Source organism: Ctenopharyngodon idella, chromosome 3 (genome assembly GCF_019924925.1).
Source record: "Ctenopharyngodon idella isolate HZGC_01 chromosome 3, HZGC01, whole genome shotgun sequence".
In the NCBI taxonomy this organism is placed as follows: domain Eukaryota; kingdom Metazoa; phylum Chordata; class Actinopteri; order Cypriniformes; family Xenocyprididae; genus Ctenopharyngodon; species Ctenopharyngodon idella.
In genome coordinates this window covers 55,737,730-55,881,908 of record NC_067222.1, presented here as the reverse complement: position 1 = coordinate 55,881,908, position 144,179 = coordinate 55,737,730, and the positions used below count along the sequence as shown (strand labels likewise).

The window sequence follows — 144,179 nt, the reverse complement described above, 5'->3', positions numbered from 1 at the left end:
CAAGCGCATCATGCTTCAAGCGCATCATTCTGCACGCTGGATGCGCATAAGTGCTTTGTGCCGCTCTGGATGGGAGCCGTTCGTATTATAATATTTTTGCGCAATGAAAGATTATTAATAGCATTTTTTGTTCTGTCCTATCTATCATATGTTGCTGCCTCATTAAAAAAAAAAACGCTATAAATTTAAAAGAAATGTCTTAATTTTATAGTATAGCCTATATTTATATATAAACATATTTAGTTCATGTCATTTATGACTCAACCATTCATGAAAAACAAGTTATGAGTCATGGATGAAGGAATCAGCTGGACTCCTGTTTATTTTGAATGTCTACCAAGCTAGTGAAGCTATTGGTTTATTTACAGTTGTTGCACTGATGCACAATTATTTAATAAATAATTCACTACATTTGTGTCTGTTTATTTTGTTTTACAAACTTAGGAAAGTAATGTTTAAGTCAAGCCTGATACCTTGCACAAAAGAATGATCCCAGTTTCTTCCACACAGTGAAGCATACAGTTTATTAGGTAATTTAGCACTTTTTTTATTATTACTTGAATATCGGATCGGTATCGGTATCGGCCAATACTGAATCCCAGGTATCGGAATCGGTATCGGAAGCGAAAAAAGGTGGATCGGTGCATCCCTAATAAAAAGTACCCCATGCCCACAGTTAAATATACTGCTGGATCTTTAATGCTGTGGGCCTATTTTTCTGCTGGAGGTCCTGCACATCTTGTTCAGATACATGGTATCATGGATTCTATCAAATACTAACAGATAAAAATCAAAACCTGACCAATAATGGGCTGTGGTTGGATCTTCCATCAGGACAATAATCCAAAACAAACATCAAAATCAAAAATGTGTCACTGAGCACAAAATGAAGCTTCTGCAATGACCATTCCAGTCCCCTGACCAGGGGCCTCATTTATAAAACTTACGCACTTTCAGGGCCTATTTTGTGCGTACGCCACTTCTCACGCATAAGTTGTGATTTATAAAAACAAACTTGATGGGAAAATTTTCGCACTTCCACGCAAACTCTGACCCATGCGTACGAACATTTTGGAGACAGAGCAGTTTGGCGACACCTATGGTGCGCTGAGGGACTGACGGCAGATGAAGGAAAACCACTTTAAATCCTCATTATGAGTCATAATCATAAATACAGTGCATGTTCACAATAACAGTTTAAATAAATAAAAGAATGATTTAAACTCACATGGAAACTCGTTTTCATTTTGATATAGGGCCTACACATTTACATTTATATTACACTTTCACTAATGGCGATAAGCACTGAAATTACATTACGCAGTCATTATGGAGAAGTTAAAAATGATATGAATTTAGATGGTAGATGTGCTATTTTCGATCACTTTTCCTGTGACACGCTGTTTTAATGACAGGAGCGCTAGTGTTACAGGACAGAAGGGAGCGGAGACACAGGTAAGGATTAACAGGTTTATTTCAGGTAAGCAGAGCGTGCGTAGAGTGCAGGTGAGTGATGGCAGATGAATGGGTCGATGAGCCGATGAACTGGAAACTGATACTTGTCTGTGTTCTCTAGGGAGCGTGGAGACCGGGAGACGAGGAGCAGACGAACACACAGGAGAAGCACAGGAGACGAGGAGACACTGGGAATCACTGAAGACGCTGGAGATAGGTAAGTAGTCGAGTAGGGAGTCCTGGAGGTAAGTAAACACTTAGCATGTGTAAACGAGACCGGACAGTGACTGAGTGAACTGACGTGACTTATATGTGGCTGTGGTGATGATAGTGAATGAGCGTCAGGTGTGGCTTGTTAGTACTCAGGAGAGGGAGTGCGATGTGATTGGGTGAGTGTAGAGCCTGGCGTGTCTGTGACATTACCCCCCCCTCCACGGTCCGCTCCTGAGGACCGCGGACCCCGACGTCGTGGTGGTCGACCTCTGCCTCGGGGGCCTGGCTTGCTGGGGTGTCTGGCGTGGAAGTCGTCAAGGAGGCTGGGATCTAGGATATCATTCCTCGGGACCCATGAGCGTTCTTCGGGGCCATAGCCTTCCCAGTCGACCAGGTATTCAAGGGAACCACCACGACGTCGGGAGTCCAGGATATCTTTCACCTGGTAGGCCACTCCGTCTTCAGCGATGAGTGGAGGAGGGGGATCTTCGGGGTCGCCAGGCTCTGTGGAGGGAAGAACAGAGGGATGGTGAGGCTTCAGGAGTGACACATGGAAGACTGGGTGAATACGATACTCAGGAGGGAGTTGCAGGTGATAGGTGACGGGGTTGACTTGCCGGATGATGGTGAAGGGGCCAACGAATCTAGGACTCAGCTTTTTACAGGGTAGGCGCAGCTTGATGTCCCGGGTTGACAGCCAAACCTTCTGCCCTGGTTGGAAGTTGGGTGCGTGGGAGCGTCGAAGGTCGGCTGTCAACCTGCGCCTGCGTAGGGCTCGCTGGAGTTGCAGATGTGCTGAGTCCCAGACCCTCTCGCTCTCCCGGAACCAGTAATCCACCGCCGGGACGTCTGATGGTTCCCCATCCCAAGGGAACAGCGGGGGCTGATAGCCGAGCACGCATTGGAAGGGTGTTAGGCCTGTAGTGGGTTGACGAAGAGAATTCTGGGCGTACTCGGCCCAGCCCAGGAACTGGTTCCAGGAGTCCTGGTGGCCGTGACAGAAGGTACGCAGGAAACGGCCGATCTCCTGTATCTTCCTCTCCGTCTGCCCGTTCGTCTGTGGATGGTATCCGGAGGAGAGACTTATGGTCACACCTAGGAGTTTGAAGAAGGCCTTCCAGACTCGGGAGGTGAATTGGGATCCACGGTCTGATACAATGTCTTCAGGTAAACCAAAGTAGCGAAATACATGATTGAATAATAGTTCTGCCGTTTCCATGGCAGTGGGGAGTCCAGGCAGGGGAATTAAACGGCAGGACTTGGAAAAGCGGTCGACGATTACTAGCACACATGTGCATCCTTCGGAGACAGGAAGGTCGGTGATGAAATCCACTCCTAGGTGTGACCAGGGACGAGTGGGAACGGGCAGAGGCTGGAGTTTTCCGGAGGGAAGATGGCGTGGACTCTTGGAGACGGCACATTCCCTACACCCTTGCACGTACCTTCTGACGTTGGATGTCATGTTGGGCCACCAGAAGCGCTGTTTCAACAGCGAGAGGGTTTCGTTGACCCCGGGGTGGCCAGTGCCCAGTGAAGTATGGGTTGAATGGATGAGGGGTGTGCGTCGTGACCGGGGTACATACTTCAATCCGGGGGGACAACCCGGCGGAATGCTAGTGGAGGCATTGGACTCGGGGAGCGTTTCTTCCGACCAGGATATGGGACTTACTATGAGTCTTTCGGGGATGATGGGCTCTGGATCCTCGTTGCTTTCGTCGAGGCAGTGGATACGAGATAGGGCGTCGGCTTTCACATTCTTTGATCCGGGACGGTAGGAGATGGTGAAATTGAACCTCGTGAAGAACAGAGCCCATCTGGCCTGGCGGGGGTTTAGTCTCTTGGCTTCACGTAAGTATCCTAGGTTCTTGTGATCCGTTAAAACAACAAAAGGATGTTTGGCTCCCTCAAGCCAATGCCTCCATTCCTCTAGGGCAAGCTTGATGGCGAGGAGTTCGCGATTGCCGATGTCATAATTGACTTCCGCCGGGTTGAGCTTCCTGGAGAAGAAAGCGCATGGATGGAGTCTGCTGGGATTCCCCTGCTGCTGGGATAAGACCGCTCCCACTCCGGTGGTTGAGGCGTCGACTTCGACGACGAAGGGGAGCTCAGGGTCTGGGTGAACCAGGAGGGGAGCGGTCGTGAAGGCGGTTTTGAGGGCCTCAAAGGCTTGGGTGGCTGCTGGGATCCAGGACAGAGACTTGGGCTTACCACGGAGGAGGTTGGTGAGTGGACCGGTGATGGAACTGTAATGCTGGATGAAACGGCGGTAGAAATTGGCAAATCCTAGGAATCTTTGTAACTCTTTAATAGTGGAGGGAATGGGCCATTCTTTTACAGCTGTGACCTTCCTCTCGTCCATGCGGACGCCACTGCGGTCGATATTGTAGCCGAGGAATTGCACGGAAGGCTGATGGAAGGTGCACTTCTCGGCTTTCAGGAAGAGGTGGTAATCTCTCAGGCGTTGGAGGACCTCCGCAACGTGTCGGCGATGTTCGGCCAGGCTCCGGGAGTAGATCAAAATGTCGTCAATGTAGACCAGGACAGACCGGTGCAGGAACTCCCGGAGCACCTCATGCATGAAGTCTTGGAATACGGAGGGGGCGTTGACCAGGCCATACGGCATAACAAGATATTCATAGTGGCCGGTAGGTGTCACGAAGGCGGTCTTCCACTCGTCCCCCTCACGTATTCTGATGAGGTTGTACGCGCTGCGGAGGTCCAGCTTGGTGAACACAGTGGCGCCGCGTAGATGTTCCAGGGCTGCTGGGACGAGAGGAAGGGGGTAACGGAATTTTATGGTGATTTGGTTGAGTGCTCGATAGTCAATGCAAGGCCGCAAGCCTCCGTCCTTCTTGGCCACGAAGAAAAAACTAGAAGCAGCAGGGGAAGTGGACGGTCGGATGTAACCTTGCTTGAGAGCCTCGTCGATGTACTCCTCCATGGCTTTCTCCTCCGGGACGGATAGGGAGTATATCTTCCCTCTGGGCACTGGCTCACCTGGGATGAGGTCTATGGCACAGTCCCATGGCCGGTGAGGGGGCAGCTTGGAGGCTTGCTTCGGACAGAAGACATCTCTGAAGTGGGAGTAACAGGCTGGGATGTCCGTGGAACGTTTCTCGAGAGGGCTTTCCACTGTGGTAGCCCCGACTTGGATTTCATGGGAACCTGGAGACCTGGAAGCTGGGAGTTCGGGAAAGCAGTCCTGGAAACATTGGTTACCCCACTTCAGGATCTCTCCTGTCCTCCAGGAGATGGTGGGGTTGTGCTGCTCAAGCCATGGGCGCCCTAGGATCACGTCAGATGTAGACTCCTCCAGAACCAGCAGCTGTATCTCCTCGGTGTGAAGCACTCCCACTTGGAGACGGAGAGGTCCCACGCTGTAACGTACCTTCCGTAAAGGTTTTCCTGTTATCGCGTGGATCTGGTAGATCTTCGGCGTTGGGGTGGTCTTGAGACGCAACTGGCGACAGAGGGCTCCGGAGATGAAGTTTCCAGCTGACCCAGAATCGAGGAGCGCACTGGCTGGAAGACAAAGTTTAGCAGCAGTAAGTGTTACTACAATTGTGAGTGGTTTCATTTTATTTAGAGTGGGCAGGACAGCACTCACCAAAAATCGGGCAGGACGTAAAGGGCATTCAGCGATATAATGCCCGGTACCACCACAATACAAACAGAGATTCTGGGTCAGCCTCCTCTGTCGCTCAGCTGCGGAAAGACGCGAGTGCTCAATTTGCATGTTATCGTTAGCTGGTTCTGGGGAGCTGACGGACTCTGGCTGGCGGGAAATGGAGGGGAATAGCGGCTGGCCCTGGTGCTCTTCTAAGCACAGCTGCATACGAGTGGCGAATCTGATAGACAGCTGGATGAATTTCTCGAGCCCGATGGAATCCTCGTATGCAGCGAGATGCAACCGCACACGGGGATCGAGGCCTTGACGATAAGTGGTTATTAAGGCCTGCTCATTCCAACCACTAGCAGCAGCGAGGGTACGAAACTGGAGGGCATAATCAGACACAGTTAGTGCACCTTGCTTTAAATTGCATAATCTCTCACCAATCGACGAGTCCCAGGCGGGTTTTCCAAAAACTTCCTTGAAGTGGGTTGTAAAACTTGACAAGGATGAAACAACGGGGTTGTTTAGGCTCCAGAGAGGTTCAGCCCATCGCAGTGCTTTCCCGTGAAGCTGAGAGATTATGAAAGCCACTTTTGAACGATCGTCTGGGTATAAGTGCGGTTGCATCTCCAGGACCAGCGAACATTGCAGGAGAAAACCGTTGCAATCCTCCGCCAGACCAGAGAAGGGCGCCGGTTTGGCCATGGGACTGGCGACCACGGGAGGTGAAGGAGCTGTGGCGGTGGATGCGGAAGTGTTCGCTGGTGGCGTTGTCATGGAGGTGCTGGTGAAAGTGCGACGAAGTGCATCGACCAGCTCTTGAATGGGATCCGGGGTGCTCATGCTGTACCTGGACGGTGTAGGTCCGGTCTTCTGTTACAGGACAGAAGGGAGCGGAGACACAGGTAAGGATTAACAGGTTTATTTCAGGTAAGCAGAGCGTGCGTAGAGTGCAAGTGAGTGATGGCAGATGAATGGGTCGATGAGCCGATGAACTGGAAACTGATACTTGTCTGTGTTCTCTAGGGAGCGTGGAGACCGGGAGACGAGGAGCAGACGAACACACAGGAGAAGCACAGGAGACGAGGAGACACTGGGAATCACTGAAGACGCTGGAGATAGGTAAGTAGTCGAGTAGGGAGTCCTGGAGGTAAGTAAACACTTAGCATGTGTAAACGAGACCGGACAGTGACTGAGTGAACTGACGTGACTTATATGTGGCTGTGGTGATGATAGTGAATGAGCGTCAGGTGTGGCTTGTTAGTACTCAGGAGAGGGAGTGCGATGTGATTGGGTGAGTGTAGAGCCTGGCGTGTCTGTGACAGCTAGGAGCACAATAATTCCTCTTTAAATTAAACTGCAGATGTTATGACAAAATATTTTAGTGAGAACGACGATCAGTGATGCACACTTAACTTGGATATTATGGAGGACACTGCTGGATTCGGTGGTTGAACGGTCTGTTGTCCAGTTTGAAGAGGTCCAATGATAATATCTTACTGTACAACTGCAGCTGCACGGAGGTGTTGATGTTGTCTGATCTTCAAACAATTACCACTGTATTTGAAGGATATATTTTGAGGAAAACAGTAAGATTTGCACGTTTCCTTTTTAAAATTCTTCGGTGACGCGCCGAGACAGACAATTGTATTTACACTGCAATAAATAAGTAGGCCGATCTGTTTCCACTAAAAATAGCCTATAAACTTCCTAAAAGATGTTCACCTTATCAGTGAAACTGCATAAATTTGATTCGAATTGTTTAAAACAATTAAAATACTATTTGGCCAGTGGAAATGAATGAAGCAACTCTATTCTAAAACCTTTATCTGAAGTATTTTATACAATTTTGTTTTTATGCATATTTTGATATATTTATTCTAAAACATAACAAGAATATTGGATGATTTTTAGCAATGTAATCTGTATGGCACAATCGTTAACCATGGTGTCACGTGGATGGGAATATGTATGGAAATGATATGCAGATGAGGTTATGCATAGTAAAACTAGGCGTCATAAGCTCCATATATGGTGATTTTGGGGAGGAGACGGGGTGGAGATGCACGTACGCACAATCTTCGGCTGACTGGGATTTATAAAGGGATTTGTGCGCAGGTTCTGGCGTACGTATGGTTTTATAAATCTGATTTTTTTTGTGCGTACGCAGAATCTAGCTTTTGCGCGTACATACACTTTTAGGATGAAATCTACACAAAGTTTAATAAATGAGGACCCTGAACCTTAAAGAAAATGAGTGGAGTGAACTGAAGAGAAGAAGCACCAACATGGAGCTGGGAATCTAAAGGATCTGTAGAGATTCTGCATGAAGGAATGGTCTCTGATCTCTTGTCAGGTGTTCTCCAAACTCATCAGGCATTATAGGTGAAGACTCAGAGCTGTTATCTTGGCAAAAGGAGGTTGCAGAAAGTATTGAATAAAAGGGTGCCAATAATTGTGGCCAACGTGTTTTAGAGAAAAACATTTATTTCATAATGTGATTTTCCCCCACTATCAATTCTTTTCCTTCAATGAAAGGTTAGACTTTTGTTAATTTTATGAATTAAAGATCAAAAGGATAAACAATGTAGATTTATTTTTACAGTCATCTTTGATCATATTTATCAAGGGTACCAACAGTTTTGTCCACGTCTGTATATACTTATTTTACTGTGGGCATTTAAAGCCCATACAGTGGGCAAATAAAGCCATATAAAGTCATATATAAGCATACTGAGTGTTTGTATGTTGTTGAAATAAAGATTCATATATAGATTACACATATATTGATGCATGCATGACATTAACATACAGTACCATATAAAAAGTCATCATATAAATAATTGTAATATATGTCTATATACTAATTCTCATATGGGTATTTCATACATGGTATAAACTTATATAAAATCCTATATAAGCATACTGAATATTTGCATACGTTTAAATATACTTGCATATATAATTTAGACATATATTGTTCACATATATGGTCTTAACATAACAGTACCATATAAAAAGCCATCGTATAAATAATTTTAATATATGTATATATAATAATTCCTGTATGGGTATTTCATACATGGTATAAACGTATATCTTCATATATCATGAGGATGTATATATGTGCTAATAATATATTGCCTTTATGAAACATATATGACATCACTACTCAGATATAGGGACATATATGTACATATATTACATTTATGTATGGGTCTACTTGTGTGCTGATCATGTGACTGTAGCAGGCGTATATTTGCCAGAGTTTCGTGTTTCTACAACTGAGGCCGGTGTTAGTTGAACACCAAAACGTCTTGTCAACTTGTTTTTATATAGTCCAGTGACTTTTAATAAAGAGATTGTTTGAACACTAATAATTTAATGATTTTATTTCTAGAATTAAACTGCATGCAGGAAATGTAATAAAGAAATGAAACAGTAATGTTCTCGTGTGCAAAAGTAGAGCCTATAGACAGTTCAGATCAGATGTGTGTTGAGCCAGTGTGAATATGAACTTCATCACACTGAAGAACAAGTTTCACAACCGCTGTCCTGTCAAAGCCTGATCTCTCTTATGTTAGTGGTTATGGTTAGGGCACATCACCATCAGATGTTGAGGGACAGTTCCTATTACAGTATAAATGTGCTGTAAATGACATTTAAGCATTAATAAGAGAAGACATATTTGTACTGAAATCTACTTCTCTATCATGCACTGGTACAGTGTCACTATATATCAACTCTAGCAGGATTTCAAACTTTAGTCGGTCAGACTAGAGGAAGTTCACAACCAGAGGAGGAGCTGATAGTGTTTCAAGGAAGAGCTGTAACTATATATAATGAAGAGGAAGACTGGCAGAAACAGAAAATGGCTGATAAGTGTGATGTGTGTCTGCTGGGACTGATCATTCTCTCTTCACTTCTCACAGGTAAAGACATCTGGATTTTCTCTAAAGACGTTTAGTGGAATTAGTCTGGAAAGAGTTGATTTGAACATGCTCAGTTTATTCTTGCACACATTCACGTTGTGATCTGAGAGTCGTGTATTGATACATACAGATCATACTGTATTATTCCTGATACTGGACATAGAGTCACTCAAACATCTGATGATCAACAATTATCTTCATATTCAGAGATTTCAAAAGCTCTCTGAAAAATACTTCATTCTGGAGACTGTGATGGTTGCGTTCATGAGGAAAAAAGACTTTGAATCTTCTGCTCTTTATGTTGGTATGTTTTACCTTCATTTATTAATATATAGCATTATGGTCGATTAGATGTACTTGTGTTTCAGGCACCAGTGGAGTGGATGATCCTCATGTGTTCATCAGTTCTGGTGAAAATGTCCGTCTGCTCTGTAATAATGCTCTTTCTGACTGCAACTCAGCTACATGGACCTACTATAACAGATACCGACATTCAGCAGCAGTTGAACTGATTACTGAAGGGATAAAGAAGAAAGACACAGAGAGACATGAGAGACTGAGTCTGGGGTCTGACTGCTCTCTGAACATCAAGAACGTCACAGAAGAAGATTATGGATATTACAGCTGCCAACAATATGTGAATGGACAAAAACAAGGAACTGATGCACGTGTTTTTCTGCATGTTCTTCATGGTTAGTTTATATAAGATTATGTGGTCAATTTAAAAAGGGCAGATTCTCCCTTTAAACTCAGTTGATTATTGTGTCTTGTGTCTTAGTTTCAGTCTCTCCATCATCATCCTCACAGACTGAGATCAGTCCAGGCCGCTCTGTGACTCTCTCCTGTCAGTTGTATTCATATACTGGATCCCCCTGTGATGATTGGGTTCGTTCTGAGAAACTTCAGCTGTCGTGGGTGAATCAGACTGGTGTTGATCTGACGACAGACTCCAGATATCAGATATTAATCTCATCAGATCACTGTATCATCACTCTGACTACAACACTCCTGAATAAAGATGACAACAGAGAGTGGAGATGTCAGCTTACTCATGGAGATCAACTCAAGACCTCAGTCAGATTCACTGTCAAGTATTCAGGTGAGAAATAATCTCATGAATCAGTTATGGAAGTGTTTTTATTATTGTGTGTGTTAAAATATGATTGTCATATTCTACGGTAATGAACAATTATCCTTTACAGCTCAGGATGTGCATGAATCTACAGTCAGAGGTAGAGTCAGAACGGTTTGAAATCACATTCGGTGCTTCGCTGCTTTTGTCTTTGTCTGTAATTGTCTCCAGTCGTCTCTGTCCGTCTCTGACTCTGAGCTCGATCTCTTCTTCAGTCGCAGTGATTTCTGTCGCTGCAGTCGCTGTTTTCCTTCTTGCTGTTCTCTGGCTGATCTGCAGAAAAACAGCTGGTGAGTTTCAGATTTACTCCTTTACAACAATTAAAAACAGTTCAGATCTCACTCATAGAAACATGTGGATTATATCAAATTCACAAACAGAAGTTTATTCCTGCTGAGAATTCCTGTCATTTCAGTCTCAAAGAGTTATCAAGTCAAATTTATCATTCATTTTAATGCTTCAACAACATCTTATTGTTACATTCTGTGTCTTTCATGTGTGTTTTATCATAAATTCTCAGATAATAAAAGAGGGACAGTCGACTCTGCGGTGAGTTCAGTAATGCAGTGATTTAGATCTGATCACTGTCTTTAAAGCTCAATAAAGTGTCATTCATGCAGTTGAACTGTTTGTTGTCTGAAGGTCAAAGATGAGAATGAACATAAAGGGACGTATGAGACGATCAACACGTCCATTCCTCCTGCTGCCAGAGCCAATGTGAGTCAACTAAATCATCAAACATTACGTTCACTGTCTGTTCTCTAATGTGATTTACTGAACGCTTTAGTGTTATTCTACATATTGTGAGAGATATGTGTCTGTTGTGTGTGTTAAACTTGATTCTTTGCACATTTGCATTGATGTTTAGGAGCAGACAGATGATCATGTGACTTATTCTGAGGTCACTTCCTCCAATAAAAAGCCAGTAAAATCGTTCAGTGTGAGTAGATACCAGCACTTTCCCTTGTTCTTCATCACTGTCCACTGACCAGTCCTATTCAGAGAAAATCACTCATCTTCTCTCATCTATACGCTGCTGAAATGAGCTTGACTCTCAGATGAATGAAGCTCGTGCGCTAATAATAATAATAATCAATATTAATGGACAGAATCTGTTCTTTCAGGATCATAATGATACAGTGACTTATGCTGCCATCAGAGGAACAGAAGATGAACCGCAGGATGAACTTTATTCTCTGTGAACAAGAACAAGACCTTCACAAATAAACATTAATATCACAGATCATGAGCTCATCATATCAGGGGCAGATGGGACATTTTCATTTCTCTGGTGTTTGGAGGAATTAACTGTTAATTCAGATATTTGATGAATGTACAATCAAACATAATGTTTCCTAAATTTTCAACCCAATGCAGCAGAAACTACTCTTTCTTTATAAGTCCTCTACTTGGGAATGTTTATTTAGGTAACACTTTATAATAACTGCACACTATGAAGCATTAGTTAAGCATTGGTAAACAGTCAATTCATCATTTATAAAGCATTAATATACATTAGTAAGCAGTTTATAAATACACCTATAGATGTGTCGTTCTTGATTTATAAGCATATCTATAATGTGTTTAATAATTGTCTTGACATACTTTATTAATGATCAATTTATCATTTCTAAATTAAGTATTACATTATTTACCAACCAGTTATTTAGGAGCTGTCAGTGGTTCATAAGATCATTTAAGAAGTGTAATGATTAATAAACTATTTAAACATACATTTACACATGTTATTATTTAGACATATAGTAATAGTTACTCAGTGTGTTAATTAATAAATGCTTTATTAACATATTTCTACTGTAATTCATGATTAATTCAGGTAGTTATAAAACATTTAGTAGTTGTCAAGTTAACTATTTTTGTGAGCTCATCTAAAGTGAGGACTATTCATGCCTCGTAAAGCTTTTATAAAGAAGATTTAAAGGGTCAGTGATCTTCTGCACTGCTGTTCTCTGATGTTTTAAAGTTAGTACTGAGGTAGTTTTGACACTGTGAAATATTTTATTACATTATTATTGTTTTATAAAAACATTATTTGTTGTGTTTTGACACTCCTGTAATCCAGTGTTGGCACTGGAAAATTTATATTCAGCAATGTTTACACTTTACAGAAATGTATTTTATATCAGATTGCAAAAGCTTAGTTTCATTTTACTGCACAGTTATGTTTTCTGGAGGAGTACAGGAATTGTTATTTTCTGTGACGTTGCAGATTTTTTTTTTATTTTTTTTTTTTTTTTTTATGAAGTTACCCGTTGTAAAGTTTCATTTTTTTTCCTTTAAATAAATATTTCTATGTTCTGTATCCTTTAAATCTTTTTTAATAAAAGCTTTACAAGGCAGAGGTAGTGCTCACTTTAGATGAGCTCACAAAAATAGTTAACTGACAACTACTAAATGTTTTATAACTACCCGAATTAATCATGAATTACAGTAGGAATATGTGTTAATAAAGCATTTATTAAGACACTAATTATTACTATATGTCTAAATAATAAGATGCATAAATGTACATTTAAATAGTTTATTAATCATTTACTTACACTTTATAAATGATCTTATGAACCACTGACGGTTTGTAAATAACTGGTTTGTAAATAATGTAATACATAATTTAGAAATGATAAATTAATCATTAATAAAGTATGAAAATACAATTATTAAACATATTATAGATATGCGTTTACATCAAGAACAAAGCATTTATGGGTGTATTTATAAACTGCTTACTAATGTCTATTAATGTTTTATTAATGATTAATTAACTATTTACTAATGCTTAACTAATGATTCATAACATGAGTTATTATTAAGTGTTACCTTTATTTCTTCTTCTTCTTCCAAAAAACAGTCTGTGTCAATGCAAAATCATATGGATTTTTGATAGTGACAGATTTGTAAAAATCGTCACAATATTTTTTAATGGTTCATTGCTTGTCACTGCTCTGTCCTGTTTGTCTTCTGCAATAATGACTATAATATGACAATAATATGAACAAGTTATTAGATAAATCAGCTTTATAACACAAAAAAACAGACATCTAGATGTGCCATATTAGACTCCAGAGACTGTTCTGGGTGTAACTCTGCAGATAACCAGTTTGGTTTTTAAAGCCAAACATGGCACTGATCTGTGCATTTATGAACTAAAAGAAAAACAAAATAAGTATAGAGATAAACAATAGTCAGTTCTTATGTGTTTTATTGATCATCAAAAGCTTTTGATCGAGTTAACCATAAAAAAGTTATTTCTTTAAATGAGACGAGGGGTGTCTGAATACATTGTGTGAATTGTGTCCTATTGATATGCCCACCAGTCACTGCAAGTAAAATGAGGTTGTTGTTGTTCAGCACATAAAGATGAACGGCTTACTGTGATTTCAGACTGTGGTGATGTGGTTTCTCCCCTGCATGGATCTTCATGTGTATCTTCAGGTCACTTTTAAAAGAGAAACTCTTTCCACACTGATCACATGTGTGCTGCTTCTCTCCAGTGTGAATCCTCTCATGTGTTTTCAGACATGATGACTGATTGAATCTCTTGTCACAGTGTGAACACTTGTAAGGTTTTTCTCCAGTGTGAATTCTCTGGTGCTGTTTTAAACTGTTTGCTGCAGTAAAAGTCTTCTCACACTCAAAGCACATGTACTCTCTCACACCTGTATGTATTTTCTGATGTTCTTGTAAACTACACAGCAGTGAAAAACTCTTTTCACACACAGAACATAAATGTGGCTTCTCCTTCGTATGAACAGTCAGATGTGTCTTCAGGTTTGATGCCCTGAGAAACGTTTTGCTGCATTGATCACATGTGAACGGCTTCTCTCCAGTATGAACTCTCATGTGAATCTTAAGATATTGTTTGATTGAGAAACTCTTTCCACACTGAGTACTGCAAGGCTCAGTACTAGGACCTTTGCTGTTCACTCTGTACATGCTACCCTTGGGAGATATCATTAGGAAGCATGGCGTTAGTTTTCACTGTTACGCTGATGATACTCAGCTCTATATTTCTTTGCGCCCTGACAAAACTTACCAATTCACAAAATTAACAGAATGCATAGCTGATATAAAAAATTGGATGACCAGTAATTTCCTACTACTAAATTCAGAAAAAACAGAGATTCTAATTTTTGGACCAAAAACTTCTTCACGTAATAACCTAGAATATTGTCTAACACTTGATGGCTGCTCTGTTAAAGTCTTCATCATCAGTTAGGAACCTGGGTGTGCTCTTTGATACCAATCTTTCATTTGAAGGCCATGTTTCTAGCATCTGTAAAACCGCATTCTTCCATCTTAAAAATATATCTAAACTACGACATATGCTCTCAATGAAAAATGCAGAACAGTTAGTTCATGCGTTCATGACCTCAAGGCTAGATTACTGTAACGCTCTACTGGGTGGTTGTTCTGCTCGCCTGATAAATAAACTACAGCTCGTACAAAATGCAGCAGCTAGAGTTCTTACTAGAACTAGGAAGTATGACCATATTAGCCCAGTTCTGTCAACACTGCATTGGCTTCCTGTTAAACATCGTATAGATTTTAAAATCTTGCTAATTACTTACAAAGCACTAAATGGTTTAGCTCCCCAGTACCTGAGCGAGCTCTTAATTCATTATAGTCCTTCACGTCTATTGCGATCTCAGAATTCAGGCCAGCTGATAATACCTAGAATATCAAAATCAACCGCAGGCGGTAGATCCTTCTCCTATTTGGCACCTAAACTCTGGAACAATCTTCCTAGCATTGTTCAGGAAGCAGACACACTCTGTCAGTTTAAATCTAGACTAAAAACTCATCTCTTTAACCTGGCATACACATAACACATTACCAATTTATATTTTCAAATCCGTTAAAGGATTGTTAGGCTGCATAAATTAGGTCAGCCGGAACCGGGAACACTTCCTATAACACCTGATGTACTCGTTACATCAGAAGAAGAATGGCATCTATGCTAATATTAGTCTTTCTGTTTATCCCGAGGTTTACCGTAGTCAACCGGATCCGGGCCGTATCCAGATCAGATGAACGACCTGTGCCTAGACACAACGACAACGCAGCCCTGAAGTATCAGCAGAGATTGAGTCAACTAGATCATCCACTGTGAAGGCCTCATCGACACGACAGCCAGTGGCACAGATCCCCAACAAACCGTCCATACTGGCGTGATGAATACGATCTTCAACTAGATGGATCTGGATTAAATATTTTGACTGTTGCAATCTCAATCGGACTTATGAACTCTAACACTGCCTGAATCATAATCATGCACTGTTCGGAGAACTGGTCCCCTGACTGAGCCTGGTTTCTCCCAAGGTTTTTTTCTCCATTCTTATCACCTGTTTGTCATCTGATGTCACCTGTTGGAGTTTGGGTTCCTTGCCGCTGTTGCCTTTGGCTTGCTTAGTTGGGGACACTTGACTTGATATTCAACAATGTTTTTGATCTGCCTGCATTGACACCATTGTATGCGAACAGAACTGAGCTGGACAATGACATCCCTGTTTTTTCCAGTGCTGATATATTGATAAATGAACTAATTGTTGATTCTTACAACCGAATGAATCTATACTGAATTTACTTAAGCTGGACAAAGTTATTCACCAGTTATCACTGTAAAGCTGCTTTGACACAATCTGCATTGTAAAAAGCGCTATATAAATAAAGGTGACTTGACTTGACATAAATATCTACGTTTTGCATTTATTTTTATTCTTTTCAACTTGGTATTTTTAAAAAATATTTCTTTCATTTATTTACTTTTAAATGCATTTTTATATTTATTTAAATATGTCAGATTATTTTGTAGCGACCACTGTTTACCATTAGTAATCAAGCCCAGAACTGATGGAAATAACTGGTCTCTTACAAACCAAGCCATCTTGTCATGCAAATTTAACATGACTAAGAACATGATGTCTTGATCTTTTGAAATAAACATTTAAAAGAGCAGCAAGCTTTTGTATTTTTCTATTGAAATGTGTTTTTAAATAATCATTGCAAGCACATTGAATTAAATATCATTTCAGACTTTAACTTTCATTACACACCAGAAGTGTCATCCAGATGTTGCTCATCTTCATATGAATCTTCACTGTCACTCTCATTGACTTCTGCAAATTCTAGATGAGGGGGACAAATACAATAAAAAAAATAAAATAATAAATGGTTATAAAAACATAGGTCTGATTGTGTGGCTTATTTACTAAATTATAAAGCTTGTTACAAACACACCCACGAATTGTATTCTGGGCTGAACAATATTTGCATGTGATTTTTTAAATTGAAGTGCCCATATTATGCTAATTTACAAATTGGCGGCTAGAATACATTCAAATGATTTTAATGTCCTTATTTTATAAGTTTAATAACAGTGTTCCCAACACATTCCTGTAGCCCCATAACACTGCACATTTTGGATGTCTCCTTTGGTCTCAAACTCAATTCCTGGAGGGTCACAGCTCTGCACAGTTTTGCTCCAACCCTAATCAAACACACCTGATCCAGCCAATCAAGGTCTTCAGGATTACTAGAAACTTCTGAGCAAGTGTGAGCTGGAGCTGGTTGGAGCTAAACTGTGCAGAGCTGTGGCCCTCCAGGGGCCTGTTTCAGAAAGGAGGTTAAGTGAAACTCTGAGTATTTTAACCCTGAAATAAGGGAAACTCTGGGTTACAGAGAAAAAAATCTCTGTTTCAGAAATGGAGGTATGTAAAACCCAAGAAAGCAGGGTAAGTCAAGCCTGTTTCAGAAAGAGAGGTACTCAGTCAGTTACCATGGTAACTTACTCTGTGAACCTAACCTGGTCAGGAGCAGGTTTTCTTCAGTAAACCCAGAGTTTCTTTTGGTCTCCTCCCCCTTTTTAAAGCGCAAGCGATGTTTAAATAGTTAATTCATTCATTCACGCTGCAAAAATGCTTTTCTTACTGAGTATTTTTTTATTCTTATTTCAAGTTCAAATATTTAAAAATTGTTTTACAAAATGCTGTGGGAAACAATGATCATTTTATGAACTTTATTCCAGCATACTACAAAGTTCCTTTAAAGTCAGTAAAGCTGTTTACGCCAAATTAAAATGTCACTGGACAAACTAGATTTGGGCTAAGCCCCGAATGTTTACAGTGTCTGGCTCCGCCTGTGTTCTGGGCTCATCTGCTCGCCTGTATATAGTATGGATCATCAAAAAGGTGTAAACTATTAATTTGATCTTTTAATATCACTGTTTGTATACAATAAGGCACTTTAATTCTTTTCCTGCCATCGGTTCACCCTCCACCTATGCTGCTGGATCAGCCCTTTGATTCTAACAGTCTTTCTGTGTAGTTAATCTGTGTTAAAAATGAAATGATACTACACAACTTGATTTACAATAAAACCCAGATCAACAAATCCTTGATTAGTGTTAAACTTTGCTTAATTTATCCTTACTGGTGAAACCCACCCTGTGTTTTTCACGTAAAGCGTTTTAAAAACGCCCCACTGTTTTTAGTGATTGAAATGCTGCAGCAGGTGCTGTATATGGATCACAAACTTATATCTTGTTCACATATTTTTGTTTTTAAGATGGAAAATTGACAGGTTGTGCTGCAGTTCTATAGATGTTTTGCCCTCCAGGGTTCAGCGACAGTCACGTGACTGAAAACTATGAATACGGTTGTCAGTCCTATATTTGAGTCCTTAAAGAGCATATTGCAGGTTATAATTTTTTTTCTAAATGAACATATAACCTTGTACGAAAATACCATATGAAAAAGTTAATGCAGGATTTAAAAATGTTTTACAGAGAATGACGGCACAAATTTAGTAGATAAAATGACTGTTTCTTTGTCTGTTTCCATCAATTTACGTCACGAGAGGGAGTTGTTTGCCGGGCTCTGCGTTGACTCAGTGCAGGTTGGTATTCAGTAGGAGTGGTCGTCAGTATTTTCGGTAGTTTTTGCAATTCAATTTAACATCATCATAATAAATTATTGTGTTTGTGGAGGTTGCACAAACTCCAGCCTGTCAGGACATCAAGTCCACAGGTTTCCTAACAAGAAAAAAGACGGTACTATTCTTCTGTGCCTGGGTGAGTTTTGTGCAGGTGAAGAGACGGGAGTTCACTTCTGCATCTGCTTCGATGCAGTAACAAAGAGTGCTTTAAGAACATTTTCCATTCAAGAGCTGTGAGTGATTTTTCACTTTCTCAGCTTTATGTTTGTTTGATTATTACTGATGACATAGCGGGAGATCTAATAAGCTGCATCCAGACTAACGCACAGATCTCTTTTGAAATATAAGAAGTTTCTGTCCTGTCTGTTTAATACTTTAAGACATAACTGACTCTGTCTATATTAATTTTGTGTCATAAAAGCATTTTAAGAAGTACATTTAAGCACTGACAATCAAAAAATCATTCACAACATTAATGCTTTGATCTCTCCAAAACTTTTTGGAAACATACTTTTTTTTGGGGGGGCTTTTTCTTTAAATGAACATGCCACAGCAGTCCAATTCCACCATAATCATATGTAACCTCCTCCCCTTTATTTATGTCCATTATAGCGAACAAACATAAATGAGGGAGGCCACTGACTTCGATTTTCTTCATTTTGCATTAGGTTTTGCATCATCATTGGCAAGCCTGCCAAGGGACCCATCATCATCTGAAGCATCGATACTGAAAAGGAGTAAATAATAAAATATTTTCATAAATAAGCTATTTCTCAGGCATGGCTCCATCTTTCTGGAAAATGCTCACTGTTAATATAAAGTGTTATATGTATGTATCCAAAATGAAGGCTCCTTTCGGTATAGCTCTTCTGGTAAATACTGCCAAAAACAAATAGCTATTATTAAACATCACTAAGGTATTCAGATGCCTTGGGGATGAAAGAGAGTGCAAATCAGTTGGCAGAATTACCTTAGTTGACTGTTTTTAGTTATTTTTATGTACAACATTGTTATCAGGTAGGTGTTTCTGTTAGTTCATGTCAATGTTTCACAACACACACATATTTTGTGCAGCTTTGGTTGTGTGGATTTTCAAGCGAGGGACAAAAATTTAATTTTCTCATCAAAATCAAATTTCATTAAAACATCCTCATTTGTGTTTCATAGATAAACTGATATCTTACAGGTTTGAAATGATATGACAGAATTTTCATTTTTGAGTGAACTATCCCTTTGAACTCCAGTTAATACCAAGTGTAAGCAGGGTACAGAATGCAAATAACATTCCTTAAATTAGTTGATGTTAATTGATAAATATTAATGAAATATAGGACTGTCACGATTCCTTGATTAAATTCGAGTACCCAATATTTAAAAATCCTAGATTGCAATTTCCCTGTGTGGAGTAACTGGCAAAATACCCGAAGTGGAGCATTCCACAGACAAGAATCCATGAACCACACTATTAGACTGTTTTCTAAGGCTGCACAATGTATTAAAACCATTTAAAAATCACAATATAGCATAGTGCTATTGTGAATTCACAATGACTGCATTTAGATGAACCTTAAACAAATATATGCACTGCTGGTTTAATAGCCTATAAGTTATATCCCTCCAGAAACTTGCCCTGAGTCCCAATGTGCATACTATCCAACGTCCAACCTATCTGCCCCAAATAGTGTTGAAAATGACTAATGTCACATACTTTTTAGGATGGATAGTATGCACATTGGGACGCAGGCTCGAGACCGCTGCTTTAAAGACAACTTAATACCAAGCATAAACCCAGCAAACACAGTACGTTGCGACGACGTCGTCATTTGGTCAGCGTGACATTACTTTATGACAACGTTATGAGGACGTCGTGGTAATGTTCCATTTTTTAGAATTTTGGCTAACGTTCCAGAAACGTCGTGGGCACGTCCTCAAAAGACGTCGCTGGTTGATCCCATGGAGAACGACTTGGGTAAATTTGGTTTTATATTCGCACATTCGGACTTCCGCGTTTAAGAACGTTCTAATAATGTGCAATAAATTTAATGTTTGCAAATTCTAAACAGCGACATGATATTTACAACCAACGATTGTAACCCTACAACATTTTTCACAATCGATCAAAATGGGCAAGTATTATTTTAATGGCATACTTACTTGCGAACGTCCACTGAATGTCCAATGTAGTGTACAAAGTTATTGTAGCCTATGCGGAAGTCCGAATGTGCGAATATAAAACCAAATTTACCCAAGTGACCTTGAGGTGTTCATTATCTGAAGGAGAACTTCACGAACCACCTGCTGACATTGACATTGTGATCGAGGGAGTTCAAGTTTTGAATCAACTCACTTCAGTCACATCAGCTTGTGCCCTGCTTCTGGGTATGATATACATCAACCTATAATGGTTTATATTAAATAGTAATAAAATTGAATTCAGCGTGTTTTAACTTAAACCTTTTTTTAATCATATTTTAAGTTTCACTTAATTTTGTAGTACATTGTAACAGTCACATTTCCAAATATTTATGACCCACCTTCTGTCAGTCATGCACTACTACCGATCAAATGTTGAAGAACATTGTGCAGTTCTAACTTCCTGTTTGTTTTTGTTTTCTTTTAGATGTCTTACAACAAGTGAGGGCTGAAAAAAAAAGGAGGCCTCAAAGTTTGTATTTGCTGTTTCTGCAAAACTGGCTCCGTTTATGCTCCTGATCAGCTTGCGGGCATTGCTCGTGGTGGAAATCCCTGAGTTCATCAGAGTATCAATTTAATGAATAAGAACATACTTTTTGCATTAGAAGAGTAGCTTCAATCCTTAAAGCTTCAAGTCCTGAACAGTGAACTGTGGCAGTGTTTGAGTCTGTAGTTCTGAGTTTCTGTCTTCGTTGGCGAGTTTCCATGTGTATTTACTTCCATTTTACAGATGCAGGTTGCATTCATGTTGTCACAGTTTTCCAGGCTCTTTTTCCAATGACTAAAATGCATGTTTGAGCTGTTTTAACTGAAAGTAACTTGCACTTAGTGATGGGGAGTCGACTCCAAAAGAGTCGATTCCTCGACTCTGAATAGCCCCAGAGTCGGGGTGGACTCCAGCACAGGAATCGACTCTCGGTGTCGACTCTGTTGCTATGTCCGAAACCACTCACTTGTTTACTGATTCTCGAATCCATAGCTTTTATAAAGTAAGGAGTGAACGAAATGAAGCGAGGAATTGGGACACTGACGAATCGCATTAGAGAGCTGTCGCAGAAACTTTGTCACATACAGTTATCCTACATGTAGCTTACTTTAGAAATAGATAACAGTCATAGTGACTTTAGTTTGTAATTCTACATATCTCCGTGCCAGCTTTAGTATTGATGGGAGCTTATAATGCAATATAGATTTGATTTTCCATGGTTAACCGTGTTCATAATCATTAAACTAACCATATATAATAAAAAAAACTCACATCAACAATAAACACATCAATAGCTGTACATTATTGTATGCATTTCTGTATGTATTGTATTAATTTTATTATCTTTAACTCTCCTGTCCAAGCACTTTTAAGACTATGATGTGTTTAGCGCCATCACCCGACCATTATAATGAGATGAATTCATTAAAGAATCCCTTCTTGTTTATTTAATTCTGACATAATATTCGACCACAGATGTGTTTCGTGACTTTTCTCTCTGTAAAATTAGGTGTCTGCAATTAGCTAGGTAGCAACATTGATACTCGTCAAGCATTGCTAAATTTGACTAATTTGGACAGTCTCGTTAAACGTGTGTTGTTTTATTGAGGGGATTTTAAGACTTCGCGTTGGGAAAAGATAAACTAATTAAGTGTGTAAGGACTGCCATCTTGCCTTATTTATGACCCTGTTTTGATGTACAGTAAATGGAGTCGAGGAGTCGATTCCATCGACTCCCACAGTGGGAGTCGGAGTCGACTCCAAAAAACCTGGGATCGAACACCCCTACTTGCACTGACATCTTACAATTTGTCTGTGCTATTGTTTTGTCTCAAGATGAACGCCAATAATGTTTTATTTTTCTTTACTGCTTAACCCCTTTCACAGACAAGGCTTAAATCTAGTCCCAGACTAAAATGCATGTCTGAGCTGTTTTAACTGAAAACATATCTTAAAATATGTCACTGCCATTGTTTTGTCTCAAGATAAACACTTTTCTAAGGCATGTCTATAAAAGCTACTGAAATAATTGAACTAAGGTCTGATCCTGGCTTAGCCTAAGCCCTGTCTGTGAAACCAGGTCTATTTGTTTTAGTCACCATGAAATGCCATTTTTACAGTCACTTGTTTTTCCTGAATGTGATGTTAACTCCTGTTCAAACAGTGTGTGGTTATAAATGAATACATTTGTATGTAAACTGAAGGAAGTTGTGAATTGTTCATTAAAACCATATTAACTGCAGCCTTACATTGTCTCTGATTGAAATGAGTAGAAATAGACATTTAACTGCCTTAGAATCTTGCTGTATGTAACCCAGGTTACTAGTGGTTAGTGACTGAGAAAAAAATATAAATAAACCTTTGAATTAAACAAACTATATATAAAACAATATATTAAACTAAGTATAAGAGGCTGAAACCATAAATTATGACGTAATTTATTTTACTAATTACATAAAATTGTATATAATATAAATATATATGTATAAAATATTGAAGGTTTCAAAATTCTCCGATAATATTCTCACATTATGAAGTATCCAATCAGATCGCGCCTGTCGTCACTAATCCTCCGTCGCGCGATTATTATATCCTGCGCGTTCGCGATCTTTCTCTTTTCTCTCTAACCTCTGATGCTTCTCGCTATCCCGGGAGATTCAGTGCCTCGAAGTCAGAGAAAAGTAATGTAAGGATGATTTCTAAGCCTCTAAATTATTTGTATGTTGATTATGTAGAGATTAGAGTGAAACAAGCAGAAGTGCGATGTTTACTCGCATGTCCGTGTCATTACAAATGAATGTTAATGACTTGTTTTAGCATTAGCTTAAGCTAATGTGAGATGGTGTACATGTATATCCCTGACAAAAAGGTTCAGAGAGAAGCAGATTGTGCGGAAAGTGACACTTTGGAAGTCGTATGTTCTGGAAACTTCCTGTTTGGCCGATGTACATGTGATGAATGAGTTTAGGCCTTCTTTATTTTCAATTCAGTACTTTACAAAGTCACATTGAGTGTTTCATCAAATGACTGTTTATTGGTGTAATATTGATGGTGATTATAGCCTTAAGTGTAAACTTAAAGCAGAAAAGACGCTGTATATATGTTATATGAAATGTTAAAGTGCAGTTTGTGTGTTAACTAAAAAGCAAGTGCACAAGGGTTAAATGAAATGCCTTTAATGGTAAGGGAAATAGTTCCACAAAGAGGAAATTTGTTATACAAATTGATGTAACAAGATACAAGTGGATATTATTTGTTTTATTAGGAATTGAGTTCGAACGGAGTAATGTGCTTTTATAGCATCAGTTATTAATTGTTCTTGTGGCCTTGTGTGTTCAAGGCCAGGTTTTTTTCTTCCTGAGATGTCTGTTTGAGTTTTGTGGAGCCAGCCGCTGAATGTTGCCTAATCTGGATGTGGATTAATCAAAGCGTGAATCCTTGTGAATCGTCTCAACTCCTTCCTGCACTTTCTATGTGCATCTTGGTGGAGTTGGACTGGCGGGCCACCTGTAGAGTGAATCCTTAACTTCTTGTGAACTTAACCGTGTGGTCGTTGAATGGTAGGACGGGAATTGCACAACAAACTTTTTTTTTTTTTTTTTGTATTCGTCCTAATCCTGGATCAACTGCACAGACTGTGAATTACACCACATTCCAGGAACTGAACTGAATTCATGGACTGATTTTGATTTTTATATTTTATTTTTCTTCATTTTATGGTGAATGAACCCTGTGGTTACTGGTTATTCAGTCCAATAACTGAAATTTTATTTGTTCATGTTAAACTGATTGGATGTTAACGTGTAAAGAGTGAAAACTAAATAGGGTTAAATTCAAGAACAAGTAATCCAGACAGAAAGGGCAGTGAAAGTTTATTTTATTTAGTCTCAATTTATACACAAACAAAGTACATTTGCCCTAATTGAATTCTGAGCTGAAAATTAATTGTAATAAGTGAAACAACTATCAAATTCCTGGAAAGAAGGAGGAAAGGGTACAAATTAGTGTAACGTGAATATTCCTATGTCACTGCATTTAAATGAAATCAATTACTTCTTGTGTTCAATACAGTCAAAACTTGCTCTTACCGAAAACCTTGAACGTCTGAATTTGTTCACTCTTGTTGCACCATCTCTCTCTGTGGACAAACCTGGTCTTCTGAGCACATTGGTCCAGTTGTAGAGTCAACATAAAATTTACACCTCAGGTGTGGGTTGCATGTACATAAACCAAGATTGATTTGATATTGTTTCCATGTTAATTCAATGTTAAATAGGTGATTTAATTAAGGTTGAAAAAACATTGATTTTACAACCATCTTGATCTATTTTTCATCATTGAAATAACATTATTTCAGGGTGCAAACCTGATGAAAAATCAATTTAAAATTCAACGTTGATTCAATGATAATTTGGTTAATGCATTAACGTTGATTCAAGGTTGGTCTGCTATCTGGGAATGTTGTCCCCTGGTCTTCGGGTAATAAAACATGCTGTATCAGTGTATTTTGTTTGCAAGTGCAATATGTGATATTTATTCGTCAAAACTGACATTCGATTTATACAAGCTGTAGAGATATTCAAAGCATTTCTTCATTCAATTGAAAACACAATTATATAGGTTATAGCCTAATTAAATTGTAGGCTAAAAGATATTTTTATTATTGTATTTAACTGTCATGTTTCTGGTTTTTTGTCATTTCTGATTTTCATTAGTTAAGTAGACCATTTAGATATAATATTTAAATATTCAGAGATGGGTACAGTAGCCTATTTGTTTAACTTTCATTGAAGATTAAAATAAAAGAATGAGAAATTGTCTATTCCAAATGTATTCTACTGAATGCATTTTCACGTTTTTCAGTGTTCAATAAAATGATTTTTTTATGTACTTTTAATGGGGTAAGCGAATTAAGTAAACGGAACGATTTAAATTTTTCATTTTGATATACAAATTTAGATTAAGCATTCCACTCTCATTAATTGACTTAAGCACTCAAATTAGGCTACATAAAGAGAAAAAAAAAACAACTTAAAAATAGCTTTTGGATATGCAAAAGCTAGTGGGTTTTGAAACCAAAAACAAAGCAGGCTTTCATGGTTTCAAATGTTTTTTAAAAAGAAGCCCAGAACTAAGCATGAAACATCATTCATCAACAATAACAACTCTATCCGCTAGTAGCCTCTCTGTTTTTATCTCTTTTTATAGTTATTCTTTTACATTTTAAAATTTTTGCTATAAACAGAACAAAATACTGTATCATTAAGCTCAAACTATATGAATGTGTCCAATTTGACCTGAAAGTAAAAAAAAATATATATATTTTCATGATTTATCAACTTTTTTTTTCTTTTGTGAAGTTAACTTAGATAATTAATGTAGTTCTTATTTTTAAATCTTTGTATATTTTTTCTATTTTTTTTTTTTACATCTATTTTGTGACAAAATTAAGAGATTCTGTATGAAGGAGTGGTCTCTGATCTCTTGTCAGGTGTTCTCCAAACTCATCGGGCATTATAGAAGAAGTCTCAGAGCTGTTATCTTGGGGAGGACTTGGGGTTGCAAGAAGTATTGAATAAAAGGGTAGCAATAATTGTGGCCAACGTGTATCAGAGAAAAATATTTATTTCATAATAAGATTCATTTTAAATTCTTATACTTCAATGAAAGGTTAGAATTTGACTTTTAGGACTTTTTATTTAAAAAAAAAAAAAAGATTAACAATGGAGATTTATTTTCACAGGTTTTTTGTTTGTATTTATCAAGGGTACCAACAATTTTGTGCACGTCCGTATGTACCAGGGTTGTGATAAACGCACTCAGAAGGACATATAAAACATGGACTTAGTGGTGGATAACCATGCCGTACCATTGAGGACTACAGTGGATATAAACATTCCCAGATTTTTCATGGGCAATGTTTAAAATATTATATAAGATGAATAAAACAAGACAATTTTACAACTGGGAAATATTACTCATTGGGTCTCTTTACCCTTCCACAATCTTTTCCCACAATTTTTAATGTGATAAACTAAAAAATTTACTTTCCAATATACTATATACAAACTAAACAAGAACAATCAAAATATAAATATCAAATATTAAAAACGAGAAAAAAAGAAAAAGGTGAGCTAACTAACCTATATATTGAGGTCTTATTGTTTGGAAAGAACTATATACAACTATACAACTATATACACACTAAACAACAAATAAAACAAATGGCTGAGATTAACATCAAATATGAAAGTGGGGGGAAAAACAAAGAAAAAGGGATGACTAATCTATATGCTTTTTTCTGATCTTATTTCAATAACCCTGCGGTTAATGTGTTTTAACTGAAGTTTCATTGGCAGCTTGTCAATGAGCACATCTGGATTTCCAGAGAAGATTGCCTCAGGAACAATGTACACAACTGAGTCGCTGCTGAGGAAAGTGGCAGGTGTCATTAATCTCGGAGACCCCGATAATGTCCACCTCTATATCCTCTACCTGGCCCTCAGGGATCTGTGGGGGGAGGGGGATATTAATGGATATTAAATTCTTGTTTAATTGACCTGTTGCATTAAAAAAGATCACACTTTCAACTCTAACCTATTATCAGATTGCAGTCGTGCTGATAATCAGAACAGTTGTGCTTTTGTTCTTGTTATATTTATTCATTAACGTAGGTTTACAGTTCCAAAATGCATGTTCTACTCGAATGACATAGCAGCAGTAGTGTGTGCATTAAGTACCTTCACAGATGTGTATATAGAGGAGTGAAATTTCCCCTTTCCCAGAATCACTTCGTCGCCTACATATAGTTCCGTCAGCGCCTCATCCCTCCACAACGACACGTTGAAGAGTTTCTGTCCACACTGCAGTTGGATATCCAGAATGGGCACATGGGTGCGTGTCATCCTCACGCCACGCACCTAGAAAATTAAAATAAGATAGATAAGACCCTTATTCCTCGTCTGGTGTCGTTTAAAGCCCTTTGAAGCTGCACTGAAACTGTGATTTTGACCTTCAACAGTGGAGTCTATTGAAGTCCATGTGATACACCCATGTGTAATCACAAGGTAATGTGTCTTTTGGTATTAATATTTATTTATTTATGCATTTATTTAATTATTTATGTATTTATTTATTTATTTGACAAAGAGTTTATTGTACACTGAGTCATTAATTATCACCACTTAAGACTGAAGTTTTAAAAGAAAATACAACTGTTGCCTCTAGAGGGAGTCTGTTGTGGGTTGCTATGGTGATGCGCGTTGTGTTTACTTCAGATGCTACAAGCTGCGTTTGAGGAAAGCCAATGATCTTTTCTTGTGTTTACTTCTCCTGATAATTCAGGGGGTTTTTGTAATCTGTTTACGTGTTCCACGCCCGGGACTCGTAACATCCACTATAAGGAGAATAATCCTGGAATGTTTTCATCAAAAACCTTCATTTCTTTTCGACTGAATAAAGAAGGACATGAACATTGGATGACATGGGTGTGAGTAAATTATCAGGATTTTTTTTTTTACAAACCTGATTCCAAAAAAGTTGGGACACTGTACAAATTGTGAATAAAAAAGGAATGCAATAATTTACAAATCTCATAAACTTATATTTTACTCACAATAGAATATAGATAACATATCAAATGTTGAAAGTGAGACATTTTGAAATGTCATGCCAAATATTGGCTCATTTTGGATTTCATGAGAGCTACACATTCCAAAAAAGTTGGGACAGGTAGCAATAAGAGGCCGGAAAAGTTAAATGTACATATAAGGAACAGCTGGAGGACCAATTTGCAACTTATTAGGTCAATTGGCAACATGATTGGGTATAAAAAGAGCCTCTCAGAGTGGCAGTGTCTCTCAGAAGTCAAGATGGGCAGAGGATCACCAATTCCCCCAATGCTGCAGTGAAAAATAGTGTAATATCAGAAAGGAGTTTCACAGAGAAAAATTCCAAAGAGTTTGAAGTTATCATCATCTACTGTGCATAATATCATCCAAAGATTCAGAGAATCTGGAACAATCTCTGTGTGTAAGGGTCAAGGCCGGAAAACCATACTGGATGCCCGTGATCTTCGGGCCCTTAGACGGCACTGCATCACATACAGGAATGCTACTGTAATAGAAATCACAACATGGGCTCAGGAATACTTCCAGAAAACTTGAATACTTCCACAAAAAAAATTGTTGGTGAACACAATCCACCGTGCCATTCGCCGTTGCCGGCTAAAACTCTATAGGTCAAAAAAGAAGCCATATCTAAACATGATCCAGAAGCACAGGCGTTTTCTCTGGGCCAAGGCTCATTTAAAATGGACTGTGGCAAAGTGGAAAACTGTTCTGTGGTCAGACGAATCAAAATTTGAAGTTCTTTTTGGAAAACTGGGACGCCATGTCATCCGGACTAAAGAGGACAAGGACAACCCAAGTTGTTATCAGCGCTCAGTTCAGAAGCCTGCATCTCTGATGGTATGGGGTTGCATGAGTGCGTGTGGCATGGGCAGCTTACACATCTGGAAAGGCACCATCAATGCTGAAAGGTATATCCAAGTTCTAGAACAACATATGCTCCCGTCCAGACGTGGTCTCTTTCAGGGAAGACCTTGCATTTTCCAACATGACAATGCCAGACCACATACTGCATCAATTACAACATCATGGCTGCGTAAAAGAAGGATCCGGGTACTGAAATGGCCAGCCTGCAGTCCAGATCTTTCACCCATAGAAAACATTTGGCGCATCATAAAGAGGAAGATGCGACAAAGAAGACCTAAGACAGTTGAGCAACTAGAAGCCTGTATTAGACAAGAATGGGACAACATTCCTATTCCTAAACTTGAGCAACTTGTCTCCTCAGTCCCCAGACATTTGCAGACTGTTATAAAAAGAAGAGGGGATGCCACACAGTGGTAAACATGGCCTTGTCCCAACTTTTTTGAGATGTGTTGATGCCATGAAATTTAAAATCAACTTATTTTTCCCTTAAAATGATACATTTTCTCAGTTTAAACACTTGATATGTCATCTATGTTGTATTCTGAATAAAATATTGAAACTTCCACATCATTGCATTCCTTTTTTATTCACAATTTGTACAGTGTCCCAACTTTTTTGGAATCGGGTTTGTATTTGAAAGTTGGACTAATCCTTTAACAATGTCTTTCCAATATACAGGTGCTGGTCATATAATTAGAATATCATGAAAAAGTTCATTTTTTTATTGTAAATTATTTTAAAAAATGAAACTTTCATATATTCTAGATTCCCTACATGTAAAGTAAAGCAGCATTTCAAGTTTTTTTTTTTTTTAAATTTGTTTATTAGAGAGTACAGCTAATGAAAGTCCAAAATTCAGTATCTCAAAATATTAGAATATTTACATTTGAGTTTCATTAAATGACCATCCCTACAGTATAAATTCCGGGTATCTTTTGTTCTTTGAAACCACACTAATGGGGAAGACTGCTGACTTGGCAATGGTCCAGGAGACAATCATTGACACCCTCCACAAAGAGAGTAAGTCACAGAAGGTCATTACTGAATGGGGTGGCTGTTTACAGAGTGATGTATCAAAGCATATTAAATGCAAAGTTGACTGGAAGGAAGAAATTGGGTAGGCAAAGGTGCACAAGCAACAGGGATGACCACAAGCTTGAGGATACTGTCAAGTAAAGCCGATTCAAACACTTGGGAGAGCTTCACAATGAGTAGAATGAAGCCGGAGTCAGCGCATCAAGAGTCACCACACTCAGACATCTTCAGGAAAAGGACTACCAAGCCACTTCTGAACCAGAGACAACGTCAGAAGCATCTTACCTGGGCTAAGGAGAAAAAGAACTGGACAGTGAACAGTGGTCGAAAGTCCTCTTTTCAGATAAAAGTAAATTTTGCATTTCATGTTGAAATCATGATCCCAGAGTCTGAAGGAAGACTGGAGAGGCACAGAATCCAAGCTGCTTGAAGTCTAGTGTGAAGTTTCTGAAGTCAGTAATGATTTGGGGGGGCCATGACGTCTGCTGGTGTTGGTCCATTGTGTTTTATCAAGTGCAAAGTCAATGCAGCCATCTTCCAGGAGATTTTGGAGCACTGTATGCTTCCATCTGCTGACAAGCTTTATGGAGATGCTGATTTCCTTTTCCAGCAGGACTTTAGCACCTGCCCACAGTGCAAAAACCACTTCCAAGTGGTTTGCTGACCATGATATTACTGTGCTTTATTGGCCAGCCAACATGCCTGACCTGAATCTATGGGATATTTTCAAGAGAAAGATGAGAAACAGTCGATCCAACAATATACAGATGATCTGAAGGCTCAATAGTGCCTCAGCAGTGCCACAGGCTGATCACTTCCATGCCACACTTCACTGATGCAGTAATTTGTGCTAGGAGCAAGTCATTTGCTGTAATATGTCCTGTCGATCAAGTATTGAGTGCACAAAAGAACATACTTTAAAGAACTTGAACTTTTCTGTTTTGCAAATCCATTTTTTGATTGATCTTAGGAAATATTCTAATATTTTGAAATACTGGATTTTGGACTTTCATGAGCTGTACGCTCTAATCATCAAAATTTAAAAAAAAAACTTTTGAAATGTTTTACTTTACATGTAGGGAATCGAGAATATATGAAAGTTTCATTTTTAAAAATAATTTATAATAAAAAAATGAACTTTTTGATGATATTCTAATTATATGACCAGCACCTGTATATATATGTATACTTTCCAATATACTAAAAAGTATGGTGATATAATGGTATGGTTTATTAATAATAATAATAATACACACACACAAAGTTAATATAAACGGAGTTGATAATATAGGCTGCACCAGTTAATTATTGGGTATCGACTACGAACCCTGATTTTTTTTTTTTTTTTGTCATATAGTAGTACAACAACGCAATTATTAGTATTAACGAAAAGTATCATTATATAAATGTACATTGAAAATAAAGATCTAACCCAACTTCAAATAATTTTAATTAAATTACTTATTTAATCATTTTGTATGGTTTAAATTAATTTTTTTGTTGTTGTTATTTGACATAACTGTGACCTAAACCAAGAGTTACATAATGGAAATAGTATGCTTAATGCTTACTGATTATTGAATAAAGCGTTTAGATTTGACCCAAAAAACAAACAAACAAACAAAAATGATAGAAACAGTCTGCATTTCAGGCCTTGCATTTAGGATGCTACACCCCAGTGTTACATCATTGCGCGCGCCCAAATTCAAACGTAATCAAAAGACCGCCAAATTATGCACATTCAGGATAGAGACCAACGGATGAATATGTTCGCCCTTGTCGAGTGGAAACAAGAAACGGAATGAAAGTTGGAGCATTGTTCCAACATCACACATAAAAAAACTTAGATAATGATGATTTATTGGATGGACTGGATGACAGATCTGTATATTTAACTGAGTGGAGAGACTTGGGTAAATTTGGTTTTATATTCGCACATTCGGACTTCCGCATAGGCTACAATAACTTTGTACACTACATTGGACATTCAGTGGACGTTCACAAGTAAGTATGCCATTAAAATAATACTTGCCCATTTTGATCGATTGTGAAAAATGTTGTAGGTTTACAATCGTTGGTTGTAAATATCATGTCGCTGTTCAGAATTTGCAAACATTAATTTTATTGCACATTATTAGAACGTTCTTAAACGCGGAAGTCCGAATGTGCGAATATAAAACCAAATTTACCCAAGTAGTGGAGAGGTGGACTGAAGAAAAAACCTAAAGACGGATGGCATTTGTACGAGGCAACGGTGCATAAAGTTGCAGGTAATTTCTGATTTTTTTTATTATAATTTACACGTTGATATTGCACGGAGAATACATTTTAAATGATCGCTAAACTGCATGAGCCATTGATATACCAAGCCACTGATCAGGGTAGCGCAGCTAACGGTAGGCTACCCACACAGCAGGAGACTCCTAGGCGGATCCGCATTCAAGTCGCCAAACCCGCGTGACTGTCACATTCGTTTTGGCGCCGCCCAGAGGATCAGCTCCGCCTCCGGGCGGCGCCGTAAATTCTACTGTCAATCAGCGGATCCTGAGCGGACCCAAGTCGGATCCGCGGACGCGCACGCGCCTTTACTGTAACGGTTGAACCACAGTATACCAAGAGTCATATCAGTGGAGACCTTCTTTGCTGGACACGGTTGCGCTGAACCTTCTTGAGTAAGTTTATTGATGTACATTATTGATGTATATATTAATGTATATTAATGACTGTAATGACGTGGTTTGATATTAGGACAACTTTAGCATGTTCACTCGTGGATAATGGTTTAGCGCTAACTTCTAGCTAGCTGTGCATTGTTAAGTTTGCATTTTGGTCTCATGTGTAGTGTCTATCTGCCATCCTCTTTATAATGAAAATTAAGCTTTGGCATTTTAATCACCGTTTGAGTCGATTCAGACAACTAATGGGTATTGGCGCCTGTTTGAACGTCAAAAAGTACGGGCTTATCTGCTACCGACTATTAACGTTACGTTGAAGCCATCCAGCAAATAGACGGTCCGTAGGATGATTTAACGTCACCGCTCATTTTACACACAGTTTAACAACAAAACAAAACGCTGAGTGAACATTACTAGCTACGTTTTTCATGTTGGTTTTGAGCGCTATATGCACCCCACACTAACCGAGGCGGGAACGAGACACTGCGGAGGATTGCAGCGTCTGCAGCGGGGAGTCACAGGCAGAGGGACCGCAGCGTTCGCTAACGTAGCTTCTTGTCTCGTCTGGGGTATCATAAACAGTAAATTCATCAAATTCAGTGTCCACAATGCTATTTTCCAATAAACTGTAGCTGTCATTTCATGGGACCCGCGAGTTTTCATAAGCAGTTGAAGGAGCCGCGATGTACACAGCGGAAATTCTGCTGTGCGTCTGCCCTATTTCTGATACCGTGACGGGCATAGAGGAAACATTCAGCCAACAACACCTAATGATTTTTATGTTAATTAAATTTTGTTTTATCACGTGCAGCTGGAGGTGTTAGAACATGTAAGGCTTGTTCGACTTCATACTGCGATGCGCAGACCGATCGGCGACTGACTTGAAGCAGTGCATGTCTGTAATGAGAAGTTTTGTCCGACTTGAGACAGCGCGGGCGCCACGTGACAGTGACGTATGGCATCAAAGTACCGCGAGAGCAGTCGGTGCAGCTTCCCTAGAGCGGCAGCTGTTCCACGATTGGCCGGATTCACCTCATGACAGTGATCACGTGTGTTTCGTGTTTAATCTAAAACCTTCACCTCCACTAATGCTCACAAATCATTTTTTTATAACGGTAAAACCTCTTTTCATGTAGTCGCGATGTTCTATTGTGTCACGTTTATCAAAATAAAACGTTTTTAATGATTAAAGACGTAGGCACACTTCATTGATAGTGTAGGCTTATGTCGAACTTTATTCCTGTACAAACAGACGCTGTATTATGCAGTACATAAAGTATTGAATGAAAATTTCTCTGAAACATCTGTGTATTTGACAAATATCGCATTTATTTCACTTCAGCTGTGATAAAGTATGCAAACACAGCGCGAGCGTCACTACGGGAAGCAGAAAGTGTCCGACTTCACGTCTCCGTTTGCAGCTCCTCCCTGCCTGCATGCGAATACTCTTGCCGATCGGTTGCATCCAACCACAGCCGATGTCCAACACACCTGTAGTGAAGTCCAGTTAAATACACATCTATGGCAGCAGGTGTGAGTATACAGCTGTTCCCATGTCAATGCATGATTAAAAAATATCTAAACACCTTTTGATTGCCCTATGTCAAAAACAGCCAATGGCTTTTATATAAGCCTTCCTTCAATTTGTGTTACTAAGTGCAAACATTAACAAAACATTAACCAAAAAATAATCACAAAAATGTGCACATCATTAAAAGTGTAGGGTATTGTAGAGTGACAGGTTTGAATTAAAGGTCAAAATAATATTTTCACATGAAAATATAATAATAGTTTCTCATATAATATTGATCCAAAACCAATCCAATGTTTCAAATCCAAACATCAAACAAATATTAGGTCTTCCTATGAATTGAATTCCAACTTCTTCTTTTTTTTTTTTTTTTAGATCAATTTTTTTATTGTTAAATGAATACAAACTTAAGATAATTATTTTCAAACAAACACAGGAAATGTCAAGGCCAAGCAGATAGGCCACGGAAAACATGTCCCACCTGGATTGAGATTTTTTTGAAACATTCATTTTCAATGTAAGTCTAGACCTATTCATGGGGCCGAATCAAGAAGTGCATCCCAAATTTTCAGTGTTGCTCTACAATCCTCTAGGCACACCTTGGCAATAGAATCGCCATTGGCTAGTAAATGTTTTTGTTTAGTTGCCAGACTGATATACTTGTGTGTGTGGCCTATATAAAAATTCCACCAAATTTATCAATATAAAATGGCACAGCTTTTTAAATATCTGAACATACACGCTTAACATCAGTCAATCAAGCATTAGACTGTTATGATATTATGATAATCAAGCACTATTTAATGATAGAACTTTAGTAATTAGAACTAAAACTGTTGGTAACCATGTATGAATGCATATTTGTCATTTAACTAAACTTTGGACTGGTGGTGGTGCTTAAAATATTGTTGGTGTTTCTGTAAAAAAATAGATAATAGTAATTATATTATATTTTATTAAAAGACAGTAATAATAATACTAATTGTACTACTAGTAACAATATACAACGCACTAAGGATTGATGAGCTGCTGGGTTCATGAATATTAATCACGTTGACTGCATTCACTCAAACTGATTTGCTGAAATCTGCTTGTTCTTAAAAGCTGAATAATTCCAAATTAACTCTGGTATTTTGACAAGAAAATACAACAAAGAATATTGTTAACATGTAGCGTGTCAAGCGCGCGCGCGTGTGTGTGTGTGTGTGCAATGAAACAGACAACACCACCATACAACAATGTATTTATTTAAATACAACATTAGAAACAATGATCAGTTTTACACACCTGATTGCAACCTGCCCTCCTGAAATGTCTCTTTTAGAACAAAGATGAATAGAAAGACTGGACCTGTCTCCTTATCAACCTTAAGACGAAGGACACGTGTAGACGTTCAAAAGAGGCTTCATCAAATTAGGACAGACATGACTGATATGGACATGACAGGAATAGGGGCAGATGACAGAGTTTTTCTGAGAACACTGTCCCACCCTCTTCAGCTGCACATGCAATGCCAGAGGTGCAAGTTGTTACTGAAGAGGACATGGAATTGGAGGCAGATTTTGATGATGTGTATTGTGATTTGTGTGATGGGGATGGGACATCAGGTTCGGATTCTGAAAATGATGAGGACCTAACATCACTTTCCGATAACATTGCCAACTGGGCAGTGAGTTTTGGCATCTCCATCGTTGCCCTGACTGCACTGTTGAGTATACTCCATGTAACCCATCCCAATCTGCCAAAGGATGGTAGGACACTTCTCAAGACAAAAACGCATTATGCTATTCAGGAGAAGGCTGGGGGGGACTACCATCACTTTGGCATCCTTTCCTCCTTGAAGGCCACTATAAGCAAATATGCCAAAACACTGGCAGAGGGCATGACATTGGGGCTGCAGATTAATATAGATGGTCTACCTTTATTTAAAAGTTCCACTGTACAGCTGTGGCCCATCCTTGGCTTACTGGTTACCATCCCCATGAAGGAACCTGTGGTCATTGGGGCGTACTGTGTACCAAAAAAACCTAGTTCGGCCACAGAGTTCCTATCTGATTTTGTCAATGAACTACAGGAGCTAGAGGCTGGGTTTTGCTTTGGAGATAAGAACCTTAAAATTGAGCTTCACACAGTAGTCTGTGATGCCCCTGCACGGGCCTTTGTGAAAAAAACAAAGGCCCATGGGTGCGATAAGTGCCTACACCCAGGGTATGACGTTCCCTGGACCAGAGTGCCCCCAGAGAACTGATGTCTCATTCAACCTGATGGTTGATGAACTACACCACCACGAGGGGCCACATCCATTTAAAAACGTCAAGGTTGGCATGGTATCGCAGTTTCCCTCGGATTATATGCATCTAGTGTGTTTGGGCGTTTTAAGGAAACTGCTCCAGACCTGGCTCCGGGGTCCGTTAACCGTAAGACTGCCGGCATTAATAGTAGACAGGATGTCAGGCAAACTCCAGTCAATAAGACCCTACGTGCCAATTGAGTTTGCCCGGAGACCACGGTCGCTTAGGGAGTTGGACCATTGGAAGGCGACTGAATTCCGGCAGTTCTTACTGTACACTGGCCCTGTGGTGCTGGCGGGATTCCTGGACCGGAACATGTACTACAATTTCATGCTCCTGTCAAATGCTATATCCATGTTGGTAAGCCCTGAACATCTAAACCTTGCTGACTATGCTGGACAGATGCTAAAATCTTTTGTAAACCATTTTGGTGAGCTGTATGGGACAGACCAGATTGTGTACAATGTCCACTGTCTGGTCCACCTGGCAGACAAGGTGAAGAGGCATGGCTGTCTGGACTCTTTTTCAGCATTCCCATATGAGAACCACCTCGGGAAAATAAAAAAACTCATTAGAAAACCTGAGTTCCCTCTAGCTCAGCTCATTCGGCGCCTTTCGGAAGTTACAGCTACCAAACTGGTTGCTGATGCAGACATTACACTGAAAAGGGAGCATTTTGTGGGCCCAATTGTTGTTGGCATGGGAGTTAATGCGCAATATGGGGAAATGCGATGTGAAAGGTGGACCGTCAAATTAACAACGGGGGACAACATGTTTCTGGTGGGGGATAAAGTCTGCCTTATCAAAAACATTATTCAAAATGATAATGGTGTGTACGCTATTTACACTGAATTTTCCCGACAGGCTCCATTCTATACCTACCCCTTCAACTCCGACAGAATGAACATATTTGTTGTAAATGATGCATCTGACGAGCTGAAGTCGGTTGAGGTGTCAGTGCTGCGACAGAAATGTGTAGCCTTGCCGTACAGGGATGGTTTCGTGGCCATACCCCTCCTCCACTAAATGGAAAAAAAAAACAAATCAGTTCAATCAATCAATCAGTTTAAACAATCAGTTCAAGTTAAAAACTCTAATAATATAGTTGACTACTGACTTTTGACTATGACTTCTATTACTCTGGATAAAAATTTGCTGTAAGTATTTCACAAAAGTTGGTATTTTTCCATACACTACACCCATAATTTCATGTTTTCAAAATATGATGACATATTATCCCTCAAAATTCCAGGGGAAATGATATTTTATGCTGAATTTAACATGCATTGATACATATCCCACCTTTCTCAATACCATGGACTGTACATAGTCCACTATATTATTAGCATTATGCAATGATTTTTGTGAGATTATGAAGCAACACCCCAACACATTCTGCCAAAAAATTGCAATAGTACCCTACTTTACGGTTGAGCTTTTTTCCTTCCTTATACTTCTTCCCATCTTGGGGCACCATTCAGGTTAACTTTCAGCCCATCTTATTTGCTTATTTGTATACACTGTACACTTGTGCATGATTTAGTCCATGTTATACTTTTTTTGATGAGGAATAAATACCCCTTTTCTTTCTTTCTACATTAAGGATGCCTTTTCATCTAATTGAATTTCAAGCAAGCGAGGACATTGCTGTTGTGCCAATTGACTGGTATGATGATGGGATGGTGTACTGGCCCAACTTTAAGAGCACTGAACGTGTGAAAAGGGCAGCTGCTAACGAGGAGAAGCATGAGCCAAACTGGCCAAGATATGACGTAAAGGTCGTCAGAACTTGTGGTATGCCAATTCATTAAATTCTTGTTTAAAAATAATTTCATGGTTGGTTCTCCTTCTGTTTGGAATAACCTATTCATTCTGAAAATGTTCTGAAAATGCACATGAAATTGTGCAATGAAACTCATGTTATTTTTTTCAGACAACTACAAAGATGCCGTTAGGCTTATGAATCAATATCAGACCGGCTGCAACACCTCTGAGCTACAGTCTGATGCAGAGCAGGAGGGTGAGCTGCCAGAGAAAAGAGTCAGGAAGCCAGTGTAAGTGTGTTCTATCTTGTTTTTGTTATGTTTCTACAGTAATATGAAGGTTATTTCCTGTAGCATTCAAAAATAGACCAGAGATGCTTGCACTATATTTATATTTGGCAATTTTGGGATTGCAGTAACCATAAAGATATGGTTACTTAACAGCCATCGTTTCGGGGACTCTGATTAGAGTGAAGAAGTGCCAGAAAATGGTGACTTTGCATCTCTGAGGTCGCCACGACCTTTCAACTTGCCTGGTGTATCAGTTGAAGCCTCAAGCTCAAGCCAATTGCACTGGCAGAGTAAGAAATAATCTCTTAACATCAAAATAACAAATCATAATATTATTTTAGAGATATGGTTAACATTCTTAGTACTAAAGATATTCCCCTCTCCTTGTATCCATTCCTCCAGCTCCACCATCTCGCCGAGTGCCAGGCAGGAGAGTAACTAGAAAGGCCCCATGTTTATCATCGGTCATGGTTAACAGACGACTACCATTTAATAAACAAAATTCACCCTCTCGCACACCGCCCACCTCACTATGGGCCAGGAACTGTAGGCTCTCCACAACTCCCTCCACCCCCCGCACCAGCCCTCAACATGCGGCAAACAGAGGAGCCCTGTTCAGGCCTGACCTACAGACCAACATGGCGAGGGGGAAGAATGACCGATACCATTCCCTGCTCTGGTGAGCAATAACTGACAAATACTGGAGGGTCATTCTGTGCCACAACAAAACTTTGTCAATAACTTTTGTCATGAATTAATGTCAATAACTAATGTCAGTATTATGAGTAATGAGGATAAACACTGTAACGTGATATATTTTATACACTATATTTTAGCTGTATTTTATTGTGTGTCAACAGCGGCTGAGGTCCACATCCTTAGCCTGCTGGAAACCATTAAACAGCAACAAGACCAGCTTGTGGCAAAGGTGAACTACCTCAGCAGCAGGCTGAACAGCACCCCGGGGCCAGATGTTGAGATGCCCAACAATATCCATTTTACCCCTGGAACAATTGGAGGCAGTGGAGGCATTTGAGATGTTTTTAAAGGAACCGTCAAATGGCCCAGCTCGACAGAGAGTGGTGAGTTTTCTTACTTAATATGAATGGTGCCATTAGGTTTATTGATTGTCCATGATTATTGCAAATATTCTATTGAAGCAGCCCTGAACAGGCCTGTCCTGAAATGCCTTTTCCCAGTGGTAAGATTCTGTCAGTGAGCAACAATCTCCCTGGTTTGACATTGTGTTTAAAGGTGGCACAGGTCCATGAGGGTGTGAGCCAAGTACATGTTTAGAAAAAAAAAATAATCCAAGAGAACAGGATTTTTTTTTTTTTTTTTTTTTTTTTTTTTAACAGAAAAAGTAGAAACAGAAGTTTTCTATCTTTTTCTACATATCTGGACGCTTTCAACAGGAACAAAAACATTTTAAATGCACCTTTAAATTAGGGATCTGTCACGATTTTCGAATATTCGATTAGTTGATTTAATTATAGAATATCGAATAGGTTGTGCGATTATCGTCTTAAAAAAATTCCCCACTTGTAATCAGCGGGTGGCGCACGCTGCCAATAACGCACCTAAAAGCTGTCAATCAGCTCAGACATTGTCTCACACGCACACTAGACTTGTGTGGCACATAACAGACACATTAAAATTAATTTTAACATAAGTGCCATCATTCAGTCTGTTCGCAATATGTTATTACGTGTTTAGGCAGCCTAAAATCATTATGGCTTGAGGTAGGTTTGCTGCGATAGGCGGTGTTCAGCCACAACACCGGTATCATCACTTGCCCACCGCAGCACCGTTTTTATTTTTTTAATTTATTTTTTATAGTAATCATTTAGTTCAGTAAGAGAACAGACACTACAAACGCGGAACGTGGTGCAGCCCGTCACTGTTTGAGAGGGTCCCGTTTCACTGTTGCACTGTAGTGAGAGCACAGCTGAGATCGCATCACATTCAAAGCCTATGATAAGTCCGAAATCACCCCCTAAAGCCTCATTCACTATTCCCTACGTTATCCACTTATATTGTTCACTTGAAGGAGTGAATGAAAACGAGTGAGTGAATTCGGACAGCCGTTGTGTGTACATGGGCTGTACACTCGTTATTGCGGTGCAATGTGAGATTGAATGAGTGCACTCAGTAACGTCCACTATGGTTTCGGACACCACTACAAATGGCTGTCGCCTCAAATAATGCCCTATTTGAGGTTATATGGGGCGATTTCGGATTCAGCCCTTGATTACAGCGGAGAATTCAAACTACACGCGGCGTGCAAGATAGAGCGGTTTCTGCGCGGAGCGCCGTGATGAGATTAACAACGTTCTGACATGGATCAGAAAGCACTAAATTAGGTTTTGACCACAAAATGAATGTAGAGTAGCCTCGCCAACGTAGGCTACTTAACAAAAACAGAATAGGCTATAACCTATAACGTAATGGAAGTATAAAATTGATATTTATATTTCCATTGAGTAGTGATTACTTTTGTAGAGTAAATTGATGTCTTAACTTCAACCTTTTCTGTTAGGCCTATTTACAATATTGTTAGGTTAAAAATACAAGGCAATGCAGATTTAAGCTTATGCCTATATTGCTGTAGTAGCCTAGGCCTAGTGATAGTTTTAGTTTTATCCTATTTTATCCTACAGCAAGAACAGAAGGGATTTTGAAAATGAGATAAACGGTGCCGATATATAGGTGCCGATCCGCCGTGGAGTCCTTTTGCTGTGTGGGTAGGTTTATTTACCATGTATACATTTATTTAACATTTATTTGTTGGGTTAACATTAACAGAATTAACAGAAACCGCTGGCGACTCTGGCGAGAGAGAATTTGCAAGATAATGTCTATATAGCAATAATAAATGCAAGTGTATTTTCTTCATAATTTCTCCTGTCCCGATAGCAGAACCGTTAACATCAGAGCTTATCGATGCACCGGTCTTTCAAAATTTAGCCCCGGGGTCAATTTAATACCAGGTTTCGGTACCCATCCCTACTTGACGCTGTCCACATCCAGACGATTCCTCTCGTTTCTCCATGCAGATGTCATCATTGAAAAGACTCGTTCTGTGTGTGCGTTGCTGCATGGGATGGAGAAAATATAGGTGCTGATCTTCCTGAGATTCACAAGTGGTACATCTGCTTTGGAAAACAGTTTCAGATATCGCTCCTCACTGTGGCAACCTTCCATTTCTGGAGAGGTGAAGGAAGCTTTCACCATGGCATATTCCTCATACAGTCCATCCATATCATATCATATGTTCTGCTTGCTGACCTGCTAAAATGGCTGTAAACCTTGAGCACAGCATTTTCAACATCAAAATCCAGGCTGCCATCCTTCTAAGCCAGTTTCAATTTCTGATAAACACTGTTGTGTTTTCCATGGTTGAAACTGGCGTTGTCTGCTGCATATGCAGACATGTTTTTCACATCAAGACCAGACATCTCCAGTTTAGCCAGCAGCTGGTTTGTTATAGCCTCTGAAGTTTCGTTGCTGTTCCTATAAAATTCTAACAGTGCATGTTACACACCTTCCTGAAAGTGCAAATATCTCAGTACAATCGGGAAACACTTGGTCGTACCTTTGTTTGATGTGTCCGTTGCCACTGAAATAGGCAGATTGTTTCATTTGATGTAATCTGAATGTATATGTACAGAGTAGGGCACTAGGACATTCTCACACAAAGCCTTAGCTTTTGTTTTCCCACAGGTCATCCCCTTAGCTGTAGATGAGTCACTAAAGATCTCTCTGTCAGCTTTCACTCCACAGTCTACACTCCTGTATGACTGGTGATGCTTGACTGCATGATAGACTTTAGCTCTGCAGCGGAGATTTTGTCATCCTGAGGTGATGTTGCTTCTCGAAAAAATGACTTCAGGGAAGATGTACCTGCAGCTTGTCAGTTACTTTTATGTTTTTCCATGCTGGCATGTCGGTCAGTGGCGGCTTTCCCTTGACTACTAACATCCACTTCACAGTGACACAGTGTGCAAATTCCATGAAAATCATCTCTACTGCTTTTTGCTATAAATTCGTGCTCTTTTGTCCATTCCGGATTAAACGAGGTCTGACTTTTCGGCATGTTAACGTGATGATATGACGTAGCCAGCACGTGGAGGCTACAATGAGAGTACAGACAAATGAGTGTCCGGCTTGAGGCTGCGCCGGACGGGGGCTTAAAATCCGGACTGTCCGACCAAAATCCGGACGTATGGCCACCCTATGTGTGTCAGTAGGAGATTTCAGTTTACATTTCCAAACATTCATTTTGCCATTAATTGTAATAATCCAGTGAGATTTTTGTATGTACAAGGAGCCTGACAACAGCTAGTATGATCCACATGGAGATCTTTTGCATTGAATATAAATATTTCTGTCTTATGTGGTTGTGATGTCCCTGTTGGTCATTCCTTGGTGTGCGTCTGTGTATTGTCTTTGTTTTGCAGGTGTCTGGCTGATTGTGGCTTGATTGGGAACACCCGCGCAGGTGTTTCTCGTTCTCCATAAAAGCATCCTCTTCCTTTCAGCAGTGTGGCTCTGATCTGGTTCTGCTCTGGATTTGGTGGCAGCTTTTAGCTCTTGCCTTACAACCGGGTACACCTGTAACATCCGGAGGGAGTCCAAAAAGCGCAACCAAAGGACAAGACTCAACACGGGTCTTTGTCACATGTGACAAAAAAAACATTTAAAAATTGATAACCAAAAAGAAGTTATGGATGGGCATAGCCAAAACATTTGTATTAAACAAGCAGGGGCTTGATTGCAGCGATCACATGATCAAAACCATGCTTAATTTGTGCCAACCTCACTTTTGTCCAGTAAATTCGATGAACAAATTTTAATTGGATGAGACAATGTTGTGCACAGAGAGTATGAACATGGGACAAAATCTGGTTCCAGGTTTCATCTCCAAATGTGAGGCAAATGTCTGACACCCACTGTTATTCAATAAGGGAAAGAGAGGTAGTAAAAAAGGAGATCAGCCTGTATAAAGTTTATTATCTGGAGGTACTTCAAGAATTTGATCTAGATGAGATTTTGGTGGAAGATTCGGAAAGTCTGGGAATGAGTTTTTAACAAAGTTTCGGAGCTGCAAGTAGCTAGGCTATCTAAAAAAATGAGCACTAGAAACAGAATTTTTGTGTTAACTGGGAAAATATTATCAATGTAGATATCATTGACAACTGAAATCCCTGCTCTCTGACAAATATTAAATGCTTTATGATTAAGTGATGATATACGGGGTTACGATTAATAGGTGAAACCAATGGCAACCGCTGAAGACTAAAAGATTTCGAAATTGGGACCAAATTCGTAATGATTGCCGGACAATGGGATTATCATAGGAATAGCGTGAGACAGGCTTAATAGGACCGCACAGTATTATTTTTAACGTTTTAGTCAAAGAATCCTGAAAAAAGTTTGGTTTCAAAATACAATAAACAACATTTGAAAAAAAAAAAAAAAAAAAAAAAAAAAATCCGCCAAAATCAGTATTGTATCTGATCAGTATTGAAAAGACATTTATTAATTTTGCACAAAATGAGATTTCTGTCGTGTTCTGTCATGTTTTCTCCCTTTCTTTCCAAAACGCGACAAACGCCAGCCTCCTTTCTCTGCGATATATCCACTCAACCAATCACAGCACACCATTCCACACACTAAACAGTAATGGCGGCACTCTGAATACAGCCGGCATCCTTGTTTTCCTTATCTACTTTGTGCTTTGTGATCAACAAAAACAGAGGAATTAATCATTTTGACGGCATTGATGAACCTGTGGTGGTTTCTGCAGTGGGGACGAAACGTAAGTCATCGAAATGTAATCATTACGTGAGGAGATTAAGAAGATGAGGCACTCGGTCAAGCCGTTGCTTGTTCCACGACAGAATCAAACTTCTGTCACGGTCCACAAAACTGAATCATGGACAGTTTTTAAAAGCCGTTTTTAATACCAGTGTACTCTGTAAATGTGTTTTTTCTATCCGTGTGGTGGCGCCAGATACTCTTTAATCGGTAATGACAAATAATTCATTTATAACATTAACAAGATGACTCGTTGAATTCATTTTGGGAGCGACGGCTGAATGTAGGCTATTTTTAGTCAAATGCCTTTATATAAGATTAGTATTGACAAAGTTCAGACTCTGTCATATACGTGAATCAACTTACATTGTTGTGTATTTTCAATATGAAAAATACCGATTAAAGAGTATGACAGAGTATTTCTGTGCCAAATACACTACGTCTGGTTGTGGACAAGCTTCACCATTTTTTTTTTCCAAGCATGGCCCTTTATCACGTAATAAAGGACGTAATTCCTTGTATAGGCACTTCTCCCTGATAAGCGTGCGTACACACATCACCCAGAGCAAGAGCCGCGCTTCGTTCGGGATACGGAAGCCGAGAGATTTTCAGCAATGGCTGTGTCCCAATTCAGGGGCTGCACCCTTTGAAGGCAGGATCATTTAAGAAAAATAACCAGTAGATTGCAAAGAAAGAAATGACAGTATTTTACACCTCACAATGAATATAAGTCAGTTTTATCACGGTTACTTTTCTTAAATCCTTGATGACGTATGCAGCCTTCAAATGAGACCTCCGGAGGGCGCAGCCTCTGAAATGAGATCATCTCATTTTATAATTTTATAATGCATCTGTATTTTATAAATATGACAAAACTAAAGACTTTTTGGAGATATGAAGGATGCAGTACTACTCTATAGGTAAATGAATTTGGAACTAGTTCCTGTCTTTGTGGCTTGTGATGAATTGTTTTTCTTTTAATTGTCATACCATTGTTTCCCCATTATTGCAGAGTGTCTGACCTACACACAGACATATCACATGATGATCTGGACAGAACTTTGAAACCTTTTGTGAACACGGAACAAGACGCAAATGAAAAATGCTTTGACTAGCGCTGTCAGTGCCAGCAGGGCACGGAAAACCCATTAACTGTTAAAAGGACGAGATCGCAGCTATTCAAACAGATTTTTTATTATGAACATAGGACTGACCTGAAGGAAAATGCTAAATCTGAATGCAGGTAATACACTCGATATCTCTCTCACAATACTCTTCTACATGATACAGTAAGCTGCTGTACAGTGCAGAACCGTTGGGTGAAGCGATCATAGCCGTGTTGTATTTATAACTTTATTTATAAATAATAAACAAGTTACTTTTTGTGAAATACACATGGAACCGCAGCAATACACAGATACAGTGGCGCAGTAATACTGATGTAATGAGGTCACAGGTGTATGTTTGTAGAGTAATTAACAACGGCTTCGAACACGGCTTAGCCAATCAGAATCAAGGACAGGAACTAACAGTTTTATATGTATTTATTGTCAAACATAGGCTAACATAATCACGAGCTTCAGCTTCCAAAGCAATTACAAAGACAGTTAATAATGTCGTCGGTTTTACCATATCAGTTGGAGCCCGAGTCAGATTCTGAAAATGCAGATAAACAAGCCGATCGATCGTAAAAATACACACGTTTTCTCATGAGATCACGTTGGACTGTCATGATAGAATACGTGTGTATTTTTACGTAAATTGTGGTTCTACCACACGTACATTTACTTATGTTTTCATACACACAAAAACGTACAATATTGACGTATTTATATCACTAAAACGTAAAAATACTTACGTATTAACAGCAAAAAACAATGTAAATCATGTAACGTAAAGTGTGAATGTATATGAATTCCCATGTATTAATATTAAAATCGTGGCTTTAATGATGTTTTAGTCAGATTTATTGAGAGCAGTTTACTCATCTACTTAATATGAAATAACATTTCTGTTCGTGACTTGTGCTGCTCGTTTCGGAGGATGACATAATGTTAAACAAGACTACAATTTGAAACATTATGAATAAAATTTCTGTAATTATTTAAAGGGATAGTTCACCTAAAAATGACAATTTGATGTTTATCTGCTTACCCCCAGGGCATCCAAGATGTAGGTGACTTTGTTTCTTCAGTAGAACACAAATGATGATTTTTAACTCCAAACGTTGTGGTCTGTCGGTCAAATACCGCGGTAAAGTTGGTTTTACATTCGGGCTTCCGCGTTCAATAACTTTCTAATTATATGTGCAAGAAGGTTAATGTTTGCAAATTCTAATCAGCGACATTTATGACAACCAACTACATTTTTCAAAATCGATTAAAATGGGCAAGTATTGTTGTAATGCTATACTTACTTGCGAATGTCTACCGAATGTCCACCGTAGTGTGGTAAACAAGATAGGGACCGTCTAAAAAGTTGTAATTTGTTTTTATTGCGTCCAAACAGACAACTACATTTTAGCCAATTACAGATGTATCACCAAATATCACTCACATTATGTCTTCTAATGCTATAGATTTTCCTTTAGCAAAAAAAAAAAAAAAAAAAAACTCTTTATAATGATGGGGTTTGAAAACATGTCTAGGAAATAAAAAAGACCGAACATGTACATGAACTGTAATTTGTTAACAATCCAGACAAGTGGAAAATCACGTGTAATCCCCTGAACATAGTTAATCTGGTTTTAACAATGACATATGATTTATTTCAATAGGTTTTGAAAGCATGGGCCCACTGCTCCAAAGCAACTTGGTGCATCTTATCTGGACCCTACAGAACATACTACAGCCCATGTCTTGTTCCCGTCTGTTTTTCTATTTTTAAGTGTGTTCTCCAGGTGTTGAATTAAAAGAATGGCTAAACTATCTTTTATGTTTTCCTGTTGTCATCTTCGTTTAACATTTAAACTCTCACAATATCACAATTCATGTGTATTGTTTGATGCTGACAGTTGTGCAGAAATATCACTGTCCATGGTACTGAATCCATCAGACTATTGACAAGTACTAAAAAAGCATGACAGAAAATAGGATGTTTATTTTAGGTGAACACCTCAAAAACTAGTGGCAAAACTTTCTTCAAGGTGTCTTATAAAGAGTTTGTGCCTCACATATATATTCAATTTCTACCATCACTGTCTTCGATGGAGTTCTTTATTGACACACCTTCCAGTTCAATAGCTTTTGAAAGGAGAATCCCAGTGCTCCCCTACTAGTTGCAAAATGTTTATTTGATGCTAAAGAACATACTACAAGTCTTAAATGTAGAATTATTAACTCTAGATTTTCAATTTCCACCATCACTGTAGTCTATAGGTTTCCTCATTGACACACCTTCAAGCTCAATAGCTTTTGAATGAAAAGTCACACCATTATAAAACACATTTTAAAATAATTATCTGACCCTAAAGAACATACTACAAGTCTTAAGTGGACAATTATTTGCTCGATATGGTCAATTTGTACCATCACTGTATTTTATTTTCATTATCCATTCAGCGTGAGGAGTACTTGGGTAAATTTGGTTTTATATTCGCACATTCGGACTTCCGCATAGGCTACAATAACTTTGTACACTACATTGGACATTCAGTGGACGTTCGCAAGTAAGTATGCAATTAAAATAATACTTGCCCATTTTGATCGATTGTGAAAAATGTTGTAGGGTTACAATCGTTGGTTGTAAATATCATGTCGCTGTTCAGAATTTGCAAACATTAACTTTATTGCACATTATTAGAACGTTCTTAAACGCGGAAGTCCGAATGTGCGAATATAAAACCAACTTTACCCAAGTGTGAGGAGTGCAGACACAGTGAACATCACAATGGGCCGTTATAAAAAAGGGAAAAAAATAACAAGAAGTGATGTGTGGGAACAAGCAGGAGGAGTGGAAGTTGTTATAAATGAGCTAAGGAAAGCTGACATCTTAAACAGAAACACAGAATGTGATTCATATGGACATATGGGCTCAGTTGTCCATTACTTTATTTGGCGAGGACCTCCCAAAAAACCGTCACTGGTTATGGGTCACTTGGACTAACAATCGCAACCAAGTGAGAGACCGAATACATCTGGCCAAGGAAAATACAGCGATGAATCCAAGTCCTCCAGAAAGTCAGACACAGGAAATAGAACTTGGAGACCAAGGTAAGAAAATCTATGCATCTATGCAATAAATGTTGCTACCCCTAATGAGAAAAGCTTTACCCAGTGTTATTTGCCTTGTTAGATAATTAGTTAGTTGAAAGGCTTGTTGATCTTGACGTTAATAAAAGCTGTTAATCACTTTTGTGCCTTAAGTTACATTCTCTTTTTAAACTGATCTACCACAGACATGGCAGTGAATGAAATACCATGCCTGGAGAATGTGGGACCTGTGGACTCTGATACTAGAAGTCTGGAAGAAAAGTGTAACATAAAGCACCTGGAGTCAGAATCTGACAAAGAAGGTCTGCAACCAGAAGAAAGTGATGAAACTGAGACCATGGAAACACAGGTACCAGAGGCTGGCCCAAATACATGGCAGCATTGTCCAAAGGTCTGCAGAAAGTTTTCCTTAATTTTAAAGAGAAAACAGTGGAACAAAATTAGACCACTACAGGGTTCCTCAAAATTAAGAAAACCTTGGACCCTTTTCTTTATGAATGCTTTAAAGAAAAAAATCAAATCAAATATCAGCATGTAAAGGCTCTCCATAGCAACAAACGAAATGCTCCATACATACACATTTTAGCTATTTGCACATTCCCCTCATGCCCTGCCAAATACAGGTTCACGTTGAAGAACAAACCATCTACAATAGACAAACAGGTGAAATTCTTTGTTAAGCAAAGTGGAGAAATTCAACATAAAGCCACAGAAAAAAATTTATGCCAGCAACACATCTAAAAAGAGGCAAGATTGCAAAATCTCTTCTTCATGGACCCAGCGATTATTTCTACCGCAGACTGTGATCAGCATCAACAGGGGAACTTTTGGCTGGAAACATGACGAAGTGCCTGAACAGAAACGTCCTAGAAGTCATTGGGTCTGAGGTAAGGAGAAAGCAATGTCTTCATAATGATATTTTGATGGAGATGCATCTCACACAAACCATACTAAAGGAGACAGACACCAAATATTTAAGAATTCCAGGGTACATTCAGCACCTTAGTTCTGACCCAATTGGTGTACATATGTACACTGAAATGGGCATCAGCATTCTTGTTGAGCATTTAAGAACCAAAAGCCCAGTTACTCTATATCTTGATGCTACAGGTGGGCTTGTATCAAAGCTACCAAATCAACCAAAAAGAGTGCTGTATTACTCCCTTACTCTTCCTGGGAAAGGTTGTGGTACACCCCCTGTTCCAGTCTGTGAAATGCTTTCAAACCAGCATTCAGTTCCTCCTATTGCATTTTGGCTGATGCAATTTACATTACAGCTCTCAAAATACACACAACTGCATGTCCATCAAATTGAGACAGACTACAGCTGGGCTCTAATGCAAGGCGTCCTCCTTGCGTTCAATAAGGAAAGCATCACCTCCTATCTGGATAGAGCCTATAGCATTTGCAGAGGACAAAAACATGGGAGGAAATAAGACCTGTCACTGTGCTGCATCTCTGCGCTGCTCATATACTAAAAGCAGTTAGACAGGCAATAACTAGGCACACCAAGGATAATGGCCTGAGAGACTTTGTGACATTTGGCTTTGCAAGACTGCAAAATGCTAGCTCAATCAATGACTCTTCAAACATCTTCAGAGCATTGTGCACAGTTTTGTCTACGCCTAAAAGCTCAGCAGCAGTCAAAGCAAGCTTGCATTTCATGGAGAGCATCATTTTAAAAGAGGAACAGTTGGAACATGCAGTGGTGGGAGATTCCGAAACAGATCACTCTGGTGAAGAAAAAAAGGACCTTAAATCAATTGTGATTCACCTCATTTTTCCATCAGCTGTTGGAAGAGGTCTCAGAGCAGGCAGCAAATGAAACGGAGTCAACTGAGGACAACCTTTACTTCTGTCCAGGCATTATAAACTTCCTATTTGATAACTACCTTGGCATCTTTCCCCTGTGGAGTTGGTTACTCTTAGGAAGTTTGAAGAGGTATGCCTCAGACGACAATACCGTGGACACAAAGAGCAGACCGGAGAAAACAAGAGACACAAATTGCCATGTTGAGAAGTAGTTTGGGATCATCAAACAATCAATTATTAAGATAAAATGTGTTCGACCAGGAACATTTGTCAGGAAAATGTTTCTTGCCCTTCAGGCAAGACATACAGAACACATTTTGGAACATAACCTCTCCCAAGACCTGCTTCTGAGACCTCTTTGAACAAAGGACATTTCCCACTGCCATGAGACATGGGCAAAGACCAATAAAAGAACATTCCCAGCCTCCAAATCAAAGTTCTGTTCTCCTCCTCCTTGTGTGCCAGCCCCCCAGAAAAAGAAAAAGACACAGATTAACCAAAAGGATGTGACATGCATAGATGGGTACGGCCAAGAAAGCAAGTCAAAGTTGGTCCCCTGTGATCTTTCCTCAGAGGTAGTTCCTGTGGAGGAAGAGGTAATAAAAGTAAATATTATTAAGTTGGCTTGAAATGTTTATTAAACTTATATTATTATTCTGAGACTAAAATTTACAACTCTAACTCTTCCTAGAGCTTTAACTCTACAAACTCCAAACTTGGCTCAGACCTTCAGACTGTTCTGACTTAGTGTGCTATATCTTTTCTAACTGATCCGACTTACGGTTTTCCTAAAAATGACTATTAAAGCTCGGAAAAATCCCATTGACTTTCATTGACGGAATGTTCAAATGAGCCAAGACTGTTCAAACTCCAACTGTCAAAATTCAAATTTAAACTATGGAAGCCCATTAGACTCAAAAGCTCAATTAGACTCAACTGCCATTCTATGTACTATTTCTAATCCATTGAAACTCATTTAATCTCATAAACTCATCTACCTATCTATCTATCTATCTATCTATTGTGGGGGAAATTTTGAGTTTCTGTATAATTTCCATATGATTTTACTTACATGCTTATGGTTAAATGATTTTGTTTTTCTCAGAAGTGTTTAAGTATACATTCTTTGGGTGACAAGTGGAAAACACTGAAGTGGTAAACATGTTCCTAATATGGTAAAAGGCCAGAGGCTTTAGCGTTGGAGGTCAGAGATATAAAAGTGAAGGGAAGCTTTCATTCTTTGTCTTACACTCTGCAGCTACTTGTGAGCCTGTCGACTGTTTGACCTTTCTTGCAAGAAATAAAACTTTCGAAAGACAATTGGATGTGTTTATCTCTTATGCAGTAGAGTCAGTGTTGATTTTTTGCCAAAACAATTTGGTGTCAGAAGGTGGGATTCCTTGGATGTGCCTTTTGGACCCGAGAGCGGACAGTGACTGATCATCCTGGACTTAGTAGTCTCAGCCCTACCCCGAATAGATTGAGGGATGAGGGGCCGACCGCCAGGGTCCAGAAGGGGACACCACTGGAATCAGTAAACAAACCCAGGTGGCATCACGACTCTCTGGTAAGAGATCAATCTCCCATAAAAATTTATAATTTAAGTTTTGAAATTTTGTGATTAAGAGTGATTAAGGAAAAAAAAATTTAAAAAAAAAGGAGATTTGGTAAAAATTTGTAAGATTAGGAAACGGGACAAATTGAAAATTTGTGATTTGGAGAATTGGGTAAAAAGAGTAGAAAATGGGACAAACCATATTGGTGGCTCTGTCTGGCTCTGTGGTCGTGGTCAAGGGGTTTCTAAGCGGAACTGAGGTCGCGCATGCAGAAGCAGCAAAGGTAATTTCTAAAGGGGAAATTTGGGCTGCGTCATACAGCTGAAGCAAATTTTGTGGGATTGTGGGATTGAGCCCAGCTGCAGTGAGGGTGCTGCAGGAATAAATTTGTAAGTCAGGGAACTTAGGCTGTATGACACAGTTTAGACAAAACTTTGGGCAGTGGCAGCGCGATCAAGACGTTCCCGGAAACTGCATTACGTTGGGATAGTAAAGACGTTTCCATGGAGGGAGGTTTCAGAGAAATCTAAGCTGGGTCACACACTGAAGCAAATTTTTGGGATTGAGCCCAGCTGGAGTCAGGGTATGTCACAGACACGCCAGGCTCCACACTCACCTAATCACAACGCACTCCCTCTCCTAAATATTAACCAGCCACACCTGACACTCATCAGCACTCATCACCACAGCAGCATAAAACACACTCCTGAACTCTCACTCTCTGTCCGGTCTCGTTAATGCATACTGACCTGTTATGCTTACCTTCAGGACTCCTTTATACGACTACTTACCTGTCTCCAGCGTCCTCTGTGATTCCTTGTGTCTCCACTTCTCCTGTGAGTTTCAGTGTGTTCGTCTGCTCTACGTCAATCTGCATCCACGCTCCCTGAGGAAACAAAGACAAGTATCAGATCCAGTATCACGTCCAGTCAACATATCCACCTGCTTCAACTCACCTGCACTCTGCCTGCATGCTCTGTTGTCTTTCAATAAACTCTGTTTACACTTACCAGTGTCTCTGCTCCCTTCTGTATGTAACAGGGTACTGCAGAGAACAAATTTGTGAAAGGGTGACACAGCTTAAACGTATTAAGCTGGAGCATTAAGGCTCAGCCCGTCCGGTTTTGGGTTAAAAAGATCGGGAGCATTGAGGCTCAACCTGTCCGACTTTGGGTTAAAGGTCGGATCTGTAGGAGACGTCCAACAGATTATTAGGTGTGCATCGACAAGGTAAATCCGCGAGAGTCGGGAGATCCAATATGGGGAAATCCCAGAGCAAGCTTGCAGAAAATGATACACCAGTGTTTTATCAAGGAGAAAACTGTATGGCCAAAAGAGCATGCTAGATGAAGATAAATTAGTCAAGTATCATGATTTTCCAGAAGAGGGAACGTTGAGTGGTCATAAGACTTAAGGTAGTAAGGGAATGAGTTGAAGAGAACTGCGGTGTGGGGATGTTGTGTTTGTGTGAGAGCGGTGTGTGTGTGTGTGTGAAATGTAAGCAGACAATAGATTGTAGGCTAGAGGAAGCAAACAGAAGGGAAAGAAGGTCGATGCAGAAAGAATTGGCATGTAGGGAAGGAGGACTGAATGTAACTTACAAAAAAGTTTTGTTTATTCATCCATTAAATGGATGCATGACATTAGATGTCTAGAGAACTACAATTTATATAAGAAAGGTTGAAGGAGAAAGCAGCTATAAGTATAACCTACTGCTGTCGGTGCAACCTAGTAGCTGAAATATGGGTAAAATAACATTGTGGTTCTGCAAAACAGTAGAAACCATATTGATAATATGTTTGCATCTGCAGACTAACTATTTGATAGAGGAATATGGGATAAGTGGATATAATGAAGAGAAATATAGCAGCAAAAATGAATGTTATGAAAATAACATAGTTTCACTTTATGGAAAAATATTTGAACAGTCTCAAATATGTTTTTTATGTGATGAGCACATCACTACCATAGTGTAAAATAACTAAAATGATTTAGGACCTTAAATTTCTAAATGTTTGGTTTTTGATGGTCAAAAGTTTAAATGGCAAAATGAGACTGTAACAGAGACTCAACCTGACTGGAAATTTGTAATTTGTAATTTCCCTGATGTGTTAGTAAAAGACAAATATAAACACAGTTGTTTATTTGAAAACATATGTCATTTCTGGAAAAGTCTCAAGCTGGGCCAGAGTAAAGTTTGATGTTAAAAGTTATAAAAAGGCAGTGTACTAGTCCTGAAATCCTCAGAGTCTCTCTCATTCAAAGTCAGCTAAATGCTGCTATCTGAGCCTGTGTCATAAGTGATAACAAGCTATTTATAGTGAAGCACAGTGTCTCAGTTGAAAATCAAGGACACAGAGATGTTAAAAGAAATGATTGCCATGAAGAGGGAAATTAACTGTTAAATTTGTCAAAGGAAAACTCAATGAGTGTAAAGAGGTCTTTAAATTAGTAATACAGACCTTGAATGATAGAAGTGACTATTTTGATGAATTTCCTCTATGACCAGCAACTTTTTGTCTGATCTATGTCACCACCATGTGCAGGGCCGATGGCTCCGGTTACAGATGTAGCAGAACACTGAATGGACAGTTGTGAGAATTAAGTTCACTGAGTATAATGTCAGCACTGATATGTTGCTGCTGAGAATGTCTAATGATTTTAGTGATTAAATACTGTTGTCATTAACCTGTCTCCATGTTTTTTTAACACTATTAGGCAGTCCAATGGCTCTGGTGGCTCTTGAATGCACCTTTCCTAAGCTGCAGAAAACACCTGATTCTGTTGAAGAAAACTGTCAGAGATTTCATGATGGGAAAGAGCGATCACCAGTGTGCACGAGGTGATTTCTCAATGACGGGTAAGATCCTCTTTGGCCAGACAGGGGACAACCTAAGGCAGGGGGTCACCGCCGCCACTGGGCATCTACCCTGAAGGGAGGTGTTTATGTGAGATGGGTATGAGAGTGGAGCGGATGTCTGTGAGGCCAGCAGCATCAAAAGGGAGGATGACCTGTGAGAAGGTACAGCAGTCTGCCCCAAAAAATGTTCCTCTATACCACTCACCAGAAACCGCGTTCCTAGGATGGCTTGTTTTTCATTGTGACAAGTGTCCACAACTTGATACAACTATGTCGGGACAAAACCCTGAGGGAAAAGATTAATGATAAAGAGCTGATGGGAATGAGCTTTCAAGAGCCGACTGAGTCCATGAGGTGATTGTCCGTCATTTCTGAGGAAACCATAGTAAAATTTAGTAACATGATGTTGGGTGTCTTATGGGCAAAAACCGGTCTAGAAGTTTAGGATTCAGCATTACGATGAATCCCTGAATTCATGAGGCTGTGTTGATTTTGAACTAATGTGTCTCTATCATAGTTTTACTCCTGCAGGTCATTAGACATGGCAGAGGATAATGCCAAGACATGGTGGGGGCTAAAGATGAAGACTGACATTGCAGATTCAAGAGAAAGTTAAGTGAATTCAGCATTTAACCTAAAGATAACTTCAAAAATGCTCCTAGTCTAAGTTACAGTCTTGTGAGGCTGTTGAATTTATTCTTTGTGCAGTGAGAGAGAGACTGCTGGGGTAGAGGCAAGGATACTCTGTCTGTCTGTTATCAGCCTGTTAAAGCTTAAACAAAACAAAGCAGTGAGATTAAAACTAAAACAACCCAGTTGACTTTTGTAGAAAAGAATTAACATGAGCAGATAAGTTCTGAGACTGGATAAGAGATCATGTAAAAACAAAGTAAAGAACTACAGGGGGAAAAAAAATTTAAGTTTAAATGTTTTTTTTTTTTTAGATTTTAACACCAAAAGCAAACTTTGAAAATGAGCAGTTTATAGTCATGTGTGTCTAGTGTGAGTGAGTGTGAGGGTGACTGAATTGTTTTGTATGTGTTAGTTTGGGGAAACTATTCTGCCCCTATAGAGAGTGTATATGTCATTAACCTCTGGAATGAGTGTTTTATCATTACAGATGGGTTAAGTGAAACGACAAATGTTGACAAGCAGATAATTCTGATTGAATCTGATGAAAAAGACGATACAGAACATGGGACGAGCTTTAAGTGGATTGGATATCCAGCTCTGTCTGTTAGTGGTAATTATGACTACTTTTGTCATTTATGATGTTGATCTGAATTACTCTCTGGTTTAGTATGTTTAAGCATTTAGGGAAAATTGAAATTGTGAAATTGAGGATTGCCACCCATGGGTTAAAAAAACCCTTGTCTAAATTCAACTGAGGGTCTGAATTTAAACACTGTCAGCTATGTGTGGTCACAATGATAAATGTAAAATGTTCTAGACTTGATGGCAGAGAAACAGTGACACACTGGAAATAAAAATTATCCAGAGAGCCCAGTAACATTTACAGTATGAAGGACTGGTGGGAGAACAAAGGAGGATGGGAAAGAACATCAGTGTTGTTTGACCATCCTTGATCAGGTCTGTACACCATGACAAACCATTTGATAACCGTGAGGATGTGTTGTTTGTAGATGGCTCTGCCTTCAGAGACAAAACAACAGGCCTGAATTGCGAAGGATACGTTGTGACCATGGAATGTAAAGTGTTAGTTTCAGGGCCGCTGTCCTCTAATTATTCGGCATAAGCAGATGAGCTTGTAACCCTCACTGGAGCGGGTAAACTGATGACTGACAAAATTGTGCCTATCTACACAGACGCCTGTTATTGGTTCAGGGTGGTAGACGATCTTTGAGGTGCTGTGGTTTGAATTTCTGTTTGTGCTGACAAAACTAATGCAAAAAGTCTCTTTTTCTGTAGGAAATGCTGGAGCAGACACAGGAGATTTTGTGTAATCTGTTATATGAAAATAACCATGATTTTTCTAACTCTTTACAGAACATGTTCAGAGGCAGAGAAAGCTGGAGGAAATTTGGTTGCAGAAATAAAGACGGAGTTTAGTTTAGTGTTGATGGCAAATGTTGTTTAGAGAAACATTTCTTCAATCACTAAGATAAATTGATGGGCATTACATCAAAATGGGGGATGGTAACTCAATTAATAATTAATGTATGGCTGAAATTTTTAAATTAGGTTGGAAGACCCCATTTTTGGAAATGGAAGGGGCTAAACAACGAGTGGCATCAACAGAATTGTGTGAACATGACATGTTGAACTATTGTAAAGAAATGTCTTCTATCCTGTCTAAGGTTTGTGTACAGGTGAAATCAGCTCAAGGAATTCCAAATAACCACCAAGGTTCAACAATGACACATCGTGGGCTACAAAATAGATCTGTTGTGAAAAGATGTTATACCACTAAGATAGTACATGCTATATGTCTGTAAAATGAAGGATGTTATCATTAGTTTTATGATTGAGCGATGTATCTTAATTTGTTGTTTGTATGAAGATCAGAGATGAAGAGTATAAATGTGATGTGATAACTTAGTTCCCTTTCGTGGGAACTGTCGACGCTGCGTATAACGGGAACCTTCAGCGTCATTGAAGCACTTATGTATCTAACCAATCGCGTAGCGAGACGTCAGAGGCGGGTGACGTCACGGACCAGGAAACTATAAAGCATACCCGGATGCAGAGATCGCTAGCTTCTGTTGTCTTCAGCAAGCACTCTATGTTATCTTGTGTGTCTTATTTGGTGTTGTTTGTCTACCATCTGTAGCCTGAATAAGATCTCTTCGTCTGAAGACAAGAGTTTCACTGCACACCACATATATATAACGTTACATATATATATATATATATAAAAGACACGAAAAATGGCGGAAAAACAGCAGCATTTTGTCAAGTGTGTTCATCCCTGCGATAGATATCTGACACCAGGGGATACACACGAAATGTGTGTTGTTTGCCTGGGGGTTGAGCACGCACAGGCAGCTCTTGAGGGGGCTGTCTGTGTGCATTGCGATAAGCTCACCCTCAGAGTATTAAGATCACGCCGGGCACTCTTTGATAAGGAGGGTGCCTTGGCTGGTGTTCCCCGCGGATCGGGTCCCGCTGCTGCTGAGGCACAGCGCAGACTTCATTCGTGGGGTTCACAAATTGAGCTGGCAGAGGGGATGGAGACGGGCCCAGCCTTATCTCGTCCCTCACCTGCCAGGTCCAGTGTCTCTCCTCTGGTGGTGGAAGCACGCGCTGCGGTTTCTTCCCCCCGGAGAGAGACACTGGCGCTTCACCTCTCTTCCTCCGAGGAGGTTGATGCGGCGAGCGTCGAGGCTGGGGAGGAGGACCCGCCATCCTCTTCCCCAGCATATGAGGAGCTCTTGGAGGTAGTGACTAGGGCAGTGGATAAGTTAAAGATCGACTGGCCAGCAGAGAGAGCTGAAACGAAACCTAAAAGCAAACTCGATGAACGGTTTCTCCCTGCCCGGTCACTACCCCAGCGTCGGGGTTTGCCTTTCTTCCCCGATCTCCACACCGAGGTGTCGAGATTGTGGAGAAGGCCAGTACAATACAGAGTGTTCAGCCCCCAAACATCGATCTATAGTAATATAGTGGGGCTGAAACAGCATGGCTACGGGGCGATGCCTCGGGTTGAAGAGACGCTCGCAGGCTATCTCTCGCCTGAGTCCACATCGTCCCTAAAAACCCCGACGCTGCCCACTAAGCCCCTAAAGACAACATCGGGCTTGGTGGGCAAGGCTTATGCGGCAGCAGGTCAGGCAGCAGCGTGTCTACATACAATGTCGCTGCTGCAAGCATACCAAGCCGACCTGCTGGGGGAAATTGATGAGAGTGGGGAGGCCACATTTGAGTGCATCCAGGAGCTTAGGAAAGCAACAGACCTGGCTCTCCGTGCCACCAAAGAGACGGCCAAGTCAGTAGGTCGCTCTATGGCAGCCTTGGTGGCCACGGAGAGGCACTTGTGGCTGAACCTCTCGGACATAAGGGACAGAGACAAAACTGCCCTTATGGACGCGCCGCTGTCTCCTGCGGGCCTGTTTGGCGACGCTGTAACGTCAGTCGTCGACAGGTTCCAGGAGACCAAAAAACAATCTGCGGCGTTCCAGAGGTTCTTCCCCCGCCGCTCAAAAATTCCCCCTGGGGCTGCTGAGCGGGAGCAGCCTCGGCCGTCCACGAGCTCCTCTGCGCACCACAGAGCGCAACAAAAGTTTAGTGTGGCCACCCGTACTCCTCCGCAGAAAACCTGGGGGTCAGGGCGGTCCACACAGCAGAAGCCTTCTGGGGGTAAAGCGGACCTGCGGGCCGTTATTATCGCCAAGAAGGCTTCAAAGCGGTCCTGACATCTGTGGGTCAGGACCCAATGAGGGCGGCCCCCTCCGGAGGGAGCCCGGTGTTAGAATATCTGGCACCCGCTTCCCTTCGGCGCCCTCAGGGGACCGTTATGCTAACCCTGCCATCCAGTGTGCGTCAGGGCGCAGCGGTCCCCGCCGACCCTCCGAGGAGGGCCGGTCGTCACTTGATTCGGCTGTCTGTTGCCGGTGCGCTGCTTCGGAGGGCCGAGCCAAGTGCTCAAAAAACACCAGAGGCCAGTCTCGAGAGACTGGTTCCCTTAGTAGATTTTATGGCAGAATGGAAACTTCTACCGAATATATCGAAATGGGTGCTGCTCATTATAGAGAAGGGTTACAGAATTCAGTTCGGGTCTCGCCCGCCCAGGTTCAATGGGGTCCTTCCCACAGTGGTGACCCCCGAGCAGTCTCTGGTGATGGAACAAGAGGTTGTGACACTTTTGCAAAAAGGAGCTATAGAAAGGGTTCCTCCTCCCAGCAAGCTGTCAGGTTTTTACAGCCGCTACTTCATCGTTCCAAAGAAGGATGGGGGACTACGTCCTATCATAGATTTATGTGTGCTAAATCGCTCTATACAAAAGCTAAAATTCAAGATGCTTACACTCAAACAGATTATCCCACAAATCAGGTCCGAGGACTGGTTTGTGGCGATAGACCTGAAAGATGCGTACTTTCATGTGTCCATCCATCCTTCTCACAGGAAGTTCCTCAGGTTTGCTTTCGGGGGCGAAGCTTACCAGTACAGGGTTCTTCCGTTCGGCCTGTCATTATCACCCCGCACATTCACGAAGTGCGTGGATGCAGCTCTGGCTCCATTGAGACTCCAGGGCATCCGTGTACTGAACTATATTGACGATTGGTTGATTCTAGCTCAATCAGAGCAACTAGCAGCTCAGCATCGAGATGCTGTCCTGTCCCACATGAAAAGGCTTGGGCTGAGGCTCAATGCCAAAAAGAGTGTGCTAGTTCCGGCTCAGACTTCCAATTATCTGGGTGTAGTCTGGGACTTCACCACGATGCGGGCACATCTGTCCCCTGCTCGTGTGAGTTCCATTCTCGCAGCCGTGAAAGGGGTGAAATTAGGCCGTCACTCACTGTAAAACAGTTTCAGAAATTGTTGGGTCTGATGGCAGCTGCGTCCAACGTGATACCTTTTGGCCTTCTGCACATGAGACCCTTACAGTGGTGGCTCAAGACCAAGGGGTTTTCTCCGAGGGGAAATCCTTTTCGCATGAACAAAGTCATGCGGCGATGCCTTCGTGCTCTGGCCATGTGGAAAAACCCCTGGTTTTTGTCCCAGGGACCGGTGCTGGGGACTTCTGGTCATCGTGTAATGCTTACGACAGATGCTTCCCTCACGGGCTGGGGGGCGATCATGAGTGGTCGCTCAGCTCAGGGTCTATGGGAGGACCATCAGCTCTCCTGGCACATAAATCGGCTGGAGACGATGGCGGTGTTTCTAGCATTGAAACACTTCCTCCCAGACCTGAGAGACCACCATGTGTTGGTCCGCACGGACAACATGTCAGTGGTCTCATACATAAACCATCAGGGGGGTCTGCGGTCTCGCCAACTATATTACTTGGCCCGTCGGATCCTCCTGTGGTCCCTAGGGAAGCTGCTCTCGTTAAGGGCAGCTTACATCCCGGGGTATCAAAATGTGGGAGCAGACGCCCTGTCGAGACAGGGGCCGAGGCCCGGGGAGTGGAAACTCCACCCGGAAGTGGTGGACCTCACATGGAGAAATTTCGGTCAAGCAGAAGTCGACCTATTTGCGTTGAGAGAATCAACCCAGTGTCCACTCTGGTACTCCCTAACACACCCAGCACCTCTGGGTCTGGATGCCATGGTGCAGACATGGCCGAGGCTACGTCTGTACGCATTTCCCCCGTTCGCTCTGCTCCCGGGGGTTCTGGAGAAAGTACGCCAGGAGGGGGCCAGCCTAATACTGGTAGCCCCGTTCTGGCCAACCAGGATATGGTTCTCGGACTTAGTGTCCCTACTAGACGGCTCCCCAATGGAGCTTCCCCTCAGACAGGATCTCCTGTCACAAGCGGGCGGCACGATAGTACATCCTCGCCCAGAACTGTGGAAGCTATGGGCCTGGCCTCTGAGGGGGCCAGGTTCATAGATGCTGGTCTCCCAACTGAGGTTGTGGAGACCATCCTCAACTCCAGAGCTCCCTTCACGAGGAAGCTATATTCCTATAAATGGAATTTATTCTCTACTTGGTGTAGACGAAATGATACGGACCCTGTCCACTCTTCTATAAGCTTCATGCTAAGATTCCTCCAAGAAAAATTCTCGGAGGGCTTATCTCCTTCAACCTTAAAAGTCTATTTTGCGGCTATCTCAGCCTATCATGCTCCTCTTGAGGGGGATTCCTCGGTTGGACGAGACCCCCTCGTCACACGCTTCCTCCGTGGTACACTGAGGTTGAGGCCTCCAGTGCGCACAAGGGTTCCGGCCTGGGACTTGGCCGTGGTATTGCAAGGGTTAGCCGAGGCTCCCTTCAAACCATTAGAGGAGGTTCCAGAAAAATTCCTCACTCTAAAAACTATCTTCCTACTTGCTATCACTTCCCTGAAAAGGATAAGAGACTTACAAGCACTTTCAGTTGCTCCATCTTACCTGGAATTTGCCCCAGGAATGGTGAAGGCATTCCTTCATGCTAGACCTGGCTATGTGCCGAAGGTCCCCACCAATGTCCCAGGCCCTATTGTGCTCCAGGCCTTTTATCCTCCTCCCTTTGGGACTTCGGATCAGGAAAAGCTGAATCTGCTCTGCCCAGTGAGGGCTTTAGATGCGTATGTCCACAGAGCTGCCCTGTGGCGAAAATCAGATCAACTATTTGTCTGTTATGGGTCCCCTAAGAAAGGGGGCCCAGCATCTAAGCAGAGGATGAGCAAGTGGGTGGTCGAGGCCATCTCACTTACATATGAAGCGGCCGGACAGCCTTCCCCACTGAATGTCCGTGCCCATTCTACTAGGGGTATGGCGGCATCAAAAGCTTTGATGTCTGGAATTTCCATCAATGATATCTGTGATGCAGCTGGATGGTCATGCCAGCACACATTTATTAGGTTTTACAACCTGGATGTCGGCTCCACTCCGGGGTCTTCTATATTGTCAAGCTAACATTGGCAAGTACTTGAAGCTACGGCACAGTTGGGATTGCGTTCCCAATGCGTTATACGCAGCGTCGACAGTTCCCACGAAAGGGAACGTCTCAGGTTACAGATGTAACCCTGGTTCCCTGAGTAGGGAACGAGACGCTGCGTCTCCTGCCGTACCCCCAGCATACTTGCGAGTGCTTGCTTCAGACTTATCCCAGAAGCTAGCGATCTCTGCATCCGGGTATGCTTTATAGTTTCCTGGTCCGTGACGTCACCCGCCTCTGACGTCTGATAAGAAGAGGGAATTGTTAATTTTTCATATGATTTTTACCTGTATTCGTATGAAATATAATGCTTATGGAACATGGTATGATGTTGGCTTAAGTGGTAATGTTTAACTTAGTGTTTAACGTAGATGTTAGAAATAGAAAGAGCAAGATATGGTATGGGAACATGCAAGATGTATGTTAAAAACATGTCTGTGCTAACAATGTGTGGAAAGTTACAGCCGCTAAGAAATGTTCCTAATATGGTAAAAGGACAGAGGCTTCAACCTTGGAGGTCAGAGATATAAAAGTGAAGGGAAGCTTTCATTCTTTGTCTTACACTCTGCAGCTACTTGTGTTTCTGTATGACTGTCTGAACTTTTTTGCAAGAAATAAAACTTTGAAAGAAAATTGGATGTGTTTATCTCTTATGCAGTAGAGTCAGTGTTGATTTTTTTGCCACAACACTCTACTCGCACTTTATCTCTCATTGGCAGGGGCACACGTCGTGGAGAGGATAGAGCAAATGGGACAGCAGCTGGCTCCAACTCAATTTTGTATGGCTCCTTTAATTTGCCTAGGCCAGAGAACACTGAGGGGTATTCAGCTATAAAGTCCTCCTGTCGCTCTTGTACAGTGTGGAGACGCTGTATTAGTGTGAGAGCTTCAATCGCAGGGAGCCCTAATAAGGGCTTGGACAGACCAGCAACTACATAAATGTCCTGTTCTGTAGTTTTATTTTTGATGCCTAGACGCCCTTTAAACCGTCCCTTTACATCCAGCCTTTGATTACCTGGTCCGAACAGCACTTTTCCAGGTGGCTGCAACGCCCCTTATTTCTTAGTGGAGAAGTTACTGCTTGGAATTGTTGTAACAGCAGCCCCCGTGTCCAATTGAAAACTGTGTTTTCCCCATTCAACTCAATCAGCTCATTCCATCCATCAGTTCCTTGTTTATACACTTCTCCAAGGAAAGCAAAATCCCCCTCCGCACCAGTCTCTGACTGCCCCTCTGTTATGTAATGGACCCCTCTTGCTGACCTACATTTTGTGATCTCCTTTCCTTCTTGTGTATAGCCTCAACGTGTCCTATCGGCTGCTCTGCTCCGCGCAGTATTGACTTGTTTTTTCACTGCTGTGCTTTGTTCACTCTCCTTATCGCTTTCTCTAGCGTCAAATCCGCATCCAACTGCAAGCTTTCTGACAGTTTGGCATCGCGCATGCCGACCACAATACGGTCTCTTATCAGATCCTCTTTTAGAGCACCGAAATCACATTGCTCAGCGAGTGAATGAACCGCTGTAATAAACGACTCAACGCTCTCTCCCGGCTCTTGATTCCGCTTGTTGAGTCGCGCTCGTTCGAAAATCACATTCCTCTTGCTAACACAGTGCTTATTAAAAGCCTCCGTAACAGCAGCATATGACTTCTTCTGGGCATCAGTCAACGGTAATACATACAAAATATCTTCGGCATCATCTCCCGCTGCATACATGAACATGTTCTCCTGGTATTCTTCAGGCTGTTTATCCAAACCTGACGTGATTCTGTAGCGCTCGAAACGCTTCATCCATCTTGGCCACTCACTTGTATTGGTAAAGTCAAATTTGCCGGGCAGAGCTAGCTGTGAGGCTAACATCGGTGGGGCTGGCACTTCTCTCTCCATCTTCCCCTTTTTTCCTCCAATATTCTCCCTTTTATGGGTTATTTTATGGTTCAGTTATCTTCTGACACCATGTTGCATTAACTCAAATACAATAACGAGCCAGGAGCATGCGTTATACTCAAGATAACTTTACTCAGGAACTGACGTCATCACCTACTGTGTCCCCACATGTATCTCTGTACTACAACAGTACCATACTTAAAGTTACAGTACAGAGCTCTTTGAATATGCTTAGGAGCATCTAAGACAACACCAGTCAATGCACTATTAGTAGAGGCAAATTAAATGCCATTGAGTTTAAGGAGAGCTAAATTGTCTTTGTATATATGTCAGCTTTAATGAGTTATACTGGAAAACATATAGCTAAAGATGTTTTAAATAATTGCTGGGAATACAACAACAAAGGGAGAGGATATGAATGATATATACATCAATTAGCAGAGAAATATCAGATTGCAAATATAGAATGTATCACCTGTGTGGAGAGAGGTCCCAACATGGATAATCCCTGATATTAAAATTTATTTAGAGATACTAGAGAAGAAAAGGGAATGGGAGGAAATGGGTAAGATTAAATATAATGTAAATAAGTATATTCAGGAAAGATTTTATGCAAGTATACACATTTATACGGATGGATCCAAAGACCCCAAAACGGGTATTACAGGAGTAGGAATATATATTCAAGATTTTAAAATATCTATAACTAAAAGATTAACATCTAATTTGTCAATATTTTCTGTCGAAATGATTGCTATTATAATAGGATTAACATGAGTAGAGGAAGTAAATCCAGACAGAGTAGTGATATGCTCTGACTCTGCTTCAGTTTTAACATCGCTATCAACTCATCATTCTTCTAGAGAAGATCTTATGTGTGAAATATTTACATTATTATGGTGTTTTCAAAGAAAAGGAGTGGTAGTTGGATTCTGCTGGTGCCAGCACATGTAGGAATAGCTGGTAATGAATCTGCTGATGAATTAGCAAAAAATGCTAAAAAGGGAAGTCATAGATTTTAATGTTCCTTTAAGTAAAGGTGAAGTTAAAGCTATTATTAAGGAAATTATTAATAAAGAATGCCAGGAAACATGGAATACAGATAATAAGGGAAGGCATATATATAATTAAAAAAATGGTAAATACTAAAAGAAATATAAGTGGTAGAAATAGGAAAGAAGAGGTAATAATACTAGGATGAGACTTGGACATACGGGATTGAATGCTTCATTGTTTATAACTGGAATACATGAGACTGGTCTGTGTGAGAATTGTGGGGAGAAAGAAACAGTGGAGCATGTAATATATGATTTTAAAAGTATGATGAAGCAAGGAAGGAATTAATATCATTTTTAAACAAAAAAGGAAAGGTAAATAAGGATTTAGAATATTTATTAGGATATGATTTTAATAGAGATAGAGTTGGATAGAGGATATTAATAATATAAATATATATATTACTGGGCTAAGTGAAAGGATTTAAATATAGAACACGGATGCTCTAGTCTATACCGGATCTTAGGAGAACACGGATTTAGTCTGGAGGAGCTGAACACGCAGCGCCAGGTGGGTCCTGGGAAGAAGAAATAGGATAGAGCATCAATAAATATTTAATTAGATATATAAGTATATGTGAAAAATTAGATAAGAGCAAAAACAAAGAAGAAATTTAATAAAAATAAATCATGACTGCATAACAGCAGAAGTAGGTGGCGATATACACACAGGATGCAACGCTGAGTAAGTGTTCTCGATCTCTGAGACTTTTTTTTTATTTTTCTCTTGCCTGTGGATTATTCCTTTGTTATTTTTTGTAGACTTTCTCATCTGGAGCTTTTGCTGCAAGATCTTTTGAATCTTTGGATTATTTCTTGTGGAATGCCCATTTAGACAGTTTTTGTTTTTTGAGAACTTCTTTTGCTGTTTTTGCTTCAGCTGTGGATTATTTGTTGCTCGAACTTTTATTAAAAACTTATTCTGCATCTCAACTTCTCCTAAGTGCGTCTTACTGTTACATTCACCATTCTCCATTGGCTCAAGGATTGACTCTCACGCCGGAGACCGAAGTTCTAGTCCCGGCTCTGACAGAAACCAACACATCCAGAGCAAGCTGACTAACTACTTAACATTATTTACCCGCTGTATTGACAAGACCTTCATGAAGGATATTGGTTTACTTGTGGCGTTTTTGGGCACTTGCGCTTAATTAAGACTTTTTGTAGACTTTTGAGAGGCTGTGGTGTCAACCTTGATTTATTGCAATGTTGAGGTGTTCAGTTTTATTTTGATTTTAGAAAATAAACATGATTTCTCATCAATCAAATCAATTGTTTATTTTTACTGGCATTTCTCTCAGGTGTCGAGGACTAGTGCATCTCTGAGCCTATGAGTAAAATACTTAAGTAATGTTAAAAATCAGATACTCCAAGATTTTTACTCAAGTTGTATTAGAATTTGTCACTTTTAACTTGTAATGGAGTCATTTTTGCTGTCAGGTATCTGTACTTTTACTCAAGAATGGTTTTCAGATACTCTTTACACCTCTGCTCTTTCCACAGTGACGACTTCTAAAACCGTTCTCTTTCGAGTGAATCCTCATGTGGACCTTAAGGTGACCTTTAAATCTGAAACTCTTTCCACACTGATCACATGTAAATGGTTTCTCTCCAGAGTGAATATTCATGTGTTTCCTAAGGTTTTGTTCCCGTGTGAAGCCATTCCCGCACAGAGTGCAGGTGAAAGGTTTTTCTCCAGTGTGAATTCTCACGTGGACTTTAAGGTTTCCTTTATGTGTGAAACTCTGTCCACATTGCTGGCAGGTAAAAGGTTTCTCTCCATTGTGAATTCTCATGTGGATTTCAAGGTTTCCTTTTCCACTGAAACTCTTTCCACACTGTTGACAGGTGTAAGGCTTTTCTCTAGTGTGAATTCTCATGTGGACTTTAAGGCTTCCTTCTTGACTGAAACTCTTTCCACACTGTTTGCAGGTGTAAGGCTTTTCTCCAGTATGAATTCTCATGTGGACTTTAAAGTTTCCTTTAAATGTGAAACTCTTTCCACACTGTTTGCAGGTGTAAGGCTTTTCTCCAGTGTGAATTCTCAAGTGGTCTTGAAGGTTTCTATGTTGATCAAAACTCTTTCCACACTGTTGGCAGGTGAAATAACTTTTAGTTCTTGTCTTTTGAGCTCTTTTTTGTGAGGAAGACTTTTTAGCCTGTGTCAATCTTTCTCCAATCATGAAATCATGATGTTCATCGTAATGTTCTTTCTCTTCTTCCCTTTCATAAAGTTCATGACTCGTCTCTTTCAGTGCCATTAGATCTAGGACAAAAACAGACATAAAACAATTGAGACATTTAATGCATCAAAACCAACAACATGTATGCTCTATACCAGGGGTGTCCAAACTTTTTTAAAATGGGGCCAGATTCATTGTGGACACATCTGGGGTTCCTTTTCTATTTATATATATATATATATATATATATATATATATATATATATATATATATATAATATACACACATATTTATATTACATGTTTTGTTTCTTGAAAACATGACAGATTTGACAAAAGCTTGAGCTGACAGTAGAGTAGTCTGAGGTAGGACAGAGATGTAAATTTATTACACAAACAATATCTGTAAAACTTTTATCAAAAGTGGTGTCTGGGTTTTACACTGGATAAATTAATAAAGCAGAGTAGTGATGCGTAACCTGGCAAGTCTTCATTCACCAAGTTGCAACACAGACCGCCTTGCTAAAACACACTCATGTGGGAGATCCGGAATGGATAAAAATAACTTGAATAAGCCCATTAATGGCATGTTTGAGTCATGCTCCTAACGAACTATGTTTTATTTCCTCTTTCCATATTGTGAATAATAAATGTGTAACATGTTAATTTGCTTGTTACACAATGGATCCTAACTTATTGTAATAATTATTTGATGTAGCCTACTTTTACACTCAGAATTATTCCTTGGCATCCTCACATACGCTACAAAAGATAATAGAACCCATTATAATAATATTGTCTACACTGATATTGTCTACACATTACCAATAGTGAACGGATTCCCTGTACTGTTTCTGACATAGTCCAAGTGCTTTGCAACGGTCGGTTTGTTGCGTTCAGTGTAGACAGCTTTTAGATGTTGCGGCACGTCTGGTGTAAGTTAGTAGACATGGTGATAATACGGCACCATGAGACAAAGATCTATTTCAGAGCCGGCCACTATTCAAATAATCTGGCTGTGGGTGCGGGCCAGATATTATTGCTGTGGGACAGTTTTGGCCCGCGGGCCACCTATTGCTGACCACTGCTTTATGGTATTTAGTCTATAAACACTGTAAGTCTGTAATTTGGCCTTTATTACTCATTTAATACATGTCTACATTAAAAATTAAAATAAAATTACATATTAACCTACATTTCTGACAAAATACCACAGTTACAGTTAGTGTTACCACAGTAAATCCTTGATAAATGTTGTTGAATTGTTGGTTGGACGGTATTCTAACTGGATCGGCTCAATGTTTCTTCCAATTTGCACATTAGTGTTGTTGATTTAGCCAGCGCTGTTTTAACTGCCTTTAAATTAAATGAAGTCACAGAGAGGTTTGCTGCTTGTACGTAAGACCTCTACTCCGAACTCGAACACTTCTCACTGGCTGTTTAGTGGTCGTGTGATCAAGTCAAGTAAACACATTTGTGAACTTGTGAGTCGCATGCTGCACAGTGCGCAAAAGTAGCGCCGTTTCATTTTGCGTTGTCTCTGGCCTAAAATCTAGCACTGCCACCATGTGTTGACGTTGTGAAACTGCATGATTTGTAAATATTGCATGGTGGGCCACATATAATATATTTTAACAAACAAGCTGCGGGCCATTTGAAATTCATCCGCGGGCCACATTTGGCCACCCCTGCCCTATACCCTATCCCCTATCCAATCCTATGGATCAGGGGCAGCTTTGGTCCTGGAGGCCCACCATCTTGCAGAGTAAAGTTTCATCCCTAATCAAATACACCTACCTGTAATTTTCAAGCAGTCCTGAAGAATTAGGGTTCAATTTTGGGGTTGGGATAAATTTTGCAGGTGTGTTTTATCAAAGATGAAGCTTAACTCTGCCGAATAGTGTCCCTCCAGGACCAGAGTTGCCCATCCCATCTATAGATCTTATACTCAATACACCAGTGGTTTTCAAACCTGGTCCAAAGGGACCCACCACTGCACATTTTATATGTCTCCTTTTTTTTTCAAATCTGGTGAAGATCATCAGCTTGTTAGAAGAGAGCTGACATTGATGGAGGATTTTGGATTGCCTGACATGGAGGATTTTAATCACAAACTACTATTCCTGGGCCTGGTTGCATGAAAGCCCTTAAGTTAAGAAAGCCCTTAGTTATAAGGTTAAGGGTACCCTTAGTGAAACATGGGTTGCAAGAAAAAAAACCTTAAGGCTGTCACTAAGTATTTCCCTTAATTACTTAAGTGTTCCCTTAAGTTCTGTTATGCGTTGCAACAAAGTCCTTAGTAATCATTTAGCCCTAAAAAAATAAGGGATCAAAATAGGTCCCGTAAGTCATCTGCTTAACTCAAACACAATGGATGACTTCATGTTAACTGAGAAAGAGGAAGTGACACTGCGTCATGATTGCGACGCGTCACATGGCGGAAGTAGGCATGTCTTGCCAGCTTATAAAATTAAGCATGTCTTCTCAGTCCGTAAGGTTTTTCTCAAGATCTACTTGCTCATTTGAATCGAGACAACTTGCTCTAAATAAAGATGTGTGATTTTACTATGGTTTACTGATGATTCGCAAAGCTATATAACAAAACGTACCGCAAAAGCTTCATCTGTGTACTGTTGTTGTGTGCACTGGCAGCAAATTTTTCATACAAATACTTGGTATAGTTTGGTCACAAACTGAAACAAATATGCTTTTTGTATTCTGCTTGTTGAGACCTTTTCAACAATATATAACAAAAGACTCAGTTATTTATTATGCTTTTACAGACCACATTTCAAGTAAACAAATAAAAATGGTGCTCCTCTTATATTACAGCAAATTTAAAAGCAGTTGTTAAGAGTTAGTCATATTCATTATATTCACTGGAAAGCCAAGCTTCTAAGCTTTAAAATGACACCTGTTCTTCGTTGATCAAGCAAGGGGTTATGAAGTTACAGGACCACTCTTTTTGTTTAACTCTGGCGCCCCCCTCGGCCCAGTACCGGGCCGCTCCAAATTTAAGTGGTTAAAGGCAGCACGATTTGCAGCACTGCGCATTGTAGCCAATCGCGCTGCATTTGAATGAAAGGAGCGTGCTTTGCTCGCTCTATGTATCTAATATAGACTATTCACAATTTGAATAAAAGCTTCAGAATATTTTTTGCGCTGCTACAAAGAGGATCAGAGGACAGATAAAACTGAGTTTCAGAAGAGACAACCGCAATTAAATGCCGAGTGAATCTGCCAAAATATTAGTAGCTTTAAGCTTACGATTAAAAATAGGCCAACTGAAACATTCTTCAAATATTAATGTAATGTTTAATGAAATGCAGCGACATCGAATGCCTAATGTTGATTTTATTTGCTTGTGTTAGGCTACATGAGAATTATTTTTGTCTACCTCATGTAGGAGATTTAATGCGGGTCAGGTCGTGTTTTTTATGTCAAACGGGTCGGGTCGGGCATGGTCTAAAATTAGTGTTTTTATCGGATATCGGGTCGGGTGTGGTATTAACTGCGGGTGCGGGTTTATCAAACACGACCCATGCAGGACTCCAGCGGGAGCTGCCTAAATTAGAGGTGGGGGTTCACCCCAGGGGAGAAATTTGCAATAGAGTTGTCTAAAGTACCGACATCAGTACCTAGTCCATACAGAAAACTTGAAAAATGTGACACTTTGAGTGTTCGGGTGGATTCATAAACACCTCCGATTAGCCATTGTGTTCACGGCTCATCGGATACGTCTGCGATTGGCTTCAATGATCGACGCTGTAAAGACGTGGTAAATTGCCATCAATGAAGCTCTTCACCAAGCGCTTACACAGATACACACAGGAGCGTTTGAAAGCAGATGTCTATTGCTGACCAGTCCACTGACAGACGCCTGCTTTCAAACGCTTTCAAATTCAAACACTCCTTGTGTGTTGATCTTTGTAGCCAATCACAGGCATATCTGATGAGTGTGACGCCAATCAGAGGTGTTTACGAATCCGCTCAACAGCACTCAAAGCGTCAGATTTTTTAAATTTCAGTACCAACGTGGTACCAAAGTGTGTACTTTTGACAGCTCTAGTTTGCAAGTATATGTCTGAAGTGAAGCAGAAGAGTTTCAGCCAGCGGTGGAGAGTAGACATGACCTGGAGGATCATATATGAGCTAATCTCAGTATAAAAATCCACCTGTTACTAAAGACCCTCTTGTACGGGACAAGTGAATTTTTGAGCAGGTAAAAGAGAATTGTACTTGCCGGACCGGGTCACTGAACAAGTAGCTTGATTAAATGATAATAACAAAAAATAAATATATTTGCAAGCAGCAGTTAACCGAGCCAAACATAACAGAGGCAAACTGAGGAGCAAAACACACATGGAGCATCAACAACAACTGCAAAAGTTAGCAATTTTAAAGATTTAATTTTTTGGTGCCTTTATTGTGACTGGACCGTAGAGAGTGGACAGGAAGCAAGGATATCGGCACCACCAACAACAACAAAAATAGCAGTTTTATACATTTGTGTATGTAAATGATAACATGATAATTTTTTTCACAATAATCACAATATATAAAATTTTCACACCATTTCACCTCTAGCCTCAATCTGCCAGTGCTTATTGATTTCCAACCTACACCTGTACCACAAATGACAAGGTAAATATTTCATCAAATATTAGCAGTTCACTTGGTTCTACTTCAAAATGTTTTTATTAATGTAAAATGTTTAAATTAGGACTTATTTATTGCTTGATTTAATGTTCAATTACTGCTGTTTATGTTCTCTATTCATAAGTAAATATTGGGTTTAAAGTTGCAGAAAATAATTGTTTTGTTTTGGCTACTTCTGTAATATTCTCTGTAAGATTATACTTCTGTATATTCTCTATTTCTGTGGAAATGGACATTTTAATAAGGATCAAATGACTGAGTTCAGCTGTGAGAATAAAACCAACCTGTTTGTTCCTCAGTATCTTCATGTTTCACTCTGAATGTTTCTTCAATCTTCATGTCTTCACTCTCCTCTTTATTAAACTCAATCTTCATGTCTTCAGTCTCCTCTTTAATAAACTCAATCTTTATGTCTTCAGTCTCCTCTTTAATAAACGCCATCTTTAAGAAGAGAATAATTAACAGAGTTAAAAGTCTTCAATGACCCGTTTAAACAAAATGTATTTAATTTATTTATTTATTTAATGAATTATAGATTATATTTAAATGATTACTCTTTGATGAAAACATGTTTAGTTAGTTTGTTAGTGTTTGTTGTTGTCGTTCATGTTCACTGTTTGAGCAGCACGTGTCGTGATTCACTGAATCATTTCTCAAAGTATTTGATTCAATTGACTCGGAGTTGAAAAGTTCAGTTTCTCCATCATTACTCGCCAGAGACTGAACTCGTGTTCATGATAAACTGATTTATGATATATAGAGAGAAATGAGACGCAGGTTTACTGTTTCTCATCAGTGGATGAGCTTTACTCACACAAATATCCTTCATTACAGTTAGATAAAGAATCACAATGTTACATTAAATAGTAAACAAACTCATTTCACATCGCTGGTAAAACTATTAAAAACTATTTAAACGGTTTCTGTCGATTAAAACAGATTAAATTCTTAAAACAAACCTTTCTTTAGAATCACAACAGATGCAGGAGCGCGCGCAGTCTTATGACGTCATATCGTCACTCCAAAATAAAAGTCCTGTTCACACACAGCATTGTCTACAATCACAGAAGTGCATCTATTTTTTATCAGATAATCTCTATTTTAAAATAAAAACCGTGACAAATATAATACAAACATACAGAGTTCATTAATGTGTCCAAACTGAAATTTAAACTGATGAAAAATGAATGTTTAAGTAAAAGAAGCAATCAAAATTAAATGTAATGTAATTATAGCTGAAAGTTTGTGTCAAATTAAAATATAATCTTTCACATATTTGTAATTAAATCAATAATAAGTCTTCAAGGGTGATTTGTGTGAGTTGCTGCCGATGTAGTGATCTAATTCTGCTCTTGAAAGAGACTTTTGGTTCGTTTATTGAGCTGTTGTATAAAATCAATATCACATTTGTAATCATGCTGGTTTTAGAAGAAAAAAAGCACTCTTCGTGTGATATTAGTTAATCATGTAAAATTATATACAGGTGCTGGTCATATAATTAGAATATCGTGAAAAAGTTCATTTTTTTATTGTAAATTATTTTAAAAAATGAAACTTTCATATATTCTAGATTCCCTACATGTAAAGTAAAACATTTCAAAAGTTTTTTTTTTTTTAATTTGTTGATTAGAGCGTACAGCTAATGAAAGTCCAAAATCCAGTATCTCAAAATATTAGAATATTTACATTTGAGTTTCATTATATGACCATCCCTACAGTATAAATTCTGGGTATCTTTTGTTCTTTGAAACCACACTAATGGGGAAGACTGCTGACTTGGCAATGGTCCAGGAGACAATCATTGACACCCTCCACAAAGAGAGGAGGTCACGGAAGGTCATTACTGAATGGGGTGGCTGTTTACAGAGTGATGTATCAAAGCATATTAAATGCAAAGTTGACTGGAAGGAAGAAATTGGGTAGGCAAAGGTGCACAAGCAACAGGGATGACCGCAAGCTTGAGAATACTGTCAAGTAAAGCCGATTCAAACACTTGGGAGAGCTTCACAATGAGTAGAATGAAGCCGGAGTCAGCGCATCAAGAGTCACCACACTCAGACATCTTCAGGAAAAGGACTACCAAGCCACTTCTGAACCAGAGACAACGTCAGAAGCATCTTACCTGGGCTAAGGAGAAAAAGAACTGGACAGTGAACAGTGGTCGAAAGTCCTCTTTTCAGATAAAAGAAAATTTTGCATTTCATGTTGAAATCATGGTCCCAGAGTCTGAAGGAAGACTGGAGAGGCACAGAATCCAAGCTGCTTGAAGTCTAGTGTGAAGTTTCTGAAGTCAATAATGATTTGGGGGGCTGTGACGTCTGCTGGTGTTGGTCCATTGTGTTTTATCAAGTGCAAAGTCAATGCAGCCATCTTCCAGGAGATTTTGGAGCACTTTATGCTTCCATCTGCTGACAAGCTTTATGGAGATGCTGATTTCCTTTTCCAGCAGGACTTTAGCACCTGCCCACAGTGCAAAAACCACTTCCAAGTGGTTTGCTGACCATGATATTACTGTGCTTTATTGGCCAGCCAATATGCCTGACCTGAATCTATGGGATATTTTCAAGAGAAAGATGAGAAACAGTCGATCCAACAATATACAGATGATCTGAAGGCTCAATAGTGCCTCAGCAGTGCCACAGGCTGATCACTTCCATGCCACACTTCACTGATGCAGTAATTTGTGCTAGGAGCAAGTCATTTGCTGTAATATGTCCTGCCGATCAAGTATTGAGTGCACAAAAGAACATACTTTAAAGAACTTGAACTTTTCTGTTTTGCAAATCCATTTTTTAATTGATCTTAGGAAATATTCTAATATTTTGAAATACTGGATTTTGGACTTTCATGAGCTGTACGCTCTAATCATCAAAATTTTAAAAAAAACTTTTGAAATGTTTTACTTTACATGTAGGGAATCTAGAATATATGAAAGTTTCATTTTTAAAAATATTTATAATAAAAAAATGAACTTTTTGATGATATTCTAATTATATGACCAGCACCTGTAAATATAAACTAATAATTAGACCGCCATTTACTGTTATTGTTATTACACGTAGTTTATTTATCAGAATTATATTATTTTATCAGAAAACGGAGCTGTACACATTTGGGTTTATGACTGGTATAAATTGACCTGCCACAAGATGGCACTGTTTTCAACATTTCTGATGCTTCGAAACTTTAACCGAAACAGAGAACAGCTTATGCGTTTTAAAAATTCGTGTTTTAGGTATGGGTGTTTGTAATTTGACGTTTTTCGTAATTTACATAATTTTACTCAGAAATTCAAGAAATTCAAAAACCCATCGAAAAATCTCGAGCACCACATACACCACGCCCTCGCCTTCCTGAGTCGCGGGAAACACCGGATCACGGTGTAATCGCATAAGTAAAGTGCACAGCTCTCATTAACACATTAATCCTATCCAGATTGTTTAAAACGTTTTTTCAAAGCGAAGTTTAAATATAAAGGCCCGGTTTCACAGACAGGGCTTAGCCTAAGCCAAGATTAGTCCTTAGATATGTAAGTGGCTTTTATAAACATACACTAGAAAATAACATTACTGGTGTGCATCTTCAGACAAAACAATGGCTCTGACATATTTTAAGATATGTGTGTTCAAGCTTCTTTCAGTTAAAACAGCTCAAACATGCATTTTAGTCTGAGACTAGCTTAAGCCTTTTCTGTGAAACCAGGATAGTCTAGTTAATGGGAACACAGGGACTACATCCTGTTAAATGCATGTCTGTTGATATATCTCAATTAATGTTTCGCATTATATTTGTGTACTTTTGTAGCTTGTAGCTTTGTTTCTATTCTCTCAGTTTAAAGCATTTAGTAGAGCTTCTGGCCACACCTCAGATCTAAGATGAGAACCTGGCTACCTTGCATTACATTGCATCACAACAGGTAAGTAAAACAGTGTTACTGTTCTGCAGGATTTAATATGGGAAACTGCGAAAACGTCAAACAATTATCAGTTCAAACTAAAGGTTGGACTGTGCCTGTGAACGCTTTATATTCATTATAGAGGTAACTCTAAATCCGTATTGGTATATGTTGATGCCCACATCACGATCAGGGGACAAAATGTACAGTTTTGGTGTGAACGTAAATATTTAACATGACAAACTGACCTATTCTCTTACAATCATCTAAATATTGCATTTGTTTTTAGAAGTTGAAAAAATGGTGGTAAATTCAGTGGTAAAATACAATTCTCTTCACATTTATTGTATAGCACTTATATACCATTTCAAAGCAGCTTTACAGAAAATGTCTGTAAACGTCAGTTTTTTCGGGTTACTCGAGTAGATGTGATTCTCTGTTGCTTAAAGGGATACTTGAGTCAAAAATGAAAATTGTCACCATTTACCCTCTTTCCAAAACCATATGGAAGTGACACAACTGAAGATATGGATGTTAGAGGAAGGAAGGATGGAGGAGATATGGATGGTACAGAAGACAACACTTTGAAACATATAAAATTATACTTTTATTGTCTTAAGGTGTTATTATTCGAAAAAAAAAAAAAAAAAAAACCATATACAAACTAAACAAGAACAATCAAAAGATAAATATCAAATGTTAAAAAAGAAAAAACAACTAATCTATATATAGGTGATGAGGTCTTATTGTTTGGAACAAACTAAACAAACAAAACAAATGGCTCAGATTAACATCAAATGGTAAAGTGGGGGGAAAACAAAGAAAAAGGGATGGCTAATCTATACGTTGGTGATTAATTTTCAGCTGATCTGATTTTGATGACCCTGCGGTTGATGTGTCTTAGCACAAGTTTCATTGGCAGCTTGCCGACGAGTTCATCTGGATTTCCAGAGAAGATGGTTTCGGGAACGATATACACGACTGATTCACTGCTGAGGAAATGGCAGGTGTCATTTATCTCAGAGACCCCAGTGATGTCTGCCTCTGTATCCTCAACCTGTCCCTCAGGGATCTGTGGGGGATATTAATGGATATTAAATTCTTGTTTATTGACCTGTTGTGTTAAAAATATCACACTTGCAACTCTAGCCTTTTATCAGATTACAGTCATGCTTTTGTTCACAGGATATTTATATTTATTCACTGAAATGTAGGTTTACAGTTCCAAAATGCCTGTTCTACCCGACTGTCATAGCAGCAGTAGTGTGTGCATTATTACCTTCACAGATGTATTCACTGAGGAGTGAATTTTCCCTGCCGTTGTTGAGCATGCAGGGATGAAGGTGGGTCAGAAGCACCTCATCACCTACATATAGGTCAGTCAGCGCCTGTATGTTCTAGTGGATTTCCATTTTCTCCTGCATGTTCTTTGGTGGATTATCAATTAAAGACTGTTTATTGTACTTACCTTCATTGTGCGCTTCAGTACAGCCACCCTAATCCATGACAAAAACATAATGATCACTCAAATGTGCTTGTGTTTCAGGTACCAGTGGAGTGGATGAGAATCATGTGTTCATCAGTTCAGGTAAAAATGTCCATCTGCCCTGTAATAATAATCTTTCTGACTGCACATCAACTACATGGATCTATGACAACCATATAGTGGCTGTTGAACTGATAGCTGGAGGGATAAAGAAGAAAGACACAGAGAGAGAGACATGAGAGTCTGAGTCTGGAGCGTGACTGCTCTCTGAACATCAAGAACGTCACAGAAGAAGATTATGGATCTTACATCTGCAGACAATATGTGAACGGAGGAAAACAAGGAACTGATGCACGTGTTGATCTGCATGTTCTTCATGGTAATTTTATGATTATGTGCTTAATTTACAGTTTTTTTTTTTCAACTGCTTACACACATTTTCAAAACTTTTTTTTTTCAAAACTTTACACACAACTGCAAAATTGCACACACAAAATGCAAAATGCCTCACATCTTTTACAAAATGAAGCACTGCATTCAAAATATCGGTCTTTTACATCAGACTAGCCTGCTTGTTGTTGAGAATAATGTAGGGCCATTGCCTGATTTAGGCTGGTTGTATTGAGATGTTTTAATAGTGGTTTAATTTCTCAACAGCGACAGAAATGATGAAGCTGATGAAAACACAAACATCATTACCTGGCTGTCACTAATGAAGGCAGGTCAGGGAATCTAACACACTAGATTTGCCTGCATTACGCTGCCTTCACGTGCTATCAGAATTAACTAACTATACAATCAATTGTGCACAGGTTCTCACATTAGTGTTTATAAATCTGAAAATGTTGCTGTGTGTGTGTGTGTGTGTACCATGAAGCTTTTATAAGGTCAATAGGCTACTAAGTTTGTGAAATCACAAATTCACAACCTTCAGAAGTGTTGCACTGACAGGTGAGCGGTTTAAATGAGCAGTTACATCAAGATCACACTTCATCTATATATAGCTAGATGAGTCATAGTAAGAAAAATACATTTGTGACAAAACACTATGCACATTTCATTTGTTCAATGAACTTACTCAAACGACGATTTTGTTATCATTTATTTTATTATAGCCTACATTAATTATTGTGTTCTTGTGTAACCTTAATTAAGTAAAGCCCAAAGACAGGCGTACTGAACTTCTTTAAGTAAATGACCCTCTTCCAGATCAAGAACTGTTGTTCAAGTGAAGCCGGAAGAATCATATTTGTGTTTTATCCACATGAATGACATATTGAAGTCATATTTACAAGTGGGAAACTCTGAATTCAGATGATACCAGAGTTGCAGAGTTTGATGGGTCAAACAAGTGTGTTGTGAATGGAAATGAATGAGTTTGTTCTGTGCTGTATTTCTGTCATATTAAAGCAAACAAGTTTATAGCAAAAAGCAGAAAAAAAAAGTTAGTATCACTTCACAGTTTGATTTTTGATTATGGAAAATGGTTTCATATCTCTTTTGTTCTAGTATCAGTGACTTTTAAGTGTTTCCTATGGAGGAATCAGCAGCTCTTTCTCAAGAACTCAAACTACAGCTGATATGGAAGAAAAGGCAGTGTGAAACCACAAACATAAACAGATCTTCACAAGTGTTGCATTATTAGATGAGCTAACCATTTTAGATGAATCAAGAACACATTTGATGTATGAGGACATCCATTTTACAATACACAAAATATGACATTTAGGTGCATTACAGGGACAACACACACACACACCTGACAATATGGTGCATTACCAAGACCAGGGTGATTAAAGATACTCAATACAATACACAACTTTTTTTTCTTCTTTTTTTTTTTTCAGCCTTGTCCTCTCGCCCGAACCTTGTCCGCTTCAGTTGGACCTCAAGGAAGAGGTAAAACTCCGCAACATATCCAACGAGTACAAGAGGCATCTCCGACTCAGCAGCCGAGAGAAAGTCCCCACTCTCTCCTTCCCGAGGCCCATAACCGCCAATGCTGTATTGTTACGGGAGGGCCACAGGCCCCGGGCCCCGATAGGGAATCCAAAAACCTGCACCCTCCCAACTCCCAGTTCCCGTGCCATCTGAATCACATGGGGCCCGTAATAGTCCACTTTCTCCTGCGCCGCACTGGAGAGCGAGTCATCGGCAAACTCGTAGCGAACTGTTACGTCAATGGCCAAGGCAAAGTTCCCACGGATGAGCACCAAGTCAAGCCGCCGCAGGTCCCTGTTTGGGGTCCTGAACGACCATTCCCGGCGAGCCTCCCACCCGAGGGACTCCGCCTCAACCGCGAGGAGACGACACAATTTGTTGTGTCTGGCAATTCTAGCCCCCTGGATGGCTGGACATTGCCCAAGTATGTGTGAGGCGGATTCAATCCTGTATGAACAGCCACGGCAGGCAGCAACTATCTTGCTCCTGCCCCGACATCGAAACTCCTGGGTGGGGTACACGCCGGCACGTACCTGAAGAGCCGCAATGTACTGCCTTTCGGTCATACACGCGGGTTTCCTCAACCACGCGTTGCTCGCGGACGAGCCCCTGAAGCCTGCTATCCCCACACCCTGAGTTGGCAGCCCTGTCCATCTTTGGAATTCCTCCGCCCTCCAGTCACACGGAACTGGACACATGGGCGTCAACGGGTCGGTGGTGTCTCCTCTTGCGTTCGAAACATCGTCGCTGAACAGCGGACGATTACCGGCCGTACCACCGGCCCTTCGCCAGGCCCTCTCGAACTTGGATTGTGCATGGGAACTTCTCATTACGGAACGGACTACCGGATCTGACGAGTGAGCAAGGCGGAATAGCCTCCTCACCTGCATGGACGGGATGTGTCGAGTGAACTTACAAATCCCCAGGCCTCCGTCCCGGTTCCTTGCATATATTAGCCCATCACAAGTGGACAGCGGCAGATGCAGCCATGTCTTAACTGTCCCCTTGATCTTCCCGTCCATGGCTCGGAGTACACCGTCACTGACCTCCCCCATGTCAGCTTGATAGAATAACCGAGGCAACGCGTACTGGTTAAGGAGGACCACCCTCTGAGAGGGTTTAAGGGGCGCTTTCCCGATACTGCGACACCAGTTGTCCAGAGCCTCCACCATCGTAGGTCGTACTACCCCAACCCAAGGGTTGACCTTAATGCCCAAATACTTAACCGTCTCGTCGATGGTGGTTAATTGCAGGGTCCCGCCTCCCAGAACCCATGGGACGCAGTCATTAACCGAAAAGGAGCCGCTGCAGGGCCTCAGAAGGAAACTACGACACTTACCCGGCTGTACTCTGAGGCCCGTGCTCTGACAAAAGGAGTCAAGAAGGCTTAGGTTGTGCGCCATGTCACCCCAAGATCCTCCCACCAGGACTAGGTCATCCGCGAATGCGAGTGACACTAGTTTGTGACCCGCTACGGTGTACCCTTTGCCATATCTTTCGAGACCATGGATGAGGGGGTCCATGGCAAGGTTGAAAAGCAGGGGGGAGAGCGGATCCCCCTGCTTGACACCAACCCTCACATTTATATCAGGGGTGGTCCCACCCCCGACCTCGACACTGGTCGTACTGTCCTTGTAGATCTGCTGGATCAGACCTACCATATGGGGATCCACTTTAATCTGCCCAAGAGCCGACAGGATGTGCTCATGGGAGACGGAATCGAACGCCTGTGCAAAGTCGATGAATGCTACTGCGAGTGGGCTGCGCTCTTCTTTGCAGTGGCGGATGAGGCCCCGCAGTACCTCTATGTTCTCCGCACACCCAGGGGTAGGACGAAACCCCCTTTGTCTAGGGTGAATCGGACACGTTTCCATCATTCGTTTAGTTATCACCCTAGTGAAGAGCCTTAAAAACATCGACCCGATGGTAATTGGCCTCCAGTTACCAATCTCCATCACCGCACCTGGGTCAGATGTCTTCGGGATTAGCACTGTACGGCTTTTCTTCAGGCGTGTAGGCACGATTCCAGTGAACCACCACATGTTGAACAGACGTGTGAGGGTCTCACACCTGGGGTCCCAATCGAGAATGTCCTGTTTCTCGATCCCATCTGGGCCCAGTGCGGAAGCGTTCGAAGTTAGTCGGAGGCTTTCTTGGATCTCACCCTGAGAGATAGTTCCGACGAGGTGAGTGTTGTTAGCACTCACCTCTGCCCTGAATCGACCCAGCCCGCAGTAGGGAGGGGGCAGCTCCCACTTATTCCGGAACGACTGGTATATTGTGTCAGGAGATATTGTACATCGGCCATACACCTTCCCATCTAATATCTCCTCAGCCAAGCGGGCCGGGTCCCTTTTGAACTTGAGCTGGCAGGTGTGAAACGCTCGACGTCGGGCAAGGTATCGTCTGCGCCACCTGCTGCTCGAGGGCTGCCTAGACCTCGTCCGAGGTTGTCGGCTTGGAACTCTCCCTCACCCCGGGACGCATCCCTGGAGCATCCTCTGCGTTGCCGCTTCGACCAGTTCAGGTAGCTGGTCGCAGCCATCCAACCAAGCTTTAAGCACGTGAGAATAATCCGTGCCATCATCCCCCACCTCACCTACCATTTTACGGGCTTCCTCCCTAAGGAGCGTAAGAAGGCCACCCTCTGGTAGGTTGGGCTGGTTAGGAGGAAGTGATGAACTCGCCACAGGCTCAGACGGATTCTCACTATCCCTTGTAGCTAGGGATCTAAGCCTTTTTGCGGGACCCCCCCCATCCGGGGAGGAATCCCTGTTGGTTCCCAGGGCCGTTCGAGCTCCTGCCTCACCTGCCGTCTGCTGAGAAGTAGAATTACCCCGTTTACGCCCTTCCTGAATCCTCTTACGGTTGCGAATGTCTGGGTGGACGTGTAGTTCGTGTATACTCCGCGCCCTCTCCGTGGCAAAACTAGCCTCACATCCCTCGCATCTCACTGCACCAGCCGGTGCAGCAACCCTCGGGCCTCCACATTTAGGGACGTGACAAGCTATGGAATGCCTGGAATGAGAGGTTTTTCCACACAACCTACAACTGTATCTAACAAGTACTTTTGCGTGGCAGGATTTGAAGTGCCTTCCTACCCATGCCACTGCACTTGCCGACACGCCACATAAGGCACAAGTGAAGTCCTGGAGTGGCAGTAACACAACCACTCCGGTGTCGCCATCTCGTGCCGCATTCGCTGTGGTAATGGCCTGAGCGGGGCCACCCCTTGGGGCAACGACCAGTTCCTCTGTGTCCGGAGGTTCTACGGCAGAGCTCGTTCTACCGAGAGGACCATGTACTGCGCTCTCTCCGCTCGGGACTCTGTCCCCTACTCGCACTCCGTGGAGCCGAGTCAGCGTCACCGAGCAATCTCGTAGTCTATAACCGGGCTCTAATCCAACAACCAAATGGCTACCTCCGCCTCCAACATCCTTGGCCAAGGGACGCTGAGGGGATCTTGTCCTACTGCAGGAACCCAATCCCGAAGTTCCCACAGGGCACCTTGTTAAACCGGCCGACGTACCTACCGGCATGAGTTTTCGATTATTTCGACCAGACATATTTGTTAAGAGGATAAACCCTTTCCAGGGTGTGCCATTTCGCCGTGCCATTGGGAATCTCTGTATCATTGTCTGTTCTCGCTCAAGTCCTGTCTACCAGTCAGTCCGTCCCCCGGCGGTGCCAGGTCGCCCTCCGATACCTACGCCACCGAACCTTCATCGTGCGCCATCTCGCCAATGGCTGGAAAAATTGAGCCATCAGACTCGTCTTCATGGAGCGCCCAAAAGTACAGAGGGTGGGTCGAGTTGTGGATTGATCGTTATGTCCACTAAGGCTTGGAGTCGTCAGTCCTTGGTGCCGCTGTTTGAGTAATATAGCGCAAACCAAGTTTCACCCACCACTGCCTTCTACTTTCTGTTCTGCATTTTTCATTGAGAGCATATGTCGTAGTTTAGATATATTTTTAAGATGGAAGAATGTGGTTTTACAGATGCTAGAAACATGGCCTTCAAATGAAAGATTGGTATCAAAGAGCACACCCAGGTTCCTAACTGACGACGAAGACTTAACAGAGCAGCCATCAAGTGTTAGACAGTATTCTATTTTTTTCAACTGTTTATACAAAAAATCCTGACTTGTCACACAATTTCTGAAACCTGACACTCAAACAGCAGAACCACACACCAAATCTGCCAAACCATACACTAAAACACCAAACACTATTTGTAAAACGCAACCTTCTCTATGTAACACACAAAAATCTAACAGGAAGTTTCTTGATTTCCTTTTTCAAACACAACTAATCAAAATGCCACACTAACTCCTCACATGTGCAAACACTCATTGCTTTACTTAACACCAACCAATCATGGCTTTAGAATAGGCCAAAGGTCAAGTTACAGATTTTGAACAACTTTTCTGTTGTCTACTTGCCATATTCATCATTTCTAAACCCTATTGAGGAATTTTTCTCCACATGGTGCTGGAAAGTGCATGATCGTGGTCCCTATGTCAACATAACATTTCTCCCGGCAATGGAGGAGGCATGTGGAGACACTGACGGCCTCCACCCATGGTTGAATACACAAGAGAGAACATGTGGATGAAATATTGTGGCCGGACCCAGCAGGAGGAGAGATGCAGCCTAGATACACCCAACCATCTCGCCCACCAACGAACACACACATGTTGGGTTTCCATGTTTTATGGGGACATTCCATAGGCCTAATGGTTTTTATACAATACAAACCATATATTCTATCCCCAACACTACCCCTAAAACTAGACCTACCCATGACAGAAAACATTCTGCATTTTTAGATTTTTAGGTCTTTCTGACCATTTCTTCAGCTGTATCATAGTGTCAGGACTACACTCCCCTTTGGTGAGATCAGAGGAAGTTCACAACCACAGGAAGGGCTGATCATGTTTGAAGGAAGAGCTATAACTATATATATAATGAAAAGAAAGACTGGCAGAAACAGAAAATGGCTGATAAGTGTGATTTGTGTGTGCTGGGACTGATCATTCTCTCTTCACTTCTCACAGGTAAAGACATCTGGATTTAGTGGAATTAGTTTGTGAAAGAGTTCATTTGAACAAGTTTATTCTTGCCTACATTCATGTTGTGATCTCAGAGTTGTGTATTGATACATACAGATCATACTTAATGTTTTATGTACTTTCATTTATTAATATATGTCACATTTTGAGTTTGTTTTGTGATCTGTTGTCATGTCTGAGTTTCATTATTAATCTCCTTGTTTGTTCATTAGTTCAGTTTTGTCTCTATGGTCGCACAATGATTTGAAGTATCTTGTTCAGGTGTGTCTTGTCAATGATCTCATTTGCTCATGCATTCAAGCCCTCTGTTTCCGTCAGTCCCTTGTCTAGTACTGTTGATAGTTTAAGTGTTATGTGGTTGTATGTTCTAGTGGATTTCCATTTTCTCCTGCATGTTCTTTGGTGGATTATCAATTAAAGACTGTTTATTGTACTTACCTTCATTGTGCGCTTCAGTACAGCCACCCTAATCCATGACAAAAACATAATGATCACTCAAATGTGCTTGTGTTTCAGGTACCAGTGGAGTGGATGAGAATCATGTGTTCATCAGTTCAGGTAAAAATGTCCATCTGCCCTGTAATAACGCTCTTTCTGACTGCACATCAACTACATGGATCTATTACAACCATATAGCGGCTGTTGAACTGATAGCTGGAGGAATAAAGAAGAAAGACACAGAGAGAGAGACATGAGAGTCTGAGTCTGGAGCGTGACTGCTCTCTGAACATCAAGAACGTCACAGAAGAATATTATGGATCTTACATCTGCAGACAATATGTGAATGGAGGAAAACAAGGAACTGATGCACGTGTTTATCTGCATGTTCTTCATGGTAATTTTATGATTATGTGGTTAATTTACTTCTTTTTGTTTTTTTTCTACTGCTTACACACATTTTCAAAACTTTCTCTTTTTTTCAAAACTTTACACACAAATCCAAGAATTGCACACACAAAATGCCTCACATCTCTTACAAAATGAAGTACTGCATTCAAAATATCACAAACATCTCAAAAGCAAACATTTATCTTATGTTGCAAACATCTTTGACATAATATTGTATTTTTGGATATACAGTTATTCAAAATCTAAAGCTCTTCTTTCATGAGCTCTTATGCACATTTCTGTACAAGACTGAAAGTAATTGGCAGAGAGATGTTGAAAAATTAATGGTAAGCATGAAAGCAAGATTGAAACCAAACTATTTATTTTTTTACTTTAAGCATTTGTGGTTGTGAATACAGTTTTACACAGTATGAAAGAAAAGAAATACATCAACCATGTGTAGCTGGTCAAAACAAAAAAACAAAAACAAAACTAGCATAATTTTGAAAAAGGTGAATATTCCAAAGGAATGGTGTGTATGTGTGTCCTGGTAGGGGACCAAATGTTTGTGGGGACATTTTTAAGTCCCCATGAAGAAACGGGCTTATCGTAAATCGTTTTACATAAATCATACAGAATGATGTTTTCTGAACATCTAAAATAGCAGAATGTTTTCTGTCATGGGTAGGTCAAGTGGTAGGGTTAGTGTAGGGCAGGGGTGTCAAACTCATTTTAGGTTGAGGGCCGGATGGGAAAAAATGTAACCATGTGTGGACTGAATTTTTTTTTTTTTAAACCTTAGTGAGCTTACAGTTACATTAATATTAACCATACAAACTACACATTAATTAAAAAAAACACACTGCTCTTTGAAAACTGCATTTGTTTTTACTGCGAAAAGACTTTATTGCATTTTTAAAATAGTTTTAATATTTTTTATTACTTTTTTTTTTATGGCCAATTACAATTTTTTGGAGCAAATTTGATACCGGTTGCTAATTTTTTTTAGTTAATTATTTGTTGTTTATTTGTTCTATAACAGGCCAAACTGGCCTTAAACAAAAATATGTGTAGGCATTTGGTATACAGGCACCACTGCATTTTGAGCATGAGCAGTTGTTTTTGATTTAAATTAGATTGTATAATTTCAAGATTTACAGCAAAAACAGCATGGTCTGACTTTATAGCTTTGCGAAATTATGCTACCTAAGACACCTGCACAAAAATAGCAGATGGACTGAATAAAAATGCAGATTCACTCTCTGACAGTAGGTGGCGCTTGTGGAACAGCTGCGATATAGCGTTTCCTTGGTACTGCTGTACACAAAGCAGCGCTGCGATTATTAAAATAGGCTACTTATATGGAGGTTGAAACTTTTCTAAAGACAGTTCCCTTCTAAGTTACATTCATATAAAAGCCAATCCAATATTTATATTTTTCTTCCTGTATTGCACAAACAGTGAGCTTAGCCTGGTACAGTATTTGCTCTGCTGGCGTGACTGTGTTGTTCTCTTTGCGTCCGTATTCAGCATGTGGCTGTGTTAACGTCATGTTTACAGACTTCGTAATATTTCCACACAAACGACAGTTTTGGAAATGATTTCAAAGCAGTTTGTTTGCAAGTCCAGAATAGATATTGGCCAATATAAAACTAATAACCGTTCTGATTTATGGCCGGTGGACCATGTGTAACGGGGCTGTCTCTGCGTTGTGTTGTGTAAAAGTCAGGATGGACACCAAGTCGTGCTTGAAGACAGACTTTTATTCTGTTGACAACATATTAAACAGCGGTGATCAGACCCTCGTGCGTGTTCTATAATGAGGTGAACAAACTTGATGTTACCACAAATGTGATGAAGCAAAAACACAAATCATACAATATACATTTAAACACATATCTATATCAATATTAGTCCATAAAATGGTTATACAATTAATACAATATACTTTTATCACAGAGCACTCACTCACCGCAGCCATTCACTCTCTCGGCTGGTGCGAATCTAAATGACCCTACCGGAACCAGTTCATTCTATGGGTGGAGTGTGCAGGTTGAGTGCAATTAAAGGGGCCATACATGAAAATGTGTAGCAAGTGGAAACACATTTTTAACCCTGTTACACATGCATAGCTGTTTTTTCATTATTGTTCAGATCACCCCCCTGGATTGGACACCTTTGTGGGCCGTATTCAGCCTGCGGGCCTTGTGTTTGACACCTGTGGTGTAGGGAGACAGAATATACAGTTTGTACAGTATAAAAACCATTACGCCTATGGAATGTCCCCCAAAAAATTGAAACCCAACATGTGTGTGTTGTGTGTGTGTGTTTGTTGATGGGCGAGATGGTTTTGTGTATCTAGGCTCCTCCTGCTGGGTCCGGCCACAATACTTCATCCACGTCACATGCTATGTTCTCTCTTGTGTATCCAACCTTGGATGGAGGCAGCGTCAGTGTCTCCACATGCCTCCTCCATTCCCTGGAGAAGTGTTATGTTGACATAGGGATGACGATCATGCACTTTCCAGCACCATGTAGAGGAAAAATCCTCAACAGGGTTTAGAAATGATGAATATGGAAGAAAGTAGACAACAGAAAAGTTGTTCAAAACCTATAACTTGACCTTTGGCCTATTTATAGGCCTATTCTACAGCCATGATTGGTTGGAGTTAAGTAAAGTAATAAGTGTTTGCACATGTGAGGAGTTAGTGTGAGGCACTGATGAATTAGTGTGGCATTTTGATTAGTTGTGTTTGAAAAAGGAAATCAAAAAACTTCCTGTTAGATTTTTGTGTTACATAGAGAACTGTGTGTTGTGTTTTGCAAAAAAAAAAGTGTTTTATGAAATTGAAAAATGAGTCAAAGGCCGAGAATTAGTGTGTGGTTTTGCAGATTTGGTGTGTGGTTCTGCTGTTTGAGTGTCAGGTTTCAGAAATTGTGTGACAAGTAAGGATTTTGTGTGTAAGCAGTTGAAAAAAACTGTAAAAAGGGCCCAATCTCTCTTTAGACTCTTTAAAAGAGTGAAATCTTCTGTCTTTTGTTAAGTTTCAGTCTCTCCATCATCGCAGACTGAGATCAGTCCAGGCCGCTCTGTGACTCTCTCCTGTCAGTTGTATTCAGTCTCCTGTGATGATTTGGTTCATTCTGAGGGACTTCAGCTGTTGTGGGTGAATCAGACTGGTGTTGATCTGAAGACAGACTCCAGATATCAGATATCAGCTCCAGGACACTGTATCATCACTCTGACTACAACACTCCTGAATGAAGATGACAACAGAGGGTGGAGATGTCAGCTTATTCACAGAAATCAAGTCAAGATCTCATACACACACACTGTCAAGTATTCAGGTGAGAAACTAACTTTCCTAACTCAGTTACAGAAGACTCTGTGTTTATATTGCACGGCTCAATGCACAGATATGATCTTTTGACCATATCCCATTTTTGTCTTGTCTGTTTTCATTTCCTGTATCGATGTTTATATATTAGCATTGTGAAATTGTGATTACAGCCACAATCACATGATCACTGTCACACAGCATCAGTCTCTCACTTCAGTGGTTTGAACTGCCTCTCAAAAAACTGTTTTTATCATCATGTGTTATCTACAAAAATGAGCTCTTTAATCAGAATTGTCAGTGAGTCTGACATTTTGATATAAATGAGTCATGAGCATGTTTTCTTGTACAGACTGTTGTCTAATGCATAAATGTATAACTCAAAATAATCATTATATACATCTAGTGTAACACAACATCCTATGATGCAGTGTACAGATGTGCAGTGAACAAAATGTAGCTGAGAAAATAGGACCCTACAGGAGGCTCTTAACATTTCCAGTAACTGATCTGAAGAGTAAAAAACAAGGTTAAGATGAATGTTACTTTTTTAAAAAAATATGGTGTGTCTAAACAAAAAATCCACTTAGTTTGTACAGAAAACGTCTAGGTCACTTGTGTAAGCCCAGCTCCCCTGAAGTCTCTGTTAACATCAGTGACTGACAAATTGGGATCTCACCTGTGTAGCAAATTAGCTCAAAGGGGAAATTTGAATAATTAATCATAACTCATTAGAATTAATTATAAACATATGGATCAGTTAATCAAATTAACTTGATGTAGCTGCATTAATATTACAATCAAATAATCTGTTCGGCCAGCGATCTATCATAACATAGACACCCAGATTTCTTTGTGAGGGAATAATTATCTAATAATTTTACTGAAGTCTCACACACAAGATCTTCTGTCAAATCATCTTAGATGTATTAAGCGAGGTACAAAGAATGGACCCCTGACCACGGGCTGAAAGCTCGGGGCAGGTCGGACTGATAGACACTCGGAGAGTGCTATGGTGCCCTGCCCCTCTCGGGACTCGTCATGTAGTCAGTGCTGAAGCGGTCTCATATGAAGCAATCCGAGCGGCATGACCACGGCTGCAGATGCCATATGACCCAGGAGCCTCTGAAATTGTCCCAGTGGAACTGCTGTCCTTCCTTTGAACAAATTTAAGCAATTCAGTACTGACTGAGCATGCTCGTTGGTGACACAAGCCGTCAGGTCCATTAAGAGAAAATAGATCCTCTGCACAGGGGAGTGTTTGCTCTTTTCACTGTTGACCTGAAGCCCCAGATGGCTGAGGTAAGGGCGGGCCTTCTTTCGTAGAGATGCGGGGTGACAGGGACAGCCCAAAGGGGAGGACCTTATACTGGTATGCCCGTCCCTCAAATGCAAAGTGTATGAACGGTCTGTGTTGAAGGAGAATTGAGACATGAAAGTATGCATCCTTCAGGTCTATCGCTGCAAACCAATCTTAGGAGCGAACACGTTTGAAAAGCCATTTCTGCGTTAGTATTTTGAACGGAAGCTTGTGAAGGGCCCTCTACGTTTACCACTGAGGTGAAACAGATGCCACTGAACCTGGGGGGACGCTGGGCGAACTGAATCACATAGTTGAGTCTGATCATCCGAATGAGCCAGCATCATGGGCTGGGAAGCGCTAACCAGGCTCCTAGAGATCAAACCAGCAGGACCAATGGAACCACAGACATACCCATGGTGGGGCAGCGAGGTGAAGCATAGGGGTCCGACCAGGAAGGCACAGCGTCCCGGAGTGTGGCCATGAGTGTAGTGTAACACTTACCTGGTTCCATGGTTCCCGCAAGGGAGTGACTGGAGACACATGAGGAGGCATCGTATCCTCGAACCGTGGAGTGGCAAGGCATAGCATCGCTGACTGTCAAACCATACTTCTCCTGACCCAAAGATTGAGGAAACTGCTTTTTTTTTTTAAATTTAGATACCGTAGGCCGTGGGGCAGAAATAAAAGATTCTCCACCTGGCCCTCATCCGGGGAAAAAACGGCTCCCTCCATCTCTGGGTCGCCCGTCCCTGGGATGATGTTTTGCCAACCACTTGGAAGATTAGCGGTGGCTGAGACAGGTGGTGTCATCCTCCTGTGAGGGGGCTCGAAGGCGCAGCTGAGCTGGCTGTGGCGGAGCATTGTTTGTTTTTTTCACAGGGAGATGGACTCCCTTGGTGACGAGCAGACTGAGGGGCAGCTTGTGACGGTCTGGTTGGAGAGGTCGTCAGGGGAGCCTCGTGATTGCCTCAGCCTGCTTCAGGACTGCTGAGAACTGCTGGGTACAGTCCCCGACAGTGCGAGATGGGAGCATCAAGAAAGCGCACTTTGTCAGCATCTCACACCTCTGCAAGGTTTAGCCAGAAATGGCACTTTCTGGACCACCAAGGTGGACATCGTCTGGCCGAGGTTCAGCTCTGTGACTTTCATCATTCGGAAGACAAGGTGGTCAGTTGCTGCACGCAGTTCCTGCATCATCCCCTGCTCAGAACTACCCTTGTGCATCGTGCTTTGGCCTGGTGCTTGCAGGATGGCCATCGCATGCAGGGCAGAGGCGCCTGTTCAGCAGCACTGTAAGCCTTAGCAGCAAGAGCTGCCATTGTCTCACAGGTGCTGGACGGGAGATGTGGAGGACACCACCAGGTGGCAGCATTTTCCGGGCATGCATCGCAACTGCGAACTCCACCTTGGGAATCCTCACAATCCCCCTGACCCGCCCCACCATCAAGGGTAGTGAGAGAGGAAAAACTTTTGAAGCAGATTTTGGCACATGTGGCCTTCCACATTTGCATTTTTGTTCCATACTACAAAGTTTTTCATGCACCTCCAGGAAGAAAGGCACGGGGCGGGGCAAGGTGATTTTCACGTCCCACTCCGAGCCCAGAAACAAATCATTCAGCCACAGTCTGTCAGAACGAGTCTGATGCATGCAGCATGGCTGTCAACTCTGAATCTGATTCAGCATGAACAAACACTGCTGTAGCAGGAATCAGTGTCATCTTTCTTTCCAGAGGACAATAGCCCTCTTTCCAAAGCAATCGACATCTGACCCTTTTCTAGAGCGACAGGCGACGCGCTGGGTTGCCGTGAATGGCACGTGAGCAGCGGATATTTTTATGGTATGTTAACCAACGGGTGCATTCACACCGGGAGCAGGAGCAGCACGTGAGTGTCGAGCAGGAGCGTCGCGTGAGCAGCAGTGAAGCGGGGGTTTCGGCGTCAAGTCTATTTTTGCTGCGCTGCTGACGCTCAATTAAAGTGAAAGCACACTTTTGATGGACAAAATAAATATGATTTCACTCAATGCACAGAATGAGTATGTCTAGTGTGTTTTAAGAATTGGAGTATGTAAGAAAAGAAAATTAAGAATCAGAAATATTTATAGAAGATTTACCCATTTAAATTGTTTTTAATTATTCAGTTTGGGTGAAACTTTATTATAAAAAACTAAAGTAAACTACCCAGAAAATATGATATATAAACATTCCTTTAGTTATTACACAGACATGTATATAGCAATACCCAAATCAAACCCGAGTTTGCAGTCTTTTTTTCTGCAGTTTGCTGTCTTGTAAACATGTACACACGGCAGATGATGTAAAACACAAAGCTTACCTCATTCATGTGCAGCAATATGACACAAGGCTTTATTTATTTATTTTTTTTTGTTATTTACGTTTACATGAGAATGTTGTACACCTCCCCATGTTAATAAACTTTCAAGGCTATCAAGTTTATAAATGACCAACTTATAAAAATTAATTTATAGTTGTCTTTGTAAAGAAAAATGCTCACTTTATATGTAGCTTGGAGCCGCTGCTGTGATGCTGTATGTGTAGTTATGCTCACGTGCTGCTTGCAGTGTGAAACGGGAGTGAGCGGCGCATCAACTTCACGTCAGTGTAACTGCAGCTGCAGACACGCGTGAGTATTCACACTGGAAGAGTTTGTACAGCGTCACAGCAAAGCTACATATAGAGTTAGCATTTCTTTACAAAGACATTTATAAACTTGATAGTCTTGAAAGATTGTTAACCTGGGGTGGTGTACAACCTTCACATGTAAACGTAAAATAAATTAAAAAAAGCCTTGTGTCTTCCATTGCTGCACACGAATGAGGTAAGTTTTATGTTTTACATCTGCCCAGTACGATTATGTGAGGTGTCCATTTGTGTTGTTGCTCAGCCATTTGTTTTTTTACATTGTAAATGACTTTTTAAAGCAAAAGCTTTAAGATAAACACGTTATAGCTGCTGTCATGATCACTGTCACACATCAGTCTTTCTGACTTCAGTGGTTTGCACTTGCCACAATTGATCTGACCACAATAAAATCAACCTGCTAATTTCATGAATTCAGTATTGAAACCTCAAATATTTTGTAAATATTTGTGCATTTCAAGTGATTTCATACATAAAAGGTTGTACGTTTTAGATGCTGTCAATACATTCTACATTCAATTTTTATACAAACATACCAAATGTAATAAATCTAAAAGTACACTTTACATACAAAGATCAATGAATGATAATGAGATCACACTGGACAGAAAATCTTTAAGATTAATTTTCGGTAAATGCTACAGTCATTCTCCTCCTGACACCTTGAGATTGAAATGAAATGATAATAGATGACAGACTCGTGGAACAGTGGGTCCAGCACATATTCATCATTTCTGTGATTTAGATTATGTTTATATGTGTCATGATGTGTTGAAGTGAACTAACAGACGTGATCCACAGATCCAGCTGACACAGCATCAGAAACTGAAGTCAGTGTGACTGCTGGATCATTATTCAGAGGTACGACACGTTCATTTCTACTGACAGCTTTTCACCATTAAACTATCAGCCTAATCAATAACTGTTCATAGTTTAATAGCCTTGACTTCAGTCATGTCCAGTTTCTCTTCTTCTTCCACACATGTTTCCTGCAGTGATTGTGATCATTGTTGAGATGGCAGTGTTTGCTGCTCCTACTGTGATTCTTCTTCAGATCATCTGTGCAAGAAGAGCTGGTGAGTTTGAGCTTCACACAATCTGATGATTCACACTCATCTGATCTGGAACAATCATGGTAAAAACACATACGAGAGGTCAGTCCATGCTTTTATTTTGCAGGGAGAAAGGACTCGCAGCACCCAGAGGAAATAGAGATGCCTACAATATTACAATAAAATACTGCTGAGTTTGGAGACAATCTGAAAAAAGATTTAAAACAGCAGAAACTCACAGAGGATTGTTCATTGTTTGATTTTCTTCTAAAAAAACAGAGAAAAAACTCTGAAGAAATAGTGACACCAAGTTTAGTTTTTTATAAATAGCAGCCGAGAATTATTTTCATTCATATGGATTTTATGGATACTTGCATACAGTGTTCAAGCTCATTTTCTTTGGATTCGTATATAAACTTCTATAAATATTAAATACAATAATGGACAGATTTCGACAGACTGTATAATCCTCTCTCTGTTCTGTGTGATGTCATGATCTGTTCATTCTTTTTCTTTAGCAATTTTATTTTTTAATTTTGGATGAATGCTACTAATTTTCTTAATAAAACCTCTGCTATTGTGTTTAATGTCACCTTTCCTGAGATATTTGTTACATATATGGTGATTCCCCTTCATGAGCTCATAATGTGAGGATGTTAAACTGTGATCCAAAGCAGCAAAGATAAACAAATAATGAAATCATAAATTCATGTTCATAATAATTCATATAACTTTATTGTGGTTAGTTCAGAAATTCACTTCAATAAACTAATTCCAAACCTAAAAACGTTGGTCTTGTAACCCGGCTGTGAGAGAAGGTGAAGCATGTGGGAGTCATTATTTTTGAAATATGTACAGATACTGACCAAAAATAATTTCACCAATTTAAAGTTTTTTTTTTTTTTTGTTGCTTAAAGATATTTGCTCACATCAGACACACTGTATGTTAATAAAATATAACACTACAGTAAGCACTATACAAGCAAAGTCTGATGCACATCTAATTCTGTCCAAGCCCCACCCATTCAGACAGAAAGGACCAATGGAAGCTGCATTAAATGACCATCCAATCAGATTGAGCTGATGTCAGCTCCAGTCACTATGGCTGTGTCCAAAAACACCAACTTCTCTTCTATATAGTAGGGGAAAACAGTAAGTGAAAGAAGTAGTATGTCCGAAACATCAGTATTCATAAAAGAGTAGACGAGAAGTTCCTGGATGGCCTACTGCATCCCGCCCAGATTCTGAAGCACTCATCGTCGGATGGGCAATTCCATGCAAAGGTCATCCTTGCCATGAAAAAAAAAAAAAGTTTTTATCAAAAGAACAAGTTGTAAACTTTCTTTAAGTGAACGTAACATCACACTTACAGTTTACTTTTTATATATTATTTTTGCACTATGTTCCTTTTTTTTTTTTTTTTTTTAACTTGAAATACCTTTAACTGTACTTTAACTCTTTCCATTAAAAAAAAAAAAAACATTTTATTCTAGCTCCATGAATCCTTTTTACCAACACCTATTATGCCCCATTTTAGCAGCCATATCACCCTGTAGCCCAAGACTGCTTGCCCACTGAAGCTAAGCAGGGCTGAGCCTGGTCAGTACCTGGATGGGAGACCTCCTGGGAAAACTAGGTTGCTGCTGGAAGAGGCGTTAGTGAGGCCAGCAGGGGGTGCTCACCCTGTGGTCTGCGTGGGTCCTAACACCCCTGTATATTGATGGGGACACTATACTGTCAAAAAGCACCGTCCTTCGGATGAGACGTTAAACCGAGGTCCTGACTCTCTGTGGTCGTTAAAATCCCAGGATGTCCTTCGAAAAGAGTAGGGGTGTAACCCCGACATCCTGGCCAAATTTGCCCATTGGCCTCTGTCCATCATGGCCTTCTAATCATCCCCATACACTGATTGGCTTCATCACTCTGTCTCCTCTCCACCAATAAGCTGGTGTGAGGTGGGCGTTCTGGCGCAATATGGCTGCCGTCGCATCATCCAGGTGGATGCTGCACATTGGTGGTGGTTGAGGAGATTCTCCCTTCCATATGTAAGTGCTTTGAGTGCCCAGAAAAGCACTATATAAATGTAAGGAATTATTATTATTATTATTATTATTAATATGTAAAATAAGTCTCTGATGTCCCTAGAGTGTGTATGTGAAGTTTTAGCTCAAAATACAGCACAGATAATTTTTTATAGTATGTTAAAATTGCCACTTTTTGGGGTTGAGCAAAAACACGCCATTTCAGTGTGGGCCCTTTAAATGTAAATGAGCTGCTGTGCTCTGCCTAAGAGGGCGGAGCTTCAAGAGCTGATTCTCTGGTGTCAGGAGTCAGTCAGGACACACTATAATGTCAGAAACTGAGAATATATGCTGCATGGAGATAGAACAGGTATAGTTTAGTTAAATTACGGTAATAACCAGGGTTGGGGAGTAACGGAATACATGTAACGGCGTTATGTAATCAGGATACAAAAATCCAGTAACTGTAATTCGTTACAGTTATGTCAAAAAATGTAGTAATCAGATTACAGTTAATTTTTGAAAAAAGGGGGAATACTATCAGGATTACAATCGTTTCATGTAAAACTAAATAAGTCATTATTTTGCCATAATAACACCATATTAAAGGTGCAATATGTAATATTTTCTGTCCGCTAGAGGTCGCTAGAAGCCTATTCAAAACAAAGGCGTAGCTTGATGACGCCAAGTTTGAGAGCGGAATCTTGGGACATGTGGTCTTCACCTCAACGGCCGGTGGAAAATAATTGGGATAGGACTCGGAAACAAATCATGTTCATGGATGCGATTATTAACGTTACTGTAGTATGAAGCAGAGCAGGACCGAGTGTTGTGGGAGCTGAACGAGGCCACTGGAGCGATTGCACAACACACGCCTCACGAGCAGCGGGACTTTTATTATGCCACAGTCGCCGGCGCCGCTTCCGCTTTTCCGGTCATGAGTATGAGGTAACACAGCTCTGTTTATCATATTAGATACATTTGAGTGTGTTGAAAATGATGTTATAACGTTGCTCTGTGCGTTCGCTCGGCGGCTGCTGTGAGACTCTTGTTTGAGACGCACTGCAGTAAGATAGATTGATTTTAGCATATCATGTTAAATGCTGGATGGCTTGTGTTGATAAATGGCATGCAATTAATTTTAAAACGTATTGTATGATGGAGAAAATTCTGTATTACTGTTACTAAAAATAAAGCTGCATCTGATTATGCTATGTTAGCTACTTCACAAAATAGTGTTTTTCTCTGAGGCATGGTAAAGCATGGTACTCACAAAAAATCAAGAAAATTAGAATTAAACAATAAGAATAAACGTGTTGAGCTATATAACAACAGTTAGTTTTCTGTCTATAAATATATCAAAACAGTTTTTTCCTTTGTCTATTAAAACATGTAATATATTAAAGCGTCTTTGGTTTTTCCATGGTTTCTACAAAATAAAACCGGAAACCGAAGGTAACGCGGGTATGACGCAATTGACAGGCGACTCCTCACACGTCCTGGAGCCTTGGTTAAAATTGCAATTTTCTCACGATTTACAAATAGTTGGAAACATTTGGGATATTGTAAGTACTCAAGTGAACAAAATATATAACACTGGCCTAGCGGTTTTTGGATATTTTACTGCAAAAATATGACATATTGCACCTTTAACCAGTGCCATTTTGATTAATATAGAGTCACTTAAAGTTATTGAGTGTTACACGACACAGTGGTCGAAGATTTTGGAGATTTACACCCCCACCTTTACGAAGATATGGCATCCGATGTATGGGCTGTTCTACGAGGATTTCCAGAGCGATCGGCCGAAACGATGCATATGCTGGTTCTCCAGTGTCAGGAGTCGGGTCAGGACGCACTATAATGTCAGAAACTGCGAATATATGCTGCATGGAGATAGAACAGGTATAGTTTAGGTATAGTTTTGAATTTTGCATAATAGGTCCCCTTTAAAGACTTGAAAGATAACTTTTTACACATTTCATCCCCATTTTTAGACTCAAATTAACTTGTTCACGTTTTGTATTTTAAAGTGATGTAGTTACACATTACTTCATGTACTCACTATAGTAATGAGTTAATAATGCTTAATTACAAGTAACTAAACACTAAACCTGGTTCTGCAGTAAGTCCACTTGAATGAAACAACACTGAGTGCGCCAGAAGGGCTGCTGATTTCACACAGTTTGTGCTGCTATTTAATAATCATTTGAAACTTAGCAAACTGGTAGTAATGAATTGTTATGTTGAAACAAACAATCATGTTTATATATATATATATATATAAACATGATTGTTTATAACATATTTGTCACTGTTTTAATTTTAATATACAAAATAGATTTCAATGCACTTCTGTGATTGTAGACAATGCTGTGTGTGAACAGGACTTTTATTTTGGAGTGACGATATGACGTCATAAGACTGCGCGCGCTCCTGCATCTGTTGTGATTCTAAAGAAAGGTTTGTTTTAAGAATTTAATCTGTTTTAATCGACAGAAACCGTTTAAATAGTTTTTAATAGTTTTACCAGCGATGTGAAATGAGTTTGTTTACTATTTAATGTAACATTGTGATTCTTTATCTAACTGTAATGAAGGATATTTGTGTGAGTAAAGCTCATCCACTGATCAGAAACAGTAAACCTGCGTCTCATTTCTCTCTATATATCATAAATCAGTTTATCATGAACACGAGTTCAGTCTCTGGCGAGTAATGATGGAGAAACTGAACTTTTCAACTCCGAGTCAATTGAATCAAATACTTTGAGAAATGATTCAGTGAATCACGACTCGTGCTGCTCAAACAGTGAACATGAACAATAACAAACACTAACTTACAAACAAACTAACCATGTTTTCATCAAAGTGTAATCATTTAATAGGTAATCTATAGTTCATTAAATACCAAATGTAAATCAAAAAAGTCTAAATATTAAGTTTATTAATTTGTAGCATTAGTTTTGAGTGTTTTTTGTCTAACCTGGGGCCTGTTTCATAAAACAAGTTTACCAAATAATCCAGGTTTATTTCAGTAAATCTGATTTATTGTCAGTTGATTTGGTTCAAAATAAAATGACTAACTGAAATAAGCCCAGCTTATTTGGTAAACTTGTTTTATGAAACAGGCCCCAGGTCATTTAAGACCATTAACTCTATTAATTATTCTCTTCTTAAAGATGGAGTTTATTAAAGAGGAGACTGAAGACATAAAGATGGAGTTTATTAAAGAGGAGACTGAAGACATGAAGATTGAGTTTAATAAAGAGGAGACTGAAGACATGAAGATTGAAGAAAGATTCAGAGTGAAACATGAAGATACTGAGGAACAAACAGGTTGGTTTTATTCTCACAGCTGAACTCAGTCATTTGATCATTATTAAAATGTCCAGCTCTACAGAAATAGAGAATATACAGAAGTATAATCTTACAGAGAATATTACAGAATCCATTCATTCCAGTATAATATAATTCAGGTATAAATTACTTTTAATTGATCATTAAATCGTTTAATTAAGGTTTGCACATGCTAGTTTCCATGGCAGAGTTCAACATAAAAATTCATTACTACCAGTTTGCTAAGTTTCAAATGATTATTAAATAGCAGCACAAACTGTGTGAAATCAGCAGCCCTTCCGGCGCACTCAGTGTTGTTTCATTCAAGTGGACTTACTGCAGAACCAGGTTTAGTGTTTAGTTACTTGTAATTAAGCATTATTAACTCATTACTATAGTGAGTACATGAAGTAATGTGTAACTACATCACTTTAAAATACAGTGTTTCCATTAAATGTGACCCCGGACTAGGGCTGGACGATTAATCTAAAAGTAATCGAAACCGAAATTTTGAACCTCTAACTGACGTAATTTTCCCATGTCGGTTATTTCGGTTTTTTAATCCTGTTAATACTGTTACTTCTCCCTTAAAAACATACTAGCGCGCGTGTAGCCACGTGACTCCGCCCCGTCCAGTCAACACGCAGGTGAACGCAGAGTCAGCATAGAGACGGTGCGCGAGCGGTGAGCCTTGCATTTTCACTAAACTTTGTCAGTTGTATGTGTTTTTCGGTTTGCCAGTTTGGACATTCAAGCGATTAGACGATCGGATGTGTATTATTATATCGAGCTACCGTGCTCGCGCAGCTGCATTGTGGCACAAACACTCATACAAACAGTAGCTGCACAAAACGTGAAGATCGCGCGCACAGAGAGATACGCAGAAACTAGTTGTCAGCGCTGTCCTGTGATTTATCACTAAAGTAGCTTAGAAACTTAAAACTTATTATAGCTTCTTCTTTTTTTTTAACTTTTGAAGTAAATATTTACAACCCACAAGCTTCACAATTAATAAAGATACGGTATGACTAATTCACACATGCAATCGCTCTCATTACGTACTGGTACTGTGCTAGTTTATCTTTATGTGATTTACAACGAGCAGAAATCTGTAAGAAATATTACGAACCATAGATAAAATAACTGCTGAAAGTGAGCTGTTATGTCAGATCAATCTTTCAATAGGAAAAAATATCCCACCTTTAATAGTCAAGCTTACAGTACAAATATTTTAAGTGAACTATGAGGGCAAAAAAAAAAAAAAACAAACAAACAAAATAATCATTCATTAATCGTAACCAAGGTAAAATGTTCAATAAATCGCTCGTGGGAACTGTTGTAAGATCCTACAGAGCCAGAGAATATATGCTGCATGAAGATAGTACAGGTATAGTTTAGTTTAATTACGGTTATAACTTATGTTGGCATCTTGCTTTTATGACATGCTATTGCATTTGTCTTAGGTACTACAATATCTATTAGGTATTGCAATAACATGGCCTCACCCCTTTGTTCTCGGGGGCGGGGTTTATGTACATTTTAGGGTTAGTGATGTCACCAACCAGGGAAGAAGCTTGTTGTAGTCCCTACCAGCCGTTTGTTGTAGTCCTTAAACAGAGAATTCTTTAAAAGACAATATCTCCGTTTGCATTGAACTTTCAGCGCTGTAACTTTGCAAATACTGTTTATGCTCAAGCAGCAACATTACACACTAACTAAAGTTAAAAAAGTGAAATCGCAATGAACCACCCCTTTTAGAACAAGCAGAAGAGATGCTGGTTTCTCCGGTAGTGGGCGGGACTAATGTGCAAACGGCGATCTCATTGGCTGAAGCACATCTATTACCGTCCCCGTTTTGATTTCAGCAAATCTGTTCAAGCGAACTCTCACAACGTGATTAATATTCATGAACCCAGCAGCTCATCAATCTTTAGTGTGTTGTTATTAGTGGTAGAATTAGTAGTAGTATTATCTTCTTTTAATAATTACTATTATCTATTTTTTTTTTACAGAAACACTGAATGACAAACAATATCTTAAGCACCACCAGTTCTGCTTAGTTAAAATGCCAAATATGCATTCATGGTTACCAAGTTTTAGTTCTAGTTAATAAAGTTCTATTATTAAATAGTGCTTGATTATCATAATATTATATAATGCTTGATTGACTATTGACTTGATTTTTACATTGTGGGGGAAATTTTGAGTTTCTGTATAATTTCCATATGATTTTACTTATGGTTAAATGATTTTGTTTTTCTCAGAAGTGTTTAAGTATGCATTCTTTGGGCGACAAGTGGAAAAACACTGAAGTGGTAAACATGTTCCTAATATGGTAAAAGGACAGAGGCTTCAGCCTTGGAGGTCAGAGATATAAAAGTGAGGGGAAGCTTTCATTCTTGGTCTTACACTCTGCAGCTACTTGTGTTTCTGTATGACTGTTTGACCTTTCTTGCAAGAAATAAAACTTTGAAAGACAATTGGATGTGTTTATCTCTTATGCAGTAAGAGTCCTGTTGAATTTTTGCCACCACAACATATATTTATTTATTTATTTATTTTTGCTTTATTCCGTGCTGTCGTCTCCGTCGGTTTCAAAATATGTCTCCGTTATATTGTCATTTTCTGCTCGTCCGGCACTTTGCAACAATACAACCTTGTTTCTGCAGCGACTTTAAAGGGATAGTTCACCCAAAAATGAAAATTTGATGTTTATCTGCTTACCCCCAGGGCATCCAAGATGTAGGTGACTTTGTTTCTTCAGTAGAACACAAATGATGATTTTTAACTCCAACCGTTGCGGTCTGTCAGCCGTATAATGTATTGAAACGGTAACACCATCTATGAGAATAAAAAAACCATGCACAAACTAATCCAAATTAAACCATGCGGCTCGTGACGACACATTGATATCCTAAGACACGAAACGATCGGTTTGTGCGAGAATGTGGAGGATTGTATATTTGGTCATGGGAGCTGATCAATTGTTGTTCATGGTTATTGTGCCACCAGCTGGCAGCAGTAAGTGTGGCACATATTCAAGCCTTTAAAATAGTCGTTTTATAGTTACAGTATTTTCTGGAACATAAGTTGCATCTGATTACAAATCAGCTCGATAGCATATTCCAAGCAATCAAGAGCTTAGAGAGGTACATTTAAAGTAGCTAGACAGATTCTGCCAGTGTTGGTTCAGTGTAAACAATGATGTACATCCTTACAGTCCTTAAGATGGAGGGAAAGTTAGCAAGGGAAGGGCATAAAAATTTGAACTTGAGCACAGCCCTGAGTCTCTAATAATCATGAGTTTCTAATAATGAGCTGATGAGTTGAACCTAGAGCAGGAATACCCAATCCTGTTCCTGGAGGTCTACATACATGCAGAGTTCAGATCCAACCCTGATCAAACACACCTGCCTGTAATTATCAAGCGCACCTGAAGATCTTAATTCACTGCTTTAGGTGTGTCTGATCAGGGTTGGATCTGAACTCTGCAGGAAATGTAGATCTCCAGGAACAGGACATCTAGTGTTTCATTCCTATTCAACTGTGCTCCGTCTGTTTGATGTACATGTTCATACTGGTATTTGTTCACTGAAGTCTGTGAAGTTTAATGGAGCCTGTTGTCAAAAAATGCACACTTGCATGATTTTATAACATTTACAGGTAAGAGTATAACCATAAAATGTAAGTTTTGTGCTGAGGAAAACACATCTCATAAGCATTCGTTCTTTCCGTCTAATGTCACTAATGTGATCGCTCCGTACCGTGCCCTGGCCCGCTTGAAAAGGCACAGTTGGATTAGGCTTGGGCGTGGTACGGATGAAGTGAGATCAAAACCAAGTACAGAATGGTCCGGAGTACAGAATGGCTACTACAATTGTATGTGCTATGTCTGACATCATTACAACAACAAATATCTTCTATTACTTATTGAGTAGTAAAACACTTTTCAATTAATTTAATTCATTCAAGTATATTTAGGTTTATATTGGGTCCAGTTCTCACCTTATTGATGAACAGGGATTGTAGTTTGTAAATTCCTCCATCAATGTCAGCTCTTTTCTAACAAGCTGATGATCTTAACCAGATGTGAAAAATAAAGGAGACATATAAAATGTGCAGTGGTGGGTCCCTTTGGACCAGGTTTGAAAACCACTGGTGTATTGAGTATAAGATCTATAGACGGGATGGGCAACTCTGGTCCTGAAGGGACACTATTCTGCAGAGTTTAGCTCCATCCTTGATCAAACACACCTGCAAAATTTAACCCAACCCCATTATTTAACTCTAAAGGCAGATTTATACTTCTGCGTCGGACCTACGCTGGAGCCTCTGGGCTGTAGGATATGCGTCTGTTATCGTTTATACTTCTGCGTCATTGTCCACGTTGACGTGCATGCAGACCACTAGTAGGCAGTGTCCACGGTCATGTTGAGTATCAAGGCAAAAGCCAAAGAAGAAGCAGCTTGTCATGTACACTGACAGAGAAGCAGCAAATAGGTAACGACTTTTGTTGCAGTTTGACTGCATGTGTCCCCCGAAACAGAGCAGTTTTTCATTCTTCTAGGAAGTTGAAAACTCTTCTCCTATTGCTCCGCACCAGTTTTTTGACCCAAGGGAGGGGTTCCAACAGACCATTCACAGTGCTTGCGGTCCGCGTAGAATTGATGTGTTGTTACATTTTTGAAGAGGTGCGCGTCAGGCTATGTCGTAGGCTACGCTTGGTACTCACAGCCTACGCCGTACACGCGATGCATAAGTATAAATCAACCTTAAGTCTTCAGGAATGCTTGAAAATGACAGGTAGGTGTATTTGATTAGAGATGAAACTTAACTCTGCAAGACTGTGGCCCTCCAAGACCAAAGCTGCCCATCCCTGATCCATAAGATAGGATAGGGTATAGATCATACATGTTGTTGGTTTTGATGCTTTGAATGTCTAAATTGTTTTATGTCTATTTTTGTCCTAGACCTGATGGCACTGAAAGAGGTGAGTCATGAACTTAATGAAAGGGAAGAAGAGAAAAAACATTATAATTTCATGACTGGGGAAAGAGCGACACAGGCTTCCTCACAGACAAGAGCTCAAAAGACAGGAACTAAAAGTTATTTCACCTGCCAACAGAGTGGAAAGAGTTTTGATCAACATAGAAACCTTCAAGTCCACTTCAGAGTTCACACTAGAGAGAGTCCCTTCACGTGCCAACAGTGTGGAAAGAGTTTGACACGTGAAGAAAACCTTCAAGTCCACTTGAGAATTCATACTGGAGTAAAGCCTTACACCTGCCAACAGTGTGGACGGAGTTTCAGTCAAAAAGGAAACCTTAAAGACCACATGAGAATTCACACTGGAGAGAAACCTTTCACATGCAAGCAATGTGGACAGAGTTTCACAAAAAAAGGAAGCCTTAAAGGCCACATGAGAGTTCACACTGGAGAAAAGCCTTACACCTGCCAGCAATGTGGACAGAGTTTCAGTCAAAAAGGACACCTTATAGTCCACATGAGAATTCACACTGGAGAGAAACCTTACACCTGCCAACAGTGTGGAAAGAGTTTCACACATAAAAGAAGCCTTAAAGTTCACATGAGAATTCACACTGGAGAAAAGCCTTACACCTGTCAACAATGTGGACAGAGTTTCAGCCATAAAGTAAGCCTTATAGTCCACATGAGAATTCACACTGGAGAGAAACCTTTCACCTGCCAACAGTGTGGACAGAGTTTCAGACATAAAGGAAACCTTAAAGTCCATATGAGAGCTCACACTGGAGAAAAGCCCTACACCTGCCAACAGTGTGGAAAGAGTTTCACACATAAAGTAAGCCTTATAGTCCACATGAGAATTCACAGTGGAGAAAAGCCTTATACCTGCCAAGAATGTGGAAATAGTTTCATTGAGAAAGGAAGCCTTATAGCCCACATGAGAACTCACACTGGAGAGAGCCCATTCACCTGCCAACAGTGTGGAAAGAGTTTCAGTCGAAAAGGAAAACTTGAAATCCACATGAGAATTCACACTGGAGAAAAGCCTTATACTTGCCATGAGTGTGGAAAGAGTTTCAGTGAGAAAGGAACCCTTACAGCCCACATGAGAATTCACACTGGAGAAAAGCCTTACACCTGTCAACAGTGTGGAAAGAGTTTCAATCAAAAAGGAAACCTTATAGCCCACATGAGAATTCACACTGGAGAAAAGCCTTACGTCTGCACTCTGTGTGGGAATGGCTTCAAACAGGAAGCAAGCCTTAGGGAACACATGAATATTCACACTGGAGAAAAGCCATTTATGTGTGATCAGTGTGGAAAGAGTTTCAGATTTAAAGGTTACCTTAAGTGTCACATGATGATTCACTCAAAAGAGAACGGTTTTAGAAGTCGTCACTGTGGAAAGAGCAGAGGTGTAAAGAGTAGCTGAAAACCATACTTGAATAAAAGTGCATATACTTTACAGAAAAAATGACTCTATTACAAGTTTCAAGTCACCAATTCTAATACAACTTGAGTAAAAGTCAGAGTATCGGATTTTAACTGTACTTAGTAAGTATTTACTCATGCTGAATTTAGGCTTGAAGATGCACTAGTCCAGAAATGCCAGTGAAAATAAGAAACAATTGACTTGATTGATGAGAAATCATGTTTATTTTCTAAAATCAAAATAAAATTAAACAAGTCAATATTGCAATAAATCAAGGTCAACACAACAGCCTCTTAAATGTTAAAAGTGTAAAACTCCTGCAGTTCACAAAGCTTACGCTATGTCCTACGCCTTCCCTATTCAACTTACAGAAAAAGTAACTGACGCGACGCCAGTTTACACTTTCTTCGTAACTTGAAAACGGAAGGCTGTCTGGCGGAAGCTAGATATTTTATTTCATAACTTGTTAAATATGAATATTTTTTTACACAAACATCTCTTCGCTTCAGAAGGCCTTTATTAACCCCCTGGAGCCGTGTGGAGCACATCATTATGATGGATGGATGTGGATGGAAGCACTTTCTTCAGCTCACATTAATTGACCCTGTGCACTGCCATTATAAAGCTCAGAGGAGTCAGGATATTTGATGTCAACCCAAAATGGCCGCCCTCAACCTCTGAATCAGCCAAAAGTGTGCCTGCAAGGGTGAAGTCACAGGAGCATGACACCAATTATTTAATGTAATTATAATAAAATCATTAATGAATTTATTTTTAAAAATTGCTTCGCATTGTGCAAAATTCTCAAATTAGTATTGATACTGAGGAATCCTTTTCTATTGATTTATGTCTCCTCACTTACAGTTGAATTAATGATGCAAACATGAGTTTCATCAATGGCTCCGACAACTCCACGAAAGCCCGAAATTCTCATAAAAATGGCTTCCTTTTGCCACATGTTTTTGACGGTCAGTTTGAAAGACAATGAATTGCCAAATAGTAGTGGCCAAAAGTGATGGTTGGCTTAGGAAAATTTACATATTCACCCTTTATTCAAATATTAAAAATGTCTTAAAGATTTTGCAAACATATTGTGTAGTTGTGCTTGGAGTCAATTGTTTTATTTGTGATAACAACGTGGTAAATTGTATGACATAATTTTAGGCCAGGCTGTCATACAAAGACATTATGAGCACATGCAAAAATGAGAGAGGACCAATGAAATATTAATAACTGATTGCGTTGCAAGAGTAACCGGCTTAATTCTGGCCATCTGCGTTGTGTAACAGAAGACACGGGACAACTGGAACTGCTGCTGATGGGGATTTAATGCTGGGACCAGTAAATGGCACTGAATGGATTAAAGAGTACAGCATGAGAAATTGATTGTCTGTGATTTTATAACCTCTCCTCAATGCGCTCAATGCGATTTCAATAAATGTGATAAATATCACAATGATAACATCAAAAACAAAATGCACGGAACACATTACAAAGGACATTAAGTGCAAAATTAATTACATATATCTAGACATAGAAAATAATCTCCTGCAGCTAGTTTTAAATCAACCATGAACTGGAAAATGAACATATTGATACAAAATGAATACATTGAAAAATAGAACGGATATAAACCATATCTGGAGAGATTAAAGAGAGTACAGCTTAAGACAATGTTTCATCTGTGATTTTATCACCTGAACAGATTATAGGCAGTTATTTAATCACCTAAAATCACAACGTTCTGTTGGCGCGCACACACATATACGCACACACATACTCAAACCGCTGTACTAGTAATGAAACTATTAAATCCAATCCATCCATTCATAAAACACTTTCTAATACCTTTATAACACTGTGAACAATGATATTACTGCATATTATGGACTTAAACTTTCAGAACTTTTACAGGCCTATATTGAGAGAGCACCGATAACTGCTTATCTCTCCTTAACGCGATCTGAGGACGCAGCGTGGGCTAAACAGTAATGACGTCACCACGCAACACAGATACAAAACTGTGGTGTATTGGGATAATGTGTATGTGTATAATGTGCATTCATTGGTTCCTATGCCTAGGATATGGTATTTAAGTCATGTGATGTGATTTGCACCTGGGTGATGTGATGTATGCTTCATGTGACCTGAACATGAGTAAAAGCGTGCTTGATAGCATTTGGTTGTTTGCCTCATGAATATACAACATAAACTGGCGACGAGGATAAAGTACGTGAGAGAACATGGCGCAAGTCAGAAGACTAGATGAGTATCAACCAGAAAATGAATCCTGGTCTGCGTATATTGAACGAGCGGAATTGTTTATGATTGCAAATGACGTGGATGATACAAAGCAAGTAGCGACTTTGCTTAGTGCCGTGGGTGCGTCCACATATGGATTACTGCAGAATCTGGTTCAGCCTGCAAAGCCAAAGGATAAAACATTTAAAGAAATTGTGAATATACTTGAGGCCCATTTTGAACCAAAGCCGTTTATAATAGCTGAATGTTTCCGATTTCAGTGGAAACCACTCCACTGGTACCTGAAACACAAGCACATTTGAGTGATCATTATGTTATTGTCATGGATTAGGGTGGCTGTACTGAAGCGCACAATGAAGGGAAGTACAATAAACAGTCTTTACTTGATAATCCACCAAAGAACATGAAAGAGAAAATGGAAATCCGCTAGAACATACAACCACATAACACTTAAACTATCAACAGTATTAGACAAGGGACTGATGGAAACAGAGGGCTTGAATGCATGAGCAAATGAGATCATTGACAAGACACACCTGAACAGAATACTTTGAATCAATGTGTAACCATAGAGACAAACGGAGGAGAACTGAACTAATGAACAAACAAGGAGATTAACAATGAAACTCAGACATTAAAACAGATTACAAAAAAACTCAAAATGTGACGTATTAATAAATAAAAGTACATAAAACATTAAGTATGATCTGTATGTATCAATACACAACTCTGAGATCACAATATGAATGTCGGCAAGAATAAACTGAACTTTACCTGTGAGAAGTGAAGAGAGAATGATCAGTCCCAGCACACACAAATCACACTTATCAGACATTTTCTGTTTCTGCCAGTCTTTCAGTCAGAAAGATCTCAGTGGCCTGTTGCATGAAGCTACTTGAACAAACTCTGAGTTTCAGAGTAGGTTTGGAGTTGACAAATCCAGATAAATCCAACCTGGTTTAGATCAGGATCAGCTGTTGCACAACGCTCAGTATAAACTTTCTCTGTCAACTCAGGTTTAATCCAGTTTTGCAAAGCGCGTGAATCTGAAAGTGTGACACGTGCGGCAAATAGCCAATCACACGGAACAAGGAGAACATCAGTTTGATTCACTTCTCGCGAGAGAGCCGCGCAATTCATGTCTCTTCCGAAGATTAAGAGATCGTTATGAAAAATATGAAAATAAACACATTTACAAAGCAGGAATAAACACTGATGCAGTGAAAGTTTGAGAAGGCAGCTGAAAGAAAATATCTGACTATATCAATGCATGTCAATCAAACAAATAGGCCAAATAATTAATATAGTTTCACAAAGAGCTCAAAAGAATACATGTAAGCTTATTCTGTTTAAAAGCTTTATATATTATGCATGTATTATATTTATTTTAATTTAAAAGCAAAGTTTAATATTTTCAATTAATATAATAGGCCTAATTATATGAATGTCATGAATTATTCATAATTTTAATTTAATATAAATATAATGAATAATTAACAGCAAATGTTGAGTAATTTTGTCTCTAAAATGTTTTCACTATAAACTGATTTAATTTGGAGCGAGAGATACAGGGGGAGTGGCTTTATTTCATCAGATACATGTCACTTTACTCACAGCTGATTGGTCAGTTTGGGTTTGTGATCTCTAACTCAGAATGAAAGCTGCCCTGGAGCAGGTTAGCCGTGTAGCGTCAGTTACCATAGCAATGAACCCGCTAAAAACCAATCCACCTTCATGAGCCTGAAAAACCAGAGTTTGCTCAAACTAATCTTGAACTTACCAGGGTAGAAACTGAAACCGGCTTTGTGCAACAGGCCACAGGTGTGAAACTGTGTTCACTTTGAAAAGCTCTGGAACAGAAAGTGTCCTGAACTGTACAGTGTCATCCGGAAACCAACCAAGTCCATAAAGAAGTAACATGTTTGACACTGAACAGAGTGCTTTGAATGTACACGTGTCAGTTGTACACGATTAGGTTTAAACTAGGGCTGTCACGTTAACGCATTAATGCATGCGAGTAATTCAAAATTGACTCAGAGTTAAGCGCGTGCACCACAACTATGAAAAGCCACGATCAATGGAGCTCAGATATTACGATTCACCATGGCAACAGCACGTGACAAAATGATGTCTGCATAATTCTGAGTCAATGCAAGTTTAATTCTTATCACTGTTATAATATCAGAGGTGAAAACTGGTAGAATGGTAAGTTATTGAAGTAATATTCATTTTCATGGTATCCCACATGTATGGAAGCCCATTTCCGCCACTAAATAAAAAATAAAAACAGTAATTACGACTTTTTTTCTTTTTAAAGTCGCAATTGTGTGATATAAAGTCAGAATTCCGAGATATAAAGTCGCAAAAATTCTGACTTTTTTTTCTCGTAATTGCGAGTTTATATCTCGCAATTCTGACTTTATATCTCACAATTCTGACTTTATACAGTGGTGGTCAGAATTAATGGCACCCTTGATGAATATGAATATGGCCGACCTCTGCCTCGTGGGGATGTCTGGCATGGAATTCTTCCAGAAGGCTAGGATCGAGAATGTCAACTCTGGGAACCCATGATCTTTCCTCGGGGCCGTATCCTTCCCAGTCGACTAGATACTCCAGGTGACCACCACGGCACCGGGAGTCCAAGATGTCTTTTACCAGATACGCTGCTCCATCCTCCACGATGATTGGAAGGGGGAGTTCTTCGGCATCGCCAGGCTCTGTGGAGGGAAGAACAGAAGGGTGGTGAGGTTTCAACAGGGAGACATGGAACGTGGGATGAATTCTGAATTCAGGTGGGAGTTGCAACTGGTATGTGACCGGATTGACTTGGCGGATGAAGGCTCGAAGGCTTGCTTTGCTGCCGGATCCCAGGACAGAGACTTGGGCCTGCCACGGAGTAGGTTGGTAAGTGGAGAAGTGATGGTACTGTAGCCCTTGATGAACCTTCGGTAGAAATTGGCGAATCCTAGGAATCTTTGCAGTTCTTTCACAGTCACAGGAAGGGGCCAATCCTTTATTGCAGCAACCTTCCTCTCGTCCATGCGGACGCCACTGTGATCGATGTAATATCCCAAGAACTGCACTGAGGGCTGATGGAACGTACACTTCTCTGCTTTCAGGAACAGGTTGTAGTCCCTCAGGCATTGAAGGACCTCCGCAACGTGCTGGCGATGTTCGGCCAGGCTCCAGGAGTAGATGAGTATATCATCAATGTAGACGATCACGAACTTGTGCAGGAACTCCCAGAGCACCTCGTGCATGAAATCCTGAAATACGGAGGGGGCGTTGACGAGTCCATACTGGACTTGGAACTGGTCTTGGAACAGGGACTTCAAAGGAAAACATCCAGGAAAACAATGGTTACCCCACTTCAGGACATCTCCTGTCCGCCAGGAGATGATCGGATCATGCTGCTCTAACCATGGGCGCCCCAGAATCAAGTCAGATGTTGAATCCTCCAGAACCAGCAGATGGATCTCTTCCTGATGCAGAACACCGATCTGTAGTTTCAGGGGTCCCACCATGTAACGCACTTGACGGAGAGGACGACCCGTTACTGAGTGGACCTGGTAGACTTTCGGCGAACTGATGGTCTTGAGATTGAGCTGGCGACAGAGGGCTCCGGAGATGAAGTTTCCAGCTGACCCAGAGTCGATGAAGGCGTTAACTGGAATACAAACATTGGCAGCAGTAAGGTTGGCAACAATTGTGAGTGGATTTTGATGATTCAACGAGGGCAGAATGACACTCACCATAGCTCGCACTGGACGAGTGGGGCATTCAGCTCTGAAATGCCCAGGATGACCACAATGTAAGCATAGACCCTGGGTCAGCCTCCTCTGTCGCTCAGCTGGTGAAAGACGTGATCTGTCGATCTGCATTCCGTTGCTGGCTGGTTCTGGGGAGCTGACAGATTCGGGCTGGCGGAGGAAGGATGGAAAGAGTTGCTGGTTTTGGTGCTCTTCAATGCACAGCTGCATACGAGTGGCGAATCTTATAGAAAGTTGGATGAACTTCTCGAGCCCGATGGTATCCTCGTATGCAGCGAGATGCAACCGCACACGTGGATCCAAACCTTGACGATACCTGGAGATAAGGGCTGGTTCGTTCCAACCACTCGCTGCTGCTAGGGTTCTGAACTGTAAAGCATAATCAGAGACAGATAATGAACCTTGTTTTAAATTACATAGTCTCTCACCAATGGACGAGTCCCATGCTGGCTTCCCAAAGACTTCTTTGAAGTGACTAATAAAACTTGAGAGTGATTGCACGACGGGACTATTCTGAGTCCAAAGTGGTTCTGCCCAGCGGAGTGCTTTACCGTCTAGTTGCTGAATTATGAAGGCGACTTTCGCTTTATCGTCAGGATATAGGTACAGTTGCATCTCCAAAACCAGTGAACATTGCAGGATGAATCCGTTGCAATCCTCCGCCGAGCCAGTTTGGCCATGGAACTGGTGAACACAGACGGCGAAGAAGTGGCAGCGTGGAATGCGGAAGTGCTCGCTGGTGGTGCTGGCGTGGATGAACTGGTGAGAGTGCGGCGAAGTGCTGTTACCAGGTCTTGAAATGGATCTGAAGTGCTCATTGCTCAGCGGTGTTGGTCCGGTCTTCTGTTACGTACAGAGGAGGTCAGAGACACAGGTAAGGTTTACGATGTTTATTGAGACAACCAGAGCAGTGAGCAGGTGAGTGAAGCCAGATAGAGTTTGTGATGATCGATGACAGAGATACTGATACTTGGTTTCTTCTAGGAGTCGTGGGTGGCGGATGGTCCTTGGAGCTGAAGACACACAGAGACACTCACGGGGAACAGGAGAACACGGAGGATCTAGGAAGCACACTGAAGACAGGTAAGTAGTTGATCGAGGAGTCCGTAAGTTAAGCATTAGAGTAAGTATGCGTTAACGAGACCGGACAATGACTGTGTGGCTGTGAGTGTCTCTATTAGTGCTGCTGATAGGGGTGGTGATGAATGTCAGGTGTGCGTGATCAGAACTCTGGTGAAGGAGTGCGTTGTGATTGGGTGAGTGAAGAGCCTGGCGTGTCTGTGACATTGGCACCCTTTTATTCAATACTTTTTGCAAGCTCCTTTTGCCAAGATAACAGCTCTGAGGCTTCACCTCTAATGCCTGATGAGTTTGGAGAACACCTGACAAGAGATCAGAGACCATTCCTTCATGCAGAATCTCTCCAGATCCTTCAGATTCCCAGCTCCATGTTGGTGCTTCTTCTCTTCAGTTCACTCCACTAATTTTCTTTAGGGTTCAGGTCAGGGGATTGAGACAGCCATGGCAGAAGCTTCATTTTGTGCTCAGTGACACATTTTTGTGTTGGTTTTGATGTTTGTTTTGGATCATTGTCCTGATGGAAGATCCAACCACGGCCCATTATTGGATTTCTAGCAGAAGCGGTCAGGTTGTTTTTTTATCTGTTGGTATTTGATAGAATCCATGATACCATGTATCTGAACAAGATGTCCAGGACCTCCAGCAGAAAAATAGGCCCACACCATTAAAGATCCAGCAGTATATTTAACCGTGGGCATGGGGTACTTTTTATCCATGTGTGTACCAAACCCATCTGGTGGGTTTGCTGCCAAAAAAGCTCTTTTTTTAGTTTCATCTGACCATAGAAGCCGGTCCCGTTTGAAGTTCCAGTCTTGTCTGACAACTGAATATTATAACAACTTGTGGTGATGTAGGTGCTGTTTGATCATTTTTTTTAGGCTTTCTGAGACTCAAGACTCAACTAATCTCTGCAATTCTCCAGCTGTGATCTTTGGAGAGTCTTTGTCCACTCAAACTCTCCTCCTCACTGCGCATTAGGACAATTTAGACACACATCCTCTTCCAGGCAGATTTGTAACATCTTTAGTTGACTGGAACTTCTTAATTATTGCCCTGATAGTGGAAATGGGGATTTTCAATGCTTTAGCTATTTTCTTACAGCCACTTTCTATTTTGTGAAGCTCAACAATCTTTTGCTGCACATCAGAACTATATTCTTTGGTTTTTCTCATTGTGATGAATGATTAAGGGATTTTGGCTTTTGTGTTTCCTCATGTTTTTACTCCTGTGGAACAGGAAGTCATGGCTGGACAATTTCATGTTCATGATCACCCTGGTGTGCTAAAAAAAAAAAAAAATGTAAATATGAATGGGAATATACTTCAGAGGTATTTTACTCATAAAAAAAAAACTCTAGCGGTCCCAATAGTTGTGGCCAATGTGTTTTAGAGGAAAACATTTATTTCATAATGTGATTTTCCCCCCTACTTTCAATTCTTTTCCTTCAATGAAAGGTTAGATTTTTGCTAATTTTATGAATTAAAGATCAAAAGGATAAACAATGCAGATAAAGACCCAGAGTCAAAGTTTAAAAAAATAATAAATTGAAGAAAATTTTACTTAAGAATAGTTTGCAGTTTCATCAGCAGAAGCCAGCTTCAAGTCTCACAAGGAGTTCGTATAGGCTGCTCTACGTACATTCACATTTCCACAACAATTATACTCTAACAGAGTCAACTAACTACATCATTACTTCAAGTTGAATGATTCTGATTGGCTAAGAAAAATAGACAAATTTGGTAATCTTCCACACATGGACAGATAGTCAGAAGCATATCTCTGTTCGTCACAATGATGACGAGGGGACCCTGGATTTAGGTACTGGATGTCCTTTTGGGGTCATGACATGGCGTCTGCTGGTCTCAAGCAGAGTGCCAGTTGTCCATCGGTACAAAGGACCTGCACAGAACACTTAGCGCACATACACAGATACACATGTGTCACAGCTTCTTCAAGGTTGAAGTTGATCTGAGCTCTGCTCTGAGCAGGAAACTTTCCCAAAACATACTGATAACATATTCTTTTCTCTCAGAGAGGTACAGACAATATTTTCTAGTGTTTGAAAAGGAAAATAAATGCTTTAACATACGTTGAAGAAGTTATTCAAATAATTTAACAGAAAGATAAATGTTGATTAATAACTTAGAAGATATGTATTGAAGCGGCAGTGGATACCAGAATCCACCCCTTCAGTCCCTCCTTAAAGGCCAATGTGGAGTCCTAAACACCACATCTGGTCTGACAATTAGGCCGCTTTAAAATTTAACATTGCTGACCCATGCACCCCTGGCAGGTTACAATTTGTATAAAATAGACAATAGGTTTTCCCTTGAAGGACTTGACTAGAACAGAATATTCTACAGAGCACATGGTACATTATTGACCTTCAGTCCTTACACTTAGTCGTCTTTACATCAATCCTGGCTATTCTGTTTATCATCAAATTCCTTGATTACAAAACAAATACATATTTATTCTCTGGAAGCCAGGCTAAATGAGTAAGCACTGTTACTGCATTCCTGGCATGGGCCAGACCCTCAGTCACTCCTCAGATACTAAATACAGACATTGCCTGTAATCATAAACACCAGGATATATACACTGTTTTTTTAGAAAACTATCATTTCCAATTCATTATATAATACAAGAAGATTGATCGTAAATCCACTCCTTTCACTATACCCCTTATAGATCATGTTTAAGATTAAAAACAAAATTGTGGTCTAACTCAAAATTAAACACTGAAAAATAAGACCCATCATAATCCATCTAAGTACTTTAAGTACTTTAAATCATCATTCAGTTTACAGTCTATAGACATATCATGTACTACCTTAATCTGCAGAACATCTTTTAAATCTTTTTTTTTTTAAACTTTTAAAAATAAAAAGAAAACAAATTTACATGACTATTTCAATTATCATTTTCTATAAAACATAGAATTGTTACTTTTATGTAATAACCCTTTTGTTAAGATTTCTTTTCACAACAGACTTATTATAGCCTACAAAAAAAAAAAAAAAAAAAAACATAAATAACCATAAACCTAAACTTGATAATCTTAAAACATTTCATCAAAATGACATAAGCATCAAAACATATAAATTCAATTATAGCAACAACTTGTTTGTCTTGCCTGGGATATATCTTTATTGTCACGAATGTGGCTCCCTCTGCCCTTCCTCCGGACCGCCGGAGGGAGCCATCACCGGAATACTGATCAGTTGTCATTCGGACTACGTTTTCCATGGGCCCTCATTCCTGGGACTGATTGCACACACACCTGCACCGCATCAAACTCACACTATTTAAGACACACACACAAACACACATACAAACACATTCCTGTACATCTATCAAAGTGAGGACCGAGTAAATTAACCTGCAAAGTGAGGACCACCATTTCTGCTACAATTACAGAAAAATGTATACTATATTTCAACACTAGTTGTGTCCAAATTTTCACCTCCGCTTCTTAAAAAAAACAAAGGAAAAGAACCAGCATTTTACCAGCGGAGTGAGGACATTTTCATGGGGGCGCTATTGAGTTCATTTCTGACTGAATTATTTTAACTACCTTTAAGCTTGCATTTATTTGTTTTAGTGTTGACAGCTCTAAGACATTATTTAACTGAACTAACTTCAGCTGAATAATGACTTAGAGCTTCTTTACTGCAGCATCAAATTCTATTTACATCAGTGATCATTATTTTCCTGTTATCACTGTAAAGCTGCTTTGAAAAAAGCGCAAGAGAAAAAAAATAAGGTAACTTGACAATTAATGCAAGTTTCAGATGGAGGTTCATAGACAGTCTATCCAAACATTTGTTCAACTGTTCAATTTATTGATTTAATTAGATGAACCAAATTTTAGCAATATACAAAACTAACCAAAAGCTACAAATAAAACTGTAAGAGATGCCATCTCCAGTGACCAGCTCTACATTTATTTAATTTGTAAACAGATGGTAATCCCAAAAATACTGTCTTAACATAAAGGTAAACAGAACAACTGGATAGCAAGATGTTGAGCTTTTAAAACATAATTTTTCATGAAGCAGACTTCCTTTTTAGAGTAACAATTGTATTGTAAACAAAGTTCTTAACGTCTTTCCAAGATCTTTCCTTCAGGGACTTTTCCTCTTCTAGGCATTTCATGCAGTCCAGTTTTCCAGGAACCCTGCGCTCTGCCATGAACTTTCCTAGATGTTTGTTAACTGCCCTTCTCTCTTCTTCACTCCATGGTCTCTTCAGGATTATCCTCGTTGTCTCTACAAATGACAAAGACAATGTAGATTGTGTAAACTTAAAAACAGAGACCAAACTGCTTTTGCTTGCACAGTCACAGAAAGTACCTAAATGTAGGGCTGCATGATTGTCTCAAATTCATTTCATCCTCAGAGAAACATTTAAACATCCTGCTGTTTCATAGCTTAAAATAAAGATTAAAAAAAATCTGTGTCATGACCCCATTAATGTTTATGATAATCACTGAATAGTAAGGGGTCTAAAAAATATATATTAATTATATTATTTTATGTATGTATATGTATATGTGTGTGTGTGTGTGTGTATCATGGTTTTAAAAAAAAAGTGTCATGGAGAGTGGACACTTTTTTGAAATTATTTAATTGTTTATTCTCCTTATTATGCAATAATAAACAAGCTCAAAAATAGATTGGCTACTAGAATTTAGGGTGCTCTATGTTAAATTTGTCTGAAACAGCAATAACTGGAACTGAAACCACATAAGAATGTAATATAAGGAGTAGCAGGATTCAGGGAAAGAAAGGCCTTTACAGCATTTGCATCTTTCTGTGGTTTTCTGTAAAAAATGTGAAATCAAAGCAGAAACTGCCTGAACTGTAAAAGTAATGGAAAGTAGGCTAAAACATAGAACAGATGAGAGAGCAACTGATTTACCTTCATAACTGGACATTTAATTGTAACGAAACAGCCAATATGTGCTGAATCAAACAGTCACATGCTCTACAGACAATTAATCTATAAATGTTTTTTTTTTTTTTTTTAAACGGACTGTTTTTAAAGAATCAACCGCATTGTGAACCGTGATTTCAGAATTGTATACTGTAATGAATCATGAGATGTGTATTGTTACACTCAAATAATTGTTCTAATAATCATTGGATTCATCAATTATCAAAATAGTTATTTGTATCCCTATTGCTGAGTGATGACCGCAGGTTTCCCCTCTGTTTTTACTTTCTCCACCTAATCAAAACCCTGTAGCTCTGGCCTGCTTACTGGGGAGATAAAGGACTCTCTAAATCATAAATGCTATTCATCTTATGTCTTTTAATAGTTACATTTTAAATCTCTTTAAATTATTAGGTTTTACTAACATGCAAGCACTGGTGCTACTCGCTACTTTTTTGTTTAGATTAAACTTAATCTTTAGTTTCCCCTTCTTAGCCAGTTTTTCTGCTCTTTTCTTCATCTTCGGTGAGAGCCTCATGACCCGGCTCGCTCCCTGACTGTGATCTGCAACAGACATGCATTAGTACCTGTTACTGTAAGTGCTGACAGTAAAATCTGACTACTAAAACCTCACAGAGTTCCCAACTTTAAGCAGCAGACGATCCTTGAACATTACAACACAGCTATAGGGGAGCTAAATGGAACCATGCAACACTGCAAGGTCTTCTATTGTGCCTCCCAAGCATAATGTTTTACAAATAAGCTACGTGAAATAAAAACAAGAGAAAGATTAAATGATCAACTTCACTGTAACATATCCTTGAATAAATGGCTGGTTCCATTAGGGTCCTATAACTAAAGGCAGGTGTTCTATAAATGATTATTTTGCCTTGATGAAAAACACTATTTAACTCACCATCTATATCCGAACCACCATCTGAACCCCCATCCTCACTGCATTGGGCAGGTGTTTTTTGAGGGGAAAAGAGGTCAGAACATCCGTCTGAAAAACAAAAGGTGACACCTCAACTTCTAATCTTCAGAACACAAATTAAGATATTTGATGAAATCTGAGAGGTTTCTGATCCCCAAGAGAAAGCAACGTAGTTACCACATTCAAGGTGCAGAAAAGTAGCAAAGACATCGTTAAAATAGTCTATAAATATAAAATAGTTAAAACAATCTCTTCCCTGTTGAAAAAAAAAACAGCATTTGCTGTTAAGGTATGTTTTGAAGCTGGGATACTGGTTTGAGCTGGTCCTTATAAACCAGCTCAAACCAGCTAAGGACCAGCATAAACCAGCATCCCAGCTTCAAAACATATCTTAACAGCATATGCTGTTTTCTTCAACAGGGAAGAGATTGTTGAATGAAGTTGTTATTTTGGGGGGTTTTGCATACAAAAAGTATTCTCGTCTCTTCATAACATTAAGGTTGAACCACTGCAGTCACATAAACAATTTTAACAATGTCTTTAGTACCTTTCTGCACCTTGAAAGTAAGGTTAGTAAGGTCTTACGGGTGTAGAACGACATGAGGGTGAGTAATTAATGACAGAAATTTCATTTTTGGGTAAACTAACCCTTTAAGTGGTGAGACTTTTGTTTTTGTAATCAGGCTCTCAAAATATATCAATTTTGATTTATAGAGCCAATATATTGGTTATCTTCTTTAAAATGTAGAGAATTATCGGTTATCAGTATCGGCCAAAATTTTCAACACAACACAAAGTTTAAATGTAAAAACTTTAAATCTTACCCTCATCAACTTCTCTTCCTCTCTTCACTCGTCCTGTTTTTGTTTGTCTCTGTAAACCAGAAGTTAATGTGGGACTTTCACCCATAAAAGATAAAAAAATAAAAATAAAAAAAATAAAAACATTTTAGTGCTTGATTGTCTAAAGTCATAAGTACATTCTTTTGATTAAAAGAGCTATAAATGTAATTGTACTGCCCAAAAAGTCAATGGTGTTCTCTTAAAAATGAGTCCAGTGGCTAAAGCCAATACACAATACAACTGCATTGGCAATAAAACAGAGTGCATACATAACATACCACATACTGATGGATGAAGCGTGTTAAGGTTCTTCCCTCGTAAGCTCTCAGTGCCTTGCTCCATTGCGAACAGTAGCTTACTTATCTTGGCAATTTGATATGTTTTGTCAGTCTGTCTGTAAAAGTCACGGTGTACTCTGATGTCATGACCCATGAACCTTGCAACTTGCTCCAGCTCTTGTTCACTAAGGTCCAAGAGTTGGCAGAGTGTGGCAACCTGTTTTCTTAATTTAGTTGATCTTAGGAGTTCGGGGTTTTCTGCTTTGCTTTCTTCTGCATATTTATGCAGACAGTCACATCCACGTATGTTTGTCATTACACCAGATCTTGCAAAGAGATAGGGATTTTCAGCAGGTACACCAGCTTCTTCTCTCCTTTTGACCAACAAATCGATTGACTCTTTCATTCTCTCCGTCAAGAAAACTGGAACCTTCTTTCCTCTTTTCCCCCTGATTTCTATGCGGGTTAATATCTTGCTTAGCTCCTTTTCTAATGGTGACAAGGTTTCATAGATGTCCTCATTAATGGCACTTGTGCTTGCTTTCTTGTAGATCTCAAGAGTCAAGCGTGATGCTTCCCCTTCCCGCCGCTTGTTGAAAATAATGCCCTGTGCCAGAACTGTCTCGTTTAATGCCTTGTATGCTCGTAAACTCATTTGCTGCGTCAGTTCCTCTCTTGTTTCGTCTTCTACCATCCTGAGATGGTCTCTCAGAGCAATCACATTTTTTGTGAGGGGGATGTCATCTTCTTTATTCCATCTTTTTTCTTGAATGGTTTGGTGAGCGGTGATAGAAACGCTGTTCCTCCAGTTTTTCTCCAAGAGTTCAAAGAATTTTTTTGCCTTCTTCTCTGTCAGATCATCATCATTCATAAGAGCCTGTCCAATCATGACCTCCACAGCCCCTTTAAGGCAGAATCCAATTTTGACTGCTGTTGAAGGTTTTCCATATTCATTTTTGCCTGGACTGAATTGTGAGACGCTTGGCAATATTGACAACAAGCTGAAATCTAGATGGTGCACACAAGTCTTCTAGACTATTGACAGTCTTGTCCATATCTTTAGCTACTAACATGAACCGGCCAAGCTCACGCATTCTTTGAGCAATGTACTGGTGCCTCGGCTTCACACGGCCATGTTTTGCATATAGCGATTCACCAAATCAGAGAATCCTTTCTGATGTGAAATGAGACATCATCCTATCGCATGTTGTTAATGATCGCCTGACATCCATCTGAAGAAGCTGATATAGGAAGAAGGCATGCAGCATGACTCTGTACTCTTCCTTGTGTACTTTTTGTCTCACTTTTCACTTGTGATTTTTTGGTTTGGCATGAGGACTGATGTCTCCACAGGTCCTTTTTGCTGAACATGCCGAAACAATATGGACAAGGCAAATAATCCTTTACAGAAGCTTTATTGGAGGGCTGCTTCCATGTCACTATTTGTCCTCTGCCTTTCTCCAAAACTTCTGCATTATGTTTGAAGTCTCCTTTATTGCGCAGCTGTTCCAAAAGAATCTTTCTTTCTTTTGATCTTAATGGAAAGCTGAAGGCATATGCCACATCTTTGATTTCAATATGCTTTCTCTCCAAATGCCTTGAAATCTTTGTCTGTGCTTGGCTACAGTAGAGGCAATAATGTTTTTTGTCCCATGCTCATTTACGGTCTTCCCTTTTAGTACAAGTCTTTAGAGTCACAGTTGACTTGCCTTTATTTGCTTTGATCTTGAGTTGTTTATTGTGTCTTTTCACACAGGCTTTGGGGTTCTTTTGTTCTTTAATGGTGCATTTGCCTCTTATCTTATCTTTATCACTCCGACTTCTGTCTGATCCTTCAAGTTCCTCTTCACTGGACAGACTCTTATATGATGCATCTTTGACTGGGCTCAAATCTTCACTGTACGATGATGCTGTCTTGGAATCTGGATTGTAATCTGGATCTAATCCAGCACAGCTGGATACTTCAGATTCCAAGGATTCACTCTCTGGCTCCTCATCTTCCTTAGCTTCTGACTGTAAGTTAAAAGAATTAATCATCATGAGATACAGTTTAACTTTATAGAGACACTTTACCATAACTAATATACCATTATTTTGAAGAAAGACTATATGAATCACTGATACTAAATGAGATCAATTGTGAATGTGTATTATAACAGTACATTACCAAATTGACACAAGGTTTAGCAGGCATATGACATTTTAGTTTCTTTTGCTGAAATATTTCAGTTGCAAAGGCAGCTACAAACTTGCAAAATTGCAAAGTCTGTAAAACTACACTGCAGCCTAATTGAGTGGTTTTAATGACCTGTGAAATCGAATACTTAAGATCAGGAATCAGATACTTGTTATACACTTAAAATTTTGATTCCTCTTATTGATTCCTTTGTCTAAATCTTTGTGTGCCTGCAAACTGCAGTTTATGTGACAGGACGGAGTCACGTGACTACACGCCTGGTAAGGGGAAAGTATTAACAGGATTAAAAAAAAATAAAAAATGAAATAACGGACATGGGAAAAATACGGTGGTTATTTCGGTTTTTTAATCCTGTTACAGTTTTTTACAATCACTTTGTTACTATTTTCAGAACCTTGATGTCATTTTTCAAAACTCTAGACACAAAACGGTTATCACTTGTAACACAGGCTGTCTAATGTTCAAAACATTGCATTGTGCATTCACATCTTTAAAGAAATCTTGCACTTGCACAATCATTGGTTCAAAACACAAATTTACTGTGAAATACCATTGAAACATAACTATAGATCACCCACACACAAGCAACCGATAGTTTCACTGTGTCATTGTTCGTACAATCATTAAATATTGTAGAACAAAATAGGTGATACAGGTTTCATTATGGTACTACATGTACAGTAAATACATCTCTGTAAAAGTACTGCAGTAGTAGAGAGAATACTACAGACACAGTGGAATCATTGAACAAAGTTTGTAATATATTGATGCAAAACACTACAGTACAATCACAACATAGGTTTATTTGAATCAAAGCAAAAATAATTAGCTATGAAATAGAAAAGAAAAGACAGTACTGTAAAACATCAAATGCAGTGTTCCTCAACTTGCTTGCTTGTACTGTAAGAAACTAAACAGGAGTGATTACTGTACTTCTACATTGTCATCAACTCGGTGTTGTGGATTTGGCCACAGGTTCTCATCTACATCACAATGGATGTTTTCATTAGCCAAACATCTTGGAAAAAACCTTTGGGCATGGCGAATCCAGGCCTGACACTGGTCTGCTGTGATGTCATTGCAGGCGTCATCCATGGCCTGGAGAAGAGTGACTTGTTCATGAGGATGCCCATCATGAACCTTCCATCTCCATGCGGAGAAAAATTCCTCAGTCGGGTTAAGGAAGGGAGAGTATGGGGGTAAATACGGGGGGTAAATTGTGCATGGGCCTGAAACCATGCTTGCACCACATGAGCATGATGGAACCTGACATTGTCCCACACAATGACATAGGTCACACCTTCAGCTCTACAAACCTGATCGAGCTCATCAAGAAAGGTGACAAGGAGAGCTGCATTATATGGTCCAATATGAGGTCTGCGTCCCACCACACCATCTTCCGATATAGCCGCACACATGGTAATGTTGGCCCCACGTTGTCCAGGTACTTGGATGGTTGCCCAGTGGCCAATGAAATTCCGACCTCTCCTCCTTGTCTTGGCCAGATTAAAACCTGCCTCATCCAAATATATGAATTTGTGATGGTCATCATCAGCATCCAGCTCCATCACCCTCTAAAAATACATTTTGGAAAGAGATTTAGAGATTACTGTACAATGTAGAATTTTTGGGAATGTTTTTACAACAGCCATCTTGAAAGTGAACTTACCTGAACATACTCAGTCCTCATTTGCTTCACTCTGTCTGCATTTCTTTCGAAAGGCAAACGGTATAGTTGTTTTATAGACACCTGGTGCCTTTTCAGTATGCATGCAATAGTCGGCAAACTTATGGATCCCACATTGTTGAACATGTCTTCATTGTCCAAGATATGCCGGCGAATTTCTGTAAGGCGAATATCATTTCTGGCCCGAACCAAATCGACCACAGCCTGCTCTTGTTGGTCAGTTAGAATTTTGCCTCTGCCTCCACTATTTGGCCTGGTCACAATTCTACAGGGAACATTAGAGTAAGAAGACACTTGGTCACATCACCTATTCTGTGATACACATTGGTATGCAGTCATTTGACAATTGAGAGTAACATAATGTTTAGTGCATGCTGATAACTTACCGGTTCTCATTGCGGAAAGTTCTGATTATTGAGGCCACGGTTGACCTTCTGAGGTTTGGTTGTATCATTGTAGCCGCCTCAGTCATTGTCATGCCATGATTTATGACATGGTCTACAACTATTGCCCGAATTTCATTGGACACTCTATGCTGTTGCTGCCGCTGTCTTGGTCCGTGGCCTTGTCCTCTACCACGTTCCCCCACACCTCTCAAACGAGGCCCACGACCACCTCTCAGAAGGGGTACCTGTCCCCTGCCATTCCTTTGATCAACACGTCTTCCTCCCACCACTGCTTGACCTCCATTGTGACCTGGATTACATGCTGGCTCCATGTTACATATCACTATGCTCTTGCAATTTGATCCCAGTCAACTCTTTACTATATACTCATTCCACAATGTGCACTCAATCATCAGTAACGAGTTGGCAGAATTGGACAAGCAATTACAAGGGCCTGCATCTGTACAGTGCAGTACTGTCAATACTGTAAATAGTCTGAAAAGGTGGTACAGTATTTGGGGCCATAGACACAGTGTCTGATGAAGCATTATGATAAAATATTAGGCTACATCCATGGATATTGTAGTCTAATTGGTTCATGCTCCACGCTAATTGGTGACAATGAATCTTGTTATCTTGAAACTTTCATGATTTACAGTAAACATGGAAGATTGTTTGTCTGTTTCCATACAACTATGCATTAAGAGTAACGCAACAGTTACTTATCATTTTGAGCAGTTGTATCAATTGATAGTTAGATCATTGTAAGGAAATGAATAGACACTCATTTGAAATGTAATGTGTGAATTGCCTTTTGAAATAGTAGTACTTTGATGTTAAGTTGTGTCATATTGAACAGGTGATTTTTGTTGAATGATCTAAGTTTCATGTGTATTGTATCCAAGCAATTGAGAAAAGGGTTATAGTTTTGAAAAATGTGCATTTTGATCATTGGTTGTGAGTTTTGTGTCTAGAGTTGTGAAAAATTACATCAAGGTTCTGAAAATAGTAACAAAGTGATTGCAAAAAACTGTAAAAGATCTGACAGATTGATAATTGCTGATTGTGATGTGTTTTATCTCCATCAGATTTCCATCAGTTCACTCTGGATCTGAACACAGTGAATAAACTCCTCCGTCTGTCTGAGAACAACAGAGTGATTACTGGTACTGACACAGAGCTTCAGCCGTATCCTGATCATCCAGACAGATTTGATGTGTATCAGCAGGTGTTGTGTAGGGAGAGTGTGTGTGGACACTGTTACTGGGAGATTGAGTGGAGTGGACGTGTGTATATATCAGTGTCATATAAGAGCATCAGCAGGAAGGGACGGGGTGATGAGTGTGTGTTTGGATCTAATGATCAGTCCTGGAGTTTGATCTGCTTTTCCTCCAGTAACTCATTCAGACACAATAACAAACAGACTGATCTCCCTGTAAAGCCCATCATCAGTAGAGTAGGAGTGTATGATGAGAATCACTATAGAGTAGGAGTGTATGTGGATCACAGTGCAGGAACTCTGTCCTTCTACAGCGTCTCTGACACAATGAGACTCATCCACACAGTCCAGACCACATTCATGCAACCGCTCTATCCTGGGTTTTGGGTTTATGATGGATCATCAGTGAAACTGTGTTGATGAATCAGAACAGACTGTAGAGAGATTCTACCCATAATGCTTTGAGCTCATGATAAATCACTGACAGTGAGATGTTATAGAGTCTCTTCATTACATTGATACTGTGACACTGAAATATCATGTCAGAATAAATGTGTGATAAATCCTCATATAGACAGATCAGTGTGTATGTGTGTGACAGTCAGATCAGTGTGTGTGTGTGTGTGTGTGTGACAGTCAGATCAGTGTGTGTGTGTGTGACAGTCAGATCAGTGTGTGTGTGTGTGTGTGTGTCTGTCAGATCTGTGTGTGTGTGTGTGTGTGTGTGACAGTCAGATCAGTGTGTGTGTGTGTGTGTGTGACAGATCAGTGTTGTCAGTCAGATCAGTGTGTGTGTGTGTGACAGTCAGATCAGTGTGTTGTCAGTCAGATCAGTGTGTGTATGTGTGTGTGTGTGATCATGATGAGTGACGGTGTGTATCTGTTCTTTTCTCAGCCTCTACTTGTGCTGATGGAAATCAGTTTTTATTGTAGTGTCACATCAATCTCTGTTATTACTGTCAAAATTACTTTTCAGTTGAAAAGTGTCTTTCACAAACATGATTTATGAAGAACATGTCATTATATTTGTTTCATTTGTACCTCATGTACTTTAAATATTTATCTTCTTAATGGGCCATGATGAATTATGTGATAATCAATATAATGTATAATATAACCTTGATTGTTTTCCAGAGAAGATGACTTATGTCAATAAATGTCCCTGTACACAGACAAAGCAGACACTTTTTATCTTTCACTGTGTTTTGAACATGACAGTGTATTTAACATTTTAATAATACAAACCCGTTTCCAAAAAAGTTGGGACACTGTACAAATTATGAATAAAAAAGGATGCAATGCAATGATGTGGAAGTTTCAAATTTCAATATTTTATTCAGAATACAACATAGATGACATATCAAATGTTTAAACTGAGAAAATGTATCATTTTAGGGGAAAATAAGTTGATTTTAAATTTCATGGCATCAACACATCTCAAAAAAGTTGGGACAAGGCCATGTTTACCACTGTGTGGCATCCCCTCTTCTTTTTATAACAGTCTACAAACGTCTGGGGACTGAGGAGACAAGTTGCTCAAGTTTAGGAATAGGAATGTTGTCCCATTCTTGTCTAATACAGGCTTCTAGTTGCTCAACTGTCTTAGGTCTTCTTTGTCGCATCTTCCTCTTTATGATGTGCCAAATGTTTTCTATGGGTGAAAGATCTGGACTGCAGGCTGGCCATTTCAGTACCCGGATCCTTCTTCTACGCAGCCATGATGTTGTAATTGATGCAGTATGTGGTCTGGCATTGTCATGTTGGAAAATGCAAGGTCTTCCCTGAAAGAGACGACGTCTGGATGGGAGCATATGTTGTTCTAGAACTTGTATATACCTTTCAGCATTGATGGTGCCTTTCCAGATGTGTAAGCTGCCCATGCCACACGCACTCATGCAACCCCATACCATCAGAGATGCAGGCTTCTGAACTGAGCGCTGATAACAACTTGGGTTGTCCTTGTCCTCTTTAGTCCGGATGACATGGCGTCCCAGTTTTCCAAAAAGAACTTCAAATTTTGATTCGTCTGACCACAGAACAGTTTTCCACTTTGCCACAGTCCATTTTAAATGAGCCTTGGCCCAGAGAAAACGCCTGCGCTTCTGGATCATGTTTAGATATGGCTTCTTTTTTGACCTATAGAGTTTTAGCTGGCAACGGCGAATGGCACGGTGGATTGTGTTCAACAATGTTTTCTGGAAGTATTCCTGAGCCCATGTTGTGATTTCCATTACAGTAGCATTCCTGTATGTGATGCAGTCCCGTCTAAGGGCCCGAAAATCACGGGCATCCAGTATGGTTTTCCGGCCTTGACCCTTACGCACAGAGATTGTTCCAGATTCTCTGAATCTTTGGATGATATTATGCACTGTAGATGATGATAACTTCAAACTCTTTGCAATTTTTCTCTGAGAAACTCCTTTCTGATATTGCTCCAGTATTTTTCGCCACAGCATTGGGGGAATTGGTGATCCTCTGCCCATCTTGACTTCTGAGAGACACTGCCACTCTGAGAGGCTCTTTTTATACCCAATCATGTTGCCAATTGACCTAATAAGTTGCAAATTGGTCCTCCAGCTGTTCCTTATATGTACATTTAACTTTTCCGGCCTCTTATTGCTACCTGTCCCAACTTTTTTGGAATGTGTAGCTCTCATGAAATCCAAAATGAGCCAATATTTGGCATGACATTTCAAAATGTCTCACTTTCAACATTTGATATGTTATCTATATTCTATTGTGAATAAAATACATTTTGATATATATATATCAGGGGCAAGGGAGGCAGTTCCTAATCCATATTACAAAAATAAAACAACACAAATATTACAAAATGTGACAATAAAAAGTGTACAAGTCACTTGTCTCTCGTGCCTCTCTTGAGCTCATAGAGAATAAACAGAGACCCTAAAGCATGCGGTGGGTTTAGTGGGGGGTAATAGAGAATGAGTGGGGGAAAGTCACATGAGAGGAGGCAATGCCCCCATCACGCTATGATTGGATATGATCGGTTATGATTGGATATGATTAGTTTGTGCGCTAAATCCTGCCTCTTGTTTACGTGAGAATGAACAAAATGAGGGTGTCAATGGGAAGACTAATTAAAAAGTAAGTAAACAGCTCACCCGCTTAGATATCACTGCTTTGTGTAACATTAAAACTTGAAAAGACCTGAAAACATGATGACTGCGGGGGGTTTTTACTGAGCAATCAGCTTGGTGAAATTAAAGATACATCTTCGTGTCTGTTTACTAAGCATGACTATTGATACGAAATAAGTTGATCCGAAAAGAACAGCTAAAAATAAATACACAAATAAAATATATTGTTTAAATTGTTACTGCCTTTAGCTATTATTTTGGAATAAATGTAAAAATGCTTAAAACACTAACTTGATGAGTTTGATTGGGTTTTAATAAATATAACATTAATTACATTGTTAATGTAAAAAATGTGACAGAAAAAAAGTAACAGACATTAATTAACATTTGATTTATAAAAAATTAAAAATAAATAAAAAACTGAGGTCATTTCCTCTTCATTTAAGAACACCACTGCATGCCACTGATATGTATATATATATATATATATATATTGTTGATATACCCTGCCACACCCTGCTTCATTAGGGAATGCAACTTTTCTATGCTACTTTTACCTCTTCTGCTTATAAAGAATAATAATGACAACACAACTGAGATTTAAGAAGAAAAAACATTTATTGAAATAAGTGATTTATAAGCAATAATAATGACAACACAACTGTGATTTGAAGATAAAGAAAAAAAAAACATGTTTGACTTACAGAGAAAAACAAGAGATAGCTGTTTATGAAGGACAGCTGTCATAAGAGATATATTGGAGGAAGAGACATGTTTGATAACTTGTTTGTGTAAACAGTGAAAGAGAGTTATGAGAGATAGCTGTTTATATTAAAAAAAACTGTGCAAAGCGATATATTGGAGGAAGAGACATGTTTGATAACTTGTTTGTGTGTAAACAAGTGAAAAGATGTTAGCTGTTTATGAAGTACAGCTGTCATAAGTGATATCTGTTTATAAAAGAAAAATTATAACAGAGATAGCTTGTTGGAAATGATGTGTAAGAAAAACAGAAGAAATTTTTTATATGAAAGAATGTAGAAAAAAGAAAAACCCCAACAACAGATGTTTGTATTAAAGAATGGAAGACAACTGGTATTGTAACGCCTTTATTAAAGCATATATTAATTACTTATTTAAGAAGACAAGTCAACTGTTATTGTAAAAGTACTTTAATAAGAATGTAGTTTATAAAGAAAAGACACAATACACAATTGTTGTAAAGCTTTATTAAGAATATGTTTATAAAGGAAGACACTACAACTGTTGTTTTAAGATTTTAATAAAGCATGCTAGTAGAACAGTACAGACATAACATGTATTAGTAAGAAAGGTAATCATTACCGTTGAAGGATGTCTTGATCAGAAGCGCAGGACGCAGCGGAGCAGAAGAGTCCGAGAACAAAGAGACAAGGCCTCTATATATAGACAGATGAGGGGAATTCCAGAGAAGATGACTTCAAGAGGTCAGATAGTCTATAAAAGGCTGGAACGAGAAGAGAACAGGAGGGGCTGCTTCACACCTGAAGAGCTTCTCCGACACCAGAACCAACGCTGATGATGCCTCCATCGCTGATATTGCCTTGACTGAAGAACTTTTTGATATTTATACTTTATTTAATTACTTGTATAGAATGTTTGTAGAATATATGTAATGCTAGAAATACTAATGTAATGAATAAATGAACTTATAACTTTATAACTAAACACGGCCTCATGTGGCATTAATTTAAGTCGTTGAGCCTGAACAGACTACGGAGAAGTCTTCTGTCTGATTGTAAGTATTTTAAAATGCTTATAACTGAGATCAGATTTGACTTGCTTACCTAACCTGAGAATAATAAAAACAAGGTAAAGATGCTTAGAGACGCATCATAAAACAATATGAAACTAAACTAAACTGCCAGTAGGCAGTAGTGAGTCAACCAATTTGTTCAAATGACTGATTCATTCAGGAACGAAGCAAGTGACCATCTTTATTGAATGGGTCATTTAATCATTAAACTGATTCATTCTAAACGTGGATTCAGTCAGTATAACAAAAACATTCTGTTGCACGGGGGCTCTGTTCTGCTGTTCATAATTTAGAAATTTTCGTTGGCGAAATAAAGGGGGAAAAAAATATTAAGAATACTGTGTCTAAACTCATTGTTCATTTAACAATAAGTTGAAGGAACATTGCATTTGTGCTCATTTGGGGAAAACGGCACTCTTGCTCGTGCAATATTGTAATACAACTACATCTTATAATATGATATAATGACAAAAACTCGGGACAAAACTCGGGGCAAAAATGCCTGTGTATCTTGAATTTTGAGGGCATATAACTGCATGCATAGCTACATCACGCTGAATAAGACGAGTAAAGAAAACGCGGTAGGCTACTTATTAAAAGAATCACGCTTTATTTAAATACACAAACACAGAAAATCGCTGTTAACAGGTTAATATAACATTTCCCATTCCATGACTAGTAAAATAATCGCAACTTACTCTCAGTAAAATCCCTTCGCACTGACTGTAGCTAGACCATAGACTGTAAAAAAAGATGGACTCTGCGACGCCACTTCCTTCCATTGTAATGAACTGAATGTAAAACGTACGATGATGGACGTTGACATGTTACGCAAAAACGTCAGTTTGGAGCCCGGGCATGCGCAGAAGTGGAGCCAGTCAGTGAAGCCGGAGGCGGAGTCGCGGTATCAAACTTCCGCACAGACGACTGCGTCATCATTGATGTATTTTAAATAGACTATATAAATTATACACAATTTAAATTTCTACCTATAAAATAATAGGCTATATTATTATTATATTATATTATATTATTATTAATAATATTTTTGAAACAGCAAATTCAGTAGATAAACTCAATATAATATGCCACTAGAAACAACTCTAAAATGTCAGAAACGGTCCTGCCATTTTAAATAAAGTTAAACTAACATTACAGGAGATCGATTGCTGTAATTAGAGTAGGCTGTCATTAGTTTTGTCCTGCTAATTATTATTTTATACCCATAAAAATAATTAGTAACTGCCAGATAACGATAACCTGCTTTTCCCCGTCATGGCTAACGTTAGGTGTGTTATCTTAACTAATAACATTTATTAATTAGCTTATAAAGCCCACATTTAACTTTACCGAGAAAAGCTCAGATATCCGTCAGATCCTGTAGGTCGGTTAGTACAGTTTACTGCTGAACAACTAATTTTGTCTGTGTGAAATAACACAGAAATCGAAAATTAATAGTTAGCTATATATCTTCAATCTCCCCTCGAAGCTCCGACAGTCCTCAGAGAAGCTGTCAGTCACAACTGTCAATCATAATGACACGCCCCATTTCTATAGCATCAAATTGCTAGCTAAAATCAAACTTATCACAAAAAAAAGCAATTGAATATATATCAGCGTGATAACAACTAACTTAAATAACCAAAACCATCTTTTGGAAATTTTTATTTAAAGCGTAATTTATTTTTATGTTTTGACTCATTTCCATTTGTCTGCATTGAGAGGGTGGGGTTTATGACCTGTACTGCATCCAGCCACCAGGGGGCGATCAAAGAGCCCGCAGCTTCACTTTTCAGGACGTATGAGGCACACCCGGGGTGCTTCTCAATTCTTATTTGTGCATCCTCGTTTCCTCTCCTCACTTCCTTTCCTCGCATCTTAGCTCCACCCCTTGAGGATGTAAGGGGAGGACAAAAGGAAAAGAAGCGAGGACGGAGGAATTGAATCAAGTGAAATGATATATCCTTGCTCCCTTTACTTCAAAGCGTCATTAGCTGCACTCAAGGGATCTGCCCATATGTTGTTAAAGTTTGGTTATTTAAAAAAATTATAATAAATATTAATAAAGCAAGATGCCCAGTTGAAATATGTGAGATGTAAAGTTTATTTAAACTGCATACATTAAAGCATACATTTAAATTATTGTGACAGATATGAAGGGGGAGGAGATGTATGCGTGTGTCACGTTTCTCGACGAGAAAGACTTCCACAAAGGATGCACCTGTGTATCCTCGCTCATGACTCCTTGGGAAGCTTCCTCCTTCCTCACGGTGCAATTAGAGAATTGAGATGTCCTTCAAGATGGCTGAGCTCGATCGGTTTCCGGGTCATAGGATGGAGGACGGAGGAGCGAGGAAACGAGGAGGGATATTGAGAAGCACCCCCGGTGTGGACAGAGCCTCTCACTCCCCCGCTCGGACGCTGCGTCTTCTTCTTGTTTGACAGGTGTCAGTGTTAAGGTGCAATACTGCCACCTGAGAGGCAGTCAACCAGGTATTGGCACTGGAGTATTTACATGTCATGATATCATAAGCGTTCTATTCTTTTATCCAACCAACCACTAATCAGTGCTATGGTGACTTCAAATGAACCTCTGTTAATTCTCAATAACAACGTTTGTAGATTTCTAACATAAATAAAGTCAATCTGGTTAGTAATAAGTGAAGCTGGTAATGCTGTTTGTGGAGTTGTTTAATCATCCTCTGTTGAGATCTTGAGAGATGTCTTTAATGTCTTTCATCTTCAGTTGATTTCATCTAAGGCTGTGGCTGAAGTCAGTTGTAGTTCTTGTGTTTCTGCTCATCTCTTTTTCTGTTCTCTTCTTTCCTTCAGTGATTCTGCTTGTTAACAGGCTTATTAAGGCTCAGATGACTCTATATTTAATATACACAGATTTTGTGGCTCAGATAAGGTCCAGTTTAGGTTTATTTATTTGCTCTAGGTTGACATGTGGCATTGCTGTGGCCTGCTTGTGGCCCAGATCTGGCAAACAGAAGCGGTCCACACAAGGACTGTAATTCATTGCAGCATGTGGGCCAGATCATCATGCCACATGTGCCAGATGTGGGCCGGATCTGGGCCGACACATTGTTGCTATCTGGGTTGTCATAGGCATAGAAAATGTCATAATTTGGCTTCGTTTTGTTTTTGTGATGTTTCCACATTTTATTTATTATCATACGTCAGTCAGAACAAACACAATGTATATATGATTTATTTTATTTATATATACAGCTGAGCATACTTAGTGTCCATGTTAACAAATGAGTGATTAAGGCGGACAAACAAACGTGACTGTGACATATATATATATATATATATATATATATTACTAACATTAATATTTGCAATAAAATACATTGTCAATCAAATTGTTTTTATATTAGAAGCCTTCCTGGTAGATCATTAAGTTACTGAGATGTTTCACTCATCTGTGGGGTCTCCTATTGTGTTTTATTTGTTGATGTTGTTTCCAAACTTTCTTCAGATGCTGAAAACAAAATTAATTTTCATTTGAATTTTAATTAGCAGAATTAGTGAGCATTTTATGAAATAAATAAAATAAAACTGAAAACCAAATACTCACTAGAAGCAGCAGAATAATCACTTTTAGATGAAGCTATAACATCAAAGAAAGTAGAAAAAACAGTAGAATTATTAATGGAAATCAAGTATTGTATCATAAATAAAAAAGTATTTAGGATTTATCTAATGCATCACATCTATACTAGACTAAATGGATCATTTTTGTTTTGTAGATCCCACCTGCTAGTCTCCTCCTGCATTTATATATGACGGCTCCAGCCCCAAACACCAACATCAGAGCCAAAACTATCAGCACTGAGGGAATCGCTGATTTAAATGGTTCACCAGGATCAAATTCTGAAAAATCAAAAATGTTGAAAAGGTCACAAACAGGTTAAAAATTATTTGTAATTTGTTTTTTGTTTTTTTACACCTCATTACCCAAAGTGATGTCCAGTTTGTTGTCCAAACCGAGGTGTGTGGCAGAGCAGGTGTATTTGTGTTTGTCTCCACTGGTCTCCAGACTCTTCCTCATCTGGTACGTCCCATCACCATTGGGCAGCAGATCTCCTCCAGTGATCTCATGATCAGATACAGGCTGTCCATCTCTGAACAGGGTCAGGTTGATGTGACGAGGGTAAAATCCTGTCGCCAAACAACTCACACGAAACCCTCCAGAATCTGAGTTTGCTTTCTGAATGAGTCTGACTCGCGGTTTTACTGCGGATGAAAGGATGGGTGAATGAAACTGTGAATGAAACAAAGAATGTTCAAAATTTAAGCACTTTTTATAGCCTACTTTTCTAAAAGATAGAGACATGATGGGAAGATGCATTAGTTTTACCAGAAAGGCTAAAATCTGTTTTAAAAAAATTAAAAAGCAAAACATCTTGAAGGCTTACCTTTCTTTTTTACTTGAGTCCCTCTTTTCTCAAGGTAATACATTAAGTCTCTCATGCAGCGTTTGTAGACTATAGTCTCAAGAACCCATTTGTTAATCTCCAGAGATAGTTTTGTCAATTCTCTTGTGCCCTGATATGAAAACTTATTGTCCATCAAACTCATTTCATCTCTAGTGGAGCCTCTAACAGCATACCTAGTGAACAATTTTCCAGCTTTTTTATCATCTGACACTTGACACAGTGTCATCAACTGAGACACTACTGGACCTGTTAAGATGTGTGGTATGATAAGAGGTGAATGTGTGATATCTAATAGCTAGCCCCAAGAGCTGTTTAAAAGCTGCTTCTGAACATAAGAACATAACTTAATATATATATATATATATATATATATATATATATTAAAGATTTTGTAGCTTAAATTCTAAGGGTTTGTACTTTTTAACACTATTAGACCTATCTTTTATCATGAATATTCACAGGTGAAACTATGTCACTTATCTACAATACTGTACAAAAGTCTTAGGTCACCATTAGTTGTTTTAGCAATGGTATAATGACCATATATAATTATTTCTCAGTCTCTTTATTAGAATATTACTAGAAAATACATTAAATTTGTGGTGTTAAAAAACAACAAAAATGACTTCTATAGGCTAAAGTGGCAAGTGTTTAGTGACCTCCCCTTACACTTGAACAATAGAAGTTGGCTCTCTTAAACCTAAATGGAATGTAAAAAGACTGGAAGGGCTAGAAAACTTTTAAAAAATCTGATGAGATGTTTCTCAGAGTTTCATTTCTGAGAAACTGGAAGAAGTCCAGGAGATCACACTAAATACTGATTTTTGCTTAAAGAAGCTATTTTGTTCTGATCCCCCCCCCCCCCCACCCCAATTCATAATAAAGATGAAAAATAAATATGGCCATTAAATCTTTGCTAAAACAACAAAGCTGGTGGTGGTCTAAGACTTTTGCACAGAACCTACTGTATGTCTCAAAGCAAATCAAATTTTAGCCAGCTGCACTTACTTTTTGTTTGGTTCTCAGATCTCATTAAATAATCAAGAAAAGGGTGAAAATCATCTTTCATTTCCTTATTAACATGAGAAATAATTTTATCTTCATTTGTAGTATTTTCTCGTGGAATGTATGTCCCAGCTTCTGAATTATAATGTCCCACTGTGATGTCATCAAACTTAAAAGTGACACTAAATTGAGGAAATGGAGTCTCTCCTTTAATGCTTGTCGTAAGCATGCAGAAAGAATGAGAACCTTTGAAAACAATAACAAAAAATACATTTTAGCTAAATTATATTTAAACACAGCACTAACAAACTTTCTAAGATTTTGGTCCTTCATCTAGTCCCATATACAAGCTGTAGCTTACGTGTATTACTGGAAATAGCCACTTAAGGGTGTTAACAAAATTAAAACCATCACAATTTAAAAACGTCAACATTAACATGTGTCTGAGATATGGGCAATTGTCTTCTTTATTCTGAACATGGTCATAAAATGCATCCCTAATTACTCAAGTGTTACCTAGTGGACTAGTGATCTGGGCCATTATTTTCAACTGAAAAAAAAGTTGTTTACTTTAAAGGTATACTATGTAACTTTTGGCCCTCTAGTGGTTAAAAAAAAAACTGCATGCATTTTGTGGAAGAAAATTGTTTTTGTTGTGCTTTGGCTCTGCATGACTGTGGGGATGAATATCGTCCTACTGCTCATAAAATATTTACTACTAGGCTTAAGAGATATAACCAGTTTAGATGGATCTCAAGGTAAAGACGTCACCGTAGCCCTACCCATTAATAGTACTTCCTTGAAAATAAATTCCAGCACAGCGCTAAAACAACCAATAATAATTACCCACTTCACAACAGATAATGTTTTACAATGAACTCTGTTAGATAGCTACATACGACAATGTATCTGTTCAATAAAATACATTACTCACCTTTTGAGTAATAAAAATGTCATCTCAGTGTCACTTTCAAGTAGCCAGAGCAACTTTTCTCTATTTAAAGATATTCAGCGTTAGCGTCAGTTCTGGCATGACTGACGTGACTTGACTGATATGACTTAACTGACGTGACGTCAGTCTACTCATTTGTCCTGCATTACTTCCTGCATAGTTACCTATTAATGACAGACCATTATTATAAAGTGTTACACATAAATGTAAAGTCAATCCTACCTGTTAAAACAGTTTTTGGAGATGACAGCATACATAGAAAAACAAATAATTTGTTCATCTTGTTCTGAAGCTGTTAAAACATGTTCCTCTCTAAAATCATGTTCATTATATCTTTCAGGTAACAGGTTGTGGAACAAGTCTTGCAAGTTTTATAAACTTCCACAAAGTGTGGGGGCAAGGCCAGAAATGTTCAAGTAGGTGGGCCTTTATAAAACAGGGTGGGCAAAGCATAGTATGAAAACTGCAAAAAAAAAAAAAAAAAAAGATTTCCAATTAAAACTTTAAGTTCTGTTGCTGCCTTAATTTCAACTTGAATTATATTAAAACTGACTTAAAGGGGGAGTTAATAACCTGTGAAAGTGAACCTTAATGTAAAGTGAACACATATGAACCATTTATTAATGAGTTATAAACATTAATAACCTGTGAAAGTGCACCTTAATGTAAAGTGAACACATATGAACCATTTATTCATGAGTTATAAACGTTATTATCCTGTGAAAGTGCACCTTAATGTAAAGTGAACACATGTGAACCATTTGAGTTATAAACATTAATAACCTGTGAAAGTGAACCTTAATGTAAAGTGGAAACCTGTGAACCATTTATTAATGAGTTATAAACGTTAATAACCTGTGAAAGTGAACCTTAATGTAAAATGAACACATGTGAACCGTTTATTAATGAGTTATAAACGTTAATAACCTGTGAAAGTGAACCTTAATGTAAAATGAACACGTGAACCATTTATTAATGAGTTATAAACGTTAATAACCTGTGAAAGTGAACCTTGATGTAAAGTGAACACATGTGAACCATTTATTAATGAGTTATAAACATTAATGACCTGTGAAAGTGCACCTTAATATAAAGTGAACACATATGAACCATTTATTCATGAGTTATAAACATTAATAACCTGTGAAAGTGAACCTTAATGTTAAGTGAACACATGTGAACCATTTGAGTTATAAACATTAATAACCTGTGAAAGTGAACCTTAATGTAAAGTGGAAACCTGTGAACCATTTATTAATGAGTTATAAACGTTAATAACCTGTGAAAGTGAACCTTAATGTAAAATGAACACATGTGAACCATTTATTAATGAGTTATAAACATTAATAACCTGTGAAAGTGAACCTTAATGTAAAGTGGAAACCTGTGAACCATTTATTAATGAGTTATAAACATTAATAACCTGTGAAAGTGAACCTTAATGTAAAGTGGAAACCTGTGAACCATTTATTAATGAGTTATAAACATTAATAACCTGTGAAAGTGAACCTTAATGTAAAGTGGAAACCTGTGAACCATTTATTAATGAGTTATGAACATTAATAACCTGTGAAAGTGAACCTTAATGTAAAATGAACACATATGAACCATTTATTCATGAGTTATAAACGTTAATAACCTGTGAAAGTGCACCTTAATGTAAAGCGGAAACCTGTGAACCATTTATTCATGAGTTATAAACATTAATAACCTGTGAAAGTGATTCTTAATGCAGAGTGGAAACCTGTGAACCATTTATTAATGAGTTATAAACATTAATAACCTGTGAAAGTGAACCTTAATGTAAAGTGGAAACCTGTGAACCATTTATTAATGAGTTATAAACATTAATAACCTGTGAAAGTGAACCTTAATGTAAAGTGGAAACCTGTGAACCATTTATTAATGAGTTATAAACATTAATAACCTGTGAAAGTGAACCTTAATGTAAAGTGGAAACCTGTGAACCATTTATTAATGAGTTATGAACATTAATAACCTGTGAAAGTGAACCTTAATGTAAAATGAACACATATGAACCATTTATTCATGAGTTATAAACGTTAATAACCTGTGAAAGTGCACCTTAATGTAAAGCGGAAACCTGTGAACCATTTATTCATGAGTTATAAACATTAATAACCTGTGAAAGTGATTCTTAATGCAGAGTGGAAACCTGTGAACCATTTATTAATGAGTTATAAACATTAATAACCTGTGAAAGTGAACCTTAATGTAAAGTGGAAACCTGTGAACCATTTATTAATGAGTTATAAACATTAATAACCTGTGAAAGTGAACCTTAATGTAAAGTGGAAACCTGTGAACCATTTATTAATGAGTTATAAACATTAATAACCTGTGAAAGTGAACCTTAATGTAAAATGAACACATATGAACCATTTATTCATGAGTTATAAACATTAATAACCTGTGAAAGTGCACCTTAATGTAAAGCGGAAACCTGTGAACCATTTATTCATGAGTTATAAACATTAATAACCTGTGAAAGTGATTCTTAATGCAGAGTGGAAACCTGTGAACCATTTATTCATGAGTTATAAACGTTAATAACCTGTGAAAGTGAACCTTAATGTAAAATGAACACATGTGAACCATTTATTCATGAGTTATAAACATTAATAACCTGTGAAAAAGTGATTCTTAATGCAGAGTGGAAACCTGTGAACCATTTATTCATTAGTTATAAACATTAATAACCTGTGAAAATGAATCTTAATGTAAAGTGAACACATGTGAACCATTTATTAATGAGTTAAACTTTTAATGAGTTATAAACGTTAATAGCCTGTGAAAGTGCACCTTAATGTAAAGTGAACACATGTGAACCATTTATTAATGAGTTATAAACTTAATATAAAGTAAACACATGTGAACCATTTATTGAGTTATAAACATTAATAACCTGTGAAAGTGAAACTTAATGTAAAGTGGAAACCTGTGAACCATTTATTAATGAGTTATGAACATTAACAACCTGTGAAAGTGACCCTTAATGTAAAGTGGAAACCTGTGAACCATTTATTCATGAGTTATGAACATTAATAACCTGTGAAAGTGACCCTTAATGTAAACTGGAAACCTGTGAACCATTTATTCATGAGTTATGAACATTAATAACCTGTGAAAGTGACCCTTAACGTAAAGTGGAAACCTGTGAACCATTTATTCATGAGTTATAAACATTAATAACCTGTGAAAGTGAACCTTAATGTAAAGTGAACACATATGAACCATTTATCAATGAGTTATAAACGTTAATAACCTGTGAAAGTGCACCTTAATGTAAAGTGAACACATGTGAACCATTTATTAATGAGTTAAACTTTTATTGAGTTATAAACATTAATAACCTGTGAAAGTGAACCTTAATGTAAAGTGAACACATGTGAACCATTTATTAATGAGTTATAAACGTTAATAGCCAGTGAAAGTGCAACTTAATGTAAAGTGAACACATGTGAACCATTTATTGAGTTATAAACATTAATAACCTGTGAAAGTGAACCTTAATGTAAAGTGGAAACCTGTGAACCATTTATTCATGAGTTATGAACATTAACAACCTGTGAAAGTTAACCTTAATGTAAAGTGGAAACCTGTGAACCATTTATTCATGAGTTATGAACATTAATAACCTGTGAAAGTGAACCTTAATGTAAAGTGAACACATGTGAACCATTTATTCATGAGTTATACACATTAATAACCTGTGAAAGTGAACCTTAACGTAAAGTGGAAACCTCTGAACCATTTATTCATGAGTTATACACATTAATAACCTGTGAAAGTGAACCTTAATGTAAAGTGAACACATGCGAACCATTTATTCATGAGTTATAAACATTAATAACCTGTGATAGTGAACCTTAATGTAAAGTGAACACGTGAACCATTTATTCATGAGTTATAAACATTAATAACCTGTCAAAGTGAACCTTAATGTAAAGTGAACACATGTGAACCATTTATTATAAACAGTTATAAACATTAAATTCCCAACACATTCTACTTATGCAAACATTTATGACATTTGGAATAAAAATAAACTACAAAGGCCAAATTATGAGTAACAAATAATAAATGAATATCTTAACAAGGTCTTCAGGCTCTGCTCTGTTAGTTCACCTCAGCTCTGGATCCAAATCGTTCTTTCTTTTGTCACCTCACATTTATCACATCTGTTCCCCAGAAAGATCAGTTCAGCTCTCGTGTCTTCGTGTTCGAATCGTCAGTGTCTGATCTGAGCCGTGACAGCCTCATATGCAACAGCAGTACCAGAAACACAAATGATTCGTTCAGCTCTCAAGATTCAGATTCGAGTCGTTCGTTCATCCCATCACAGACACATAGGCTGAATGCACAAACAGAAATTATCAGTTCATCTCTCTAATCTTCAGGTCTCAGTCAATCGTTCATTGGTCACGTGACTGCTTCTGTTTCTGCATTCAGCCTATGGGGGTGTGATGTGATGAACGAACGACTCGAACCTGAAAGACTCGAGAAGTGAATCTCCAGAATTCAGTCTCTGTCCATTAATGTTCCTATTATCACTGTGAAGCTGCTTTCAAACAATCGGGATTGTAAAAACCTCTATATAAATAAAAATGACAATAACAATCCTGTTTTTTGTAAAACATTTAAGGAAAATTAGAATATGAATTGGATATTTTATCTTAATTTTATAATTTTTGATTAGCAAATGCTTCTGCCACTCATTGGCACGATCTTTAACTCTAATTTTAGTATGAGGTTTTTCACCCGATATGAACCAAACCAAAAAGATTTTCTGCACTCTGAATATAAAAAGTTATTGAAGAAAACTTTAATTTTTATTCACAGTCACTACTGGACGCCAAAACATTGAAAGTTGGCAGAGCCACTTTAACTTAAATGGCTATAACTCGTGAACAGAAGAAGAGATTTTCACCAAACTCGGATCACCTGTCTTCAGGCTCAATCTTTGATCACAGTAAAAAATCTCACCGATTGGCCACTAGGTGACAATATAACACAGAAAAACCCAAGATAACAGCTATAACTGTACAACTGTTAGTCCGATCAACTTCAAACTCAGCATGCAGTTTCTGGGTCCAAGTTGCCATGAAAGTGTAGGAGGACATTGACATATCTTGAGAAACAGCCTCCATTAGCCAATGAAATTTGATAAGCTGTTAGACGAGGATAAAGGAGGCTGATGGAAACGAAACTCATTATGAGTCACAGACAAGATGCCCTGAAGTAGCCTGAGAAGATTCAAGCCAAAATTCAGTTTTCACATGCTTATAACCCTGAGGTTAACGGACTTATTTTACAGGTGTCACGTCCTTAGACTTCTGAATCCTTGCCGAGTCCAACCATAACAAACATGCTAGGTTTCGGCTTATAGTTTCTACGATGTTGTGATTTAGCACTTAAAAAACTTTTGCAAATATCTTCAAAACCCTAAGTCTCATCAGAACGAAACCACCGCAGGAAACACACAATCATAGTTCATTAACTCTATGCTAATACTCAAATGTCAACATTTTGAAAGGAAGTGGAAAAAAATCCAATCAAAGTCACTCATGGGTCATTTTTATGCTTTCATATATATAAACTCTATAAATTCAAAACAAAATCAGATATTTGCACCAGATTTGACACACATATGTACAGACACACTCTAAGGACACACAAAAAAAGTGGCAGACATCGGGCAAAAGGTGACACTATAACTATCAAAAACCCTTTAAAAAACATATATTTCCTATGGTAAACTGCCTGTATTGGCTGTAAATGCTCTTTTCCATCGATCATCTAAGTGCTTACATGCTTGCTGAATAAAATATAATACCTCTTTATGTGCTTAAAAGCCTTGATAAATGCTGCTTGCAGCTTCACTTCTCTTTTATTTTCATGTGGTTGGGTTCAATAGTTTTTGGAACAGAATGGCAGTTCCTGTGGGCCTTTAGTCCTGAAAGTAAGTGAAATGGATCATAATGCCATATATGACTCTCTTTCTTAGTGTAACACCAGAGGTCAACATTAATGGAGATAGTCATCCTGGATGGTCAATGGATAATAATAATCTATTGAAATGAATGGTGACTTCCACTGAAGAAGAACACAAGGAGATGTTGGGAAGAGTGTCACTGCTGACCATGTAAGTTAAGAGGGACTTTCTCGCAGTAATGACGTCATTCTTTAGTGTTCCCTCACTTGTGTTTTATTAAAGAAGGACAGTCTCGAAGCCTTAAAACACCATCAAGAGAAAATTAAATAGATAAATAAAGAGAAAACTGTCATTTTGGGGTGAACTACGCCTTTGACAAAACTTGACAACCCCTTGGCAATCCCTGTGACAATTGTTTGTTGACAAAAGTGTAGGATAATGTCAAATGTCCGTCATTTGAAGGCGTGCAGGACGTGTGTTTCTTCTAGAGAGATGAGGTACAAACACACAGAGACAAGAAAAGAAAGATGTTCTCCATGTTTGATGACTTTAAACAGCATTAGCACAGTTGGAGCTGTTGTGTGACGGATGATTGTTGTGTGTGTGTGACTGCAGGTGTTAGCAGAGATGCTAGACTCGTCTCTGTTTGTGTTGCTGTGGCCGCTGATGCCGACGTTCTTCTGGAACTTTCTGTTCTACTGCAATCTGTACGTCTGCCCCTTCAACACTGCAGCGCTGCTGAAACCATCATTCCTGCAGACGGACACACAACAGCAGAGGATCTGAAACACACTGTCATGACTTTACTTTCACACTCATCACACTGCTTTACTGTCGGTTTCTGACTTATTATTATTGAATAAAACCGCTCATATTCATTTATCTCTTCAGTCACCTGTTTGAGTGTTTGTTTAAGAGAAATTCAGACAATTCTGTGCAATTAAAATCAATAATGCAATATTTATTTTTATATTATATGATTTACGTGAATGTTATAATCTGGGGCAAAACTTTAAAATAAAAACAAAAAGTTCTGGTGTTGTTGAGTGACGTTAATATTAGATGAGAAGTGTGTTTGTTGCTGACATGTTGTGTTTGCAGTGATCACTTGGCAAGATGTTTGTTCTTTATAATAGGAAAATTAATAAAACACAGCAACAACCTTAAAAGAAAACAAAGCTTTACATATTCCTCTATACTCTCTGTAGCAAATTAGCTCAAAAGGGGAAATATGAATAATTAATCATAACTCGTTATAATTAATTATAAATATTGGATCAGTTAATCGAATTAACTTGATGTAGCTCAATTAATATTACAATCAATTAATCTGTTCGGCCAGCGAACACTCAGTATTGATCGTTTATCAGCTCTTCAGAAAGGGTATTTTCCCTGGACACAGAATTATATCACTTTCAATACACACAGTAATAATACACACAATGAACTGGGAAATGCATGTTCCTTCATTTAAGCACATTTATCAATGAATTGGTGGATGTCTGTGGGTTTCTGTATGTCTGGTTCTTGTATTGAGAGCAGTCAATGTTCAAGTGTCTGTGAAGAGTGAGACTGAAGCAGAAGGGTGAAAGCGCTCAGTGGAGGAGCCAGACATTATGGAGCCTGAATGGGTGAAGGGTTGAAGAGTCATCAACCGCTTTGCTTTTTTAATGTAATGGCTGTTCTCTTTCTAACATCCGTTCGGTATCTCACTGAGGGTGACGCCTCCAGGCGTGACCAACTGCGGAAGCACCAATTGCACCACGTCTGTCAGACTGACAGACTAATCGCAACAGCGATCAGGGAGACCCACCTCCCTGGTATATAGATCGCTGC

The 144,179-nt window shown here is 39.4% G+C and overlaps 5 protein-coding genes, 1 long non-coding RNA gene and 1 pseudogene across 12 annotated transcripts; 3 read left to right on the top strand and 4 right to left on the bottom strand.

The window, feature by feature from the left end:
• The window catches only part of LOC127507992 (uncharacterized), a 17,572-nt pseudogene extending 5,418 nt beyond the window's left edge, over positions 1-12,154 (top strand).
• A 53,467-nt stretch (positions 12,155-65,621) lies between these two features.
• On the bottom strand, positions 65,622-73,220 carry LOC127508874 (gastrula zinc finger protein XlCGF8.2DB-like). The gene is made up of 3 exons (XM_051887341.1): positions 73,103-73,220; positions 72,428-72,584; positions 65,622-67,567 (listed from the first exon to the last, which is right to left on the bottom strand). Exons 2-3 carry the CDS (start codon positions 72,582-72,584, stop codon positions 66,771-66,773), a joined length of 954 nt encoding a protein of 317 aa, XP_051743301.1. The 5' UTR covers positions 73,103-73,220; the 3' UTR covers positions 65,622-66,770.
• Positions 73,221-81,126: 7,906 nt separating this feature from the next.
• Positions 81,127-94,298, top strand: LOC127507991 (uncharacterized). Its single transcript, XM_051885418.1, has 7 exons — positions 81,127-81,292; positions 85,052-85,093; positions 85,200-85,370; positions 88,409-88,711; positions 93,466-93,525; positions 93,660-93,740; positions 93,844-94,298. Exons 1-7 carry the CDS (start codon positions 81,127-81,129, stop codon positions 93,897-93,899), a joined length of 879 nt encoding a protein of 292 aa, XP_051741378.1. The 3' UTR covers positions 93,900-94,298.
• Positions 94,299-98,156: 3,858 nt separating this feature from the next.
• LOC127508795 (gastrula zinc finger protein XlCGF57.1-like) lies at positions 98,157-107,668 on the top strand. Of its 2 annotated transcripts, none has more exons than XM_051887169.1 (3): positions 98,157-98,200; positions 98,916-99,072; positions 104,043-107,668. In XM_051887169.1, exons 2-3 carry the CDS (start codon positions 98,916-98,918, stop codon positions 105,488-105,490), a joined length of 1,605 nt encoding a protein of 534 aa, XP_051743129.1. In that variant the 5' UTR covers positions 98,157-98,200; the 3' UTR covers positions 105,491-107,668. The 2 variants fall into 2 exon arrangements, with proteins under 2 accessions (XP_051743129.1, XP_051743130.1); XM_051887170.1 differs by having other exon boundaries at positions 98,167-98,200; positions 98,952-99,072.
• A 10,810-nt stretch (positions 107,669-118,478) lies between these two features.
• LOC127508864 (uncharacterized) lies at positions 118,479-120,733 on the bottom strand. Its single transcript, XM_051887332.1, has 2 exons — positions 119,302-120,733; positions 118,479-118,546 (listed from the first exon to the last, which is right to left on the bottom strand). Exon 1 carries the CDS (start codon positions 120,484-120,486, stop codon positions 119,476-119,478), a length of 1,011 nt encoding a protein of 336 aa, XP_051743292.1. The 5' UTR covers positions 120,487-120,733; the 3' UTR covers positions 118,479-118,546; positions 119,302-119,475.
• Positions 120,734-133,269: 12,536 nt separating this feature from the next.
• LOC127508906 (IgG receptor FcRn large subunit p51-like) lies at positions 133,270-134,742 on the bottom strand. The gene is made up of 5 exons (XM_051887403.1): positions 134,410-134,742; positions 133,949-134,227; positions 133,748-133,864; positions 133,569-133,601; positions 133,270-133,472 (listed from the first exon to the last, which is right to left on the bottom strand). The coding sequence occupies exons 1-5, from the start codon at positions 134,654-134,656 to the stop codon at positions 133,426-133,428; spliced, it is 723 nt and encodes a 240-aa protein (XP_051743363.1). The 5' UTR covers positions 134,657-134,742; the 3' UTR covers positions 133,270-133,425.
• Positions 134,743-137,155: 2,413 nt separating this feature from the next.
• Positions 137,156-140,092, bottom strand: LOC127508929 (uncharacterized). Of its 6 annotated transcripts, none has more exons than XR_007928985.1 (4): positions 139,917-139,940; positions 138,564-138,760; positions 138,132-138,347; positions 137,156-137,203 (listed from the first exon to the last, which is right to left on the bottom strand). It is a non-coding gene; the product is annotated as an uncharacterized LOC127508929 (long non-coding RNA). The 6 variants fall into 6 exon arrangements; XR_007928984.1 differs by lacking the exon at positions 137,156-137,203 and adding an exon at positions 137,580-137,627; XR_007928983.1 differs by lacking the exons at positions 137,156-137,203; positions 139,917-139,940 and adding exons at positions 137,703-137,915; positions 140,008-140,092 and having other exon boundaries at positions 138,564-138,707.
• Positions 140,093-144,179: the final 4,087 nt, after the last annotated feature.

What these genes read in the sequence shown, in the direction of transcription:
- LOC127508874 (XM_051887341.1), bottom strand. Translation starts at nt 72,584, where the DNA reads ATGGCGTTTATTAAAGAGGAGACTGAAGACATAAAGATTGAGTTTATT. An exon ending in AGATACTGAGGAACAAACAG is followed by an intron (nt 67,568 to 72,427) that starts GTTGGTTTTATT and finishes TTTTTGTCCTAG; the next exon opens with ATCTAATGGCACTGAAAGAG.
- LOC127507991 (XM_051885418.1), top strand. Translation starts at nt 81,127, where the DNA reads ATGGGGATCCACTTTAATCTGCCCAAGAGCCGACAGGATGTGCTCATG. An exon ending in TGTTCTCCGCACACCCAGGG is followed by an intron (nt 81,293 to 85,051) that starts GTAGGACGAAAC and finishes CTTGTGTTTCAG; the next exon opens with GTACCAGTGGAGTGGATGAG. An exon ending in TGCTGGATCATTATTCAGAG is followed by an intron (nt 93,526 to 93,659) that starts GTACGACACGTT and finishes TGTTTCCTGCAG; the next exon opens with TGATTGTGATCATTGTTGAG.
- LOC127508795 (XM_051887169.1), top strand. Translation starts at nt 98,916, where the DNA reads ATGGAGTTTATTAAAGAGGAGACTGAAGACATAAAGATGGAGTTTATT. An exon ending in AGATACTGAGGAACAAACAG is followed by an intron (nt 99,073 to 104,042) that starts GTTGGTTTTATT and finishes TTTTTGTCCTAG; the next exon opens with ACCTGATGGCACTGAAAGAG.
- LOC127508906 (XM_051887403.1), bottom strand. Translation starts at nt 134,656, where the DNA reads ATGACACTGTGTCAAGTGTCAGATGATAAAAAAGCTGGAAAATTGTTC. An exon ending in GACTCAAGTAAAAAAGAAAG is followed by an intron (nt 134,228 to 134,409) that starts GTAAGCCTTCAA and finishes TTTCATCCGCAG; the next exon opens with TAAAACCGCGAGTCAGACTC. An exon ending in ATGCAGGAGGAGACTAGCAG is followed by an intron (nt 133,602 to 133,747) that starts GTGGGATCTACA and finishes TTGATGTTATAG; the next exon opens with CTTCATCTAAAAGTGATTAT.
- LOC127508864 (XM_051887332.1), bottom strand. Translation starts at nt 120,486, where the DNA reads ATGATTGGACAGGCTCTTATGAATGATGATGATCTGACAGAGAAGAAG.